We start from the raw sequence: 144,179 nt of genomic DNA, 5'->3' as shown, positions 1-144,179 counted from the left end.
TCATCTGATCTTGACATACTTGGATTTTCAATTATAGATAATACTTTTAGTGAAAGGCAGAAAATGTGATTCTTCTCACTGGATTTAAGCTTACTTTGCAGAATATCTCTTTACAGTTTTGTTTTCTGAACAACTCACTTCTGATTAAAGTTGAAGTTCTTCATCTGTTTCTGTAGTTTCATACGTTTGCTTGTATCTTGTGATGTTTAGGAAGAATTGTTTACACATATTAGCCCAGTAGCTGACTCTAATCCAAAGTAATCCAGGTACTGCTTAAAAACTCAGTGTGTGGGAAGCAATCAGTATTTCTCAAGGTGGAAAAACGAAATCGGTGAGGAATACTTTGTTTTTCAAAAGTGTGGAGCGTTAGCATGAGCATAAAAATTGTCCTAAGATTTATGTATGTCAAAAGGGGCATGTAACTATGAGTATGGAAGGAGAACAAGTGTGCAGTGGAGAGAAAAATATGGATGCAGTGTGAAGAACATAGGACGCCACTCAGTAAGCAGTCCCTGAGGAAGGCTTAATGTTCCCTGCTGTGTATCCCTTCACTCTTCTTTCGGAAGCAAGCTGTCAAAACCTGAACTTCTCCTGTGTGTCCCCACACAGACAGAGGCTGTGGGGTTTGTGATTTGGCGACTTTTGTGCTCCATCTGCGAGGCAGGTCAGCACTGTGCTGATGGTGGAGAAACCACTGTGCTTCTGTGCTGGAGTGTGGAATTGGAAAGAAAGGCTTTGATCAGCCATGTTTGAAAGGTAAATGGAGAGAGAGCGTGGCCTTCTGGGCAGGTGTCAGCACCATGGTTCTTGACTGAGCCCTGGTCTGTAGCTGATGCCAGCCCTAAGCCGCTGGCAACTTTGAATAAGTTTGGAAACCAAAGCATTGCTAGCAAGGAGATTAACAATTAATGCAAATACATTAACCTGTAGTTAACACTTGTGGGACTCAAACATTCACAAAGCCAACTACTTTTTGTTTTTCAGCTGTCTGTAACAAGCAGTCCCACATTTTTCTACATGGATTTGGCTTGCCAAGATATCTGCTTTTATTAGCAGCAGTTGATCTCCCTGTAATGAGGTGAGTGCATTGTGGCTTTGTCAAATTTCTTCCCAAGAATGGAACTTCATGTTCAGATTTTCTGTTTATATCACCCACTATCACACAAAGAGCTGCTGCATTGCTTAGAAGTTGATTTATTGCAAGCGTTTCTTGCTGAGATTGTTTTTATTTTTTGTGAATATAAAACTCTTCTAGATTTTACAAAGGAAGATGACTTTACATTCTCTTTTAATTTGTAGTAGAGCTGTTTGATTAACATTAATTTGCTAAATTCAAGTTAAGTGTCTTCCAGAAAACAATGCTGAAGGATTTTTTTAAATATGCTTTTTTAGTGTTTCTGATTTGAAAGGAATCAAATGCCTACAATTTCTTAAAAGAACATTAGTAGGAGGTCCATTCGTCAGTTTTATAAACATTTTTTCACCTCAGTAAGGCCCACAAGACCTGGGTTAAGGCCAGTGTAGACCAAAAACAAATTGTCTGATACATGTGTACAGCTTAAGGCCAATATAAATGCATCTATGTGATGTATGTTTATGAAAAAAACAGGGAGAACAGTTTCAAAAAGACCACCAAGAAACAGATCACACATGAACATTTCTTCTGCGTATTTGAGAGAGTATAATTGCAGAGATATTTGGATAATTTTATTTGCAGATTGTTATTTATTTAATGACAGGAGAGAAAATGGCGTTTTGTTGCCACTCTCCAGTCTGGCAGAAACGTTTAGTTTTTAGAATAAACTGTTGTGGTAAATAGAAACATACGTATTACTTAAAAAGAAACAAACAGGTTTTCCTGAGGGAAGCTGTTGTTGAAACACAAGTTATTAGAACACGAGAAATATATGTCCAAATTTACGATTCAACTTCGTGGTACATCTCTGAAGAAATGTTTAATCATTTTGCAAATGCTGTAAGCTGAACTGATGAAATGTATTAAAGCTACCACTGTGAATGCTCTGCTTCATCAGAAGATTTTAATAATGCATAAGGTGATGAAATATATCTCAAATATAAGGAAAAAAACCTTCCCCCTGGTAGGTAGAAAATGAAAGTGTAAGTAAAAGACCCATAGTCATTTTTATGTGAGTCATTCTGAAGTTCGTGACAGTAAGTGCTGCTCTGTTAGCGAGGGTTGTAGATTTGACTGTTTATTAGAATTAATACTGTATTCCAACTTTCAAACAGAAATGTCACACTAATGCCAGCATTTATTGGTATCTGGCAGAATTTGGAGACATTGAGTTTTTGCTCTTCTAAAATCAAACTCTCCGTGAAGCAATTCTTTCCCCAAAGTGGGATTTGATCTCATTGTCACATCTGGCATATGCAAAGACACATGTAACTGTTTTTTTCCACACTTCCAGAATAAAGAGGCCCACATGAAAAAAAAAACAAAAACAAAAAAACAACCGAAAAAAACAACAAACAATCTCTCCTCAGAACCTCAGCTCCAAAAAATATGTTGTGCTACAGTTGTCCCTCATTATCCCTCATTTGCCAAGTTCTCTGTTTAGTTCTTTATTCTTAGAGATAACAATTTCTTTTCATTTTGAATAATTATTAGCTACATTGTTAAAGATTTGTTTATATTTAACAATGGCCAACTGTTAATTTAATTAAAATTCTCAATTTAATTTTATTTGTAATCTTGTAGTTCAGCTGTCATAAGAAAGTAAGAATCCAAACTGGGATGATTTCATAGGTATATATGTAATGCAGAGTTAGCTAGTTTTCTCACTAGGAAACTATCACTGTTTCTGAGATTGTTTTGTATGCTGTTGAACAAAATAGAATATTTATGTAGTTTATCTCATGCTTTTAAGTTTTGCCACATATTTCAAATGCAATAAAAAAGCCCAATTCTGTAAAGTCTGTCAAAGAAAATCTTTCTAGTTGTGATGTGAATGTGTACTCTTGGCAGATAGAAGTTTTGATGATTGAAATGGAATTAACGGCTAATATTTTCCAAGGAATATTCATCACCACCTTATTTTGGACTGCAAGTTTATCTGATAATTTGTAATCTAATCACCTTTGGCAGTCTCTTCAGTTAATACAGAAGATAACTTATAATATGACAGTCTTATTCAAATGTGCTTCAGTGAAAATGGGAAATACAATCTTTCTTTTAACTTGGGAATCCCTCCCCAGTGTGGCTGATACCTGACAGAGGAAGAAAGTGATTCTCTCCGTGAGTATTGCTACTGGTTTAGCAATACATCTGTTGTTTCCTACCACCATTGGAGGTAACCCTGGGGTTCTGGACTAGCAGTTTTTAAGCAGTGCCTGTATTACTTTGGATTAGAGTCAGCTACTGTGCTAATATATGTAAACAATTCTTACTAAACGTCACAGATACAAGCAAACATATGAAACTACATAAATAACCCGGCTCCTGAACTGGTGAGAAACAAAGCATGGATTTCCATTTTGTAAATACGACTTCCACACACCACTGTAGATAAGAGTTGTGGAAAAGGCAGCTCAATGTGTGAGATAACGTGTTGCACTGAAAGCTGAAGGCAGGGTGGTGGTAAAGCATCATCCAGATGACAGTTTTCATATGCTATGAATAGATCAGATGATAGAGGGTTAAGGAGCAGGCAGGGAAATGAAAGATGAATCTACAGATCTTCAGGTGATATACATGTAACAGCAGATTAGAGTATGTAAAGGCATACATATGCATCACTTTTTTTTGTGAGGGTATTTAAGAAATCTCTGAATGTACTTATATAAGTATATAGATAATTGTATACATCATATGTAGGTGAATTTATAAAATCTGGAAACTATAAGGGTAAATATTTAATGGATTATCAGAAGGGTTTCAATGTATTAATTTTAAGGATAGCAGACCAAACAGCATGCAATGAAAACAAAGGCAAACAAATTTTTGAAAATATTAGCATTATTTACCATATAATTTTGCCAGAACCCCATTTGGTTGCAGATTTTGATGTCTGGTATTGCTGTGGTAACAAGACGTTACCAAGAGATTGGAAAGAAAAACAGTGAACTGCGCTCCATGAAGGTGAGACATTGTGAAGAGAGAACAGAAAAAAGGCAGAAAATATGCTCTTGAAAAAGGAGGACTGAGTACATAGGATATATTTATTCTTTCTTCTGCATACTTATCATTTGAAATGTTGAACTTACTCTGCTCTCCTGAACTGCCTTGAGACTTTTGTCCAACCAGGAGTAACAAAAAGGAGTAGGCAGATGTGGTCAGTATTTATTGGCTTAACTGAAATGAAATACTGTCAGTTTTTTAGCTACATGGCAATGAATCAGGATTAAAAAAAAATCCCAAATCGTTGATGGCTGGAATGTCACTCACATATCAATCTCAGAGGATGAGTTGTGAAAGCAACACAAATAATGTAAAATCTGAAATTATAGTAGCTAATACTGATATTCTGTTTGGGTACAGAAACACCATTTGAACTACTTGTTCTTGCTGCTGTTTTTGCAGCCTGTCATTCTTCAAACAGACACTCAGAGGCCTTATGACTATTGAAAAATGCATAGAAGAGATGAAAGAAAATCTGCTCCTAGAATGAGGGTTTTGCCCAACTGCTGTTTGCTGGCCTATGAAACTCTCTTTATTAAAAATAACTCCTCATGGCATCTATTTCCCAGGAGTCTGGGGAAGGGAATTGCTTCTGAGAAAGAGGAATAGCACTCATCTGTCAAGTAATGGAGAGAGCTCCTTAGGAAAATGTTTTATCTCCCTTCTTCATTGTTTATTCAGTGCATATACGTTTATGCACACTTCTTCAGTCTCTGTGGGTGGATGTACATCAGCAAGTCTCAAGTAGAGCTTCACTTTCCTATTTTTACAAGCTATGCCTCTCTGTTCCTAAATAAAAGGGGTTTCTTTTCTGTGTATATATGTATGCATGTTCTAACTCTTATCTTACTTACTCTAATTCAGGCACTCCTGCTTATTATTAGAAAAATGGTCTTGAATTTACTGTGTTGCTAGCACTGGAAGGAAGTGCTTCTGCTGTTGATAGCTGCCATGCAGAGAGTGTCTTAGGAGAGATTCCGCTCATGAATGCTGCTGAAACCCAGTTGTGTTTGACTTATTATTTAGATGTCAGATTCAGTGAACTGCACCGAGAGGATAGAGAAAGTGAGGAGAATGATTGCCTAAAATTACAAAATATCTTCTCTGTGTGTATATTCCATTTCAGGGATGCAGAAAGGAAAAGTATTTTTATGGCTTTTAAGTATTTTGAAATGCCATTTTTCTAATTGAGAGTGACAGAAAGATCTGCATTCACTCTGTATCATGTATTTTACACATAATTGTTAGACAAGGATGTAGTTTCACAATACTCTGCCTTTAGGGACAAAACCAGATTAAAGGACGCTGTGTTTGCCCCTAACATGCTGCTGGCAGCTTGTTGTCCTGTACTACTGTTCATCACCACCCACACACAGTGGTTTATGAGGCCATGCTGACATGATCTGAAGTGATCCAGGTTAAAAATAACTCTCCAAAAAGGTTATTTTCAGTGATCGGCCTTACACTCTGCTCCCACAAACAGTTGCTGTGGCACAACTGAAGGGGGGAAGCTGCAGCGGAAGAGCAGCACCACACAGCCGGAGGTGGGAGAGCAGCTGAAGCTAACGTGGTGTTGTCCTGTGCCAGTAGTCCAGAGGTAGGATAGGCTCTGCTGTCATTAACACCTTTGCAAGTATGGTTTTGATCTAATCCTGCCAAAGGCAATAGTCTTCTTGACACTGATCAGGGGAACTGAAAAGGTGGTCCTTCCCTCACACTGACTCACTAAATTGCAAAGGTTGGTTGATCGTTGGCTTTTTTTTGGTTGGAGAATGCTTTGCAGTATATTTCCTAAATAATTGTTCTATAATTATCTGATGTGAACTACACTTTTCCATATTTGTGTACTGGATTGTTTGTGCTGATTGCATATTCTCATGTAAAATCAGAAATCTGAGATAAATGATGAGTTGAGGATATGCTGACATAAATTCCCACAGAATTCATTTCTGATTTGAGTACACAAATGAAGCAGATGTCTGCAAAAAATAATACAAGTTTTTGTGTGTGTTTAAAATACTCAAGATATAAATAATACTTTACATTGGTGGTTTTTTTTTCTTCTGTTTCTGAATCAGAAAATTGACTAAAAAGAAAGAAGTTCTGTTTTTGATTTTCTTTTTTTGTATACTCGTTGAGTCACTTTTTTATTAACTGAGTCTGTGTTTTGAAATATTCTCTTGAGCTGGGGCTCATATCTTGCTTGTCTACAGTTTCACATGACAGAGAACTTACATAGTATTAAAATTAGAAATATGGATATTCCATTTTGGATGGTAATAGAAAGCTTGCAAAGGTCTATGGAAGCAGGAAACTTGAATTCTCTGTTTGAGTGGGCTCTTAGTAAGCAATTGCACCCTCCAACACGAATGGCTAGGCAGATTTAGAAACCACTGTACAAATTAAAAGCATAGGCCCTAAAGATACAGAAGATGAAGTATTTAATTTAATTCTGGATATTAAAGCATATGTAGTGTTCTAATTTTTTCCCTGCAAACTCAGTAATTTTATATGAAGATGTTGACTGCATTGATCTGTTGTAAATGAAGAACTGCCGTAATTTCCAACTCCTTTCTCTGTTCCACAGCCCTTTTGTGCGACTATATCTTCTGTTTTGGTCCACAACTGTATTCATTCTCAAATCTCAATGTGAGATTCTCCTGAATCATTTTGCTACCATGAAAACATTTCGTCTACTGTCTGCCCTTTATCTGCTGTAGTTGTGGTCTTACACGGGCGCATCCAGCTCATGGATTCAGAGAAATGACATATCCTCCTTGTGCTCGCATTGGTGGTTTCCTCTCATTTTTTGTTAATCCTGGCTTATCAAGTAACAGCATTTGGATACTGCCTTTGGAGTCAAATTTGCTAGTTGGCTGGCTGAAAGCATGCTCATCAAAGCAGCCTGTTGCCTGTGTAGAGGGAAATTCCTGTGTCTCTATATTGGCCTCAGGTGGCTCACACCTACTCTGTTGGATCTGAAACAACTGTATTCTCTTCATGACATTTATAGAGCACTTGGAAACTGATCCTAGGGATTAAAAAAGTAGACTTTGTATTTGATGGGTGCTGGCCTACACACAGATGTATTTTTATTCCTCTGAACACCTGCTGCTCTGATCAAGTGCCATGGGAGTAACAAAACCTTACAAGATTTGGCCTGGGAATAATGGGATAATTTGTGAAATAAGTTGAGAAAAGTTGAGATGCTGATAAAAAAAATTGGTCCTTATGCTGTAAAGCTGAGTGTGTATCGGTGTGGATATCAAAATAGTTGCTGCAGTGCTTTTTTATTTTTAGTGCTTTTCATTGTTTCATGTTTTAGCACGGGGCTTATAGTTTTCCTGAAATGTCTTTCTTTTCTAAAAAGTAAAAAAGCCTCACAAACCAAACCAAACAAACCTATCCATCAGCTTCCCAGAATCCTTTCGGATTCTTAGCTCTTGTTCAGGCAGTCAGAATAGAATGGTCTTTAGAGCTGAGAACTTAAAATTTTAGTTACAAATTCTCAGTAGCAGAAGCTTAGTGTGCTCCTCAGGTGTGCAGTTGAAACATTTCTGAAAATGCAGTCTTAATTCTTGAGAGATCGAGTATAATGTGAGGTTATGACTGACTGGCTTCCAAGATGAGCTAGACAAGAAATGTTATTGCTATTAATGTTCTAGAATATGCAGAAGTATATAACTCCCTCATCTATCTGCTAGACAGTTATAGTTTCCTTTTTTTCCTGTCTCCTTTATAAACTGTATTTGAAATGCGCTTGTAAATAGCTAATAGTTAAAGTCCACTCTCATTATTCTGTTTGTGTCAGAAATTTGCTCTAGAACTGGGCTTGGAGATATTTAATAAAGTAAGGATTATCATCATCTTGAATAAGGGTATAAAAAATCTCCTTTTTAACTTTCAACTCAGAAATGTTAAGATAAAAGTGAATAGCAGAGTATGCACCTCCAAGATTTCAGGTTAAACTGGGAAATGGTTCAATAGAATGTCATGGTTGCATCTCAGCCCTTGGGCCATGTTGAATGTAAAGCATCATTTAATATGCAACTGACATATAGTGACTAGCTTTACATTCCGGGTGCTTGATATTTTGGGAATGAAAATAAATTATCCATTTCTCATTCAATTATTTAGTTCTGGTGAAACCCCTTAAATACCTTGAAGCTGAGGTGTTTTTCAGTGAGACCTTTTATAGAAAGGGTCAAGGTTTTGAAATAAACCTATGATTTGAAAGAGTGAGACAAGATGAGGAAAAGTATTTCAGACCTCAGGAAACAAATGAGCATGTAAAGCCAGAAGTTAAAAAAAAAAGAAAGGTGAGAGATAGCCTATGTGCTAACAAGGACATGATTGAGGTAAGGAGGCCTTGGTAATATTGAGAAGTATATAATTCAGTGGAGTTAATAAGAAGTCCACAAGATCCTTTAGAAGCAAAGGTGGAGATGACATACCTTTCAGTGTTTTGAAGCAATTGGAAAGTGGAAAGGAAAAATAAAATAGGAGAGAGAAGGGATTTTTGAGTGAACAGTGATTAAATGGCAGAAACCGGTAACTTTTAAGAGGAAAAAAAAAAGTGATTCCTGAATAAAGATTTGCTTCACAAAGGAGCACTAGCAATCAGGAATGGTATTGAGTTCTAGGACAATTTGCTCAAATGATACGATTATATATATTGGTTTAAAATATTTTATTTTTGTAACAAATGAAATTGCTGACTCTCAAGAGGACTTGGAATAAAGCAGGAATAAAGTTCTGCAGGAATTGTTCAGCAGAGTTCTGGAGTTTTTGGTCACATAAGGCAAACTGACTTTAATGCAGTTCAGGTGTGATCATGATTCAGTAGACTCTGAATTTCAACATCATAATTTACCTTACTTTGCTGTACCTGTGGTATATCTCCCTAATTGCACTCCTTTTTTCTTGTTTTTTCTCTTGAAAGGAGGTGACTATGTGTGTATCTTATGCAGTCAAACCCAGACTGCCCACTGCATTTCAAGATACCTTTAGCCTGGAGCAAGGCAGATATATCACTGAGCACTGAAAATCAGCCTGGGGATAACTGAATAGGGAAATAAAATAATTCTTGTTCAAATTCAGACTTCACAAATCCAGGCAGCATACACAGGCACGGTCTATCCTTAGAAACAAACTGAGCATGTGCACAAAAAGGTCATTATAAGTATGAACATAGTCTGTATGACTAGAAATCGAACTCTAATCTGACTTTTAACTTGAGAGAAAAATGTTTAAATTTCTCAGCTTATATCAAGATTTTTATACCTTTTTTTTTCTTCAAGGGTAAAATCCAGTGGCACTTTTCTTCTTTCTATAAATACAGAGCTATATGCAAATGTCCTTTTGCAACTAATCCCAGAGCCCTCTGTCTGCCAAACTTCGCCCAACAGCTACAAGGCTTGGCAGTGCAAGACACAGACATACATATATGTGTAGGTTTACAGAACGTTCTGCCATCATATTATTATGTGGTCTGGAGAAAACAGTGATACTTGAGAGTTTTTGGGAAATGTTACTAAGAAACTCTTGAGTTATAAAATTGTTCCACAGAAATTAGATATAATTCACGAAATATTAGAGTGTGATGTGTCATTACATTTCTTCTGCATTGGTAAGAGGTAGAAAGTAAAAGATGAATTACTGGCAAGAATCCTGAAAATTACTACTTCCTATAGTTCTCAGATCATTAGGAAAAACCGATTTCTGGCAGAGCCAGATGGAGCTGCAGTCCAGGTGGGTCACATGGATCCTCATCAGTAGCACTTGGGACTCTAGTCCTTCAGCTCTTTCATCAGCTCTCTGCTTCTGAACTCCACAGCCTGTTGTGGGGCACTGAGGCTGCATTGCTAGCTTTGCTAGTTCTGGAATATCCTGCCTGTGCCGCAGACAAATTGTGAGTGCCTGCGCTATCTCATCACTTGTTCTGTTTTCTTGCAGAGGGAAATGTAAGTGTTCAGGATGCAGAAATATAAAATCCCCCCTAATCAAATCTCTTAGGTAGTCAGTGAACCAAGACTGTGGAAACACACTTGCCCTGATGTTGGATTGTCTCACTCTGTACACCTAAGAGCAGGACTAAAAAGCACACTATAGAGCATAACAGACTTATTTTACATATACAGCGAAGGAAAACCATGTGCTTAGAATTTATTCCTCATTTCTAATTTCAGTTTGCACACCCAAGCATGGTGCCAAGGTAGCTGATCTTTGCCTAGCAAAGAGGCTGCAGACTCCAGGTGTTGGGATACACATCCTCAGCTGATAGAGATTGACAGAAACGAACCTCTAGTAATTTACTTCAGCTGAGGCTTTTTTTTTTTTTTTTTTTTTTTTTTTTTCTTCTTCTTCTTCCCCCTCCTTTTTAAGTGTTTGTTCTGGTAGCCTTTCTATAGTGTGACTGATTGCTTTTTCTTTTTCACTACCACAAGCAAAGGATTTGTGGCTCAAATGCCTTTCTTTTGGAGAATTCTTTCTGTCTACGTTGAAGAAAAAAAATACTGTGCGTAAGGATATCCTGAAGATTTGGACATAAACACCTAACAGTAAGTTGTTGTCTTTTTTTTACTTTAGTTATGTTATTTTGGACTGAATCTGATGATATGTAATTATTTCAAATGTGTTTGTCATTTGAGTTGAAGGTGTGAAGCCTATAATCAAGCATGAAAGCTTCTGTATTCAGGTGTATTTTAGTGAAATTGTATGCATAAAGAGGGGAAGAAAAAAGCTTTTTATTTTCCTTCTTGTCACACAGTGAAAATCTGTATTGTTCTTTCATGTACTTTCTGTTCTAATTGCATAACGTTCTTAGAATAATTGGAAGCCAGTATCAGTAGATATTATATGAAAAACTCACGTGTTTAGTAAGTGGTAGCTAGAATTATTGCCTTGTAAGTGAGGTAAAAGCTTTAAGCTGTGGTACTTGGGAAGACTGAGCCTGAGAAATAAAAACTGATGTTGTGGAGAAGTGGTTACTTATAAATCAGGAGGTAGTGCAAGTAGAACTATCTCATTTGTGTGGGAAGGGACCCAAGACTGGTTTTTTTGTGTGTAGTTACTTAACACTCAGTCTGCAACTCTTTTGTTATGTTTCACAAGCTTGTAAAGTAAATAGAGCATTTCAACAGCAGATTTACAAGCATGAGGGAGACAAGTGGTTAAAAATAGCAGTATGTTGAGGTATCTTTAAGGAGTTGTGAACTGTGGAGGTGGATGATAAAGAGTTAGCTTTAGTGAAGTAAAAGGGAGTATTGGCCCAGGCACCTAGCTTCTTTGCTCGAGGAAACAGTGGGGCTACTTTCTTCCTCCTGGATTCTTGTTTTGTATAGGGTTGGGAGGGATGAACAAGGGTTATCTTGAAGGTAGTTTCCTTTCTGTAGACAGAGTCCCTCTGAAACAATTCACTTCTACATTATCTTAAAGATAGAAATCCTATTTCTCCATAATTAGAAGAACAAAGCAAAATGAACAATGTATATCATGAGTTAGAATTTATCCTTCACTCTTCAAGTACTTGTAAAAATCACGCCATAAGCTCTTGAAGACCATTCTTCTGATTTATCTGGGGATGATTGCTACACCTGTACTGTACTGTACCCTCGTGTATGTCTGCTAGATATAACTATCCCTCCTAATAAAAAGTAACGTTCCGCTGGAAGCTTGATAGGTATCAGCAGAGCTGGCTCATCAGGGTTTGCTTGTATGGAATTGAGATAAGGAAAAAGTAGGGAGGCAATCAGGTGTTAGTCTTTTCTGATTAGAAAGATGGGATCTGCATCATGTGGCAAGTAAGTGATCTACAGAAAGCAGGCTGCTTTACCTGCAACATACCATCTCCTTTTCAATTAGTGTCTTCTACAAATTGGTCCTTTGTCATTGTGTTTCATGCTGTCAATTCTACTTTTCCAAACCACACCTTTCCAAAGTAGCCCCCTATTTGAAAGTGACTATGTTGAAATAAAAACTAAACCATTAAAATGCTGTATTTTAAAGGGCTTAATTATTTTATAGTTCAAGCAAGGAGAAGTTTAGGGGGAACAAGGTATTAATTTAATATGGGTTACTCTGTGACATTGTTAGCAATATATTTCATTTTAGTGCAATTATAACCTTTTGTTAAACTATTTACTTAATGTAATTATTGAAGGAAACTTACTGAATAAAAACAACACACAAATCTATAGCTGGTGGGGGGGGGGGGGAGAGGGGAAGAAATTTGCAGCATTTTCAAAGTTCCAGGAGAGTTCTCTGAAGTACTGTCTTCAAACACCTACTCTAATTAATGTAGAGGGCACCCTGATACCTGTTAGTAGATATTCTGAAGAGTGCTCCAGATTCTGCATTTCTGAGGCAAGGGCTTTGGATTAGTTGATACTCTTCTTGGAAAGTCTTCTCGCGCTGATAGAAGTACAACACAGTGCACAAGCAAGCCTGAAACTCTGTGTCTTAACAACACGGCTTTGTTTAGCATTCGCTTTTCTACTTCTTTTGTATTTCTGTCCACAGCATTGTGGTAAACAAGATGAAGCCTAATAATTTTGCAGACCATTCTTTGCATTTAATGTATTCTGCTATTGTTGCAGCTTAGTGGGAATTGTATTATGGAGAACCCCTCAGAGCTGTTGACGCCCTGTAGGGAACTAAAGGACTCAGTGATTGATGGCCTGGAGTACAGGGTCACTGGTCTCTCCCTAATTGCAGACACTGAGGACAGTTATCCTTGTCCTACATAAATCAGCTCAGGCTTTTTCTTTCCAGGAAGCTTTATTTGCAGTATATAATCCCAGGTTGACACAAGCTGCTTTTTGAGCAGCTGATAGATAAAGCTAGAGAATAGAGAATAAATGTAGAATGCAGCAAATGACAAGTCCTTTGAAATACCAGGAAGAACAGTATGTTGCACGTTTGCCCAGGCACATCCTTAGAGAAACTCAATCCCAAGGCTGGAATTTACAGCTGTATGTGTGATTACATGGGCTGCACTAATGATTTTTGCAGCCCCTGTCCCAGGAGGTTTGCTCAGAGCAGAGGTATGGATTGTATGATGCAAGAATCACTGCTGAGTATGCTGAATTGTGCAGAAGAGGGTGTTGTCTGGAGAAAATCCATAAGAGAAGGGCTGCTAGGTGATGTAAAGTACACTGCTCCCCTTAGTTGTGTCTGGGAAGTTCAGCAGGCTGTACAGTCCTGAGGGAACTGGTCAGTGTCTGGAGCAGCCTGTCCTGCTGCAGTTATCCTGGGCAGATGGTGAAATGAGAAATGATACCTGTTTGTCAACAGGCTTCTGATTTTAAGGGGTGAAGTTCAACATAAGAAAACTGGGGTTTTACTTAGTGCCTCAAAGTTGGATATTTGAAGCTTGACAGGTGTTTGCTCCAAATGTGAGAGCAACTCAGCTAGTCTCTGTATTGTATATTCCTTGTAACGATAAAGTTCATGTAGTTGCAAATCTTTTCCCCAGGCTGATCTCTCTATATTCTTAGATTCTAGCTTGTGTTTGGAGAAGGGAATAATATGCAATTGTGCTGTGCATTCTGCAGCTGCTGCTGTGTCTCTTTCCAAGGAGCAATATGTTGCTGTGCTCCCATCTCCTGACACTCAGTTGCCTGAGTGCCAGCTGTGGGCCAGATTTGAAAATTTTGAAGTTTCTTAAGTATCTGGTAGAAACCAATTTTTCTGTAACTCACCTGATTCTTGATAACATTTCTGGAATCTGATGATTTTTTTTTTTCCTCCTTAAGAGGAGTTTTGGAACAAGGTGAAATACTAACAACTTAGGTGACATGAGTATGTGTGGTTCTTCATACAGTTTTCTAGCTGATGATTCTGGGGTCTGTTGTATAGAGGAAGGTCTTCCTCCTCCGATTCCTGGGCAGACTGTGTAGGACCAGTTGAAGTGTGCAGCTGAACTAGTGAGCAGTATCCTTGGAGGCTAGCTGTTGTATGATGCCTAAACAGGCACTGCAAAATAGTGCTTTACAGTGTGTTATAGTGGAGAGCCCTGCTCATCTGGCCTCTTCAAGTGGTCCATTCACATCCTAGGTGCCATTTAACTTTTGTCTTTATTGACTGTCTATATGTTTTAGATTAACTTTAAAACTTTCTAAGTTTTTTATTTACCTCATATAATGATGTCCTGATTCAGGTTTTATGGTTAAGATGTTAAATCAGGTGGAAGAAAGGCAGTGAATGAGCTAAGGGGTAAAAAAGAACAGCACGTTGCCTTGTGTGTGGAATTACAGAAGCAGGGTCTGTCTGGAAACAATAGTGATGTGGAAACGTTATGTTTTACCACATTCTATCCAATGCCAGCATTGCCCTCTTACAGTGGATTTGTGCTTGTGTAAATCCCCCACTCTTATCTCCCTGTGTATGTTCACCAGCCATACAAGCATATAACTAGGTCATAAAATTTTCCATGGGAATGATGATAAACAGTTTGCAATTAAGGAGTGGGTTTTATTTTTTTGATTGGTTGTTTTTAATTCTGGTTTCAACAGTTTTTTTTTGTTTTTTTTTTTTGTTTTTTTTTAATGGCAAGTATCTTCTCTGGCTGTTTGTTTTTACAGTGTTCTGTGAACATTTTACTAAAAACTCACTGTTACACTCACTAAATTTTCATGGAAAGAAGAGTTTTTAGGATGTGGATAACTCCAAATTAATGAGCAGCCACAAAAAATTGAACAGTGATAACAAGTTTCAGGAAGAACGTAGGTGGTCCTCTATCCTTGTTTCGTTGCGTTCTGTTTGTTTGATTTTTATCTCATTTCTCAATGAGCTTGTTTGAATTTTTAAATCGTGTTGGTACAGGACTGTTATTAAATTACTAATGAATTCTATCTTATTCAAACAAGTCAAGATGAATACTTCTTGCTCGCTGCTCTTAACTGGCCTTCCAGCAAGAGCTGAGCAGATTTTTTTTTTTTTTTTTTTTTTGTTATTGTAATAAATATCTACTCAGTAATTTCAAGTTAAATGGAAGAATGATATTTAGTTTACACAACATCTAGTAGTAACTTTTATTCTAGTCGTATTTCCAAAACACTTTGGCTTTATTTTAAGCATGATCCAAGCTCAGCTCCTGTTTGCCAGTTATTGTGGAGGAGATCCTTCCATAAGCTTTTAATTAAACAGTTCCTATTGTTCCTTAGTGCCTGTGTTGGTCCCCTTTGTTCTTCTCAGACTTGTCTGCCCACTGAATTTTTCTTTACTGTTTTTGTCAGCTCTAAGGTTATTTGTTCAGTATTTACTCTAAGTTTAATCTTCCTCACTGCAGGACTGACCAAAAAGGTCAGAAGCCCTGTATATGTGTCTGTGGAAGGGGAAGAGAGGGATTTCCTCCTGGAAAAAACTGGAAGTCCTTCTGGTTCTTCCCTATTCCCGGCCTGAATTTCCTGTAAGCTAAACTCTTGGCAGAAGACAATACTCGATCCATGTAACATTTCTTATTGCTTCCTTGCTACAAAATTAATGTCATCTTTCTTCTGTGGTTTGAAATAGTATTTGCAGATATTTATTTTTTTTTTTTAATATGTACCATTTTAGGGTTCTAAATAAACATGCTTTTGATTTTCTTCCTTGTTCACTTTGTTGGGTCTGATCTTACCTCTGTGTTTAAATTTGGCTTTTTACTTTTCACATTCGTTGATTCTGCCATAACCAAAATAATTTTCCCAATACATCTATAATCTTTCACTAGGGTTCCTTTAAAAGAAAAACAAAAAACCAACAACTTTATTTTTGGAAAATTGAGGCAAATTAGAGAGGGCATGTAGGAAATTTTCCTACTTCAGAAGAAGAAGATTAACTTACCACTTGAACGTTTTCCTAACTCTCTTGGCTCATCATGTCTCCAAAACAGCTTGGTATAGAACTTCCAGATGAGTTCATTGACTTAATCTGTTACTTTTGGCATCTATAAGTAGTGTTGAATAGATTCTCTTCTTGCTGATAAGCAGTTGTTGTTGAAATTACTTTGTTGTTAGAACAGTTTCTACATACATAAAAGGCTCATAAACAAAACCATGGATAGCAACAGTAACCTGACTCGAAGTTTTGCGGTACTGTGTAGAAATTCTGTAAATACTGCAGAAATGTCAAATAATGTGATTTTGTTTCACTGCGTTCTTTCTTCATTATTATTTTTCATCTGGACTGTCAACCTCTTATTGCTTAATTTGTGTTTTAAAATTGCTTAAATATCACCCTTACTCTAAGTTTTTCTGCTATGCTGTAAGCTTTTGCACACAAAACAAGCAGTCGGGAACTGAGCGCTTGGACAAAGCTGGGTTTGGTGGCAGCAAGAGAGCTGAGGAATGCCAGGGCTGCAGGCTGTAAAACCCATTGGGCATTGTGGACAGAGAGCAAGGAGCAGAATTACCTGAGGGTCAGCAAGAAATGGAACAGTTCTTAGCACTGAAATGTTATCTTTGACTACTTTCTTTCATTTGAGGTTTCGAAGTGTAACATTTGAACTTCAGAGTTGGCCTTCCCAATTTTGAGTAATTTGAGGAGGGAGGGGGGGGAGGAGTGTTTTTAAATGTTCCTTTCTGTTGTCATGTATGGCTTCATTATGTTCTTGATTTTTCATGCATCAAAAAGTGCAAAAATTCTTGCTTCCCTGGCCCTTGCCACTTTTCAGATTTAGGTGCTCTTAAAACAATTATGCATTAGTATTAGTGAAAATTTAATTGCAACAAATAATTTTACTGTAGAGAGTGTGGAATGAATTAGTCTCTCTGTTTTATAGCATGTGGGACCTCTCTTTCAATGGTAATACAAAGAATAGTTTCAGAAAACTGCACCATTGTATGTTTGTCTGCAAGACGTATGTGAAGGCAGAGGGTTTAAGACTGTTGTGTCTAATAGTTCCTATTTATATTCAAGAGTGTTAAAATTCTACTCATGATTTAAATGAAAATATTCCCCTTCATAGAGTCTGACTTTGGGGAGCGAGGGGAGGATTTTCTTCCCTGGTTTCTCAGAGAGAGACACTTGTCACTAGATTGAGAGGGAGGTTTTTTCAGCAGAACAGTTTCTTTCCCCGGGCTCCTGCCTTCCTGTCTAGCTGATTTAAGTGGATTTTAATCCTCTGACTCTTAATGATGTCCTGTAGTATTTTAATGAGTGCCTGGAGGACATTTGTAAGTGAAAAAGAGTGTGTGTGTGTGTGTGTGTGTGTGTGTGTGTGTGTGTGTGTGAGAGAGAGAGAGAGAGAGAGAAAAAAAACTGTCTGTTGGGGGAAAGGCAGAGGAAAGAAATGAGCGCTGAAAAGAGACCTTAATAGGGCCACTTGTCCAGAGAAAATGGGTGAGTTAGCAATGGGTGATACTATTAGTGTTAATAGTGAAATCATTTTAATATACCTCCTTAGTTTCCTAGAAGTAGCACAATAAATGCTGAAATGTTAAATGCTTTTCAATCCTAACCACAGCATCTGGAGATTACACTTTCTAGAAAAAGACACCAAAGTTTTGCTTGCATTTGAATTACCTTTACTTGCTGTCTGTTAAAGTAGCAGCGGTTAGTGTTTGATTTTTAGAAGACTTCTGCACTATGCCACTGCGAGACATGAGAGAGGTAGCTGGGACCTCATAACCATCTCCCACTGCCTTGTTTTGGGTGCAGAGATGTCTGCTGTATGGTTCTTGGAGTCTGCATTGTGCAACTCTGAACTCTGCCTGTAGTTGGCATGGTGCTTTTATTTGGAGAAAATGTTTGTGTGCCTACACATGTGTACTAGGAGCCTTCAGTAGGGTCTCAAAGGGATTGTTGGGCTGTTACCATTACAGTTAAGATTAAATAAATAAATAAAAATCAAGATAAAATATGTAGTATTTGCAAAGTATCAATGAGATGAAGTGTTCCAATACAGTAACTGTAATGAGAAGTTTTTTGATTATGGCTTATGAAATATTGCATGTTTGGACTAATCTGTTGTGAATCATCAATAGAGAGATGGAAATCTGAAGTGGATCCAAGTTCTCTACTGCAAGCATATGTATGTTTTTTTTTTTTTTTCCAGCTGAGCAGCTAAAATTGCCCCTCCAGGAGGTGGTGGCTGGGTGGATTGCTTGGTCTTGCAAGTATGGTTAGTGCTGTTACCTCTGCATTGGTACCTTCAATTGCAGTAGAATTAAGATGATGATGAACACTTTAGGAAAGTTATGTATTTGTTTTTATGTCAAGTCTGTGCGTTTTAGTGTGTAAAATCAAAGTGATTTTCAAATGTCTGACTTCAGCCTTACCAACCCTTAGAACATGATACTTGGTCACAGTAATCTCAAAACAGTTTGAATTATGGTATGGTGGAATGGTGAAAAGATTTAAAGAGTCTTATAGAGGTTGTTTAAAATTTTAACAAAACCTGTTTACAAAATACTGATAGTTTGAGACTTTTTTTTTTAATTGAAATATTTAAATGGAACATCAGAGGCTTCAGCAGTTGCTGGAAGTCATGCATTTGTGTAATTTCTGACAAGTCAAACCACCAAACACTGGTGGTGCCTGACTTGCTATGCTCTGTGTGTGTCCTGATGAGGATGACAGGAGCAGAGGCCTTTCAGGAGCATAGGCATTGTGAAGAAATGCTGGGCATTGTAATGTCCCATCTCTGTCGGGGCTGCTTCCTCCTCATGCAGAGTCTATGGAGAACGTTCTTTCTCCCATGGCTTGCATTGCAGTTGTAATGGATGGGATTCTAAGCAGATACAGCTCAGTTGATTGTTGTCAAATGCGTAGACTTTTCTAAAATGTGATGTATTCTAGAAACTTGTGGGGGTTAGTTCAGAACTTCAAACAAACTAAGCATCTGCAGAGGCAATTCCTACAGCTTCTGTGTGGGCTCCTGTTGTTAGTAGAGGCACCACCTGAATATGACAAATCTTTGTGTGTTCAGCCTTGAAATGAAAGAACTTATTTCCAAGTGCTTAGTGTGGGCAGAACCAATAGTACTGTGTCAGATATTGCTGGCCATAAGCAGTATTCCTGTTAAGCACATATTGGCATTATACACTAGAGAGTATACATTTGAATATTCTACTGCTACAACACAGGCTTGAAGTTGGCAGGGTAGCATTAGGGCAAGGGTTGTTGGCTTGGTGCTTCAGGCAGTGATGGGCACTGGAAATAGTTTGGTTGTCTTACACGTGGTAGGTGCTAGTTGTGGCCAGAGGCTGGTTTAGTGATCTGCTGCTGGTAGGATACAAGTGAAACAACACATTTTGCTGCCTGCAGAGCTGCACAAGTTGCATGATAGCCTGTAGCTGGAGCATGGCAGAGGTGCCTGTGGACTGGCTGCTCCCGGGCTCTTGATTAGTTTGGAAGAAATACTGATACTGGGCACATCCTTGGGTTTCTTGCCCCTTAAATTGTGCTTCGTTTACTCATCCTCTAGGAAACCAAGTTCAATACAGAGTAACTTTAATTTTTCATTATGAATATGGCTCCTGCTTCAGAGAAGGCCCTGTTTCAAAATGAAAGGCGTTGTAAGGGTCAAATGTAGTTCATAGCATCATTATTCATCTCCTGTGCTAGTTCTTTCGGAAGTGCAGTCAGACACCTGATTGTTGCAAAAATATTTTTGCAAAGCAAATCTTTCTTGCATGTGTGTGACCTAGAAATGTTAGTTTTGAATTCCAATGAAATACATAATTTTAGTAAGGCTGCAGAGCAATGTATGAAAAACAGATAAGTTAGTAGTGTTTGTGCCTTTTGATTTAACAAAGCCTGTTTTCCTTTTGCAGAGGTACCTTTATTGGCCTTCTGCTCTTCTTCCTCAAACAAAAGTCTTTAGCTACACATAGCTTACCATCTTAAGTATGCTTTAAAAATGGTAATTTAAAAGCCCTGTATAGCCAAAATAGTTCTGTTCCGGAACAACTCACAGCATGGTCTTTCAAACAGAACACCCAGCTACTGAGCTGTTCTGTGTCACCTCAAAACATCTGCTGGAAAACAAGGCTATAATAGATGCATTGTTCTAAGATGCTCCTTTTCCTTTTTGTTAAGTCTTGTTAAATGGCCTGTAGTTCATTTCAGTAGAACAGGGCCCTTTTCTCTTGCAGTAGGAAAAGCTTGCTTTTGCGCATTCAGTAATACCCTTGCAGGAGTAATGTCTGTACTTTCTTTTACTTCTTTTTGGAGACCAAATTAAAAGCTCATCTAATTCAAATGGTGGCTATTCCATCCTCTTAGCCATCTCTTTTCTACTACATATCTCCCTTGTTCCTTTCCATTTCCTCAGTTGTGATAACATTCCTCCTTGCTCACTGAGCAGGGATAGTGATCACGGCCTTCATCTTTTTCTGTGGCTATAAAATCTGTCACTTCCTAGGTTGTGTTGTTCTTGCTCTTTGAATTAGTGGAATGCTTATGCTGTAGCACCTTCTTCCACCCCCAACTCCCCTTCCTTCTTTCCTTAGAAACAGTGGTGAGTAAAATTAAGTATGCCTATTCCATAAGGAGGCTTTGTAGTGTCTAGAAATTTAGATGTTAAAAGTGGAAACTAAAGGTGGCTTTGAGATTGGGAGCTCATAACTTGAGAGGACCCTTTGGCGGTAGTCAGTGGAGAAAGAATCTCCTGTGGCTGTTTGCTTTTATTCATCCTTTGATCGAGATGTTTGCCTCCGAAATGGCAAAGTTTAAAGAATATCTACAAAAGCATCTGCTATGAACCAGCCCCTGAGAAAATGACTGTTACTGTAGGCAAACTGGAAATAACATTTCTGTTGCCAGATGAACTTTTAGACAGTTAAATTCTGATCACAGTGGGGAAAGGAAAAGGGAACACCAAGTTATGAAAAACACTTTTATTTTAAAAAGCAACAAAAAAATCTATTTGAAGTTAATTGCATTCCATTTGGAGTACAGCTCATGATACCCACATGCCGTTCAGGTTTACTTTTAGCAAGTAAAGTAACTGGAGGTTGTGAGAAACACGGCACAAGCATTTCTCACGAGGTCATTTGATTAGTAACAATTTTATTTTAATCCTCATCATTGTGTAAACTTTTCCCACTTCAAAACAACTGACTTATAGATGTCCTAAGCTTAGACACACTTGGACCTTTTAAGTGTCAGATACAAGAAAAGGACTTTCATAAAGAAGATAACACTCATTTAATTCTAAGTGGGATATGGAAAATCCCACTTAGAGAGTTGTAAAACCACATTTTGTGTTTAATTATGAAATATGCTTCTGTCCTTATGTCTGTGGGAATATTTATTGCATGTCTGCCATTGTGCTGCGTAAAGTAAAGAAGTTGCTGGTGAGTTATAACGAATTTGGGAAGGCAGCATTTGTTTTCCCTTGGATTTGGTACCATGCATAAAGATATGAACTTATGGTAGCTGATTCTTCTTGTGAGGAATGCCAGTGTGTCTCTGATGCCATCCCTGGCTCACCAGGAATGGGACTCCTAGGTGCTAGGTGGTCATTTGGCTATGGGTGACCACTGTAGGCCCACAGCCCCATATGAAGAAGAGTAAGGACTTTCCTGTGGGAGAGGCCCCCTTATGATGGCCACTGGGAACATCGTAGGAGACTGAACCCAGTGCCTCTGTCTTGCTGACAAATGGCATTACTTTGTTCTCACCTTTCATTTTATGAGGGAATTTCCTTTTTGGACTCCTTCTGTTCAGAGTAATCTTTCTGTGATCCCTTTCCTCTTTTACACTACTGCCTGAACAGTCAGTCCCTGTTGTACACCCTATTGCCTTGGGAGAGTCCTGATCCTCCCTTTTTCCTTTGATGGGACAGGCTGAAGCCCTTTTGGTTACGCATCCTTGCCTGTGGTCACCAGATTCGATATTTGACTGTTCCAGAGATTTCAGTAAACTAAATAAGCTTGCTGTGCCCTGGGCTCTGCCAACTCTGTAAGCCCTTCCTACTTATTTGTGCCATCCCAACACGTTTTAGTCTGGGTATTCAGCTGAGATCCATGCTGTGCCCTGCTAAGGCTTGATATTCTTGAAGTCCCCAGGTCACAAACACAGCCAACGCTTTTCTACAGCGAGCAGGGAAGCTTAGGTGATAACTGAGATGCCTCTATGAAGAGCAGTCTGTGCTTTCAGCCCTTTCCACACAGTTCCACCTCCATTAGAAGGAGCAAAATAAACTGCCAAGTCTTGGAAGACACCAGACTTGGAAATGGTGACTGATGTCTTACAGACTTCTGGGTGCTGCAGTGAAAGCTGACCTGTCTTTCCATTTAGGAGCATTGTGCTCAGCCTCATCAGAAAAAGTGAAACTCTGTAGAGAGGGAGTGAATCTGGGGGATTTGGTGAAAACACTTGAACAAAAAGGAGTTATTTTAATGTGATAATTGTAAGTGAAAGCAAGGAGGTTAGTAAGATTGCTTTTCAGTGAATACCCTTGGAGGTGAATTAGCTTTTTTGTTGTCATCATAGGAATACATTTGAGCAGCATCAAAATGTCTCTATCCTGTTGTTAGTATTTCACATTTGTTCTTTATTTCTTACTGTGAGAACTTCTGGCTCTAAGTTAGCCAGAGCTGTATTTACTCTTTTAGAGCTGTTTTCTTTCTCAAAATGGGTGTTTATGAAAAATACGTAACAGAAAGCAAGCTCATTCTGTGCCAAAAGATTCCTCTTAATCTGATATATTTTTCCTTCAGGACCTTCAGATGCACGAATATTTCTGTGGGTTTGGGAAGGCAACTAGCTGTTTCCTTTGATCAGGTATTAATGCTAGCATTTGGGGGCTAAACCCTTGTCTCAGCTGGGACACTGGAACAGGTTTTTAAGGCCCTTATGGAATTTAGGGCTCGTGCCAGTGTTGATGAATGGACTTCTAAAAACTGACAGGCTTTGTAGAAAGCTTGGCTAGGATACTGTGAGCTTGGCACTGGAAGCCCAGATCCCGATCAGATAGATTTGCACGTAGGGAGGCCAGGCCAGGAGAATAGCTGAACAAATTACAAATGACACCTAAAAGAGGAAAAAGAATTTGGAAAACATCACGGATTTGGTGTTTGTGGGTTGATTTCCACAATTCTAGAACTATAGTTTTCATCAGGCTTTCAGTGACTGTCTGACTAACCTGGATCCTGTCCTGAAGTGCAGGGGCTGTGCTTTTGATCACTTATGTTTGGTGAATTGAGGGGGAGAGGGAAGGAAAAAAAGACAAATTAATCCTAGCTAATAAGAGATTTTTCTCACAAAAATAATAATGAACTTGCTCTGCACAAGACTGACCTCTTCTGGGATCATGTGTCTTCATGTTGGGCCTTATGCCTGTAGAAATTCAGCTGTTCTCTTTTCTCCAAGAGAGCATGAGCTCTAACAACATTGCTTTTTGTTGCTCTGTGCAAGGCTGGGTTTACAGACTAGATTCTTCTCGTGGGAAGAATTCAGTTTTGCAGAACCATCAGAAAGATGGTGACGTGGCAAGGGAAGGCTTCCACCGCTTCCCGATAAATGATGCAGAACGATCGCGTAGCAAATCTTGGGAGCCTACAAAGTAGTGGTATTCTTCCTCTGACACTCCCTGAGGATTTCTGGTTGTTGCTCTTTCTCCTTTTCTTCTTTGTACTACTATATCTCCCTCCTATGGGAAAAGTGACTTTCAGGCTGTCAGAGATACTTAAAAACAAACACACAAGTTACAGTTATTGCGTGTGTGTTGTGGACCTAATCTTCCTATTGTCTGCTTTCCAATATCTAGTCTGAGCACGAGTATTGTAACAGAAGGCCAGGCATCCAAAGATCTGTTTGCACTGGGAAGAAAGAAAATCCTCTGTATTGCATGTGGAGAGACAAAGATGCCTACTCCTAAAAGCAAAAATTATCAGTTAAAAACACTTCTGAATGAGTAGAGCCCATGGCTGATGAATGATCTAGGAGAAATGTATTGATGCTCTTGATTAAGAGTGGCACAGCACAGCTGGAATTCAGCAGTTTAGCTGGCAAAAGTCCTAGGAAGAATGAAGCAGAAGAGGTTCTCTTTGAGGACTGGAACATAAAGTACCAGGAATGTTTTATTTCACTAATATATAGAAAGAGTACTTTTATTTCTCTGCTTACAAAACTGCCATTATGATATGCAGCTTTCCTAACATGCAGGCTCTACAGGAGAGAAATGCCTACCTGTAAAACATTTTGTTAATCCCACCACCTTTGGCTAATGTTTCAGCTTCTTACAGTGCTGTGGCCTGATGTGATGGGCTTTGTTTTGCACGTGTAGCAGAAAACTGACTGATAAAAGAACAAACAGAGCAAGTAGGAAGATCCTAATCATGTGGGATTTACAGATGATAGAAAAGGTTGCCCATACTGAAGTCTGTGCTTATATACTTCTAAACCTCCAACATGCATGATATGAAATAGTTATTTGCATTTGAAAGAGATAAAAACTGTGTATGTTAATTTATGAAGCTTCTCAAAAAACTCTAAAACATAAGATTGAATATTTGAATTTTAAAACAAATTTAAGTCTGTGTTTGAGTTGTAATAAACCTGAGTGGAGGCATCATTCATGTATAAGGTACCAGATTTGGCATTTTTAACAAGGTGTTGCAATTGCTCTCATTGGAGATGATTCGGATTGATGTGAACATGATCACTTAGCAAAATCTTATTCTAACGTAGGGAAGCATTACTGATTTGTATCAATAATGTTATACTAATAAGGGCATTTAAACCAAGCAGTGGTCTTGAGGTTTCTCTTCTTGGACTACAATGTGCTGGTTTTCTGCAGCCAAGGACCTGGCTGCTTATTTTCTTCTTGAGGACAAAGTGTGATACTGGAGACTCAGCCTTGCCCTGCTTTTAATTAAATGCAAACATAGACCCCCTGTGAGTAGCTTTATTTTGTGCTTGCAAGAAGGAGTTATAAGGAGATGATCTTTAAAGGTCCCTTCCAACAAATGATTTTGTGAGTTCAGGGTCCCTTCCATCCTAAGCCATCCTGTGATCCCATGAAGAATGACCAGTCTTGAGATATGAAAACTGGAGTTGTGCTGGGTTTTATTAACAAAAAACTGTGCGAATGTGTGACTTAACAGAAGCATCAGAATAGGTCTAAAATGCGCTGACCCTCCTTGCATTTAAAGCACGAGAAATGCCTGTACTCTTTTACTTAAGGCTCCCAGCGCTAGGCAAGTGGCTGTCTGGCCCTCGCCTGGCTTTTCGGCACAAACCTTTGAGGGAACTATGAGGATGTGCAGTACATAATAGCTGGCTATAAATGGAATATGCTTACCTAATTGCCCTATGAAGAGCAACTGAGGGAACTGGGGCTGTTTAGTCTGGGGAAGAGGAGGCTGAGGGGAGACCTTATTGCTCTCTTCCAATACCTGAAAGGTGCTCACAGTGAGAGCAGGGTTGGTCTTTTCTCACTGGTGACAGGACGAGGGGAAATGGCCTCAAGTTGCACCAGGGGAGGTTTAAGTTGGATATCAGGAAAAACTTCTTTACTGAAAGGGTTGTTAAGCTCTGGAATAGGCTCCCCGGGGAGGTGATTGAGTCACCATCCCTGAATGTGTTTAAAAACCACTCAGATGCAGTGCTCAGGGACATGATTTAGTGGAGGGTTGTTAGATTTAGGGTAATATAGTTAGGTTGTGGTTGAACTTGATGATCTTTAAGGTCTTTTCCAACCTGAGCAATTCTACCATTCTATGAAATGCCAGCTTACTTTTAAGATTATTTTCTCTACAATAATTATAGTCATCTTGTACGAGCTACTTCCACAGAGGTATTTCAGGAAAAGGACTATCTAACAAAAAAATAATAGGAAGTAATAGCTCATGTTGTGTAAATTGGAAATTTTAATGTTCACTGAGATCTTCTAAGATTTCTCTTTCCTTCGCAAAGTTTTTTTTCTTTTGGTACATTAACAGAATGTTTGAAGTTATTAAAATTGTCTTCCAATTGCCTTATCTGCCTAGTGTGTGTTCACACAACAAATCTGAAGATCTGGCTATGAAGCTGGGTATCAGTTAGACCTGTCTTCAGCTGTAGTGCAAAGACTGCAAATTTAGTTCCTGAGCACATAAACCAAACTAATTTATTTCCAATTTCTGTTTACATAGCTTGCTGAAGCAACAAATCCTGTAAGCTGTGATTTAGGAGAGCTCTCTGTAGAACTGACCAGGGATCAGTGTATCACTGACTGCCACGAGTTTTGAACAAAAAGCAATCAGTGTATTTTTCTCAGAACTTGGTTGTCAGCTGCAAAGTTAACACTGTCTAGGAAGAGTACCTCCCTCGGTGGCCATTTGGTGTGTCTTTCAGTTAAAAACTCTGGTCTTTCTATAATTCCTTCTGTGCAATGCTTTGCTGAGAAGAGCACTGAACACCCATTCCCATCTTACTGGAAATGTTGGTAGTTGATGGATAGTTGGTCTAGATGATCTTGGAGGTCTTTTCCATCCTTGGTGATTCTATGATTCATGCTTCTGGAACAAACTGCCTCAGGAAGTAATAATCATAGAACAGCTCACGTTGGAAGGGACCTTAAACTATTGAGTTCCAACCCCACTGCCACAGGCAGGGTTGCCACCTACTAGATCAGGCTGCTCAGGGCAGCAAACCTGGCTTGGAATGCTTCCATTTAACTACATTGAAGTCATTCTTCCAAATGTTTTTGACCCTGTTCTCACAAATAAACATAGCGTACATGCAGGGAATGAGAAGAATGAACTGTGACGTTCAGTCCTTGCTGCCTGATCTATGGGAGAACATTCACTACAACAACTATCATTAACACCATAATAAATGTATTTATTGAGTTGGCGAACTTGGATGTATAAAGTAGTAATGTGGAGTATCTTACAAGACTCAGCTTAGATAATTAAGTAACACTGAGTTTTGATAAGAGTCTAGTTTATATAAATCTTTACTGACACATTCATTGTGATTTTTAAGGAAGAGATCAACTGTATTTCTTGTGTAGATGTTCTGAAAAAAATTCTATGGGGAGGGGGAAAGTACTGCTTCTAAAGCAGAATTAGCATCAGATGCTGAAGAATAGTGCAAAGAAATGCTCACAAACATATACAGTATACCAGTAATTCTTAGGGTGTCACTATTTGTTAATAAATCCGCATTGTTTCCTTGTTACTTATGAGTACTTTAGACCTCTTATTGAAAGGCAGAAGTGGTATTTTCAGAAGGAATATTTCTAGAGGCAGAGACTCAAATCTATCATGCTGTCTTCTCTCAATCCCTGTACACACTCTCAGGATCTGTCAGTACTGGCAGACGTTAATTATATAATGAAAATCCTTGAACTGCTGCCTGTTCCTGCACCAGCTCTACCTCCAGCAACTGTTATTATGTGTTTTAAACATGTGCTTATTAAACACTACTGAGCTGTACTATGAGTAGGGCTTGGTTTCTTCCCAAACATAACAGTCAAAGCAATTACAATAAAAAGTGCAGAAGAAAATCATTAAAGGATTTACAGTTTGAAACTGTATGACTCTTTAGACAAGTAGATGAATAAAAACACATAAGCTTAACAGACAAAGCTAAACTACTGTATCAAAAACTTGTACTGAAGGTAATTTCAAATACATCTTCAGACCACCGAGTGAAGATGGTGCAGAACCAAGGACTTCGGTAAAGTTAAAGGGTGACAGCTAGAAGCTGCAGTTGTCGTGCACTAAGGCTATTTGTCTGTGGTCCTGAAAGGCAGTTTTGTCATTTCAGTTTTGTTTAATGAAGGTAGCTGGCTTTCATGAACACAGCTCCTGAAGAAAGACTGACCTTTTCTTCAAAATATTGCTTTGTTTACTGGAACAGAAATTGTCTATGAGATCTTGAAAATGCTATGTTGATCAGACAGCTCTGTCATAGCCACACTTAATACTGCATTTAGAAAGTAATATGACTTAATGCTCAACAAAAATATCGCACATTTTAAGGTTTATTTCAGAAATGTTGATATACACAGTACTAATTACAGATTTCTTGAGAAGATATATTAATGAAGCTGTTGTAAGTTTTAATATTGTGACAAAATAATAGATTTGAAGTTATCTGAATGCTGTAGCAGTTCTTTGTCATGGTGATATTCAGGTCATGGTGTTTCAGTCTTAATTCTGGCCAAGCTGGGAAAGCTACACATGAAGAGACAGAAATGATTAGGTTGGTAACATTATTCTTTCAGCATGTTAATATTCAGTGCATACAGTAAACGTTTTGTCCTACAAGCCTTGTGAGAAATAACCAATTAAAAGCATGCAAGTGTTAGAATATTTAATGCATAACCCCACACAAGAGGTTCTAGGTTTCAAATCCTGAGATATGAATAAATTTCAGCATTAAGGCTGGTATGTACAATCAGGGTTGGTGAAACAAGGAAATTAAGCTCATTGAAGAACTGTATGATGGTAAGCAGCATTTGTTTTTTCTCCTTCATGTGTAACAGACCTTAGTGAATTCAGTTCTTCAAAATGTAGGTCTGAATAATTTAGGGAGGCAGTAAAAGCACAGGTGGTGACAGCTACTGGAGGGCTGAGCGCTGTGAATAACTTGTATTTTGCAGTTTTGCTGGAGAGGGTCAGAAGTAACAGCATCACAACTTTCTTTTTAATGCTGTTTTTTAAAAAAAAAAAAAACAACAAAAAACAAACAAAAAAAAACCAAAAACAACTGGGGATAAGCTGAAGCTCCCACAGTTCCAGTACTCCTAAACAGCAAAACTTAAACACAGATTTCAAGACTGCAGATGAATAGCAATTTTTAATTCAGGAGAGTTGCTAGAATAGCCTGGAAAGGTCCTATTTGTGGAAAAAAAAGTGTCAGAACTTCAGAACTGATTTTGTCGTCGTCCCCCCCGGTAGGTTTTATGTTAAGCTAGTTACAAAGAACTATTACAGCTGCATTGCCTGTTAACTCACACTGACAACACAGGCCTTACCCCCTATTTAAATAAAGTGAAGAACAGTAACAAAACTGTATCATTTTTTTTCACATCAATTTGTTTTTACAGAGACAAAAATCCATAGAGATAGAAGTTAAAAACCAGTCACGGAAGTCACAGTTATTACAGTAACAAGTATTACAGAGTTACTGTTAGAAGTACCTACCTGCTTTATAAACTGTGTAGCATTAAATAGTTCACTGCAGCCATAGAGGACGTGTTTGCCTTGTTTACCCTAAGAAAAAGAAAAGATGGAAAGAAATCAAGTGTTAGGAGTAGCACAAGTGGCTTCTACGAACTGCATACTAAAAAGTGTATTTCTCCATGATCCTTAAGTCCTACAGCTCTGCCAGTGGTAGAACTAGAAAGTTTCTGTTATTTATTTCCGTATTTGAAAAAGGGTTTTTTTTAAAAAAAAAAAAAAAAAAAAAAAACTTGTAAATAACTTTAAAAAAAAAAAAAAAAACAACTGAAACAATATTATGTTGAATTTAGTTGGATACATAATGATCCTAGCCTGCAATGAGCAGTCTGATAGCACTTGTCTGACAACACAGCATTGCAGAAGTGAAAAAATGGTGTAAGTAATGCATAGTTTTAGACTGAGTTTATGCCCAGCATTGGCTAATAATCCCACGGCTCCTCAAAGCTCGAGTGCAGGCTCCAGCAATCTGTCTCACTATTGAATTACTGAGTACTTTCCCTTATAGTCAGAATGGGTTTGTTTTTTTGATCATTGATGTGATTTTAAAACAACAATAAACAAACAGAAAGCACCTTACTAGCTCTATGTGAGCTCTATGTGAGTGATAAATGATAAGCAGCCAGGGAACTGAGAGGACAAATACAGAAGAGGACTCACTGTCTTTTTTTTTTTCTGATACAAAATTAAAAATTGCTTTAAAAAAGGCAAAACAGGAAGAGGACCCTCTTCAAAATGATTTTGTTTCATAGCTGATAACAGCTGTGCTGTTTCAGCAGAGTCACAGAACTGGATTTTAACAGTGGCTGGTGGGCACATGCTAATTTGGGAGATGGTAATCCTGCTTCATCTCCTCATCTTTATTAATTTGGAGTGGTTTGTTGCAATAAGTTGTTGTTGTCACTAAGCAAAAGCTTGAACTTGGTTCTCCCCACCTTTCAGCTACATTTAATCTTGAAGCCTGAACAGGTCTGATTTTGATCTGAACTGGAATCTTGACACTCTATTTTCCGTAATATGAATGGTAGCACTTACTGCTGCACAGTAACATAAACATAAAGAAACACTAGGCACAATTGTGAAGAGAGACTGTTGCCTTTTTAGGCTGCAAAATACACATTCCTGTAAAATCCATCTTATGAAAACAAATTCTACTAAAAGTGTAATTTTTGAATACAAGCATATCCATGCTCCAAGGTAATTACTCAGCACACTTAGATGTATCACCCAGAAGTTAGTGGAGCCAAGCTGAAGCTGCTTAGCCTTGTAAATAATGCAACACCAGAGCTTGTTGTTTTGTTTTTTTTAAAGCTGTGCAGAATTTGATTTTGTTGTGCAAAATGATAATGTCTAGCTGAGGCAGGCAGTCAGGCAGCACTTATTTCCTTTCATATATTGTTAAAAACAAAAGGACAAGCCAAATTTCTCTGTGCTTTGAAGTTGTTTTGGTGACGCATTTTCAGCATGTTGTTGGCCAACGTATGTTTTTCAAAGTACAATCTTCCTAACTATGAACAATATTTGATTTATGATGAAGTGAGATTCTAGCACAGAACTGAAAATAACTGGGTTTAAGGGTTAAGTCTCCTACAAAAACCCCCAAAATGCCAAAGCTGAACACTGCTTCCTGTTTCAGAAAGCTTTCACAGATTTTCTGTGTTTTCAGTGGCAAACTGGTAAAAACTGATAGTGCTTAAAAAAATAAAGCAGTGAATAAAATCTTTGTATCTGCTTGCGAGGACAGACCTGTTGGGTTTTTTCTTCCTTTTCAGTCTGAAGGATAACTGATTGAATTTTAGAATAATTAATAAGCTACATCTGGTGAGACAACAGATGCTGGAACTACACCACATGCATGGAAGTGTGCCAAACTGCACTGGCTAAGCGTGGAAGAGACATCTGGTGAGGTGGGCAAGTCTCCTGGGAGAAGGGTGAATGGAATCAAGTTTTCAGTAACTTCTCTTTGTTTTTCAGAAGCGAGGGGCTAACCAAGCACAGGTGAAGGAGACTTCCCTCTTGCAAGGTCATAACCCACTGCTGAAATAGTCTGGAGAAATGTACAGCACATTTCAGCTTAAACTGCATGTCTAATCTCTGTCAATGTCTCTGAAATTTTTGGTCCTCCTGTCCTCTCCTTGTACCCACAACTGTGTAACTTTCCTTTTCCTCTCTTTTTCCCAGTTCTGTTCCAAAACAGCTGCCCGCTAAAGGAGGAAAACAGCCGTGTGCAGTTTTGACTTCATGTTCTGCAAGATATACTGGAACAGGAATGTAAAACTCTCAGGTCTTGGCACATGAAAAAATACTTTTCTGTTACCAATGTTGCATATGTATTATTTTCAGGGAAAAGCCTTGATCCAGATAGAAGCATAGCAAGGTAAAATCTAGAACGAAGAGTAGTATTTTGCTGCTCTTACCTAATTCAAAACTTCATCAAGTTTTCCTTTGCTTCCTTTTTACATCTGGAAAGTGCTTCTACCTCATTTCTGCTCCCACAGGAATTCTAAACATGTTGGTTTTTTTTTTTTTTTTCAGCTGCTGTTTTTGGTGTATGTACATTCTGTTTAGGCTGGCCAGGTGGAACTAGAGACTTCAGATCTCTTTACCTCCCCCATCAATTATACAGTTGGTTCCATATTTTTTTTCTTTGCACATCACATGATTTCCACACAGAATCACATGATCCAGCATGCTGAGAACGAGCTGCCTGTTACTTCTAAACTTCTAAATGTAGCCAAGTAAGAAGCATTAAGAGATGGATGCAAACGTGATCCTTGCTTTGGTAGGTGGCACACTGCTTGCAGTCAGAAATGCAACATGAACGAAAATGCCAGAAACAGTAACTAGCATTCTGAAATTATCATCCCTGTTTTCTACTGAATTCTTACATAAGTTTTTACCTGCATGGTATGCATAGTACCAATGTAACCCTCAATTTCATAAGACTTAATTATGTCTCATAATACAGTGTCTGAAACTGTTTATATCTGAAACTATGTAACGGTTTATATCAGTAAGTTAGAAACTACCAACAGAGCGCACATACCTTTATGTAGTCAATAAGATTTTGATATTCAATATAGTTGCCTCCACCAACTACGAAGACTATTGCCTAAAATACAACATGAACATAATCAGAACATGTAATCAAATCCTTAATATTTCAGTAGTGAAGTATATACCCACATCAGTTAATGCAACAAAAACTGTCTTCATCGTGCTTCAGTCTGATAAGAACCCAGCACAGATTAACTAGCTCTCCACTCCAAGAACACGAGAGTTTTACTGGGATGCAAAATAACAAATACTTATTTTAACATATTTCTTTGTCCTACTACGAAATAGGTGAAACAGGCAGTTTCAACACGTTGCATTTTTGTGTGGAGATGGCTCCAGTTCCATAAGAGCAGCTGGAGTATTTTTGTGGATGCTTGCAAACTAATTTGAAAAACAAAATATTTCTATTTATTAAAAGAACACTTCTTCATTGTCTTTCCCCTTCCTACTTAGTACTGCAACATGGTAAATATAGCCCAGAAAATACTGATGCCTTTTTTAAAACATGTTGAACAATTAATGAATAGAATAAGGAAATGTAACAGTTCCATTCTTTGAATTAACAATTCACTATGCAGTATTGTCTGATGTAGCCTCTCTCTCTATCATTTTTGCTATGGCAGATCCCTGTGACACAGAAAAGTTCTTTTTTTTTTTTTCTCACAGGAGGAGAATTAAATCATCCAGAAAACTCGGGGACATGCACGCAGTGCTGAGGCAAACTTAGTAATGAACAGGTAAGTAAGTCTTCTATTTGTAAACATTTCTGTTGAAAAATACCAAACTTTACTGGCAGTTGTAGGAAATGAAAAAGGAGCACGTGGCAGCAGGAGCTGTTCTGCTGCTTTTGTGAGTTATTTCCTTAAATCACAGAGGTTGCTTAAAGAAGTCTCACTTAAGTTCATAGCCAACACTATCGCTCATGACTGAAAAGAGAATTAAATTTAGAGAGCACTGTAAAGGTCTAGTATAAAAATGGGGGTGTTAAATTACTGAGTACCCAAATATGGTGTTATTACTATAGTTATCTCCAGAAGCATTTTTGAGATTTTTTTTTCCTTCGCTGTTATTTAATGCTTACACAGCTCACTGAAGAGGGAGAGACATTTTCAGAATGGCAGCTCACTGCAATTAATACTAGAGGTAAGCAAAATAAGCGATTCATGCAAAGCAAGGTCTCTTCTTTATTACCAAAAAATGCTATTTTCCTTTTTTTTTTTTTTTTTATACATGCACACTGACAAGTAACTTCTACATGACTCACCTCCTGGAATGGATTTTTGTTTCGTGGAACTGAGCTACAAAGAAAGAAAAACACCTACAACTTAAATCTTATTAGACATTTATGTTTATATTAGTATTCTTAGTAGTAATACCTGTGTTTATGGAATTCTAAACTATATTAGACAAAAATGTGAAGTACAATGCAGAAAGGCAAGTATTGTTCAAAGCTATTATTGAATTATTTTTCATGAAAAATAATCATTTATAGGAACACATACACAAAGTGAATAGCTTTACCTTCCTCAGTTTTAGGGTTGAATCATGAGTTTTATGACAGTGCTTCTTTTATGCTCAAAACTCCAGTGCTGCTAGCTAGGAGCACAACCACAGTGAGAGACACAGGAGTAACAACTGCATCAATGTGATCAGCATCTATGTGATGCCTGCACTTCTGCTTACAGATGCTTCAGAATCCCAGAAGTGATTATCAGTTACAGCAACATCAGAATTGAAATGACAAGGAAGTTCGGGTGGTAGAGAAAAATCCTCAAAATGTTACAAAAGCAGCATGAAAAAGAGTTGCAATGCAGCTGTGATAATACTTCACGTTCATATTCTTTGAAATTTGCTTTCCATTATTACTTAATGCTATTGGAAATTTAATTTCCATGATTCAAGAACAGATGGAAGCTGGACAGATGAAATTCTTATTTAATGCAAATAACTAAAAGCAGGGGTATATATCCACCAAGTAATAAACCTCTGAAATTAAATGAGCCAGTAGCTTTCCCACAGCTGAGTTTTTAGAAGGCATGTTAAAATTACAGTCTCTGTTATCTACAATATTGGAAGCAAGGTTATCAGGCATGGATACTGCTCCCAGAAGCAGAAGACAGAAGCCTGTAAACTTCTAGTGCAATTCCTCTTTCATTCTTACAGTTTACCAGTGAAGTGACTGCCCCTTCATGTATGAGCACATGAACTTACATGTGCACCTGTCTATACAGGAGCAAACGCAGCCTGTTTTGTTTTCAAAGATCTACTGAACGATCACTAAACAGGGTTGTACTCAAATTGAAATTTTGGTGGGCTGCTCAGTGACTTTTTAACAGTGTAAAAACAGTTTCAAAGAAACCAAGCAGTATTTAAAAAAAACTCTAATAGTAATTAATGTTAAATACCATTACACATTCCTGTGACTGGTGTACAAATTAGCAGCACAGTCACTGGAACAAGGATTTTCTTTTTGACAGAAACATATCTGTTTGATCCAGGTTTCAATTGTGATTTCCTTCCATATCAACCATCTTGTCTTAAAATGAACAGTTAGAGATCTTATAGAGTCAGCAATAACATAATAATTATTTCAAGTTAGCCTTTTCCCAGAGAAGGAAATGAGCAAGACTGACAGTAGACTCACCTGTCACTGCCCCGTAGCATCTTGGGGTCAAAGTATCGGTAGTCATCTGTCTCCTATTCAAAAGAATGTTTAAATCTCAAAAGATATGGATTTAGGCTCATGAATTTCTGCATTTGTTCCATGAAATGGCAATCAGTCAAACCGCCATGATTTTCCAATTCCAGCAGATGCATCACTCCAAGTTAACTGGGGTGTGCACACATAATATTTGTACATAACAGAACCAGGGAAGCATAAACAGAGATAAACTGTTTCTGATTCAGCTACACTTGATTATTACACAATTTCCAAGACATACTTCTGTTGGTTGCATAATAAATCCCAACAGAAAAGCAATATGTAGAAAGAAAGATTAAGCTGTCACCAGCTTTAGAAGAACATCAGGCAGTTAGTTGTGACTGACTTACAAATGCTAACATTTTCCAGGTTACAGAGATCTGCTAGTGATTTAATACCATAAACCAAAACACTTCTAAGGCAATGAATACAAAATACAAGATAGATCAAAATCTGCTACTGTTACGAAACTTACCCTTTTCATTTCATGATTTATGACTGCTATTAAACCAAAATTAAGCTTGTGAGGAAGAAATGAGTTCCACAAGAATTTGAAAAGTTTGACTGTCTGAACTATAAAAGTTTTTTTTTTTTTTTTCTTCATGCAAAACAGTGAGGCACTTCCAATATTTTTACTGGCAACAAGTAGGGTTTTTACCAAGTCTTACAGATGAAAAACAAAGCTTCTTAATAACTGCTTCTGACAACTGCTTGGCTTTAGTCTGTTCCTATACTACAGTTTCATCCAGGTATTTTACATTATCGATGAAGCGTATGTGAGTCTGAACTGGATTTCAGCTGGGTGCTTACAAGCAAGATCTCTGCGTTCTGTGGAACAAATAATCTTCTAGTGGTAGAAAACTAGCTGTAGGATTTACTAGTGCACACAAGGTAAATCTATATGTAATATTACAAAGTACTTAATATACATGCAGCAGTTGGACATAAAGAAAATATAATTTGATATTAAGAACCTTTGCAATTATATAAAACAAATATCCTCACATGTATCTTATTAAAGAATTTAATTTTAAATTTAATTTCACACTGACTATATAAATAAATGCATTTATACTCTCCACTGGAAATTTCAGCGACAGTCACCAAGTCTGCCCCCATTCATGACCTTGGAGCCTGGTTTGTAGTGGTGGTACAGCAATTCTAAAAAGTGAGAGCTAGAAACATGTGGAAAGCACTAAATGGGACTGAGACATATTTGAGAAAACTTCAGCAGGGAATCCCTGATTTTATTTCAGGCATTAGTCCATAATTCCTTCTAATTATAAGAGTTAAATAAGATCAAAAACATTTTTTCATTATTACTTCTGAGTATCTCTCCTGTGGGCATAAAATTAAATAAATGCTAAATTGACACTGGAAAAGTGACCAACAAATAGCAACGCATTGTGTTTATTTTCCTTCTTGAATTTACTTAAAGAGTATGTGTTAGGACTCCTCCTTAAAGGCTTGCCTGGTCTCCTATGACTTGCAAGGTAGGACTTCCTGTTTTGGATCAGGTATTCTCATCTTTGACATGGTAGAGAACCAACTTAACCTAACAGACTGAAACAATCTCTCCTTTTTCAAGTGAGATCATCAGTGTTTTCTTGAGGATCGCTGTAGCAGAAATGCAAAGTCAAAGTCCCCAGGGCCAACCCAGGGGAGCTCAGGTGGATGCAGTGCACCTGAGAGACCAGAATCCACCCCTTCCCAGACTTCATTTAAGAGTCAGCAGTAGAGATGAGGGCATCTCTTGCTGGAGATCCCTGTCTACCTGAGGCCTTCTAAAGGTAAGAGCTTCCTTCCTCTGTTTCTGTGGCTGTTAGATTTGTTTAAGTCCTCACTTGATCAGCCTGGGACCTTGCTGCTCAGCTGTCACTTGCTGCACTTTCCATTGTATTACACTAGCAAAGTGATCTTAGCTGCCTTCTCTGACTACAAGGTGAGAGCATCACATCAGCAAGAAGAGAATCTATGAATTGTAAACTTCTCCAGCTAAGTCCCTAAACTTGGAGCCAGAGGAAGCTAGCATTTATTTTAAAATTTTGTTTGTTTTCACCTACCAGTTTTTAACTTCTGATTTCCGTATTAAGTGTTCTGAGTGACCTCTACTGGTTGACCAGATACATTAACCCTGTACATCTTATCAAAGTCCTACAAATAGGGACAGCAATCTACTCTGCTGCTGAAAATAACACCTATTTATTTCCACTTAACAATCATGACTCACTACCTATAAAGTACAATTAAAAAAAAGCTACTTATAGATTGGTTATTTGCCTCTGCTTCTATTATTTACCTGCCTCTCCATATTGCTAATATCTGAAGCAGCAAGTAGACTATGCTAAATCTACTGTATTTTGCTACTTTCCATGCACACCTACCTATGTTTCTGTCATAACCACTGCAGTGTGGAGCCCACCCTGAAACCTGTTCGTCCTGGATAGCTCAGAAGAGCTGACAAGTGAACGGCTAACTCATACAGGCACACACTGTTAAAGATAAAGATGGACTGCTGGATACAAATGGCACTAGCAGACCAGCTCTGAATAATGCAAAAATTCAGCCAGAATTGCAAAAATCCATGTGTTCTTTGTACTACATTTATTTTTGTAGTATCATACCTCTACGTATAGATAAACTAATGTGAGATATTACCGTTTTTATATGTCATGTGATTATGAGTCATTAAAATGAGAAACAGTCATTAAGGTTGTTCTGAAAAAAATCACCTGAAAGTCATTTACTTTTTTTTTTTTCAAAGCCATTTTTAAAGGTTGAGCGTCTGCCACATCCTATTACTATCTTATGTACAGGATGGTCACATCCATGATTCATTGAAGGAATTAAAAAAAAAAAAAAGGCTTAGACAAAAGATTTCTGGCTATTTTTAGCTGTACATTCTAGCACTCGTGTTGACTGTGCACAATCAAAGCTTTGTTAACTTTGGCAAATTTAAGATTTCACAGGAACAACGGGAAGAGTGGACTTTCCTGACAAAGCAATCAACCAAACTGGTTTCAAGTGAAAGACTGCTAAAACATTTTCCTTTAAACAGCAAAGTTTTAAAGATGAGGGAAGGAAGACTTTCTGTACTAACCCTGTTCATATCTACTTAAGTTTTAATACTGTGCTCTTAAAAGAAATCCCTTTGATTCAAGAACAATTTCAGACCATTGTTTAACCTCTACAAATTCAGGAATAACAGAAGATCAGTATAATACAAAAGCTCAGTCTAGGCCTTTCCTCCCCCCCTAGTAAAAAAAAGACAGTTTGAAACACCATCAAATGTCATGATTAACGTACTTTTATGCTAAATAAATTGTACGGAATAATTATGTCAATGTTTCTATTGGTGAAATAAAGCACTGCATTATTGTAAACAAAGAATAAGTACGGTATATTACCATTACAAAGCCTAAAGATTTCATTGGACATATTACCTCTTTGACAATTACCTATTTGACAATTATCTCCTATGTGAATGCAGTTATACTCACTGGGTTTGACTTCATCTCCATAAGGTTGTCCAATATACGTGTGACTGGTAGGTTCTACAAAACAAAACATGAAATTAATGAAATACTCAATTGCTTGCTAAGCCTTATTCATAGGACAATCAACACAACATTTGAAACACTACTTTAAAATGTTTGGCTCTTGTGTTTTGAAGTAGCTGAACAGTACCGAAGTAGACAGTAACTGTCTAATTCAGGTGATGGTACTGCAATCTTTTATTTTTTTAAATAATTACTTCTCAAAGCTAAAGTGCTTCCTCTGCAGTCAACACTCAACATGAGACCCCCTCCACCTCAACTTCTTTGTTTCAAGAAGCTGCCAGCTTCACTTCAGAATTCTGGAAATTCCATGGGCTCCTATTCATAATGAAGTGCCATCATGAACATATACTGCACAGCTGTATAAGCACTGCCATATGAGAACCTTCCAACAATGGAAACACAAGAATGTTTACTTCGTAGGCTTCACAATGTTACACGATAGAAATGTTTAGCAACATGGCTTATTGATCTAGGCTCTTCTCCTAGGTGCCTTTTTTTTAAAAAAAAAAAAAAAAAAAAAAAAAGACTGGCTAAATTTCAGCTAACAGGTAGAAAGCACTATTTCTCACTTCTGCACATTCCAAGAACCTCAGCTTAGAAATTCTATATCCCTAAGCCATGCTCTATTAAATTCACACTGGAACAAATTGCCATTGTAACAGTCAATCACAACAGCATTTCTGCTGCTCACTGGGAAAGGAACTCCACGAACTTTAAATTCTCCTGGTGCCAATGGTCTATACAATGTACTGATAGTTAATATGTCATTTATGGACATAACAGTACAGTTAGCTAACCACTGTAATTTCTAACAGTTATGTCATCAAGTCCTTTGACTGTCTTGTATTATATTATTTACTAGTTCCAGGGGAACTTCAGTTTCCGAAAGCGTGTGTGGAAGTCAGAGTAGCACTGGCAGATAGAATGGTTTGGGCTGGAAGGGACCTTTAAGATCATCCAATTCCAACCCCCCTGCTATAGGCAGGGATACCTCGTACCAGACCAGGTTGTTCAAAGCCCTATCCAGCCTGGCCTTGAATGCCTCCAAGGAGGAGGCAACCACAACATAAGATGTAATAGCAAATAGTGCAGACACAACAAATTGCCTGAGATACACGTAATAAACAGTGCTTTCTGTAAGCCAAACTAACCCTCTGCTCAGCTGAGAAAAGTCTCACATCTAGAGGTGTTTTCCAGTGGGCAATACAAATACCAAGCCAGATTAGGAAACTCAGTAAGTGCACTAGCCTACAACACCTTAAGGATTTAACCTGTAATGCAAAATAATATCCTGGAATCATGTTGGCAAACATTATTTTTTGCTGCTAGTTCTAATTCAGTTTCAATAGCAACATAATGCTTCCGAATTTTAGAAAATGTACTGCATCCAATTTTAGTAGAAGAGTGAGTACCAAAACAAGTGCAATATTCTGCTTCAGTCCTTTTATTACAGCTAATAGGAAGCCTTCATGGAAAAATTTTTCTTCCTCTTTAGTAAACATATTTAAGTAGATAAGTGGAGTCTCAGTATGTTAAGACTTCTGTCAGCTGGAGGTTTCTAGGACACTACTTCATAATTATATCAGTAAAGTTCTTTTCCTGACAGACTAGATGATCTTAGGTCTTTTCCAATCTTAATGATTCTATGATTCTAATCACCCACCTATGTAACTTCCAATACAAACTCACCACATCCAGGGCAAAAACTTAATTTTGCATTATGAATTACTAATCTGCAGAATAAACATGGGTCATGCTGAAAATGGCATCTCCTGTTTATTTCCCCAGAAACTACAACAGATACGAAGAACTCTGTTAACAGAGAAAATCCTTATTTACAAAGCACTGTTCTCAACACAGTCTACATTAGCTCTGTGTTTTTGTCAGCCATGAACAAGAGCCTACATGCCACACTTGTAAAAATCCACTGGAGGGGACCTGCTGTTGCACTGCCGAAACTGACCACCCATGGCCTCACTGAGCTCACATCCACTGTTTGGTCTCCACAAACATTCAGCAAACAACACTGAATGACCATGGGTGCCATTTTTTCCAGACTCCTCTGCCACTGAGGGCCACCATAACAGAATACAGAAGGCATTACTTTCAGAGCAGGCCTCATAGCACGACAGAAGAAACAAAAGTCATTTTCCTCAGTGTTCACAATTGCTTGACAATGCACGGTCTACAAACTTACTTGTTGCTTCAGTACCAAGTTCTTCACACCTTCCATCACAAATTGTGATCCTGTATTCATAACACGTGAAAACAGACTGAAAACCAAAACAACATTGCAAGTGAAAAAAAACACATTACGTATAATTTTAAGCTTAAAATTAATATCCAATTCCTATTAAAGCCAATGCAACAAAGGTACTACTTCAGTTTTTCATGAAATAAGCTATTTTTCAAACTGCATGGCAACAAGTGTTTGGGAATACACCTAAAATTTAGCAGTTAGTTAGATTCTCAGCTATCAATAGGATCCTTGTGTTCTACTCTATGATCCACTCAATAGTTAAAGCCTTCAGTAGTGGAAGGATTTGAATGCTCCATTTCTTTCTTTTTCCAACCTAAGAAAACAGAAAGAATTCTGATATGAACATGGGAAAAATCAGTAACTGTACTGTGACAGTCTCCTTATGACAGTGCACTTCTGAACATACAGCTGGTAGCAGGGAATTTCTATGGGTTATGTACAGCCTTACCTTTTCATTCTGTGTCTTAAAATAACCAACTACAGTCTCTCCAGGAGATCCTAAGAAAAGTAAGTGCATTCTTGCTTCCTGCCCTACAGATGACCCATTTTGAATACACAGGGTTGTTTTTGTTTGCTGCTATGAATTAAATAAGGCTATGCACGCTGGCTGTCTTAGTTTCTTGCTGAATTCTCCTATGAGAGCCCGTACACTTCACGTGAAGGTAACAGGAATCACTATATTAAATTACTTTCTGGATTTAGCCACATATCCCTTTTTTGGTTTCTTTTTATGCAAGTCCCAGGCACTGTTAATTTAAAAAACAAATTTTTCAAATAGGGAAATGTTTTATTCGAGGCTACATATGGCACTAACTACACTTTCAGTACTACTAAATTAACCAGAAGAACCCAAAGGTTTACTGACAATTAATCAAAAACATACCCCAAAGGTTTAGGCGTAGAGTTTCCATAGCTGGTTGGAGCTGAAGCCATCTTAGTGAAAGCCCTATGAAAGCAGGGGTAGAAATCAATTGCTTCATCTCATGGCACATCCTGCTGTACAGTGTTCCACTCCAGTCATTTGAAAGTGAAAATACTTATGCTTCTCAAACTGTTTCTGGAAGAAACTATTTCTCATGTGCATCCCTCTTGTCTACATCTACAATGATTAAGAAGCTGAAAGGAATTAGATTTTGTATTTAATGGGAATTTATTTTTATAAGATGTACAGTAACTGATAGGCAGTGCAGCCCTTTGGCATGAACCACAAAGTCTGGAGGCTGAGCAAACCCAACTTTTCACCAAATTCAATACATTTTTTCTGTCTTGTATAATTAAGAACACTGATATGCATCACACTGAGTAGGGTTCTGGCATTATTAGAGTTCCATTGTAAAGTAAGTTTTTGCATGTATTACCATAAAGATGACAGCAAAGATTATGCCAGAATAAACGTTTACGGATAATTTACACTGTATGATATCCACACTGAATTCTGTGAAGTTACCCCAATTACAGCCTCACATAGGAAAAAAAAGGAAATTACTCACTTCCACTGTTTTATGTAGCTCAGAGGAGCTAGGTTACAACCTGCATCCATCAGTGCTTTTTTATACTGGTCCAAATCAATCTGAAATTATGAAGTGGAGAATTACAACAGGTTTAAACTACTCTTAACTCATTAACTCATGTGAAATACAAGATTACATTAACTTCACTGATACTACAACTTTGCTTTTTTAATATTTAGATAAAAAGCAATTATTAATCCCATCCTCTACCAAGTACAAAAATACAACTTAGATGTAAGCACACAGAATTCCACAAGTACAGTTAAGTTTAGTGAAAACTACTTGTAGCAAATGCATTTTAAGGAAACAGTTTACAATATCTACATCCTTCAGAAACCTGACCGCATCATGGTTTATGTAAAGTGTCACAACAGCAGCTGGTGAAAATGAAGAGCATCTTACCCAACCCAAACTCATTTTTTCTACTAGTCTGAGTCAGTATAACATTTCATTGTGAAATGTTTCCATGCTATCTATATTAATTCTACATTACAATATTTCTACAGTATAATAGAAAATGTTCTTGAAATTAATCATAAGCTCTAACGAACTATTAAGAAACTGCCTCCTGAATTGTTCTGATAACAGCATTTCTGCATTGTGCATCCACTAGTCAACTAAGCAAATTATCTTTGAACATACAAGGATAGAGTGAAAAGCATCATGTAAACTTTTTAAAATCTACTAATAGTGGAAAGTGTACCAAGATGAGTTTCATAGTAACTCTGAACTGAATGTTTCAAAAGACGATCTGCCTTCTTACTAGTCATGCTTATCCTTCACGGTAATAGCTAATGTTTGACAGATTCTTTGATAATACCAGAGAACTTATTTTAAGTTTTTTGGATTACCTGGGCATATCATGCTTCTGTTCACAGCAAAGCACAAGTACCTACTTAAGGCTGATCAAACACAGAAAAGCCTACTTGGTAAAACGTGGTGTCATGAGCTGTAAAGAATGTACCTCTGAAGGTGCCTGAGATGAGCTGATATAATAGATAAGAAATAGTCGCATTTTGTCTTCGGGAGTTCCTGCTGCAGTGAAACATACAATAAAAACTGTAACTATGCAGTGTTAATTGCTCTTCCACGTATGCATACAATAACCATTACTATAAATAAATACATATATAATTCAGACCTTATCTCTCCTCATGGCTTTGTTCAGTACACACAGCAGTAAAAGACATTCAGCAATTTTATTTAAGAATTATTAATAAGCTCACTGTTTCGGAAGGAATTACACCTGCCAGATCTGCTTATAAGAAACACTGCTCTGCACGTAAGGGTAACATACAAAGTAAGTTACCTCCTGGCATTACGTCAACTTCAGGAACTACAAGCATTTAACAGACAGAAGAACTGTGAAGGAGACTGACGAAAAGCATGAAAATATAAGCCATAGCTTAGTTTTTTTTTTCTTCCAGCTCTTCAATTTGTTTATGCAGCTCTAGAGTTGGCTGTACTGAACCAGGAGAGCTGAAAAAGCACTTATGTTTGAACCTTTGGTCAGGAAAAAAAACACTGAACTTTCAACTTGTCTCTGGGAAGGATTTCACCTCCTGAATTCTTAGCACACCATTTCCTTCGAGAAAAAGATTACAGCAAATATTTGGGAAGCATTATCAATGGCAATCAAAATTCATCTCTGCCAGATCAAACAGATGATCTGACCATCCTTGTGTTCCTTAGACTATAACCAACTATGTCAGAATTCAAACAGCATCTACTTTTTTTCTAGAAGAGAACCACAAATAATAGAGAACAATTCTCAAAGCAAATGTTTCAAATCTGTAATCCAGCACTTCACTAGAAAAGTTTGCTTGCTGCCTTTAGATGCAGGTTACATTAAAAAAAACAAAACAAAACAAAACAACACTGTTCCATACTAATGGGGAAGAGAAAAATGCTTCCCAGCTACGGAATATAGATCACAACAGCAGGGGGGTCACCTAATCCAATATGCAGCTTTTGTTTATAAGCACATATTTAGTCTGGCAGAAGCCTCTCCCATAGTAAGCAATGTCACAACGAACATTCATAACTTGATTCAACTGTTTCCAAAACAAAAAGTTTTAATAACCTTCAACCAATACCAGTAAGCCAGAAGATCAAAAACTGAAGAACTCTGTATCATAGGAACCAATAAACAGCTTTCGCAGTAGACATCCCTCTGGAGTCTTTGGCTAAAAACGCACTCTGCATGTCCTAAAGAGACACTGTAAGAGAACCTGGTCTCTGTAACTGATTCAGACACTTGGTTTCCAACTTGCCAGTTTATAGCTTATGGCAATACCTGCTGGAACACGATAGCATTTCCCTCACTGAGCATATTTACCATGCCTGCAAAACTCCTGGGAGGTTTGTGCTCACAAAAGTGTCTTGCTTAGACATGAGCAGGTGATATTTTCTCCTACCAAAAAAAATAAATTCAAAATAAATGCTTAGATTATATCATGTACACTTACATAAATCTTAGGAAAACATTTTTTTTTTCCCCTCTTGGCAAAAGTATTTGAAGTGTAGTGCTGGTATATAACACAGCTGTGATAAACAGTTGCAAGACCCAGGCTGCTTATAAAGTGCTTCCCTTTTTCTCCTAAGCCATGGTCTGTGACAGCCTGGGAGGAGGACAGGGATGATAAATATTCTGCAGGGAACTTAACTTGACAAACCTCAAATAGAACAACTTCATTTTCAGTGGGAAGCCATCAGAGCTACTGCTTTTCTAATGGAGAAAAGCAAAATCATTAACTCTGGTTTTAGTACCACTCCAGGATACAGTAATATCCCCTGAACCGGGAAACAGCTAATTGCCATGAGTGGTAAATTGCTAACAGACAGCAAAAATGGCAGGACAAAGCAGGTAAGTGCTCAGGTCTGCTGCTGTGAAGAGCTCTGCAGGAATCACTGTCCATAAGGCAAGTGCCCCACAGATCACACAAACAAATATTCACCGCTGAGTGTGCTGGAAGACTTGATGCATTAGTCCTTCAAAGTAAGTATTCCTTGCTGGTATCTAACAGCAAATCACACAATTGGAAGCTATCTAGTTTTGCAAGACAGCATACACTGAAAAAACCATGGTACTTAAATCCTTTTGTTTCACCACTGTCTTTTATCTAGGCAAAGTATATGAAATGCTAATTATTTACTATAAACAACGGAATAACTAGTTTATAAAGGAAACTCTAGCTTAGATGTCTAATCTTTTTCTTGTGCACACCCAGGATGTTCATGGTTAAAAGGTTCCAGTGACAGCTATGTGAGGCCACTGCCTCTATGCTACAGCACTGCAAAAAGCCGAGAACACATTCTGGCTTCGGCCTTTTACAGAACAGTTCCCAGTGACTCCTGCTGATAGAGAACCCAAGTACCAGTCAGTGTGTAAAGCTTCAGTATGTAGTAACCAGATGTGAATCAGCTGGGAAGCTCTGCTGCTGGATGCTGGTAACAGATCTGCCACAGCTGTGTGAAGGCACATCAAACCCCCATGCGTCTGCCAGCCATCTGCCCAGTTTATAGCTTGATTCCCTTTTCTCCACCATCTTACCACCCATCTCCCTCCCCACCCTTCAAGCAAAGGCTACCTACCTACACTAGTGCCCCTTTATCTAAGCAAATCCAGTGAAATGCCCTGTTCCATTCTGGCTTTAATGATGCGTGGGATTCTAAAGAACCAGCGCTGTTCAGAACACACAATTCCACACTGTATTAGTAAATGCTTGAGAAGCAAGGAAGTTAAAATCTTACAGCCTTCAGCAACACAGAATTAGAAATGGATTTTTGTGGAACTGCAGAAATCACCATTTTTTTAATATATAAATCCCCCTATTAATAAACACGCTAGACCACTACTGGAATCAATGACAAGCTGTTTCCTTTATAAAGCTGCACAGCTTGCAACACACATACGCTCTGTACCGTCCACAAAGTTATAGCACATGCTTATTGCATCTCAAAGCATGTTGATACCAAGTTCAGATTTAAGGTACTCACCATCTGGGTCAGAAATCATGTCCAGCAGAGATTTATCCAGAGTAGATTTGCTCATTATTTTTTCCTCGTATTCAAAATACACATCCAGTTTTCTAGTCTGTGTAAGAATAAACATTACAATTTATTAACTGTAACTGATTCTTCATACTGTGACAAATATTTCTTTCCTCTTCAAAAGGTTTTAGTCATCACAACTGTTTAAAAAAAAAAAAAGTTTTAAAATAAATCGCCAGAAAAAAAAAAAAAAGCTTGCCATTATCAACCTCAGAAAATTGACACTACTCTCACAGTAGAAGTGAAAATGCAAGTTAAGCAAGGGAGGTCCAATGTACAAATACTAGACTGGAAGAGGAGCTTTGTTTGAAACTCTACTTTTGCCGCAGCTGCAAACTTCATGCCATCATACATAGTGTCAAATTTATGCTGAACATGAAGTCTCTCAGTCAATGAGACAAGTACTCAATGTAGACAAGCAGGAAATTCCTAAATCCACTACAGCATCATCCCAGATAAGACTGGGAGCTTTCCTTTCAAATCTGAAGGTCTGTTGGTATGAAGGAGCTATTTCAATAAAGATGGAACACTTCATAATTAGGTCACCTGGCTAACACTGGAAAAAAAGTCTCTAAATATACAATGCCTTATTGTGACAGATTACGAGAGCATGCAGACCAAATTGTGAAAATCCTTTTTTAGGGAGGACACCACAGCTACTGCAAAAGCTCTATGGAATGGCCATGCAACTACTGACAGCACTCAGTGCATGTGCACAGACAGCCAGGCTTTGCACATCTGATCAGTTTCAATCTGAACGCAGAAGAATGCATTTCAGCACTGATTTAGAAACCTAATGTTCCATCACAGTTTTTTTTATTAAAATGTAGAATTACAGCAAACATTACAATGGCTCAGCTTACAAAACCTTAACTTCTGGCCACTAACTAAATCCTGTTGAACACATTCAGGCTATAGGAATGCTGCTGTGCAACGACTTCAGAAGGAGACTGGTAGAGTGAATCTCCATCTCACTGCCTTGGAAGCATTTCAGCTCCACGCTGTGGTCACTGGGAGACTGAAATGGTGTTAGCAGAGTAAGGCACGAGTCACCACACTTTCTCCTCAGGTCAACAGATTCTGAACATTTTCTGCCCGATGTTGCTGAGGCATAAAAAATTGCTATGGCACCTTTTAACCCAGTGCAGTGGTTGTTCTAATGGCAGCAACAGAAAAACACTGGAAGTCTCACTTGCTTCTGAATCCTACTACAATTATTCCTAAGAACACAAATAAGGAAATTAAAAATTAAAAAAAAAAAAAAAAAAAAACCAAAGATAAGAAGGAAAGAGAAAAGAAGAAAATTAGGATATTTCACATTTGAGTATAGTAAGAATTAGGGATGAAAATACGAAATAAAAAGTCACAAGAGTATTTTACTATTGAAAATTGTTGGCAGTCAGCTTATGCAGGCAGCCACTTGCCTTACAGTATCACACACATAAAACTCCTACTTCTCACTACTATCTACCCAACACATTGTGAAGAGCAGTTTCTTACAGAACACCATCTCAATTTAATTCAGCCTTTGTAGAAGCTCGTACTCAGAGATATTTTAATAAGCTCTATCTCTGCAGCAGTTTCCATGAAGTGAACTCAGAATTGATCACTTGCTACTTCTAGAGGTAGGAGAATATCTTATTTTGTTTGTCACTGCGACTGGCATTACATAAAAGTTGTGTGGAATGAGAAAAAAAAAAAAAAAAGACACAGAGCTTCTCTCAAAGCTGTATTTGCCTTGTACTCATATTAGGAAGGTACTCACAGCCACAGTTACACTGCTGTATGGCCCTGCATTGATCATACCTTAGTCAGCTGAAAGGTAAACCAATGATTGTGGCTATGCTACACTACTGTACAGACAACAGACAGGAACTGCCAGCCTTTTTCCAGGTGTTTCATTCAGATGCAATTTGGTATCTGGCATGTCAGACACGTTCTGTGACCTGTCTCCACAAGACTGGACAACTCTAATTTGCATCATAAGCTTTCTTAACTGTCTCTAGAGACAGAAAACAATTGCAAAGAAGCCACTACGTTTTTTTCCAGACTTTGCATTATATTCACTTCCTTTTGTGTTTTAAGTAAATTTAAGTTCCTTACAAGGAGTTAAAATCAATGTCTTTAGGTTTAAAACATTTTTCCCAGACAAAAGGCATCCAACTAACAGAGGATTTCACAAAATGTGGAAACTTCATCTCATTAAGATAAATACATTATTGTTGAATTTGGCAGTGCCTGTATTATCTTAGCTGGTGTTTCATTTAAGACAAACTTATTCAGATGGCATGTAAAACTCTACAACATAAAACAAATATGTTAACTCAAAATATTTGTCTACAGGTCAATTTCTAAATAAAATAATTTAAACATGAGATACTTCAAATTGTAAGAGTAGATTTACAATTCTTAACTCATTTTCATTGCAAACTGCTTAAAATTCTTCCCAACTCTGTGCTACTTTCTGACTGTTTGGGTAGGGAAAAACAGAGTAACTGCAGCAAAGAAAACTCACTGGCTGCATACAGCCACAGTACTTAGAGCGTGAACAGAAATATTAATGGCAGTTACATACTTACTCTGCAAAATTTGGGACAGTGGTTTTTGAAGCATGAACTTCGCACTCTTCACAAAAAGAAAACTGACAATCCTAAAAAACTCACCTCCTTTATGTTTGCCCACAGTACACAACACACACACACCTACTGATATGGATCAATACAGTGAGTCCACTCAGTTTTCTCATCAGCAGGTGACTGACAAACGTTACAGAGAAAGTGCTCATTAGGGCAGTAGTTTTCTTATGCAGGTATGTGAGGAATTAGATGGACACCAAGTAAAATTTCATAGGATTACTGAATAGCCACAAACACTACGAGTTACCTTTTGACAGATTTCCCAGATATGTCATATCAATGAGACAGTTACTTCCCAAAGAGCCAACTACTCCAAAAAGTGCTGATAAGAAGCAGATGTCCCGGTTTAGAGGAAAGTGCCATTTTTCTCACTCAATGACAAACTCTCAGACATGCCAAGAGTAAAAGCTGGGGAACGGGAGCTAAACAATCCTGTAGATTCAACAAGACAAGACAGCAAGAAAGAGGTCCTTATGGCTGCCAAGCTGGATAGCAAGGTGAAGAAAAATAAAGACGCGTTTACATTTACATTCCTTTCTGCCTCCTGCTCCTCATTTCCTAATGTAACATCTTATTCCACCCTAACACCATTCAATGACCTTTCTCATTTCCAGTTAAGGGACAGGATCTCTATTGTAATTAAAGCTCCACATTTCAGCTTCTTTATTTATTTAATATTTGTGAAAGCTTTCAACTTAGCATCTTTAAAAACAATCTGTTATGAAGCCAAAATTCATTTTCAAATAAGTTACTGAAATGCACCAAAATCTCCACCTGAGCACAGGCCTCCAAAACAAGCATAAAATTCCTTCATTTTTAAGGCAGAAAAGGGGAAAAGGAGGATTAACTGAAACATCCTAGAAGGTCATTATGAGGTTCTCCTATCCTCTTTACTGAGATACTTCCTTTTAGAGAAAGGGAGAGAGAGAATATGCAGAAAAAAATAAAATAAAATAAAAAATCATATTTTAACTTCCTGGAGGGAATTTCTCAAAAACATTGACAGAAAACAACCTGAAATAACAGCCCCACAGAAGTCAATGGAATGAGTGAGGCTAGCCAGGTAACTGAAGTGTGATGGATGTCATCATGTTTATTGATAACAGGGCTCAGAGGGAAACAATGAAAAACAGAGAAGATATTCTGACTAGGACTAATCACTTTACCTTCTAAGTACAGCAGCCAGAGAAAGCCTGATTTGAGCTCTCCTTGCAGAAGCAGTGTGCTGCGCAGTAGCAATCCCCTCAGGTCTGGAATGCTTCTCTGGGTTACTCCTCAAGGTTGAGAGATGCTTACTGACTACTACTTGTTGCTGAGTGAAATCTGAATTTTGAAAGGTACCTGATTTATGTTAAGATTTAGCAAAGTGAATTAATCACTCTTGTAATTGTAGTGAATTAATGACATCAATCAATTCCATAATGAATCAAATTGTGGCTGTATAATTTAAATTGTTTAGATGTTGGATACCTCCTGCAACAAATTGGCTTAGTCTGCTCCTTTCAAGAGGCAGAGGCACTCTAGAAAGCTGGGAGCAGCAGCTACACAGCCATTTCCCTCTTACTGAGCTGTACACAACTACCCACAAGATAATGACAGAAAGGGCAATACAATTGAACTCAGAAAAAAAACTTATTTGCTGGGCAGTAACTTAATCACCTGTGCTGAATTAGAGAAAAATGACCCAGACCACTATGACATAAATATTTAGCTGTGTACACTTTCTTGTTCCTGTGGTAAGACAAACATGACCTGTTTTACAAAAGAACCATTAAAATAGTGGGATTCCATTAAAAAATATGAAATGGTTAATTTGGAAGGCCATGCAGATAACGGAATCCTTCACAGCATCAGATCTTGAAATCAAGCAAAACGGGAGAAGTGTGGTAAGAAAATTACATGGGGATTCAACAAAACCCAAACCAAACATGGATCAGTAATCTATCACTGCTAGTAATTTACATAGAAACTCAATACTTAAAACTATATAAAATTCTAGCAAGATTAACATCTACCCCTCTCGCTAATGAATATTTTAGAAAAGCATAAGTGTATATGCCATAATTTAACATTCTTCAGTAATGTGAGCATCTGTGTGAGACAGACATGCAAAGACAGGCTTTACTTGAAACTCCACAGTAGCTAGAGAGAGATTATCTGCAATTCTAGTCTTAAATGTATCAGTTACCAGCATCTTCAGAGAAGAATCAATGCATAACAAAGACGAATTTGTTCTAAGCGCTGACAATAAATAGCCGATGGTTCAATTAGTGAAAAAAGTGATGCATTCTTTCCATCATTTCACTAAACATTTAAATATGCCAGAAAACTGCCAGGACCCTCGAGCATGTGATTCATTTCTGGTTTCCTCTGGCTGTGTCTTAGAAAATTATCCAAGACCACATGGAAAGAAGATGTAAACTGAGCACTAAAATATGATGTAAGAGAAATTAAACTCACTTAGGCTAACTAGAGCAGGTCTCATAGCATTCTTTGCACTGATTCTCACACCTGCAAGAATAAAACCACTCATATTTACTGTAGTAAAAACCATAACTGACAATGCAGAGAATCTATTTTAGAGTCTGAATGTGCTTCCAGATCAAAGTGAAAGTGAAAATAACCTGAAAACAAGTGTAGTGTCTTACTAGATCCTCATGACCTGTACATGTGCCCAAAAACGTATCTTCCTCTTATCCTGGTCTGGTTTCTCTTTTAACCTCACATAAAACACACTGCAGTACTGCCTCAAAGTATCATGAGACTTTCTTTAAAAAGTACTGGTTGAGATTATGTATTTTTGTGGTGAAAGTATTTCTGAGAAATGCACACAGTAACATACCATCCTGTACTTTAAACCTGCTCACTTTGCATGGGTATTTTTTTGTCACTCTAGAGATTGAAAAGGAGAGGAAAAAAAAAAAAAACAGCACAAAGCAACTGGGAGGAATTTTACAATCATTTAGGGAAAATACTCTTGTGTAGTTAAGTTTCAGAGGAAAAAATAATAAAACTTGTTTCTGCACTAGCCTGAGTTTAGTTAGTTCCTAAGTGTTTGGAGAAGGAAGTGATCCTTTCTAAAGCAAAGAAACAATGATAGAGACACGCATCATCAATGTACTGAAGAAACTACATGCTTATTTGTCTCACATTCTTCTACAGCTCTGTAATAAAAAGTACAGAGCGCTCTGCAGAATAAGAATTAAGAATCATTTATGGATAAACTGATCCCTGCTCCCTGGGAGCTCTCTAGTGGCAGGCTCCTGTCAGAGAAGGGAGACTAAGGCTAGCAGAGGGCTGCTGCAGAAAGACAACTAAAGGTGACATGAAAGTATCTCAGTGACACCTAATCAAGAACAAACAAATACATCCCAATTCAGACTTTTGCAAAGACGACACTGTTTATCAGAAATGCTGTTATTTCTATTCCACATGCTACTCTGAAATCTGGCTTCTGTCCTAAAAACTCATATAAGTATGGGTGTATCATTTCTGTCAAATCCTTGGGTTTGTTAAGATCAGCCTCCTTTTCTCCAAGCTTATTGCCCTCTACAACTTCCTGGGGAGGAAAAGGAGAGAAGGAAGGAGGTGCTCAGCTTCTCTCCCTGGAGACAGGATGCCTGTACATTGCTCAAAACCATGTTCAATCAAGTTCAGACTAGACACTAGGAAGAACTTACTGAATGGGCAGTCAAGACTCTGGAACAGACCTCTTGAAAATCCGGTTGATGGCCCCCTGATTGTCCATGTTTAAGAGGCATTTTGATAATGCTTTTAATGGTATGCTTTAAGTTCGGATCAGCCCTAATGTAGTCTGATAGTTGGATCCAATTTTTGTAGGTGCCTTTTACCTTAAAACTATTCTATATTTTGTTCTATATCTTAAAATTCAAAACAAATTCATTCATAGAGCTTGGTTAAGAAAAAGTTCAGCAGCAGTAATAACTGAGGATGCACCTCACACACTTGAGGAGTGCTGAAGTAGTTTTCAGAACACGTTGCATTCCATCACTTTTAAATAGCATGGATAACATTTTCTAAACTACTTTCCAACGACACTTGGTGCTTGAATCACTTTCTAGAAAAAAATGCACTGTTTCTTAAAGAAAGTCTCACCTATAATTTCTCTTGGTCTACTGTGGAAGTAGATGTATCTTCAAGATTACCTGAGTAATAACCGAAGTCTTTACCTGATACAAAACTATCTGCAAGTTCCCTGATAAAAGAGCAGCAGACAAACGGAAAAGTGAAGAAATATCTTTCCTAAGAGTACAAATAACACAGAAGACATTTAACACAGACCCTGCTGAAAAGACTAGTTTGGTAACTTGCGTCATTATTGCCACATCTCTGGATATCACTTTCATTTGGTGAACAGTATTCTTGACAAGTGCATAAAGCACATAATGAACATAACATTAGTGCTCAGACTTCAGTCATAATTGGCCGTGACATGTCCCAAAAATAAACCAAACACTTTTTTCATAAACTTAATTTAGAAAGATTTCAGCCCAATAAAGGTTATGGCCATCATAGTAAAAAACAAAACAAGAGTATAGTGGTAAATTCCAAAACGAAGAAAAGGGCTTTTACCTCACTTCTCACACATAGATATGCAAAATTCATTCCTCCTTACCCTTCAACACTAGGTAATGTTATATTGTGATTTATGAAAGGGTTCATACAGTTCAGAAAGCTCACTTTTTTTTTTTTTAAAATCTCACTTCACTTGCTCAAGTATTTTTCTCCAGGTAAGGAATACAATTAACTCATAGAAAGCTGAACTCAGAGAGACATCTTACCTTTATATGCTCCAAAACAGCTGTTGCAACATTTGTATGCAGATCAATGAGTCTCTTCTTTTCCAGAAGTTCTGGAAGAGAGCTGAAAAGATTAAATACAAACTAATCTGCTGAGTTGCAGCAATTAGTTGAATTGTGCATACTTGCTACAGAAAAATTATGGAATACAGTACAGTTTAACTAAAACATTTCAAAATATAGATCTAATGAATCCCAAATAAAGCAAAGTAATCCACACACTTTTTATCTTGATTAGTAAAAAAATACAAACAACGTGGGCAATTTAGTATTCCTAGCAAAAGCTCATGATCAACAACAGGTATTTGCCCTTCTTACCTAAACAAATCATATATTAAAATTATGGTTTACATAATCAACATTTAGTTCATTTTTGATACAGATTAAAGTTTCAGTATCTGTCAAATTACTGCAAAAGAACATCAAATAATGTCAAAGAATCAAAGAATTATCAAATAATATGCTAACTAATGGAATGAAAAACAGATTCACGATTAGGAACAAGTCTAACTCTCAGATTTTTAGTGTCATTCAAAAAGTTAGGTAACCAGGAGCAGGAAAGTAAGCTTCCCATACAGCGTTCTTAAGAAGGAACTATAATTTGGCAAGAGATGTCACAGTAACTACATGACACAAAATGTAATCAGTTCCACTGTACAAAGCAAGGAGTTGCTTTGGGAAGTGGACTTCTTTAACTTTCTTCTAAGGAAGGAATGCAGAGATAGTTGATGCTTTTGTGGTGAAAGAATGCAAGCAAATCTATGATGCACTTTTGTTACTCAGCATTGCTGCTGATGAAACATTTCAAGGGCCTGTGGCAGGTGGCTTGAAACCAGATGATCTTTGTGAGGTCCTTTTCAACCCAGGCCATTTTATGATTCTACGTTTAGAGCGCTATCAAACACACGCTGTTGAAGTGGCATGCAGAAGACCTTGTGGAGGACGTGCTGTCTTGAATCAGAATAATGCAGCATCTATGTTTTATTAATGAGCTGAATAGTCTTTTTTAAAAAATATTTATTTAAAAGGATATTAAGAATGAAAGAATTAAAAATAGTTCCCAACCAATTAAAAAATTATGCAATATTGACTACTTACCTAACAGCTGAAGTAAGCTTAGCCGTATTGTCAGAAAGCATGCTTATTGCTCCTTCATCCTCCCCTTCTATGCCCTAGTTTTTGCACAATGGTTTGTAAAGAAAAATGAAAATAATCATGAGTATGAAGATGATACACAGAAATACAGTCAGTGCATTTTGGACCAATTTTCTCATAGTGATATTAATGTCTGGACTGTGTTTTACAATAAAGGAAATTATGTAAATTTAATGCCAATACATGCAAGAAGTTGAACCTTCTAATGAATTATGGCACTCCTAGTCCTACATCTAAGTTCACATTACACCTAAAACTCAGCATGCACTGACATTTTTGGTTGTTGGCTAGCAGAGGGGGCTAGGAAATATGTAAGTCCTATTAGTCTTCAAATGAAAAGCATGAGGTCAGCCGTACCATTATACTTTTAAGTCTTTTGACTTCATCTTCTTGGGCTCTGTAGGATTCCAGTTCTTGTTGGACAGATTCAGCTACCTCTGGAAAAGGACTAATGTAATACTCTGCATTAGGCTCAGTTAAGATCCTCAAATCATTTCAAGAACATTCTATAATCAAGGTGATGTTGAAAACGTATTTCAGAAATACCAATACATTAATATTACCAAATATGTGAAAATAATGATGTTTTATGTTTGACTTTCTAAGCAATTACTGAAAGCAGTAACTACATACATGTATTCTGATAAACGGTTTTGTGCTCCGTAACAAAAAGCAAATACAATGAATGATGGAATGAATATGGACAATGATCCTTCCATTAAAAAAAAGTCTGTCCAAAGAAACTTAAAAATAGAATTATAACAACATGAAAGAATACTCAGAATTTATATTCACCTCATTATTTTTATTTATCTTAAAATTCACGAAAGGAAGTAATTTTACATATAGAGAATTCTCCCTTTAAAATTTAAAGCCTAGCAAAACACACAGGACAAGCCATATTAATCACATTCTTTCTTTAAAAGCAATAACCTTTAAATAAATAAATAAATAACAGCAATAAAAGGCAGACAGAACTTTGTAAAGGTATTTCTTATCTGAATAAGAGTGAAGACTGCATACATTCATTTTTCTTTTTGCGCTTCCTAACTAAGGACAGTTATGTCTGTACTCCAATTCTGCTGTTTGTGCAGGTAAAATCAGATTTAAATAGCTAAGACTATTACAAAAAGTAAAAAAAAAAATAAAATTGAAACCTACCACACAACTCCCAAGCACACGCTCCAATTTGTGAGCCTCATCTGTAGTATTTAATCATATGTCATCACAGTCAAGCAAAACTAAGGAAATCCTACCATAAGATCCGATCAAGCAAATATCACATCACTTTTGTATCTAATACAGCTTACCTGCCCTTATGCTTCTGCCAAAATTTATCAGATGCAGTTAAATCATAGGATTTCTTATTTTTTTTCTTAGGTCTAGCACCTGCTGGAGTACCTTCTGCTCCTGTTGATTCTTCCAAGTTAACTCTATTCAAATGGAAATCCTGAGGGAAAAAGAAAAGAAATGTTATGTAAATATTTGACATTTAATCATTTAATTTATCATTTAATCAGCCTTCTATATTCAGACAATTATCTTCAAGAATTTTTTTTTTTTTTTTAACTGGAAAAGCTACTCACACAGCATTAAATTAAAATTTCCCAAGATGACAGTCAACAGTTTGGTAATAATGACTGTAATGCAAGACCTCCAAAATTAGCTGCACTTCTGAAAAACTCTCAAATCTTCTTAAAATGAAATGACAGGAATAATGTTTCCCATACAGAAAATAGGTTATTTGGTAATAACTAAGCTCTAAATACTCAGGTCGAAACCTTAAAGTAATGGAAATCTTCGTTGTAAACAAAAAAAGATTTCTAAGGTTGAATTCCACTTACACAATTGCAAAAAAAAAAAAAATTGCAGCAAATTTAACAGAGTTGCAAGGAAGCTCCCAACAATATCTTGTCAGCAGTACCTACTGGAAGGACTATTTATGTGAACATTCTTCACACATTCTTCTCTACTACACACACATGCAGATCTAAAATCTACATCTTTCAGGAAGATGACAGAGTTATGTTCACATACAATATTATCATTGCTTACTTCCCTGTGTGCTTTTTGTTCATTTTCCCCATTACTTTTGCCAATGACAGCTCTGTGCTTTCTGCAGCATAACCCCTAATTTTCAACACAAAGATGAGCAAGAACCCCACATGCCAACTTTATTCTAACCCCTCTGAAGTACATTTGCAATTTCACAGGTGATCTCTTGTAAAATAATGACTAAAGGAGTTAAAATATTGACTTCATTGGAAGTGTCAAGAATTTTTAAAAATATGTATTTTTTCCAGAAATAAAACTTGTTATTCTCACTGTAAGTGCAACTGTCAAATAAAAACCATTTAAAAATGTTTCTAGTTATCAGTTGGCACAGCTCACACTTCCAGAATTCCATTTCAAGCTATCCATGCCAGAATAGAAGAAAAACCAAGTCGCTTCCCAAAGGAAACACATGCAGCCCAATGAGCAGAAATCTCATGTTACACAGCATGAGGTTAAGGTTTCAGTAAAACTAGACTATTTTTAAGGTACATTTGTTCACTACAAAGTTAAGGGAAAAATAATCATTTAATTGAAAACTCAGCTGTAATTTTTAATGGAGATCTATGTTTTGGCTCAATTTAACTCACCGGTGACCCAAGTTTCCATGTTAGGTTTGGCATTTACAAGTTTTACCAAAATGGTTCTTATTGATTCCAGTCCTCCTCATTTGACCTCCACATTCTGTCTTTAAAAAGCCTTCTATCTGTACCTCCCACTTTTCTGTAACCACTCCCAAAGGGTATTTTAGTCCGAAACGTGGATCTCTGCACAGATGTCTGTTTACATGCAGAAACACCACCGTTATCATCTCAAAGGACACAGAACTCCACTTTGTGGCTCAGTTAGCACTTAGTTCAACACTTCACAGAACTTGTGGGATATTTTAACCAAGAGCTTCAAACGTGAAGATAAAATGTACATAATTAACATCCTGGTAATACTTCCAGTTACAATTCATGGCCTTCTGAGAGGCTACACGGTCATTTAATAAAATACTATGCTCCATTAGTGAAGAATCTGTCATGATTGCCTTCAATGGGAATAACTCAACCGGTTTTGAAATTAATTTTTGTTTTGCCTTGACATGGAATCACAGGCCACTTGATAATAATTTCATTAAAGAAATACGTTATCTTGTCAACTCAGTCAAAAAAGAGAAGCAGCACACAATACTTACAGGTTCTTCCAGAAACTTATGTTGAACAGATAAACATTCAATGATTCTCAGACCATTCTTGTCATGTTATTTCAGTACCTCTCCGTATCTGTAAGCACTCAGTTTTCACTACATCTTTAATACCTGACCTCTTGATGGACCAAGGTCCAACCCAATGCGTTCTCAGGCCACCAGACAACTTTCTCTAGCCAGCAGCTGATGAGGAGGCACATGGAGGTGGCAGATATTTACTAGCCAGTCACTGAGCATTTGCTCTTCAATGGCTTGCAGGCAATGAGCAGAAATAAGTGCTGACTTTACGCAATAGCAATTCCCGATTCTTTCACTGACTCTCAAAAGCAAACAGAAGAAATGCGATATTTCTAATTGAAAGTCTTCCGTGTTCAACAGCTATTGGAGAAAAACAGCACAAACCACCATTTTGATATCAGCTTGTCCTACAGAACGGCAAAAAACGTTCACTTGAAAGAAATCCCATCCTTTAGGTTAATAGGAAGGGACTGCTCACAAGGCATGAAGTATATAAAATAGAATTTAAAGGCACATACAAACAAATTACTGTATGTGCATAGGTGCACGCGTATATTTTACACCTTCCTCTAACAGCCTCAATAATAAAAGCAAATTATTCCTCAAAGCTATATACCAAAATGATTTGCATTACTAACTGTACAATCCAAAAAAGCCTCCAGAAAGTAATTATTGTTACTCATTTTTTGTATTATTAACGATGTAAATATGTATGAAATAGACAAATCCCAAATAAACAGTATTTGTTTTCATTCAAGTGCCTCATCGCTACTGGTTTTATACTCGAGGAAAAGGCTTAAAGGTGACCTTTGTTTTTAAAAAAATAAACCCATTTTACGTTTCTCACAGTAGGGTCATGTACCACTTGGCATGTTTATAGTGAGCGTCCACAACATCTTGTGGAGTAAAACAGACATGTTTTTGGAAATTCAAGCTAACACTAAAATCAGTTTTAAAACTCATTACAAATATTTTTCAAAAACGAACTGAATGTACAGAATTTGCAGTTAAAAAGCGATTATGAACTACTGAGGAATAATCTAGGTGTGCTGAGTTATGCATCTTATAATAATATCAAGATTTCAAATTTTTGACAGCTTTAGAAGTCACTGCTAAAGAAACCTTTTCAAACAATCCTCCAACCTTCCACCTACTTTCAAATAGAAGTAAAACAGATTTTGGGTTAGGAGAGAATCTGGTATTAAGTTTAATAACAAGCTGAGTGAAAAGATACTTTTGGTAACAAAATCAGATTTGTTCTTACCAGAACATCATGCACTAAAGCTTGGTATGTCCAAGTATGGTGTAGAGGAGTTGCTAAATCTATGTTTCTGTCAACAAGGACTAATAAGGGCCTTTGGAAGCTGAAAAGATGACACTTTATTAGTACTTCTTTAAATACGTTCAGAACATCCCAGTAACATCCTGAGCGATATCAGCCACCTTCTACATTGCATTTTAAGTTAAAAGCATAACTTCCTACTGAAGAATTCCACCAGCCTTCCCCAAAGCTTCTGGGACTGATCACTGCCAGTATTTTCTAACAAGTGAAAAAATACTAAGCAGACATCAGAACACCAAAGAATAACTAGCCTTTTAACTATTAACTAACACATACTTCCTCAAGTGGATACACATCTGAGTTTCAAACAAGCATTCAATATTGTAAGAACCTGAGTGGGTCACACTTGACCTTAATCCTATTATGTACTTCAAACTTAAAATCTGCCTCTCAACTCCCTTACTTTATTTTAACTCTTTGCTTGTATATCAAGTCTGTAAAGAAAAAAATACTACTTTCTGAAATTCTGCAACTACATCATTAACACAATTTTATGAGGGGAAAAAAAAAACAAACACCACCAAAATATCTTGGGTTAAGCCATATAAAAATTAACAGTGGAGACAGAAAGACAACTGGTGTCCCTAGCAAACATAAAACTTACAGTAAATGTGATGGCTACATTATTTGGACAGACAATTCCATGCTCTGGATAAGTATTTACATGCAGATACATAATCTCAAGAGCCTGTGCCATTTGGGAAAGCAAAATCAAGATCAGCCACCATTTAGCTGTTGGAGGTTCTCATAACTCCTTTATGTTGCAGCTTGATTTCTCTCAGGGTAATAACGCTATCCTAACAGGAAAGCACGCTACCCTCCTGAAGGAAGTTCACTGGTTACAATTTCCATAAAAATTAAGTTCCCATAAAAATAAAGGAACTAATTTCACAGCAATGCTCTCTCTCCTAAAGGCTTTCAATCCCATTTTGTTTTGTCCCACAACCTTCGTGGCTTTTTTTTTTTTTTTTTTTTTTTTTAAAATCAAGCTCTGCACAGAATGAGATAAAAATCTGTAATATCCACATAATAAAAAAAATAAACTGGGTATTTTTGTTTCCAGTTAGGAGACTATAACCTCTGCCTTCAGCTACAGTTTTCCTAATAGATCTCCTCACCTTTTTAGTACAGCGTAAACTACCATAACGTGCTTTTGTAAGGCAGCCAGTGAAGTATTCAACTAACTGGAGGCAAAGGGATGATGGAGAGGCTACTAAAAACAAATTTCAGACACATCCAAGCACCTGCAATACCTTTTCTCAACTCTCCTTTCCCCTCAAAGGATTCAAATGCACGACAGCTCTTAACTGTCTAATCATCCAACTTGCTTATGCAGCTCTCCTCTGGTAGATACAGAGATCAGCTGACATAATTACAACAGTTACTGCTCAGAAGTGAGAAAGTGGGTATTTCTTTCTTTTTAAAGACCTACAGGTTGATTAACAAATGCTCAGAAATGCAGCTGCATATAACTGCACTGCAATGTGACTATGATGAAAGGGCAAACAGAACTAACTGCCTGCTTCATTAAATAATTTCTGTCTCGCTGTCTCAGTCATGTAAGTTTCGACCCAATTATACTAAGAGATATGCAATCTTTGGAGTACAACTACTTTAGTACACAATTTGAACCTAATCCTTGTGGTTTTCACCATATAGTGGTGACCTACCCTAGTGAGATCTTACAGACAACTGAAATATAAACAATAAAAATATACAGTTATTACTAACACCTTACCTGAACTGGCCAGCTCCAAGAGTATCACCTGTAAAAAGACTGTTTCTGGCATCTCTTAGATTCTCTCTGAGCTTTTTATCTAATTTCTGCATGGAGAAAAATACAAAACAGTATTTAATGGACCAATGATCTCTTAACCTATTTATTTCCTCAACATTTAAATATCATGCTGGTTTTGCACTTCAATACTTCCTATAGGTAAGACATTTACGGTCAACTTCACATTAGATCTGCCCAAGAAATCTCTTCCCTGTTTTTTCTCCCTCCAGTTTTTATACCCAGACCCAAGAGTCTACAGAAGATATTTACTTTATACCCAGTAAAATTCCTCTTAGATAATAAGCATCCTCTCTTTAAATGTGTGAATAAAAAATACCAACACCCGCAGGGAACCAGAACATTAGCAGCAAACTGGCTTGTCAGATATTGCTGTAGTAAAGTGCTTCATTAAATGAAGAATATCCCTGATATGAACACATGCAGGCTGAACGCTTGGGTTTTACCAATGTTAAGGCTTTAGTGATGAAGAAAGCTATGAGAAATACAGAATGAAGCACAGTGACCCCTAGTGAAGATACTGCTGTAGCAACTTTCAGTTCTAATTTAATTTGGTAATTTCCTTCCTATTTGACCATCAAGATTACTTTAGCATAATAAAAATGTCTCACACCTATGGGGCGTTTCAATAAGACAAAGAAATTCCTATACAGACACAGGAAAATTGGTGCCAGACTGCAACTTTTTATAAAATTTATTTATAGGTTCATGGTTCTAATTTTAATGCCTGTCAGAAAACCTGCAAGAACTCCAAAGCACAAATGATCCCTCAGATTTAAGTTTCTCATAGTATTACGATTTCTAAATATGAGTTCCATGGAACTAAAATCGTAATGGAAGGCTGGTATATGTCCTTCCAGGTTTATTTTCCGCACTAAGAACAAGAGACAATGCCACTAAATCTCCATGCAGCAATGAAAAAAGCAAACAAGCTGTTAAGAAAAAATTTACAACAGCAACACTCTTAGAAAAATCATTTCTTACCACTGCCACCATTTCAGCTGCAGTTCCTCTTGAGCATCTGATTATAGGAATAGCTCCTAATAAGAGACAGATCAACTTCCACTAGTATTACAGTTTTAAGACTATAAGTCAGTGTACTTTGCAGAAAACAACTTTTTAGTAATAGTTTGAAAATAAAATTCTCCAGCAGTCAATCCTTATATTAAATTTTTCTCTTTAAATCTGAATCAAAAAATACTCCATAGCAGTATATTACCTGAAGTTTAACAAAACTAACTCTCATGCATGAATTTATGAAAAAGACAGCACATTCTAGAAAGACAGCTAGCATATCATGTATTGGTTAAACAAACTCTAATAGGAAAGCATTAAAACTTAGTTTCATAAGGTCAGAATTCACTTAAAAGCAATAACAAGTAATGTAGCAAGAATCACAAACTAATGTATCAGTAACATCTCAATACAGGAAATGTCATTTTCAAAGCACATTTTCCATGGAATTTCAGGTTTAAAAATCATTAGCTCTGCATCTCACATATAAATAGGAAATAATTCTTTTGTATGAGCATGACAACTTAAATCCCACAAGACTGCCCCAGAGAGATCCCACACATAGGAATACCATTTTGGATCCATTGATCACAGTGAGAACTTACAGTAGATGGCATCACTATAAAAAAATGCATGGGTTAAGCAACAACATAATTCATAGTAACGCAAATAAATTAAGTTTATCTTCGTATTCCAAGAAGTATTTTAATTAAACCCTTGCAAGGGTTGCATGATGTTTTTCTCCTTTTTTTGAGCTTAAAAAAATCCAAACTCCTAGCACTGCTGGCCTTCAGAACAAACTTGTATTTTCCGAAAAGGAAGAATCCAAAACTTTCAGTATTCCTCACCCATTGATACTGAAGACAAAATATGTCACATCTCACATGGCATAGCCTTTATTTTCTTCAGCAGTGACGTACAGGAATAATTCTACAAAGATCAATAATCCACTCAGCAAACCATTAAGGTATCTGTCATACGCCTACTTCTGCCTTAATTTGGCTATACAAAAATCACAAAATTTCTGTATCTCACTGACCATAGGTCTCTTCTAAAAGGAATGGAAAATACGCTAAAATTTGAAAACTTACCAAGTGTAACAAAAAAACAGAAGAGGCTATCAACAATAGTGTCCATTATCGTTTCCATTTCAGTGTCTGTAATATCTGGTCTGTTAATGGCTGAAACAGGAACAGAGTTAAATACAGGGTGAAAGAAAAAAGTTTATACCACATCAACACTAAGAAAGTGATCCTCTTACTTAACAGCCGTCAACTACCAACGGCCTTTATAGTATTACTTTTTCCTCTCCATTTTTTTTCCTTTTTTTTTTTTTTTTTAAAGTTAAAAACTGAGCTAAACTGATTATTGGTCACCGTGGAAAGCCCAATATCACAGCCTCTCCCCATTGCCTCCTTTCAGATTATCTTTGCATTATTAAAAATCCCTCTTACAGAATCACATTATGAAACAAGAATGGCCATCTATTTGGAAACCATTTTTCAAATTAACAAGCATTCAAACGGCATCAAACAGGATGTCAGGTACATACACTTCATAGAATTATTAGCCATTTACTCTCTCCTCTGCAGTCATAGAAAAACAGAACTCTGGCTATGAAAACCTTCTATGTAACTGAACTATGTTACCATGCTCTCTCTTTCATCACCACCAGATTTATACTGACTTTGCAGATTACACAACTAATTACAAAGTGGCAGTTTTCTGTTAGGGCTACCCTCTACAAAGAGTTCACTTCTTCATTGCCCATGCATTTCTTTTGCCTCCCTGGGTTAGACTGAGCTCACAGAGAGATGATCAGCTCAGTGCTCTACTGGAAAACTAATTACTTCTGTATAGGAGATTAGATTTCTGTTCCATCAGTGTTTGGAAATAGTCCACTTCTATACTGATTTAAACATAGTGTGAAACTGAAGCGGCAAATTTCAGCAACCCAAGAGAGAAAAAACAAATCGCACAAACTGACAGGTGCAAACGTTTTCAGTCATTTCAATTCAAATTCTGTTAGCTAATAGAAATCTCATGAGGCACGGTCAATAATCTTTATATATACACACAAACACAATGCAAAACAATTATTGCTAAAGTTATTAACAACTGGTTTTAGTTTAAAGTAATAAAAAGACCATTTTTCAAAAAAACAAACAAACAAAACAAAACCACCCTAATTCCCTGACACTGATATAAGTTCCCAGGAAGGCCAAACTCAGTACAATGGATCCAGATTCCAAGAAAGACCTTGGATACTGGACAAAAGATCCTCACTGCTAAATGTTAACTGTACAGAGACTTCTCATCTCTCTACCCAGTCACTAGTGAGTACTCTGTGCAGCCAAATAAAGGAATAATTGTGTGGCACTTGTGTAGATGTTGTGACTACAGTAACATAATGAGGAGCTACTGCTAAAATAAGTGCTGTGTTGCCTGACTCACACGCATCTTCTGCTTCCCTTGCACTGGATTTGCAGATAACACAAATGAGTCGCTATCTTTTACTGAATGAGTCAACCAAAAGAACAGAATACTCTGCAACTCCAAAGTTACTGGTTTTGATATAAGAGAGAGAAGAGGGAAGCTGCAATATGGGCAGCAAGACAACTCATCCTGTAGTAATGAGCCACCTGAGCAGATAGCAATGCAGGTAGAGCGACAGTCACTGTGCTAGTTTAGCACACTGAATGGCTCAGAGGAGTACAAAAGTGAAAGAAGGGAGGAAAATCGTATGGATGACAACGACAACAAGTAGCATGTGTTGTCTACTTAGGCTGCTGCAGTTAACACCTACAGAGGTAAGTGATTCAGGGCATCCTCACTGTTTTTGGAGTAGGGTCCAACAGAAACCATATGATAAGACAGCAAGAACATTTCCATGAGACTGACTTCACTTTCAACTCATAGACTTCACAAAGAAGCGGACAAAAGTAAATGGGTCCACATGGTCACAGAAGCCATCACCTTTTATTTTCAGTAATGTTTTTCCCAAAATCTTCCCTGTGCTACTCCAGTCCCTGATCCTAAGCACATTCCCAGCATACTCCCACATGCTTGGATGCATGTTCTCGTGTGCTGACCAAGAAAAGCAGGTACTGACTGGTCACTGTTTAGACGATACATAAAACTCTTATCAATTGAAGTTATTTTTCTCGCTTTGCATTACCTACAGTAACTTTCTAGCTGACCATTCGCAAAAAAAACCAAAATATTTAATTAAGAACTGCATGTAGGACTGCAACTGAACACTGGTGTCTAAACAAAGCAGCCACCCACTGTGCCTACCTACAAGTGTAAGTGAAAACACTTTTTCCTGTACTGTCACACGTACAAAAAAAAAAAAAAACAACCTCGTCCGAGGTGCAGTTTTAGTTTCCTGAATTTGTCATTTAAGAAAACAATTATTTTCAATATTACAGTAGCTTTGCAGTAGAGATGCCTAAACTAAGATGTATGAACTGCTTACTTCATATTAAACTATACATCTGACAGATTATCCTAAAGTCTGATTGTATCAACATAAAATAAAAATCATTGTTAGATGTTAACTGTAACTTCAAAAGTAAACTTCAACTTTAAAATATCTTTTATACAAAGAAATCTTACTTACCACGATATGAAACAAGCTCTTTGTTTTGGTTACACAATACAAACATATCATCTTCTAAAGTAATAAAATTAAGATATTGATCAAACACCTAAAAATAAAGGAAGAATGGTCAGAACAGTCCAGAGTGAAGTACAGAAACACCAGTAATTTGCTGCTACTTATTTTTGGACTGGATGCACACAGTGAGTTAGTGAGATCAGAAACATTCTGCAACTACTGCATTTCCACTCTTTCAGTACAACAGTCACGCACTTGGGCTTCGGACTAAGATGAAACATAACACTAAACTGGATTAATGAGATGGCTGCAGACACTTTTCCTCAAGTAAATCCATGTCTGTCATCAAACCTAACTAAACTTTTATTTTGCTCACATTTCAGTCAGGAAAGCTGTCTGTGGCACAGAAGCAGTTACTTAAGACTGCAATACTTGTAACAGTATTATGCTGTACAACACAGACTGGAGCATTTTCTTACCTTAGCCACTTGAGCTACAGCATTAGCACCTATGGCAGCATTGGCAATATCTTCCAGTTTGCTTCTTGAAATGGCGGAAATAAAGTTTAAATAATAACATTCATAAAGCTGGTTTCGAAGATCCTAAAAGAAAGCCAAACCACAATCTTTTTGCCTGAATAAGTACTAACACATACATTAATTATTAAAAAATACACAACCTTTTACTATGTGATCTTCCAATTATCCATAGTCAATTTTTCTGAAGTGCTTGGCCATCTAAACATACAGCCCTGCATGAAGTGTTTTGACTACACAGCTTGATAGAATCTAACAGAGAACTGAAAAAAAAAAAAAAAAAAAAAGAGGAAATAACATTTAAGATACCAGATAGCAGCTACTATTCCACATATTTCCAGCGACAACAACTATGTTTACCTTCCATCTGTTTCTCTCACAGAAAGTAAGCAGCTGAGTCCAGCCCCTGTCTCAAAGCAGAGTCAAACAGGAGGTGGCTCACCACTGTGGCGAGTTTCGAATGTCTCCAACAAAGACAACTCCATGCAGTCCCTGATCAAACCGTCTGCCTGCATTTCAGCCTGTGCCTGTTGACTCTCATCTTTTTACTCCCCAGACAGAAGACATATTTACACTTTTACTTTCTGGGAAACAGCTTTACACGTAAAAAATTTGGATAATATTTCACACACAGTGGCATGCTGACACAGGTAAAATGGAAGCAAAACAGATACGCACAAGAACTACACATACAGAAGTCATGCTGACATCAATGCAGAACTATCTCACACTACTCCTGCTGCGTCCACTCATCTTAAATATTAATTATGCAAGTTACCTGGCACATTCTGTCAATATTTTCTTCTGTTGGCATTACAAAGTAGACAGCAGGAACATCTGGAATAGGATCCCGATCTGAGTGCAAAAGCCTGAAAAGAAAATAAAAACGCCATCTCCGCTGTATCCCTCTTTTCATTTATATAAAATTATAAATGCTAATTCAATTATTTACGCAGATACAAATCTAATTTTCCAGAACGCGTTCTTATATTTGGTCAGATTTTAGCACAAACAAAACATGAAAAAATAGCAAAATTGTATCTGTATAATTTTTGATAGCTGAATGTGTCAACAGAGTTCTCTGAAGTTTATTTGAAGCTTAAGAAAAGCTTCAGAAATCTTAAAAAACAGATGATTCTGTGGTAAAATACTGCACCCGTGAACTCCGTACGTGAGAAACCCTTTAAAATAACACTTAAAGCTCCTTATCACAGACAGAAGACAAAGTCTGTGTGTAAAAACACAAGCAAAAATCATGCATTGCCTCATGTAAACAGTTTGTGCCAAAATAATTTTAAAATATATAAAAGGATATGGGCATTTGTCCCGGCATTCTCAAAAATCTTTACTAGATTTCTCATTACTTTTCTGAGCAAAGGCCTCCTCTATACAATAGGAAATCCTACTGAACACTAAATAATTCTTATTTTAGCAGTTACTCATTGAATAAGTTCCTTTTTTTTTGTTTGTTCACGATTTCAGGGAAATATTAGATAAAGTCATTTAAAGAAGAAAAAAATCTCTTTTGAAGAAGTACTTACAGATGCAAAGTGATCCCCATATCTCTCAGCTCTTTCACTGACAGCAAAGGTGAGATGATATCTTGGCCAAATCTGTCATAAATGAGAACCTGAAATAGATATACATTTTTTCATTATTATTTTTTTAAGCAATAAACTGTGGATACAGCAGTTTAGGCTTAAGGAACTACTGTCCTAACCTTAAGAATGATAAACATGTACCAATTTATTACTTTGTAGTAGGTTTCCATTTGTGGAAAAAAAAAAAAGAAAAGAAAAAACCCACTAAGAAACTATGATAAAGTAGAAAAAAACCATCATTTTCCTCTGAAAAAAAATGGAAGTCAAACAAGAATCTGTTGTCAGAACTTGGTCACTATAAATACAGCATTTCTCTGACTACGTGTGGGGGGAAACAGTGGGAGAAGCACAGAACGAGAAAGACATTAATGAAAAGAGAAAACAATATATGCTTTCAAGTAGCACTAATTTTTCACAAGTGACAAGTTATTTACTTTTTTTTAAGTTAATGAGGGCAGCTTGAACTCAGCTTGTCTTAAACTTGAGGCTCCCAACAGTTCTCTCTTTTCCGCATGCTTCTTTTTTTTCCTGAGTGCACCCATAAGGTATCACGCAATCTCCTGCCACACATGAGGTATAAGCACCTTTCAAAAACACCCTCTTTAGTTGCTCATTAATATATTGCCTAAAGAACCAGTCACAGCATACTTAACTAGCCAATATGTCAAATGTCTTTTTCTCAGTAACTCTGATGTCTAGCTCTGTATTCATATCACACAGGAAAAAATATTCTGTGTAAGTTGCATACACAAGACAACATACATGAGTTCATGAGTTAGTTTAAATTTGATAATTTGAATTTTTTTTTTTTTTTTTTTTTTTTTTTTTTTTTTTTTTTAAACACTGTAAAATTCTCCTATTCCCATTCATGCAGTCCTTACCTTCCATACCGGCTCCCCTGTGCTGTTTTTAACAGGAGGAACATTGAAATTCAGCATACGTTTCAAAGCCACTGGAAAACAGGAGTAGAGCAATACTTTATCCTCTTTGCACTTTAACAACAGACATTAAACATGCTAGCAGGATTTTATATTCTGTTTGAGAAGAAAAACTTAAAAATTAAATGCAACAAATCACGTGTGCATTTTTCATGCAGCTTTTGATATATGGGCTATATTCTATCATATTTTGCCTTGAAACTAATTTCAGACTCTTCCTGAAAAGTGCATTTTGCAGCCTACGAGTTAATTTGCTTTATTATCATTCTGCTTCTTCCTACCTAATCAGAACACTATACACACAGTATGCCACTGTCATGGTTCTATGTTTTTTGGGTTTCAGTATTCCACATCAAAACATCACGTAGTGTACGGGGCACTTCTTTGACTGACTAAAACTGACACTATTTTTCAACATTTTGAGCTCTTGTAAGAAACTGCTGCATAAGGGAGCACAAAGGCACCCCTAATCTGCAACAGGAAAATTCTGTGAACACGTATCCATTTAACTTCAAATTCAATACACAAAACAAAGCCAATTTTTTCATCTACCTCCACTTTCTAACGGCTCATATGTAAGACCTTCCTCATTCACCTGATTAAACAATACACCATGTGCTTTGGCTAAAAGTAAAAATCTAATTGCATCAACATAAGCTTGTGGCTATCCTCTCAAAATCCAAAAACACAATTGTCATAGACCTTTGCAAAGAGAAAAAAAACTTTCAGACATCAGGGCTACACACTCCACTTTACTCATAAATAGAAGCAGTTAATAGAATCATTTGAATTGGAAGGGACCCTCAAAGGTCACCTAGTCCAAATCCCCAACAATGAAGAAGGGACACAAACAGCTCTCTATAAGGTTGCTCAGATCCCCTTCCAGTCTGACTTTGAGCATCTCCAGCATCCACTGCCTCTCTAGGCAACCCATTCCAGCACCTCACCACCCCTAGAGTAAAAAACTTCTTCCTTATAGCCAATTTAAATCTCCCCTTTCTTATTTTGAAACCCTTTTTCCCCTTGTCCATGCCACAACAGAACCTGCTAAAGAGTCTGTCCCATTCTTTCTTACAGCTCCCTTTACATACTGAAAAGCCACAATCAGGATCTGCCGAGCTTTCTCTTCTCCACACTGAACAGCCCCCCCCCAGCTCTCAGCCTGTCCTCATAGGAGAGATGTTCCACTCCTTAGACCACTTTCACCGCCCTCCTCTAGACACCCTCCAACAGATCCACACCTCTCCTGTACTGACTCCACATCAAGACACAGCACTCCAGGTGAGTTCTCACCAGTGCAGAGAGGAGGAGCAGGATCACCTCAGTTGATCTACTGATCATTGCTTCTTTTGATGTAGCTGAGCCCCACTTAACTGCAAGCAAACACTGCTGGACACCCTCAAGTTCTTTCTTTTTGGGCTATGCTCAATCCTTTTGTTCTTCAGTTTGTATTGGTAGCAGGGGCTGCCAGCACCAGGTGCAAGACACTGTAATTGACTGAACTCATGAGGTTCACCTGGGCTGACTACTTGAGCCTATCTAGGTAAAAATGAGTAACTTCTAACTCTCAGGCAGAAAACTGCTTGTGAGAGCACTATTGGGTAGCCAAGGCAGTAGGAACCCCAGGGGCTCTCAAGCCCACCCTCCTCAAGAAGGATCAACTGCCAAGCCAGGTCTTGTTCCTTGGGGGACCTAGCCAGGCCTTAAAACCCTCCAAGGAAGAAGATGCCATAGCCTCCTTTGGCAACCTGCACAGCATCTGACTTGTGGTAGAACAGATTTCCCTATATCCAATTCAAACATGTCTTGTTTCAGATTATGCCCACAGTCACCACAAAGAACCTGGCACTCTCCTCCCAGAGTCCTTCCCACATATTCCCCCTGAAGCCCTTACTGTAGGCAGGCTGAACCCCACTTTGGGAGCCTCCCTGGCTGAGGTGAGAGCTTTAACCCCGCCTATCTCAGTGGCCCTCTGCTGACCAACCTTCCTGTATTCGTGAGCACAGACAGAACACAGACTCAGGCATGCCTCAACCTGCAGGGATCAAGTAGATGGGTGGCTGTTCCCCTTCATCTGGCTGCACTCCGGAGAACAGGGTACTGTTGCACAGGGGCATGCTTGCTGCAGGCTCATGTGGATTTTGCAGGCTGCTGAGACTGGTAGTGATTGATAGGTTTCCCTAGAATCAAACCTTCTATGTTGCTTAATACTTTTTTTTTTTTTTTCTTTTTAAACCATGGAGCAATCTCAGAAACTGCTGCTTACAGACTGTTCCTGAATTCTTTATTCCCTTGCTGCCATGGCATCTTTCATTCCTTGCTCAGCTGTACAAACAATTTTGTATAAAGCTACGTGGTTATGCACTTTGGAACTACTACATTTGAAGCAACTTCCTTGTAGAGGTTACCGTTTAAGTTAAAACTCTGCTTCAGCTACCTACAAAAGAGCAACAATCAGACTACCAACATGTTGTGACCATCATAAAACCTACAGATGTGCTGGCTGCTTATCTTTTCCGTTCTTGCTCTTCCACTTCATGCTGAATACTCTGTGTGGGGCAAGGATTGGGTTTTTACAGTGGGGTACAGTGATACACTCTGGTTATAGAGCAGGGCCACAGCAGAACAGAAACAGGCACATACAACGGCATACGTACTACACAAAGTGTCTTCATCCTGCTGAACACCTCTTACTTGTTTCCATCTACCTCCTTGCAAGTGACTGCCCCAATAGGAGATAACATGTGTATGAACGTTGGTTGAAAAAGGGTGAGGTCAAGTGAGAGATAAAAGAATAAAGTTGCAGGGAATAAAGGCTCAATGACAAGGGGCTTTATCAAAAAGGTGTAAGTATGTGAAAAAGTACTGTAAAAGAACATGAATCAGTTCCATCAGTGGTAGATGGACACTATAGTGAGATCAGAGAACGTATAATTATGGTACAGAAAAGCTGGAAAAATATTAAGTTCAAAAAGGACTTAGCAAAAAGGATGAGACTTTTAAGCAGGTGATCTTATGTATCTTATGTTAAATGAATGCACCCAGAATCCTCTAAGCAGCGGTCAAGGGGGAGGAGATGACAAGACTACAATCCAAACTACAGACAAAAACCTGCAAAGTACGCAGGAACACAGGGCTGATGCACTCTACGTTTTAGGGGTACGTTCACATGGATAGCCATCCACTTGCACCACAGAGCAGCAGCAAGAGGGAGATGAAGGAGCCAATTATGAACTCAATAGTGCACAAGCAGGGACTGAGTAACCAACCCTTTTACCCACAGAATATCTCCCACAGGGAGCCTGAGTTGGTAATTATAAATAAATAATGAATTTCCTAAAGGTCAGTAAGCACTCCAGGACCTCAGTATCATCCTAACAGGGGCAACAAAGCAGTTGTTTTATTTTTCCACCTTAAAACGACGCTTCTGGCTGACCCTTCCCACAGCCAGAGAAGAAGCCGAACGAAGGGAAAGCACAGCCCACTCCCAGAGACGACCTCCGCTCCCTACCCGGCCCGTGCAGCCCCCCCCGGGGGTGATTTCCACATCGCAGCGGCATCTGCGGCCGCGTCCCTGGACGCCTGTGCTCCCCGGGCCCGGCAGGCCGGGCCCCTCGACAGGAGAGCCCCGGGCCCGTTACCGTACCCGCCGCCGCGGCGAGAGGGGCTGGGGATGTAGAAGGCCGCCGCCCGGTAGCCCAAACCGGCCACGGATCCCCAGGTGGATCGAGGCGGCACCGGGATGCCTCTATCTCACCCGAAGGAGCCGTCAGGAAAAGGGCGGGGAGGAAAGCAGGCTCCCAGAAAAGCCCCCAGCTACACCCTGAGGCCCACCGCGCTCCTTCCCCACTGCAGGCAGAACAGCGGCCGAGCCGAGCGACAGAAAACGCGGGACCTGCTCACCTGTCTGCTTCTCCCGGATGCTGGCCGCCATTTTGCCTCGCCGCCAGCCCGGCCGCAGCTTCCCGCCCACTGCCGCGCACGCAGCAGACCGGCGACGTGGCGGCCCAGCACAGGGGCGGGGCGGAGCCGTTTCTTTCCCGCCGTTGCCGGGCGGCTCGCGAGAGGCTGCTCGCGGCCTGCGCCCAGCAAGCACGAGTTGCACAGGGATGCTTTCAGCCTTAAGCCCGAATTTCAGGCAAGAGGCCGCACCTGTGTTTGCCCTACCCGCATGGTGCGTGCACAAACTACAACCGCGCAGCTGGGAGGCAATTAGGCAGCCAAGTAGAGACAGCAGCTGGCGAAGATGAAGATCAGCAATTAAACACCTTCTCTACGACTTAAGTTTGCACGTCTCTCCTTTGCATGCTCTTTGCAGTCTTCTGTAGGCACTATCCACCCAGCTGTTCTGTGCTTAGAGAAAGCATTGAGGAGGAATAGTTCCGTGCAGATAAAACTCTGACAAAGATAGGAGGGTTTATGTGCACGACTACGAGGGCTGCTTCAAAAGCAATGCCTCTTATTTTAGTACATTAGCCTACGATGTCAGAGATGATGCTGAGCACGGCAGGAGCTCTGACATGTCCATTATGTTGGCACCAGAGGCTTCTGACTTGGAAGAGCAGAAGCAAAGGCGTGTCATTGCATTTCTCCCTGCAGAAAGAACTGCAGCTGCTTTTCATCACTAGCAAAAATGCATAGCTGATAGTGGTGATTATGTTGAAAAATAGTGGTTTGGAGCAGAGAATTTGGTGTATCGAAGAGTGTTAATACTCTGAGTGTTAATAACTCAGCATGTGTAGCAGAAGCTAATGGAACTAGAAGAAAACAGCAATAACTCTTCTAGAACTAAAACCTATAGAACAAAAGCAAAGCAAAGAGTCACATTTAATACAACATGGTAATTTAACCCTTTATTGCACTTTCAAACATATACATGTCTCCCACAATTGTGTATTTCAACACTGATGCTACACCTGTCACTTATTGCTTGAAGCTGCAACACTTCAGGCACTGATTCTGCAGCTGACTGAGATGGAGTTTTAAGTATTTAGAAAACTCTAATTAATGGCATAATATTCTAGTAACAATAACTTTTAGACAGTTCACACAATACAAAATTAGGTTGTTTTCTTTTTTACAAACAATATTATTATGATTAGTTTTCCATACACACTAAGATACTTCAATTTTTTTCTTTTTTCTTTTTTAAACAATTACTCTAGGTTAAAAAAAAAAAAAAAATTAAAACCTGAGCTGTAAAATGCTTTACTACACAGTAAGAATCAATATAAACTCTAAAAGCGTATTTTGTAGCCTCCAGTCTCATCTGAATGAAGTTTTTGTAAAATTTTTGATGCTACTTTTAAAATGCATATGCATAATATGACTGAATTATCATAGAATCATGGAATAGAATCATAGCATGGCTTGGGTTGGAAGGGACTCTAAATACCATCCAGTGCCAACCCCCCTGCCATAGGCAAGGCTGCCACTCTCCAGAACAGGTTGCTCAAGGCTTTGAATGCCTCCAGGGATGGAGCATCCACACACTGTGCAACCTGTTCCAGTGATTCACCACTATCTAGTAAAAAAATATTCTAAAATTAATGACTCGAACACTCTGTTCGACATTTTAGTTTTACCTCCCAAATTTTTGAAATCTTCCAGCTGAGAACTGAACACATTAGTGAAAGTAAGTCTGAGCTTTAGACTTCAAGTAGAAACTGATATAAATTCCTTCTCATTTTGCAAAATATTTTGTTCACAAACTAATTTGAAATGCTAACAGCTTGTTTTAATTAAGCATCCTTTGCACGAGTCACTACATTTCTACATCTTGGTCTTCATATATTTAAAATATTTGTGTGGTTTTGACATTATATATACTTTATTAAGAGACCATACTAAAAACATGAGTACTAAGCTAGTATTGCTTACTAGAAAAAAAACAAAAGATCACCCTAGAAAATAGCTTATTTGATGCACAGATTCCAGAAGGAAATTTGGGGGATGGAGGAGGAAGTTTGATACAGAAACAGAGAAGTTCTTTGGCCAGTCAAACACAAGACAGAGGTCTGTAGTAGTTCACTTACAGCCCTGACAAATCCTACACAAGACGAAACTTCCTTAAAACTGAAATCACTAATACATAGATGTTTGTTCTTCTTCTGTTACAGAAATACTTACACTCCTAATTTCTAATGTGCCTCAGGTTAACATTTTTGTAAAATAAGGAAATAATAGTATTGCACTTCAGTGACCTACTTTACCAATTAAATTATGGTGGTCATCATAGCAAAAGCAATTGCTCCAGAAGTTTTCAAATAAGATAGACTTTTCTGTGTTTTCGTGAATTAGAAGTCAGCTTGTTCAATGGCATAATCTTAATAGAAACTTCAAGTAAATTTAAGATTGGCATCTATAGATGCATGCAGAAAAAGAACAGAAAAGGAAATTCTTCTCTGCAATAGAAATACATTAGAAATGCAATTTGAATAAAACTAGGATTTTATTAAAGTGTCTAGAGAGAGCAAATCACCTACAAGGAAGGGAAGACAACCTTAGATAAGCACACCAGTATTAGAAAATGAGAATAAGTTCCCAATCAGAAAAATGTTTGCATGCAATATTAAAGACTATTTTGAGAATTCTGTGTTTTGATATGGCGTTGTATGCTTCCTTAACATTGTATATGTAACTCAGGATTTCTCTCACAGCTGATAGGTTTGTTCTTTACATATTAAAAAAATAAAAGTATGAACTGATGAACTCAAAACTGATAAGCTATAAAAGGAGCCCTATTTTTAATCTTGGATGCATTTGAAGCCTGGTGTTCACATGAAATTACTATTTCTTCATCTACAGAAGGTTTTAAAACAGTTTATTTTATTTAGTTCCACTTTTTGTACTGCTTCCCCTCCTAATGCAGGTACCAACAGCAGTTAGCAACTGACTTTGAAGATTATCCACGTGCTGCTTGCAACAAGTTCAATACTTCCAGTCCAGAAAAATGCCATAACATTACAAAATATGTTGATTTCTAAATTAGACAAGGAAAAAAAATACTGCACTGAATACACTCATTTTTAAAGTAAAATATCCTATCTATAGGGGATTCGTTATGTTAAAAGAACAAAAAGAAGAATGAACCCAACACAAGCCCTCATTAAGCAAATCAATTTGCAACAGATTGCCTTACTTGTGCTGTTAACAGAGTATTCTGAAGCCAAGTAAGAATTTAGTGGCAATTTAGCATTCAGAAATCCAGAAAAAGTGACAAGCGTGGCATACTATTAGAGAAAAAAGATCATAAAAGAATGATTAAAAAACTTGGAATGTAAGTGATCCAAATGATATTCTCCGAGAGGTCATTTCCTTCAGATTCTGTATATAACATTTATGTTTCAGAACCAGGAAAGCATCAATAGTCCTGCCTTAATTTATAATATTCCCTAATTAAAACAAAAACATTTTTATGGTTACTTTTAAAATAGCTGAAAAAAATGAAAAACAAAAATGCCTGACCTAACCTTTGGCATAATTTATATAGACTGAAATGCAAAAATAAGTGGCATACTTTCATGGGGCTATATAAAAGAAAAAAAAAAGAAAAGAAATGCAGATGCTGTAGCAATTTAAGAAAGGTTTAAAAATACCCACATAATGTTAAATGAACTGCATAACATAAACACCCAGTCTTCAACCCTACAGTACACTCATACCATATTTAGTGAAAGCAACTGCCACTTACACAGGTCTTCAGTTGCAGTACATTGCCACATACTTGGTGTTCACTAATACAATTTATTAATGAGAGGAAAACAGTGATGAACCAGAACTTGAAACTGGATTTAGTTGTTTTTTGTTGTTGTTGTTTTTAAACTACCTATCAATTTATAATCAACTGTAAGTGTACTTTCTGGCCAAGACATTAAAAAAGAAAGCAATCCTGCAATACAGACATATCTATCTATATACATATATTGACTTACCTTTGCTAGGGATGCAATTTAAACGACCAAACTGACAGTAAAGAAAAATGAAATTCTGAAAAGAGGCCTGCATATATTAAAGATAAATTTTTTTAAACTTTTTTTTTCAGTTTCATAGCTCTAGCATCATTGTGTTACTACATAGAGATTTCATTACTAATTGCTTATGGCTTAATGTTATTTATACAAATACTGCAGAATTAAAACTTTTTACACAGTCTCTAAAAATGCATCTAAAATTGAAAAGGAAGAAGTGTTTAGAATAAAAGCTAGAGAAGCATCAGGCACTAATAACAGGCCTGATGGTAGACTACCTGCAATTCAAATAACTTCAGTGCATATTCATTTGAAAATACTGACTTCCGTGGAAGAAAATTCAACATCTTCTAATAAGCAAATTTTTTGTGTTTCATTTTGAAGGATCACTTATAGTTGCACTTTGGAGACCTACTTCAAGCTTCTAATAATATGTATAGTCACAACAGTAAAAGCTACCATACAGTAGCAGAATCAATAAGGTTGCAAATGCCAAAGATTTTGTTCAACAGCAGAAACTCAAGTTCAACCACATTTTCTTCCTGCTGCTTATTATTTTGCCTTGATCTTCTCTAAATTATGGTCACATTTTAATGCATTGAACGCAACAGCCTAAAGCCTAACTTCCATAGGTTTATAAGAATCAAAGCATAAATGAATCAACATGAAAGCAGTTAACTGAAAATACTAACACAGAACTAAAGCACTCAGTTTTACTCGAGACAAAGCTCTACAGCAGTTACCTTTAAAAAAAAAAAAACCAACAACTGCTTTGACTGAAAGAAAAGTGTGTGTATACAATCCATTTACTTTTAGGAAATTGCTAAAATGCTCCAGAATTTGGTAACATCCCATGTATGTCTAGAACAAAAATACCCACTCTAAATAAGACTGCCGGCTGGAAAAGCCAATTTCTAATTAAGGAGATGGTTGAAAAACAATAACACCCAAACCAACTGACTTGCATCTGAAAACAGTTTTCCATTTTACAAGATTAGTACTTCTTTCAGCATATCTTTGGAGGACAAATGGTAAAAGACAGCATACCATCAAAACATAAAGGCATCTTGCCAGCAGACACTCCCACAGAAAGCTGAAGTTTCCAATGATTGGTTTAGTAGCAAAAATATTTATTCTCTCTCGCCTCTTAATGTGTTTCTGATAGTGAATTCCATTTTATTTTTAAAATTCTCATATGTCCTTGTTATTGGGAGTTCTAAGCAATTTAAGAGTCTGTTTCCAATGGGATAATGTACAGGCAGAAATTTAATAGTAGGTTCAGGATCAAAGCCAATAGGCGGTATAGAAGAACAACCAGTTACGAAGAATAGAATATCCTGTAATGTCACTACAGACTCACCACCTAAAAAAACAAAAGCCAAGACAACACTTAGATTATATCAGTCATTGTTTTTTACTCTTAAGCCATATTCCTCCATGTGCTAGAAAGGAAAAAATGAAATCAGAGAACCTCAGATTAATATGCTGGGTGTATACTCAATATTATGGCCAAAGAGGAAAGACTCTAGCAAAACCAAAAAAAACAGCCAAACAGAAAACAACTACATAAACACAAAACCAAAACAAAGTCTGCTTGCATTAGTTTGAGAAATCTTAGGACAACAGAAGAGTTTTTTAGTTGTTACTGGCTTTTTGATAGTTTGCAGCAGAGCCAGGTGGTTAAGTTTTCTTTTATAAACTGATCTCAAGTTTTACTATAGGTGGCAAATGTTTTCAGAAATTAGAATTGGTTAGGAAGAGGTGGTGAGGGGGAAAAATTAGGAAGTGACAGTCAACTGGAAACTTTCCATGTCTTACTGCAGTAAACTAAAAAAAAAAACAAAAAAAAACAAACAAACAAACCACCAAACCCTATGTTTATCAGCAATTAAATGCCCAGGAATGGGGAATAAAGGCCAGAGGGAGGGGTGGGGGGAGGGAAGGGGTTACTCACTTTCCACATCTTGCAAATAACCCATCCAAAAATCAGCACCTCCAATTTCGTTTACATCTGGTGAGCGATGGATTGTAAAGAGATCACAGAGAGCTTCTGCAGAAAGGTTTTCAGGTTTGTGGCAAAATAAGCTAGAAAAAGCATCCGGATGCATTTCCATTTTCTCTAGCACACCAAGAGTTTTCAAACCTTGCCTAAAACTAAGAGAGGGAGAGAATGGAAAAACAAACAAACAAGCATCAGAAAGCCAGTAAGTAACTAACTGTGCTCTTACCATCCCTAAGTTTAATTTATTAAAAATACAAACCCTCACATTCAAAGTTTTTTTTTCCCATAGGTCTCAGAGATTCACTTGATTAGAATCTGTCAAAAGATAACACCACAAACCTCGATGTACTTATTCAAGAATTAGCATCCAGTGCCTTTTTACTGAATGGATGAGTAATTTAGATTTAAGGCCAGAGGCCAAATCAAAAAATAGTCAACAGTAGCAAGTGTCCTCTTCTAGCTGAATTCACATAGGAATATGAATACAAGCAATGTTTACACTGTAAACCAGCCAGTTTGTACTTGCGCACGTTATCACCACTGTACTGGCACACAGACTCCCCAGTTGAAATAAGAATGAACCATACTGAAATTCTAAACATGTTTAAGCACTTCTAAAATTTGAAGTCTCTACATTTGAGTATTTCTGAATTAGAACTGAATACAGGCTACAGATCTTGTAAACCTTTGCACTACAGCTGTCAACCTCCCCTTTTCATAATATTAAAAAAAAAGGACACTAACTTAGTAAAACAAAGTAGGTTATCAAATATTTGCAACAAAAATTAAACAGATGTAACTGTTTCAGTCTTTCAGTTAAACTAACAAACTAGTCTGTTTTACTCACTTAAATGGAAAATATTCACAAACTTGTGAAATTTAGTTTTAGTAACATACATTAGTTTTAGCAAGAAAAATAAAGCAAGCTTGAAAATTCACAAACAAAACAAACCTTTCCAAAGGTGAAATAATTCTCTTGATTACATGATGGATCAGTAAGTCATTCACAAGCATATCCTTATCATGCAAAGCTGTTATAGGTCTTAAACATCCAGCAGCAGCAAGGAAGTCATGGCAGTCATGCACGGTTGACTGTAGGCTGGACAGAGTCTCTGAATATTTTATCTGCATCAAAGATAAAAGTAGGAATTTGTTTACTTCATGCTTATATATGTAACATACACACATTTTTATGAGGGGAAGGGGAGCGAGAATGAACATTTAAATTTCAACTGAAGTTGTATTTTATAAGCTCCTCTTCGTATCCAAATATAGACTTACATAGGAATTCTCCAGTAAATGTAGCTTTATTTACCTTACTTATTGTCTGTGCTACACCAGCATCAGCAACATCATCCAAGTTTGGCTTCACATTCTCTGGACCATAGACAAGACAATCAAACAATACTTTGGAAAAGAAACCAGGAGATGGGCCACCATGAACTAGAGAAACTGCAATCATTTTGCCAGCTTCAAAATACAGGTTCTCTTTTAGAGCTGCAAATGAAACAAATATACTTTACCATCTACATCTAAAATAATTTATGATTTTTTTTTAAAATAACTTAATTCACTTTTACTACAGGAAACGTAGCACTAAGTTTATCATCTGCTGTTGCTTGAAATAGTAAAAGCGGTAATTTTTATTTAAGAGTACCACAGTTCTTTTACTGCAACTTCTCCAGCTAGTGTTGAGATTGGAGATCTAACTATCATTTCCACTTTGTATCCAACGCACGTTTAATTCTGAAGCACAAGAACTCAAGATGGCTTTGGATCTTTAGAGATAAGTGTTCTAGAAATTTCAATGAAACAAAAATAAGTAATACCAATGGTGAATCAGAAAGGAAGAAGTTCACTTATAGAGAACAAGACCCAAGAACTTTGAAGTCTATTAACATGCTATATTTTTCTCCTGACAGTTATTAACATTTTAAAATAAAAGAATGCTTGGTAAGCGTGAAAACAAACAGTAGTGAATTTAAACATTTACAATTCCAACCTCTCCAGCTTTTAGAAGCAAAGAAAAAAAAACCCACAAAAATTGCTTCTGTCCTTTCAGGGCTATAATGAACTAACAATCATACAGGTTGAACATTAAAAAACCTTTGAAGTGACACAGCTCTTCATTCTGGAAAAAGCATTTAATTACCTTGAGGGTCAACCGACAAGTTCTTTGCAGAAGAGCCCTCAAACAATGATGAATTCTGAATATGAAGCATTAGTAGCTGGAAGAAAAGATGTTTTGAGCCAGTAAAAGAATCTGCTTTTATACTGTTTTTGCAGTTTGTGAACTTCACTTCAATGGTGTTTGTAGGTCTGAAGTTACGCTGTCTAAATCCTTTTAAAGCACTCTTCCAGACATTTTCTGTATTGATGTTAAGCCTTGTAGTTTTTGTATTTATTTGATGCTTTAACTCCTTCAGTACATTAGAAGCTTCCTTTCTTTGTACTCTTAAATGCCTACAAAAAATTGCATATGTTTTCAGATAAATCTACAATTCCTGAAGAACAAGTTTTACAAACAGCAACATAAAATCTTTTTAAGAAAAACTCTAAACACTTCAGCACATTTAGGTATTACCAAATTATGCCAGTAAAACATTTGGAGTAGATTCTTAAAATTTTAGCTCTGGAGCGGTAAATTACTTTAAACTATGACTAAGAACTAAGGGAAAAAAAAAAAAAGGTAGAAATAATTACATTGGCATAACACAACTGGTTTTCTGATTTCAGTTACACCAGTGAGGTGTCAAACAATTCTTACATCACTGTTCTGTGTTTGAACAATGCAGAACAAGTGAGAAATTGAAGAGTGTACCATTTTTGTGTTAAAGTTAGAATACTGTGAACTATTAGCTAATACACATCTTTGTCACTATGATCAAAAACGCATTTGAGTGGAGGAGGAAAAAATGTTTCAACTCCCATTAAAACAATTACTGCAGCAGCCACATTTTAAATTGCTACCAAAACTACTTAAAGTGCACTGTAAGTAACTAGTTCTTTCATGAGAACTTGTGGCACACACAGGTAGAATTCACAAATACTAATGCTACAAATAATTTTGTATCCTTGAACTGAATATTCTGTTAAAACATGTTATCTTACCTATGATTTTAGCAAACTGACAAGCTACCCTTTATGGTATAAACACAAAAACATTGACAATTCAGGATGTTTAATTTGAAGGAAACAGAACTCTTTTTACTCCTTAGTCTTTTTCATGAATGGCTTGCCATTTTTCCTTAAGAGCAAATATGTATTTTTGAGTTTTGATCACCTTGATATCTTACTTAAAAATACACAGATTCTTCCTTACCTTTCCCCTAGTATTTGAAAACAGTGGACAGCATTATAAAATTAAGTCTTCTATTCTTTCAGTGACTACAGATAAACATACACCCACATACACTTAGCCACTATACATACATAAAAATACATGCACACACATCATGTTGTGCACAAAATATGTATAAAGACATGTGCTAGATTGCTTTTTGATGTACAAGAAAAGAAGAAAGTACTTTTTCCTTAGGGAGCGGTTCCTGTTTGACATCAGTGGAGATAAGGACATTGCCACTCTATTGGATGTTGGAAGTTCTAGGAGTGAGCAGGGTGACAAGTGGTTCTGGCACATTATCTTTGGTGATCTATAAGCAAAAAGATACTTTAAGAGCTACAACCAAAGAACACATAATCACTTCTTATTTGAAGGTAGCAATATACTTTCTCACTGTTTCAGTATCAAAAACTCATTTGTTGGCTCATTCAGATGAAGTCCACCAGATCCTGAATTACAGTTTTACAAAGAATAATTCAGCATTTAATTATGAGGCGGTTTTAAGATCAGTTTTTAGTTGCATCCTACATAAGACATGCAAGTCCTGATTCTACAGTCTTTGGAAACTTTTACTACTGCAGAAGAACACAAGATTTATAAATCATGTCTAGTAAAGTCTAGTAAACTAGACTTCTAGCACACTTAACACTGAAATATACTGGTAAAGAACCTTAGCTTTAACTTTTGCCATTTGTACATTCAAAGTGATCTCAATTTTAAAGATTCCTTTTACAAACGACTAATTTAGTCAAACTAAGAACTGGTTTACATGCCATCCAATGTGAATTACTGTAGCAAATTTACAGAGTTCACAGCTTGCTCAAAACTGGAGTCACAAAACTTTCTGTTCAAACTTGAGCACTTTGCAAATTAGCATAGGAAGTCTCTCCTACAAAATAAGCCATCACCTCCTTATGTTTAAATACTATTTTACGTTACAATCTCTTTTCTGCTATAAGATTACACACTGGAGAAGACGGTTGTGTTGAGATCCGGGTGACTGCCGAGGGAGCTTTGGAGATGGTTCTTCCAGCAAACAAGCTGTCCCATCCATCTTTTCTGAGGGAGCCAAAGAATGCTTTTTCCCTTTGCTGTATTTCCCTGCATGGTGAAATATATGAAGTTAATCAATTTTCTAGCTGTAAAATGTGCACATATATCAAGTATTACCATTAGCAAGTCGCCATCATATTCATAACATTACCTTTTGCAAAGATGCTTCTGCATTCCACACAGTCCCAGTTTTGCTCCCATGATTTAATGGATGAACAGGCCAAGTGAGTTCCACGGGAACCACAAGACTGACAACGCTTTATTTCCCACTTACTAAAATTAAAAACTTATTTTAGAATTATACAGAAGAATGAGACTAGTAAAAACCAGGAACACTGAACAGTAAAATTAAACAGTAAATGTAATCGAGGCAGTAAATTCACAAGGCATAATTCAGTAATCTGGTAAGACTGTAAATTAGAAAGGGAACTTCTTCAGACAATATGTACTCAGCTCCCAGGTGCAAATAAAAAAACAGTTAGCCATGTTCTAGCTTCCTGTATTAAATACATATGAGCAGATGTACTCCCCAGCCCTGCCTTGAAAGTTAATAGCTTGCTGCCAGTATTTTATCCTCTTGTTGACAGTCAGCATTCTCAATGAGGACTCAATGAGGACCCCTTGTTTATCTTTCCAAAATGTTGAGTTCTGTATCAGTTGAGTAATGTAATTGATTATTTTTACGTATTCTGTAAGACTCTTCACTACTGACAGTATTTAAGTTACTGCTAGAATTTTGTCTAAACTTATTCACATTTACTTGAACGTACTATAATGGAACAATGTGACTGATACTAGCTCAAGCACTGGAGGCCAAAAGGTACAACGCTTGAAGACTACGTAAATTCTGACATGTACATGTACCAAGAATGAACCACGTACACGTACCAAGAATGAACCAAGTGAAGCTTGACCAAATCTTTACGAAGTAAACTTAAAATACCTACAGGGAAAAACCTGCCACAAAATGTCTTTACAGAGGCACTGTATGACATTTGCATATACCTATCCCAATAAGAACATGTATGTTACAGAAACACGCAAAGCAATTAAAAAGAACCACAGAAAATGAACTTAATCAAAAGTTAAGCAAGTGGTAGAACCAAAAAAAAACCTTTTACAATATTGCTCAAGATTCCATAAGCTATCACCAGTATTCTAACCATCTGCATGCAAAGGGACAGCAACATGTCCTATGTGGATTAGAACCATCCCCCTTTTGTAAAAGGAGAAGCAGAATCATCAGCAGAAAGATTTATCTGTTCAAAATCCCATTTGTAAAATAGCAACTTCAATTAAAATGCTTGGTTGATACTTGAGAAATAGATTTTATACATAGATCTTATGCTGGCTAATTTTCACCCAGTTAGTACTTTAACAAGTTTCTTGTAAAGGCATTAAGCTAAGTAAATCAAGCTGCGAATGACAGAATTAACATTTAGTTTAGGCATGTCCTATTCCATTTTTGCAGATATACAAATTCCACTACAGCTGTTTTATGAAATGAGAACAGGGATAATTGAGAATAGACAAGACTGTTTTTTATAAGCTGATGAAGTTTGAGAAAACTGGTATTTAAATATTGCTATTACCAGGAATAAACTTTATTTATAAATATTGAGCTGAAATTAAAACCCAGTGCTGAAAAATACTACAGCTTTCTTCTTTAATTTTTAAATTAGAAGTCCATCCCTAATTATCTTCCTGCAAAAACTGTCATACCTATCAGGTTTGTTATAGTCTCTTCCATTCTTGCAGAGACATCTTCTAATGTCACAGTGTTGATAACACTGCAGTAGGTCTTGATAAGCATTGTCCTCAAGTTCCCAAGATGCATCCCTATAAGCAAGACAGAGAACCTGTTACTACAACTTTGTTTCTGATTATTTAAGTGGATTACTTCATCTTTTGGAAAATGTGTATGTAATAAGCACATGAAAATGTTCCAATTAGATAACATTTTAGGCAACAACTAAGCAAATTGAGGAGGCAAAATAAATCTAGGATGAAATAGAAATAATTGCTGTCAAGATACTAACTACCTAAAAGCCTCTAAGTCTATAAGTGTTCACTTGATTTGTATTACTGTTACCACATCACTATCTAGCCCAGAAAACCTGAATTTTTTTTTTCTGTTCAATTTCTTTAATCACCTCTTTGGATTCTCACAGTAGAAACATACTACTGTTATTTTCCAATATCCAGAGAAACCCTGAAGTAGGAATAACAAAAATACTATTGTAAAATACTAACTGATACACTGTTACTGTGTCATGTTTCTTTGAAGTATTTTTTTATTTTTGCATGACCTTGGCGTGTATTTGCTCTGTTTCCTATTACTCTTTGTCACGGCAGACACAGGTGCTTGTTTTGGCAATTTACTCAAAATACTGTTAAGAAAAATGGGTCAGTATTTTCCAAGCCATTATGAGACACTTCATCACATATTCTGATTCTTCGTCCTCTCCAAAATCTGGAGCTCCTGTTTCCAGAGAGAATTAGCAGCAGCCTCAAAAGATACCAGTAGTTAAAGAATAATTCTTTCAATAATGAAACATGATCACTTTGTCTTTATCTGAGCCCCAGCAAATTGTAGAAACTTATGAAAAACAGCCCAGAATTTTAGTACCCTTAGCAGTCCCTGGGGAAAAGCTGTATGGCTAAGTAATCAATGGACTGTAACAATGTTTGGGCAACAACTCAGATAATTTAAGAACTTAGATGAGAAAATACATTTGTTATCAACCTACATTAATGTCAAATTATCATATTTAAGAATTGTTTTGATCTTTTAGATAGGTCCCTGGTTTAATCACAACATTAAACATGACTTTCTAGAACTTCCAGCTCAATGTCTAACTAGTCTAACTTTTGACAATTTTGCTGCATAACTAAAAGGAAATGTGCTACTTCCTACCAAAATAATTCTACCATGGAAGGTAGATTTGAAGTTTCACATATTCATTGATGCAAACTGTATAGAACAGCAATAAAAAAATAAATAAAGTTTCTACTAGTCAAAGTAAGCTTGTATAAAGCATTATTGATTATTTACCAAGTTACTTACTTCTCTGGAATGTGTATGCCCATTCTCAACATTTCTTTCTGAAATTTATCCTTGTTATTACATACTGCACACCTAAAGAAAAATATCCCAGCACTCAAAGCTTGATACTGTGATGGGAAAAAAAGGGAGAACAACAGAAAACCAAACCAATTATTGAATTATTACCAATCTCTGAACGACAATAGATGTTGTCTTGATACCTCTGCCATATTTCTTGCATCATTAATCCACAGACACTGTCCTGACACAGATTTTGCTCCAATGACAGTCATGATGTCACTTAACCTTGAAGCAAATGCTATTTCATCCTCCTTTAACAAACAAATGAGCTACTCTGGTGGCCTTCTATGATGGAATGACAGCACCGGTAGACAAAGGAAGGGCAACTGATGTCCTATACCTGGCCTTATGCAAAGCCTTTGACATAGCTCTACACCTCATCTCTAAATCAGAGAGGGATGAATTTGAAGGGGTGACTATTCAATGGATTAAAAAAATTAAAATTGGCAGCACGGTCACAGCCAGAGGGTGGTGGCCAACAGCTCTGTGTGCAGGCGGAAATCAGCAATGAGTAGCGCCTCCCAGGGGTCCGCGTTGGAACCTGTCCTCTTCAACATGTTTATCAATGACCTAGGCAGAGGGTTGAGCGCCCGCTCAGTAGGCTTGCTGATGACAGTAAACTGAGTGGTGCAGTTGATAGAACAGAAGGGACACCATCCAGGGGAACTTGGACAGGGTTTTAAAGTGGGCCCACAAGAACCTTATGAGGTTCAACAGGGACAAGTGCAAGGTATCCAGGATTGCCCTGACCTGATATGTATTACAGACTACTAGAAAATTCCTTGAGAGCAGCCCTGCACATAAGGACTTGGAGTTGGATCCTGCTGGGCAAAAAGCTGGACGTGAGCCAGCAGCACGTGCCTGCACACTGTCCCCAAATAATTTTATGTGATTTTAAGCAGCTGTTTGATTATTTTTAAAAATCAGACTGTGATTTCCACGGATGGAAGGGAAAAATAACATAAGAACCTGTATTACCTGCAAGCATTCTCGATGAAACCAAGTATTTTTACAACAAGGACTTCTCAACACACTGTACAGTGGAAGATGTTCAACCAAATCCAGGCATATTGTACACTGCGAAGGTTCTCTAGATTCTTTATCCGAAAAGATTTGAACTGGTTTATGTTCCCAACAGTAAGATCTACAAATGATAACACAAGGTTCCCTCACCAAAAATATTTCAAGAGCTTTCTTCATAAAAATGAACTTGCTGTTCATTTTGTTCAATCACACCTGTTATTCATAGATAAATACACTATTAGGCAAGATGAAAGGCAAAGATAAATTGTTTAAGGCATCAAGGCAATAGAATACAGTGGAAGAGGCACATTGCCAACTTATACCTGCTATATTATGAGGATGACATATTCTTGTCTGTCAGTATTTCTTTTGGTCCAAATATTATTGTTCCTGTCTAATATCAATGCATGCAGCACAGGAAATAAGCAGAAGAAATTGGAAACCAAGGTGCAGTTAGAAAACTATGACCTATTTACTACAACAAAAACACAGTGCGACAAAAATTGCACAACTGGTGCACAATAACTGAGGACCACAAGCTTTTCAGAAGAGACAGGCAAGGCAAAAAGGGCAGAGGAGTTGCCCCTTATGTTAAGAAATGGACAGATTGTGAAGAGGTGCCTCTAAAAAATAGCCACAATCAGACTGAAAACTTATGGGTTAAGTTAGTGGACCAAAACAATAAAAATCATCTGATGGGCAGGGAATACTATGGGCTACCTGATCAAGGAGAGACAGTTGATGAGGCCTTCTTGCATCAGCTTCAAGAAGCATCTCACTCACATGATCTCATTCTGATGAGAGATTTCTACCACTCAGATGTCTGCTGGGAAGGCAACAGGGTAGGCTGCAAGCAATCCAGAAGACTCCTGGAGTCTGCTGAGGATAAATTCCCAGAACAGAAAGCTACTGGACAGACCAATCTGCAGTGAGATGCTACTGGACCTTGTACTGGCCAGCACAGAGGGGCTCATTAAAGAGTTTAAGATTGGAGGCAGTCTGGGACATAGTGACCATGCCCTGGTTGAATTTGTGATCTAGAGGAATTTGGGCCTGGCAAAGAGCAGAATCAGGACCCTGAACTTCGGAAGAGCAAACTTTCGGCAGTTAAAGGAATTACTGAATGAGGTCCCTGGGAGGCTTATTTTAGAGATATAAGAGCAGAGCAAAGCTAGTTGCTAGAGACACCTTTCTGAAAGCACAACAGCTCTCTTCCTGTCTACCAGCATAAGAAATCAAGCAGAGAAGATAGGAAACTGGCATGGCTGAACGAGGACCTGCTGGTTAAACTGAGGGAAAAGAGGGACATGTACAAGCAGTGGAATCAGAGATGTTCAGCCTGGGAAGATGCTCAGCCCAGGAAGGCCTACTGCATCCCACGCTGTGTTAAAAAGAGGTAAGACACTTTAAGGTCTCTTCCAACCCAAACCATTCTTTGATCAGAACCTCCTTTTTCCCCCCCCCATGTTTCCATACTGTCATGACATTAAAGGATCCATTTTGATTTCATACAATGGCTCTACAATTTCTAGTTAGGGTGATAAATTCTATAACTTAGCTCATGCTCAAAGTAAGAAAATAGAGAAGATACACAGCTCTAGAATAAATCTTTCTGAAAATGCATTATTTTTACATGTGCTTGACTTCATGGTAAAGTTTGAGATATTCATTTAAAAGCTGAATGCCTCCCAGACTGCCATCCTCCTGCTAACTCTGTTTTCGATTGGCAGCATGAAAACATAATCAAACACACTTAAGACTAGTTTGACTACAGACAAGCTGTTGCAAAGATGATAGTAAAAGAACATACAACCTAACTTAGACATTTGACACAAAATTCATTTCTTCCCAATCAATCAGCAATAAGCAGACCTAGAACTTCCATTTGGAAACACAATGGAATGGCTTATATCAAACAAGTAGGACAAACCAAGGGAAGGAATTAGAGGAAAAAGCTATTTTCACACACAGGAGGCAGATGTACAAAAAACGCCCAAAACCACACCCCAACCATTTTACTTCTTTTAGAGTGCTGAAAATTTACTTTATATGTACTGTTAATGCAATGTACTTGCTTGCTTTTCGTGTTTTCCACAAATTAAGATTTTTTAATTAACAATTTATAGTTCTTACAGCCTCCTCAAAGGTCACAAATGAAAAAAAAAAATGAACTCCTGTCTAAATAGAACTGAGAACAACAAAAAAACCGTAAGCCAACACAAAATCCCCAAACTTACCTGAAGTCTTCCATGAACTGAAAAATACATTCCTTTTGTAACCCACAAGGAAAATGGTAACTTCGCTTACATTTGGGAGCCACACATCCAATTGAAGCACCTTTTTTCCTGCAGATATTACACACCTGGGAAGAATATGTTTTAGAAAGAAAAACATTAAGTATCTGAAGCATAATTATTTTCCTGTGTTCTATGCATATTTCAAAAAGACACTTATTTCATATAATTTGATTAGGTTTTGTTTTGCATGCATGTTGATTGTAACCTGCAAGCTGAAATGCAAATTATTCTATTGGTAGTTAATTTAGCTGCATCTATAGAATCACAGATCAGTTTGAGACTCCTAAAGGATTACGTGTATGTGCATTGCTCTTTTTAGTTCATCCACAACACACACAAGAAATAAAAACATTAGCAATTCTACAGGATGTCTCATCTCTTCAGCTCCCAGGAACCCAATACCCTTGTTACTGACGTGTAAAATTCAGATGCTTGAATGGGTTCAGCGCATTGGCTGTTGACAAAAATAAACCCCGCAGATGACACCACATATATGCTTAATGAAAAGTTACTCTTTCTCTCCTTGTAAAGAGATCATTCTTACCAGTCTTGCAGCTCTGTTAACTTCTTTCCTAATATCTTCAATCAAAAATCCATCTATACCTTCATCTTCTTCCCCCCTCTGCCAAATGCCACTTGACATCAACTACAAAAACAGATTAATTATTAAAACCATTCATCTGTCTAAAGACTTGAAATTACCTACACTGTATTGTCAAGCAGAAGAGACAAATTTAGTCAAACAAAGCTCGCACGTAAATATTTGACAGAGTAGAATGGCTTCTTTCTGTCTCCCAATTCACTGCTATTGGTCTGCCATGACCAACTCACATTTCCAAGCACCTGATGCTGATGATATAGCACAAAGACAAGTAACCTAATCCCAGCTATATACATACGTGATTATAAAAATAATTCAAAGCATCTATGCTTTAGAAGGTACTCGTCTGATCTGAAACAACAGATTTCAGTAGCCAGTAAAGCCCAAGATGGAGTCTTATTTTCCACTCAAAATACAGGATCTACTCAGATAACTGTCAAACAGTTACTTTCATTAAACAAGGTTTCAGAAGAAATTAAATTAATTCAGTTACTGTGAATGACAATTTTGTTGGGAAGATAATTAGCACAGTAGGAAGTATCTGTGCTGAAGTGCAACCTCAAAGGAGAAGTAATACACTTTAAAGGAGAAATAAATAAGAAGAGAATCTGGTATTATGGCAAGTCAGGACAGTTTGACGATAATTTAGAGTAAATAGTTATCTCATAAAGCAGTTACACTGCAGACTTCAAATAAGTAGATGGTTTCATAACTTGAGACTGGAAAAAATAAAGGAGGCAACATATCAAGTTATAGTTTCCACAGAAGAAAAAAATCTCTCTCTATAGTTTCATTTTCTAACTACACATTTTTAATCAATATTTTTAGTCTAATAAATGTTAAGTTTCATAGCAAAAACAATTAAGGATGTATTTCCAAACCTGAGGCACTTGGCAATGAAAAATTAATACGTACCACTAATTGACCTCTTTCTAAAATTCATTCCTTATAGTACTCATAATAAACTTTTTTTTTTTTTTTTTTAAGGAAAACAAACATGATTTTACTAAGCTGTCGGAATGAAAATCTACAAGGTAACTACAAGAAGCTCCTTATAAAAAAAATAACTTACAAATCAGTCATTTGATGCTATAACACCTTCATAATACTCAGTGTTGCAAGCACGCACTTTCCTAGCTGTTCTGCTCCATCAGGAGAGGATGCTTCTTCTGTCTTTTCATTGGGCTGTATGTGACACAAGGTTATCACAAACAGACCTAAACTTCTTTCCAACTGATTAAAACTGATTGAAGAAAAATTGTCTTTACATAACTTCAGAAAACTTCCACTCTGCCTTATCTTTTAAGGATTTAACATCCAAACTACCAATCATCTAAAAAACTTGAAGTTTAGAGTTTGAAAGGTAGCATAAATAGAACTTGAATCTTGGAAAATGATAAATGTGGTAAATATTTGTCGTTTATATCCATAACTTTGTGCAACTCAAACTTTTACTGCATGGATACTATAGCTGCGAATAATGAGTAGGCTTCATCTTACCAAACTGAAAACAAGGACTTTAAGTGACAGCATCATCCTATGTACAGTCAAGAGATAAGCTCACACCCAACTGCAAACTAGCGATAAACATGAATAAAGATGAAAACTTTACCCCACTTATTCCACAAAGGGTGAAATTTGCACATTTTGACACTATGTTTATTTTTACAGAAGTGAATACGTAGGTGCAATCTGTTCTCTCTCTCTTAAATGTACCTTCTTTGTTATGACAGGTTGGAGAATGAACTAAGTAATTAAATGAAATGTAGCACTTAACAAGTACAAGCCTTCAAGGCTACAATGCCTTCAGTTCAAGTTTTACAACAAACCATTTAGACAAGTTACAGCTATTTAATACTAGTTGTACTTACTATTCTTCAGCTAACATAATAATACTACCACTACATACTTACCAAACAGTAATTGTGAAGAGTGAGATTATATTCTACATAGGTCCTTTTTTCTCCATACTTTTCAGGGCAGTTATCTGTCCGTCCACAGAGAACACAAGCTAAAACACAGAATCATGTTTAGGATCATGTTTGAGTCCTGGAATCGACATCAATCAGTTATAAAGCAGTAACTCACATGCATCCTCAAGTAGCTTATAGGATAAAGGACAGTAGATACTGAAGGGGAACTCAGAAATGGCAATTTGTGACCAAAGGATGGTCAGAGAGGGAAGGAAGGCCTGACTCCACGAAGGGTTAAACCGGCTAGAAGCAAAAATACCAGAGACAGAATAACTCGGTGTTAAAGAAGCTACCCTTGGTGAGAAGGTAAGAACACTCAGGGCACTGTCTGGTAGCCTTTGCATTCCAAGATTACTACCGGGCCACATCTGGGCAGCAGAACTGAGGGGGTGAACACTCAGCTAAGGCATCTGATGCTGAAGCAAGTGTATAGAGAGAAAAGGCATCTTTGCAGGCTCCTTGTAGGACTGTTTACAGCAGCAGGGATCCGTCTGCTGCATCACTCATTAAATTTGATTTTTATATTTAAATACAAACATGTTTATTTGTCTCAAGTTGTTCAGTAACAACTACACATTAATATCCTTGTCTCAAAGAAATACTGAATTCCACAGTAAACAAAGAAGTAAGTCTACTATTTATTCCTTCCTTACTTCCTAGTATGAAAATACTCCACTGGTTCCAACTGCCTGCTGATTTGGGACAGGGCTATCACCAAAGCAAACTCAGAAGATTTTGCTCACAACCAAAAAGTTCTTCCATAAAGCCTGCAGAAAATTATTAAGCAGCCAACAACATGCAAATCTGTGAAATACATGACCTCTAATTTTTTTAGTATAATACACAAAGACGTCACCATATTAGAATTCATGAAGACTTCTTTGTATTTCTATGTGACAACCTTCATGAAGAGAGTTAGCAGTATGCAGACTGTCAAGTTACAAGCAATATTTTAAAAACATATTAGTTTCAAAACATTTAAAAACTACAGACATCAATGTCAACTAAAGCCTTGAGAATTTCCCCATTTCTGAAGTCCCAAGCCCATCAGCATACTCAAGCATGCATAGGCAGGGAATATCTTCCCTTCAAGTCTTAACAGACATATTAAATAGATTTTCAATATACTAACATCAGGAACAGTCAAAATAAAGTGATTTATAATTGATATATTATATGAAGACTAAAGATTTACATAACTATTTGATTAAAGCCTTACTTACGCGGGCTTTGAATGTCAAAATTATTCTCACTCATTCTAGTGAGTTCTTCAAGCTGTTTATCATGAAAAAGAAATGAAGAGTTAAATACACATCTAATGCATTAAGAATTAACATGATGTACTACTGTTACAGTTCATTCCAAATTCAAAAAAATCCCAAAGCTCAGTAAAGTTTTTAAAGTGAAAACAAGAACAAAAGAACCAGTATTAGAATTCAGCTGTTATTGTGAGAGATGGGGGTTCAAAAAGAAGGATGCAGAATAAATACACCCATACCAACAAACATATTTTGGTTATTTTCTCAAAACACCAGAAACATATTTTCTCTTTTGAAAATAAGCAGCTGCTGAATTGGAATTTTATACATATACATAAATGTACGTTCATAGTTATTTTCAACATCAACAATAATGAAGTAATGATCCAAGGAGAACTAAAGCAGTGGCAGTGACTCCTGCTCAAATAAGAGATAGTATTAACACGAGTAATTTAGGAGAAGAATACTGGGAAAGATGGTGACTGCGACTGAGGAGGTAGTTTTCCACTGTTCCCAGGATCTTATTCAAAGAAATCCTGATTAAAGACTAGAAAAAGAGAAATGCGAGAAATCAGAAACAGACAGGCACACGGGAATCAGCACAGGCCAGAACTACATATTTTACATTTTGAAGTAGAGTAATCCATTTGGAAACACTGACCTGACTTAAGGTGCGTTTCTTCCAAAACATACTCTTAAAAACCAGATCTCCAGGAAACATTAACACAGGTAGGTAGGGAGTTGGCCTAGCCTACCCCACATTCCACACTTCCTGGACTACATGGAACAGCTCATGAAGAAAGTAAAGGTAACAGGTTTCTTCATGGCAGCCCTAAGAACATTGCTCTTCCTCTAGTGCAAAGTCAAAGCCTTTCAGGTACTCAGCTGTAAACAGACAGCTTGCCTTTTCTCAGGAACTGCGGAATGCTTTGTGTGAGATTTGCAGGGCAAGCAAGGCAGGACAGCTGTCCCCAGGTCCACATCTGACTTCACAGGAGGGTGCACAACCTCCTGAATGTGTGCCAAGGGAGCAAGGAGGCAGATGATAAATTCCATCTGCAAATTGGAAGTCTGACAAACTGAGCTATCAGAGCTTTGTTATTTACAGTTTTGTTTAAACTGTACTTGTACAAACTTTCGCAAATACAGTACTGCAGCCACGTGGTTGAAGTTGCAGGTAAGGCATGGCATCAAGGAAAGAGAAAGAAAAAAAATGGACGGCAGAAGTCTTGGGTCTGACTTCTGTTCTATGCCACTGCCATTAAAGACAAACAAAATACTTCCACAGGAGATGTTTGCCAAAGAATGGTCTAAAATGAAAATAAACATTGATGTGATCAACATAGGCTATGGTAAGTGCCAACAGCCACGTGAACATATGGTTTCACCTTTCCCCAGGAAAAAAAAAACAACATCCCCTTTTCCAAATTATGAAAAAAAATAAAGATACCGAATTAGGTACAGAGGGAGCAGAAAACACAGCTTACACATTTGCCCTTTTCTTAGCTTACTGCCAGTTCTCACAATTCCGAACCTACCACAGGGTAACACCGTAAACAAATCCTTCACATAAAACCACACAAGACCGGTTTTACACCTTTTGTATTGCACAGAGCCACACCAAGGGGAGAAAGCACGTTTGGCTGGAAACAAGCAAAGCTCCTTCCTCCTCCCCTTTGTGCCGGTTCCAGCAAAATCAACCAACAAAGTCCTTATTCCTCCCCGCATTCCTCGCACTCCCTCAGGGAGTTGAATCCTGCGATTTTGACTGCAAGTCAAAGGAGATGCAAAGTCGAACACCAGAGCTCCATAAATAGAGCTCACGCGTGAGTTCCCCAGGATCAAAGCAATCTCGTATTAGTCTATCGGCAGGACAGGAGCACATTATCACCCACTGTTTACAAGAATGGAAATGTAAATACAACATTTATTCTGCCAAAGCGGACTAAAAAAGCCTCTGAATGACAGCAGTTAAGTTCCAGAACTTAATGGTTCTCCAGAATGCCAAGTGTTTTTAACTTTTTTTTTTTTTTTTTTAAAATTAATGACAAAGAGGGAAACAAACAGGCACTGCTCCGTGAGAGTGGATTTCAGGTACCCAATTAGTACGGAGTACGAACAAAGCCGCACGGAACCTTCCCAGCTACCCTCGTCCCGTGCCCTCCGTATTTATACACGACAGCGCCCCGCATCAACTCGCGGTTCGTACCACAGCACAGACCCACCGCACATCGAGAAAAAGTAATTCTCTGCATCTCACGGGAACTCAGCCCGGCCCGACTCGCCTCCCTCCAGGCCTCAGACAGCTGAGGCCGCACCGCGGGTCCTGGCAGCAGCAGCACGGCAGTTCCCGCGGGCTGCCCGCTCCCCGTACTCAGGCGGCGGCCGCCCGAGGCAGAGGGACGGCACCGCGCCTCTGCGCTTCGCTCGCGGGGAAGCAGAGGCTCTACAGGCGGCGCGCTTTAAATCACCCTAACGCCCCGTTCTGCTCTCGCCTCGTCTCTCTACCCCCGGCAGCATCGGGAAACCGGCGGTAGCGAGGCGAAAGCCTCAGCCCGCCAAACGTGTTACTCACCCCGAGGGCGGCGCAGCCAACAGAGAGGTCCGGCAGCAGCGGCCCCACGCCGCAACCGCCTGCGTTAACTGACAGACAATTCAAACCCCAACATCCGCCGACGCACCGGAAGTCTGGAGCCCGCCCCTCGCTCCGCCCCTCTCTCCGCCCCCCATCCCATCCATTCCACCGGCTCTCGGCCGCCCTCGTTGGGTCGGCAGGAGGAGATTCGAGATCTCGGAAATCGGCGCTTGGCTGGGACTGCCACAGGAGGGCCGGCGGCAGAGCTCCGCAGCCCCGCGCTCCGCCCACTCTCGGGGGCCACACGCTGCGGGCATTGGGCGTGCTCGGCGTCCGCCTCTTTCCGTCTCTGCGATTGTGGGTCCGGTTGGGGGGGTCCGGTTGGGGTGATCGGGGCTGCCGGTGTGGGAACTGTGGGGTGTTGGGCTTCTGGGGGGGTCTGAGAATCATGCTGGTTGGACTGAGCACCAGTGGAGCTGGTTTGGTTTCTGAGGACTGAGGGAAAAGGTGTACTGCCACCCAAGACCACTTGGCCTGTTCTTATCGGTGAGCTTTATGTTCGATTTCATAATTATTATTATTATTTTTCCTGTCCTGGCAAAGCGTATGTTCACTACAGACTTTATGTGCAAGCCGTGCAGGCTGTAGAAACAGGCAGTCTCGACCAGAAAGCCTATTCTGGAGTAGATTTACAGAATCATGGAATCGTTTGAGTTGAATCTCAGCCATCTCGTCCAACTGCCCTGCAATGAACAGGAACACCTACAGCTCCGTCAGGTGCTCAGAGCCCTCCATCCTGACCCTGAGCATCTCCAGGGAAAGGGTGTCCACCACCTCTGGGAAAGCTGTTGCAGCACCTCACCACCTCTTTTGTAAAAAAAAAAACATCTTCCTTATATCCAGTCTAAATTTCCTCTCTTTCATTTTGAGACCATTTCCCCTTGTCCTATCACAGAAGACACTGCTAAAAAGTCTGTCCCTATATCGTTTAGTCTTAAGGAAATGGGGTTGGTTTGTTTGTTTTTCCCTGAGAAATTCACTTCAAGAAGAAAATACTATTCTATGTATCCCACCTGTAAGACTGGAGTGCTGATTTGTTTTTTCTATACTTGATGGGAAGCTCGCATAGACAATTATATTTGTGATAGTAAAATGGGATTTTTCAAATAATAAAGTTTTGTATTTTATTTTTACATAAATTCTTTGTTGTTTCAATGCTGCTGTCATGGAACAGACACACACACTGTTGACCGCAGTCCCACCTTATCCCACCATCCAAAACGGTCTCTGAAAATTCATATTCTCCCCAGTAACTTACCTGTCAAACGTGGAGTCTGTGCAGTACTTGGCCTCAGACCTAAGCTGTCTCCACTCACCGTGTCCCCTATCCTCTTCATAAGCTTCCCTGGCTTGAAATTTGCTAGCCACACACAAATAAAGAACTTAATAAAGAGCTTAATAGGAGAGGCTGAAGTGATTGAGCAGAAAACTTGGCAAGATGGCTGCTGACCAGCCACTTGTTTTCATGCATTTGGTCCCCATTGTCCCACTTCCTCTCAGTTGTCCTCAATGTACCTACATCATACTCTTTCCCTAGCCTTTTCCCAAAATATATATAATGCATTTTTCAGAATCACACAAGCACTCTAATATATCCCATAAAAGTCTGCTTTGTTTTTGTTTTTTTTTTTTACTCCTACTAGTCTTGTAAAAATCAACGTTTTCACTTACCAGTCAGAAAGTTGAAGTTCTGAAGAGGTTCTGGTTGAACTCTGCAATGCTCTGAGTGGATCCTTCAATAGCCAATCAATGGCCTGAGATTTCTGGTCTTTGATATTGTCTCCATTTCTCCTTTATGGCTTGTATATCTGAGGGTTAGCATACTTCTGTCTGTTGTCCAAAGCTTTTGTTTTGCATAGATTTTAATTAGATATATCCAGAATAACTGATTATTGCACGTATCCTTGAAGTGGATAAATCTGAAAAATAACAATGGCATCTGTCAGTGTGAAACAGAACAAAGACTAGAGGCTGTTTTGCTAAAAAAAAAAAAAAAAAAAGAGGTGATTTTTAACAAATTGTGTCAGTTTTCCTAAATACTCAGCATGGTGGGTATCCCACTGTATCCAGTAATCTCATATCCTCCTGCTATATGAAGAGTCCAGAACAAATTCTATCCTTCTCTGTGAATTTGATCCTACTGTAATTCTTCCTGTACTCTCTCTGGCACCCTGAGTATTTAAAAGGAAGTGAGAAAGTGGCATATTGCCAGTGGAAATGGTGACCTTTTATTTCGTCTTTTGAGAGTCAGGAGTTAAGCCCCAGCCTCCCACACTCAAGATAAACGTCCTAAATAGTGATCTACTGTATGAAGAAAGGATGTTGTTATGTTTCCCCCATATTTTATAATGGATACATTCTTTTGTTGTATGCTGATAATCTTCAAGTACAGAGTATTCAATTTTGAGTCAGCTGACATGTTCTGTTTATTTATTTATTTTTATTAAGTACTCCTACCCAGAGTTCTTCCTTCCAAGTGATGAATAGACATTTAAATGTGTTTTTTTTTCTTTTATTTTCTATTCTTTTTTTTGTTGTTATTTTTAAATCATGGAGCTGCAAACATTTTTCTATACTGATATAAACTTCTGACAAATAAACTCCTCTAAGCATTTGAAGTATGGAGGCTGTCTAGAACTCCAGCCCATGTATGGGGATGCACAGACATGGCCTTGCTTGTTAAGCTTTTAGAGAGATGCACACATGCACAGGTATTAATAAAAATAAAATAAGATCTAATCAGTTTCTTATTTTTTTAATTGGCTTTAGGATAAAAGTGGCCAACTTTTTTTTTACTATAGACTCTCTTAGTTCCTTTGCTTTCATGTAGCCCTTTGAAAAGTATTAGCTCACTATTTACCACCAAACACAAGATTCTGTTTTTGTTTTGTTTTGTTTGTTTTTTCCCCTAGTTCTTCTGTTATATTTTTCTGGTCCTTGTTTGAATGTTTTGATCTAAAATCAGGTCAGACTGTTCTCAGTATCTTTCAAAACTCAAACATACCACCTCTTGGCAGCAGGAATTTCCTCACAAAACAGCAATTTCAGGTCTCTGGTACTGGGCTGCTCAGATAATAAGCAGGTATGTGAGCTGCAGCAGTTAGGAGTGATACTTCTCCTGCTGTGAGACCGTGTGGTTCACCCAGCTGAACTTAAATACTGTCTGCGTTGCTGTGATCATTCTGAGTAAGGAGTTTAATGTGTCTATATAAATGCAATACTACTCTGTTCCATTCCTTGACCTTTGAAACAGGACATAAACTGAATTGCTTATAATTTTTCTTCCCTGAGTTAGAAGTTTAAATCTCGAACGCTGTGACCCATGGCTAGTGCTCTGCTAAGGGCAAAACAGATGTATTTAGTAGACAAACCCTGGGAGAGTAACTGCAATATTGAGGTGAAAGTGATTATATGCATTTTATCTTTTATCCCTTTATGAAGCTGAGAAAGAACTTGTGCTGCACTACCTCTACATGTAATGACCAAAAAGTTGTGGTTAATTAAAGAAGCTTAAGTTTCTCCTTTATCATCTTGTAAATTGAAGGCAGGAAAACTTCCACTTATTATCTCCCATTCCAACTGAGCAAACACTAGCCTGTGGCTATAAATGTTCTGTTTTGCTTGAATAGTTTATGTTTTGTTTTGTGTTTGAATTATATTTAATGTCAGTTAAATTGCTTTGCAGAAAGTATTTTGTAGAGTTCTTTATTGCAGATGGTGGGTAATGATGGTCATTCTTTGTGAAGTATTTGGCTAAAATGCAAACAACCAGAAACAATATCTTTTCAGCAGTGGGATGCATCTTGTTTTTTAAAGGACAGAAAAACATTGCCCCAGCTTAGAGAAAAATTATTTTTTACATGGTTTATTGAAAATTCAAGCATGTAATTTTTTTTTTTTTTTCTAAAGAGAAATAATTTTGTTTTAGAGACCTCTAAGATACTCCAATATAATTCTATTTATTTCCCTCTACAGGTTTAACAGAAAAATATAGTTAGGAAAATGAGATGGGGCTTTACTCCTGCTTTGTTTTTGAAGGTCAAAGTGTTTCAGTATTTTCTAGGTCTTTAAAACAGTTTAAAGTTTATTGAGACGTTCATTTTTGATTACAGGTATTTATGTAATTTTGGAGATAGGTAGCCTGGATTATAGAATTCCTAAGTAACCTCAGACAAGTATCGTATCTACATAGATTAAGTAGAACATGAAACATTTTCTTTGAGCATTTAAATCAAGTGCTTATTTTAAAAGAGGTTAGGGGATGTTCCTTTAAAGGGATTATATTTTTTGTTAAGTTTACTGTAGTAGCAGTAGACAAGTAGTAGACTGTAGTAGAAGTAAACAAGCTACTGAAGTCTAGTGAACAAATGAAAGTTCAGTTAGGCAGACTGTAATCAAATAACTCATAAAGTAAAAACTAAGCAAGTCACAAAACTGATTGTGTGAGTACTCTAGTTCACTTCAGTACCTCTTGAATCAGGTTATCTTCAACTATCCAAGAACACTCAGATGAGGGAGTAGTCAGTGGATGCAGAAGAAATAATTCCCAAGCACCTGAAAGTCAAAAAGAAGATTACCTTAGGTGATGGCTAGCTTTATTTGAAGAAAGTTTTTGTTCTTTCAGTTAATTGAAGAGCATGTTATTTATTGTAAAAGCTCATGGAGAACCCTACTGGAGATATGATTGTTAAACAAACAAACAAACACGTGAACTCTGGACTTGTTATTCTTTTGCTAATCTTTAATGAGAATGTTATAAAGAGCTTCAGATATTGGAAACACTAGGAACACATCTATAAATTGTCACTGGCGGTTAATGATCACAGTTTACTTCAAATGCCTTTGACCTAATATCCACTTAATCATATTTTCCTTTAATATTGATGCTGTGAACACCGTTCACTATGAATACAGGTAAGACACTCAACATTGTTACGGATAGAAGGTCAAAGCTTCACTCATCAAAAAAGAAGCTGGCCTGATGAAGGGTCAATTAAAAAAAATAAAATTAAAAAGTAATTTGGTTTTAATTGTGAAAATACAGATGCTAATTTTGTCTGCTCAGACAACTGTAGATCACTGTTCTTTGTTTTCATGAGAACCAAACAAGAAAAATGGAAACAAGGTTCCATTCCCCTATGAAAAGGTTGTTGTACTCTTTGGGAAGAGTATTTAAGTGTTCTGTGCGCCACACAAATGCCTGTGAATTACATATAAATAAAGATCTCATTTCTAGGATGCAGATCATACTACAGTTTTGTTGATTGTGAACATTTCATCTCTTTTCAAAAGATTTAGATGCTAATATACAAATTTCAGGAAGAAGGATTTGTTCTGGAGTCATACAAAATCAGAAGAAAGTTGGTGATGGCCCCAGTGAACTCTCTGCTAAGTAAAAGGCAGAAAGGTCTCAGGGAGTTATTATTATTATTATTATTTTGGTCACAATAAAAAATCTGAGAGGAAAAGGCCAATGTGGTGTTGCATTAAGTTTATGGATAAATACAAGGAAAAGACGAGCTAAGAATAGTTAAGGCTCAATTATTCACTGATGGCATATGGGTAATTTTTGTGTTTGTTGTTACTGGTTTTTGTATGTAGCTGCAGGAAATTTGTTCTAAAACCTCTTTAGTATTTCTGCCTGAGCACGGAGATGCTTAGATAACCTTAAATCTTGATTGTTTAAATGATTATGAGCTCTACTGGCCTGAGGTGAGCATTCTGTGTTTAGTTTGCTATCTTCTCATTCTACAGAGGAAGATCATCTTTGAAGAACAGAAATAAGTTTGGCTGAGTGTTATCTCACTGCAGAAATTTAGCGCTAAAGCTCACTAACACAATCTATCACTGTCTAGACTTTTCTCATTTTGCAAATTGCCCAAGATCTGATACTTTGCTAGGCAAATGATTAAAAATAGCAGGAGATGACTTGTTGAGTATATACTTTTCTTGGTTCACTATCAAGAGAATACACCACTTACTCTTTTCGAATACGCAAACAGTTACAAATAAATAAATCTGTTATAAAATTGATAGTTCTAAAACCCAAGGCTTGGAAAGTTACTCCTATTAAGAGCTATTTTCTTCCATTTAAATTTTTTTCACTCTCTAAAGTAGGAGTGTAATAGGAGAATAAGGAGGAGAAGGTTCTAATATATAGCTGTAAGACCACAATATTACAACTGTGCAGGGGGAGCAGCTCAGGAGTGAAATTTAAAAAGCAAATAGAAAAGTTCAGAACTGGTCTTTTTAATACATTTTGTAAACCCGTGTTTCTTAGAACTCTGCTGCATAACTTCTGGAAAACAATACAGTATTCATTTATTTGAAATTCTGCATTTACTGTGCTGATCTACAGCTTATTTGGGAACTCAAAAAAGAGATGCAGCTGCAACTTGTGTTTATATCAAAATACATATAAAACTAATCGTACCAAATGATAAGTCAGATAGAAGAGAGGATATTTCAAATGGCTGATCTCCTGCAGTTGGCTCATATAAGAAAGTCTGAAGTCATTCTGTATCTCCACTTGAAAATTCAAAAAGATGGACTTTTCTTCCATCTTTAGCTGGTAATGTCTGAGAGATTGTAATCATGAAATTCCAGCATTTTTTTTTTACTGTTTGGCTACCAAGTTTCTCCCTGTTGTCTGGAGAATTATCCTTAAATATGCTTTTCATCCACAAGTATGATAAGTACATCATGTAGAATGCCACTTTGTCTGGGAATAAATGCATTTAGCACATGGAATAGGTTGGGAGAAAGACTGTCAGTAGTCAAGAATTCCTTCAATCCCGTGAATTTTCATTAGTATTCTTGTCAATTGAAAATAAATTTGAGAGGGCTTGGCAGTACAAATTCTGTGAACCAATTGTGACTGACCAACAGAGTGAACTTCTTATTGACGAGTACTATTAATCCTAAAGAAGAGCAGTCTGCTTGTTAAAATGACTCACCCAAAATAACCTTTGGATAATTTTACCAGTGAATGCTTTCAATGTTTTAATTTTAGATTATCCAAGAGTGTAAGGTCCGAAAGCACAACTTACTATAGTTCTAATCCTTTTGATCAGTGGCCTAGTTACACTATGGCTGTGCAGATTATGGCTGAGATGGTAGTGACAGATGAAGCTAGAGGTGAGTCTTTACCATCCTGTTTGTGAAATGATGCTTATTGGTATTAGTAAATAATAGGATTTTTGTGGTTATGGACTACTCCACAATTTATTGCTGGCTATTAAGTTAATAATTGGGATTTTTTTTTCTGTATTTGATTATACATAGAATACAACTGAATTTTTGACTTTTTTTTTTTTTTTTTCTCATCTTGGAAAAACTGGAGATGAATATTGGGCCTACTTCCTGAGATTCATTACGTTGCCTGAACAATAGAAAATAGGAACAAAATAGAAATTAAACCATTTTTATGTTCACATTTCTCCAGTGACCCAAAACTTCACCATATTAAAATCACTTCTGTCTCTTGCTGCTTTGCTTTTGATCACAGTAGTTTTCACTTACCTGTCATGGATCCTGTATAAGCATGCAGCAGCCTGGCACATACTGCTTTCAAGTGTCTAAAACTTCACAAGAATGAGTACTTTTTTTTTGTTGTATAAACAAGAATATCCAAAATGACTTCATCTGGATTAAAGGCTTCTGGAAAATGACAGTTATTGCTCTGGGGACTTGACCTGTTTATTTTCCTTAGAATAAGGTAGATCACTGAGGAATGGCAGTGTAAACTTCTTCCTGCCATGCTGTCACTTTGATTCCATTGTACACTAGTAGGGAGTGAATAAGCAGATTTTAAGTTTAATGAGTGTTTATATTGTCTCAATAGAATGCAAACACATTGTAACAGCTAAGGTGGTGGTTGTAGTGATTATGGCTCACTCCTCTAAATTGTAACAATTATGGCCTTATTGTGGCATGCCAGTCACCATCAGTTTGTCCCTTAACTGAGCCAAAGATACCGAAGGAGAAGGAGCCACTCTCATGTGGGGAGAATACAGACCTGAGCAGCTGGGGAGACCAGGGCTCTTTCTACATTCTAGCACTTGTCAAAATTGTCTAATTTTCCCCTGCCTCAGCTTCCTGAGCTATCCTGTACGAGAAGTGATGCTGACTTTCTTTACAAGATATTTTGAGGATCATTCTTGGAAGACATGTGGGCGTTGCTGCCAAATGAGTTTCCCTAAGTAAAATCTAATAACTCTTAAGAATAGGTTTTTAAACTAATTTACTTCAATACGGGGGGAAAAAAAAAAAAAAAAAAAAAAAAAAGCTTTTCATTAATCAACCAAGAGAATTGCTATTTTTTCCCCTTGTTTCTTGAAATGTAATGAATTAGAATCAAAGCTTGGGGCATTCTTCCCTATGGAACCATAGTCGTAAGTAAAAATTTCAGAAAATCACCACTAGATGGAGTTAATGATTTTCTAAATTACTCTTCTAGCTCTGTATATAATGGAATTGTAAAATGATTATGATCACTGAGTTGTTAAGTGGAATATGGTAATTTAAGTAGCTCACCTGTATCTTGTTATAATTGCATTATCTGTTCTTCTTCAGGCTTTACAATTCTATGATTTTTTTCACCTCATCTAAAATATTTTTTTAATAATTGATGCATAATAACAATATTTTAATAGATTTCTTTATCAGATTTGCAACATCTTTTATCAATACTCAAATTTCCTCTAGACTATCCTTACGATTCTCTTCAAGTCTGTCATTGTAAAGGGTAAGTTCAATTCTAATAGTTTCATGCTTTTTTAGTAATTATAAAGGGATAAATAAGGTGAATTACTATACCTGTAATTTTTATTTCATGCTTAAGATACACTGTTCTGAAAAACAACTCAGAAATCAACAATTATGAAATCTCATTTGTCAGGAAGTAAACTCTGCTAAATATACAAGCACAAAGATTCTTGTGTCAGGATCTGCAGACTTTATCTTTTGATTATTTTCATTTCAAGTGTCATCATAAGGGAAATTCTAATTATTTTTTTCATAATACATTACTTAGAATAGTCTAGCTCATTCTTTTCATAGCCAAAAATTGCATCCATTTTTGTACCATTAAATATAACTCGTTTTTACCGGAGAATATTTTAGATGTGGCAGCCCCCTTGCCATGGACTGTTACTGACATGCCACTTCTGAAGTCATGCAGAATATACAACCACTCTCAATTTATCAATTTTCAGAGATTTTTACTCTTCAGGCAGATGCATTATGGCTATATTTTGCAGCAAACAAAAAAGGGAGGCAATATTTTCCTTCAACAACATTGCTTTTCTGGGATTAGAAGTACCAGACAGACTTTCTGTGATTTGTTGAAGAAACCCACTTCATTTTTGGCAAAAAAAACATGTGGCAGTACTTCAAAGGGGAACTCTTTTACTGTGTAATGAATATAATCACTAGTTCACAACTCTAGATCTTTTCTAATGTGGCTCTAATATTATTTTCTTTCTTCTTTTAATACCAAAAAAAAAAAAAAAAAAAGTAATCTTAAGCTTAATGTTTCTGTTACAGGACATATTAGTTAATGCTTTCAGGCTATTTTACTCTGCTTATTAGAATATTATAATTCATACTAAGAAATGAGTTATTAATGGTGCTGAAAATCCAATTTCAGAAATGCATACTACGTAGTGAAAATCAAACAGAAACATACGTTATCTAAATATTTTAGGAAAAAAGATGAGAAAAGTATAGCTCTAAAATCTATTGTTGTCTCTAACTATAAAAAATAATAACTATATAAAGATGCAAGATAATATTTGTCTTATTTTTAAGTATTCCCACGAAAAAGAGATACTGAAAATAACTGAAGAGATTTGTATGAATCCCTTACTCCCTTGCTTTTCTTCATCTTGTTTTTACTGCCAAATATAACCAAACCTGATAGAAGAAAGAAAAACAGACATTTTGAGTCCAAAGCCTGTGTTTGGTTCTGTATCTATAATCTGAGCTCTTATGTCTTTGTAATATGAATGTAGAACAGAAGCAGTCATAATCAAGCCTATCTATAGACAAATTTCTCTATTCAGGTTTCTGAGAGCCATAGTGAGAATTTCTCTAAATTCTGCTAATTACTTTTGGTCCAGCATTGTTCAAAGCAGAATTATTTTGTGTACTGAATTCATATTCTTTTAATCAACTACTACTGCAGGGTGATAGGTTTAAAAATACACAGTACAATTACTCCCATACATAATGATGTAGCTAAGACTTTAATAGTTTGTGGTGTCTTCTCACATGTAAACAAATAAATGGGTTTATGCAACAATTGTGTTGAAAATGTTCACATACTTACAAATGAAACGGAATAAGCAATTTATATATAAGCTCTTTTAATTCTGTAAAGTTTACTAAGATTATTTTTAAACCACGTGTAGTCTCAGAGTCTGTTATATTGTGATACTGCCATTTCTTGGATAGTTTGTTTCACTATCCAATTAATTTCGGAGTTATACCATATGGATTTGACATGTATGCATTCGTAGCTGTTATCAAGAACTTTAATGGCTTATTAACCCTCTCCTATGAATAAGGCCTTTTCCTTTGTAAAACTAGAAGAATGTGGCAGAATAGAAAAAAGTTTTTACACCTCCTCTTGTCAGTCTGAATGATTCACTAGTCATGGTAGGCTGTATTCTCTATGTCAATAAATTTAAATAATCAGTACCTGTAAGTTAAATCACTTCTCACACCCACTAGTAAAAATATGACAATAAAGCTATTCCCATTATAGTTTTCATTTTTTCATTGAACATAATTACATATAGTTTAGAGACTACAGCTATAAGACATAAAAAGATACCTAAAACTTTTTCTCCATAGGTGATAAATTAAACAAAAGGAAAGATGTTTCTTTAGAAGTACAGTTTGTTATTTTTACAGGGACAAGACACTGAGGCACAATAAAGTATCTTTTGTTTATTTAATTATAGTCCCTATAAATGTCAATAAGATACTAGAAAAATAGTACTTTTGACTTGTGAATTAACTGCATGATGCAGTAGTTTTAAAATGGATATAGATTTTTAATGTGAAGTGTTGGTTTAACACTTGCTCTATTTCAGTGGAATAAAGGCACTTATTATGAGTTGCATGGCTAGATCTTTCAAGTACCTGTATTGGGTCTTGACAGCTCAATGGATCTCCTAATTTACGCATCTGTAATTCTGGAACTCTTTAAGAAAAAGATTTTAAGCCTTCTTTAGGGAAATAATTATGGCATTTAGACTTTCTGTCTTTTTATCCAATTTAGAAGTAGCATAAATGTCTAATTAAAAGGCAGATGACATTCAGTCTTAATAAGGATGCATACCAAAGTTATTCAAGCAGTGAAAGTATTATATAAAGAAGAGGTTAGGGCAGTGCAAAGAATTATTAGGAATATATCTAAACAGGTTAATTTTGTTGGTTTGCAGTGAAAATGGCTGCAGAGTTTATATACTGAAGTTCGTAAATAATTTAGCATTTGTCCATGAAAGATATGCAATTTACCTTTATTTTAGAACATAATTCAATATCATTTTAGAATGCATGATAGATCTTTAGTATCATAGAAAAGGAGATGATCACACTGGAGAAAGATAGTAGGCAAGCCAACTAGCCTGAGTCCATAATGCCTTTTGAGATACTTTTAAGGACTGAGTCATACATGTGTACATAGGTCTTCTAACTCTTAAGCTCTTTCAACATGCCCTCAATTCCCAAGCTTCTGTGACTTTGCATGCAAGAACAGGTATGTTGAAGAGAGGCCTCTGTTCCTCTGCAAACACGTGTATGGTGCTTTGTAACAGGTCAGTGCGTGGATGGTGGGAAGGAATGGACAGAAAGGACAATGCTGAGAATTTCTGTTCACGTCTATCACAAAAGAAATCTGATGGTGCTTCGCTAATCTCCTTGATGTATTTTTCATCTATGCTTCCAGGCTCATGAGGCAGCTACGTGTGGTTCACAGGAGTCCCATGCCATCTGGACATGGTGCTAGATAACTTCATCTAGGCTCCCTTCCCCATCAGGTTGTATTTGATGATGTTTAGAGGTCCCTTCCTACTTGAGCTGTTGTATGCTTTTTTGATCTGTGCGCTGCCATTTCAAATTAGGATAAAATGTGTTGTCATGAGCATGCTTGTAGGAAATAGGGTGCATAGCCCGATAGACTGCAGGGAAGAGTAATACTATGACTGAAATCTTCGTCAGGTTTTTTGTTTTCTTCTAGTGCGTGGAGACAAAAATGCTTTTCCCAAAATTAATGCTAGTGGCTAGGCTACCCTTTGAGACATCCTGGGAGAAGGAAGTGAGAAGAGATCTGCTCAATGCAGCTACTGAATTTCATGAATGCAATTTCATTACAAACCGCACAAATGGCAGTGAGTATCTTTCTCTTTCTGTAGGCAGATCTCTGTAATTCCCCAGTTTCCTGGGGTGGCTTAAATTGTACTTTGTACTTGGACAGTTTTTTAAACAATAATTGCGATAAGGTATTTAGGTATTATTTGCGATTTGCGATTAGGTATGAGCCATGTTTACATCGATACGTGACTCTTATCAATATTTTTTTCCTTACTCATACAACTTATTGAGAACTCTGCTTGTAATATTTAAATTAACTATTTCCTTTCTGATACAGAAAATATACTGTGAATAATTCTGCCATGCAATTTGTGTTTGTAATACATTTTTTCAAAATAATTCCTATTCATTTATGGTTCAGATACTTCCCCCAGCGCATTCCAAAACTCAAGGTATGTCCTTATACATTTGAGCTATATTCTGTATATATCTCTTTTTGCCTTTTGGTTATTCAGTAGTTAATATAAGCAGAAAAATACAAATTAAGTTTTTAGCTAGAGTGCTGACTGACTAGTTTTCCACAAGAAAGAAATCAGTGGTATTACAAATGGTTTTAAGATCCATAGCACTGGTGATATTTACGACCACAGAGTAGGTGTTCATAATTGAGTATGTTTGCGTGCATTTAAAGTGGCATTTTATTGAAGAATCTGAGGTGGGTTGTCATGGAGATTAAAAGCTTTGAAATACTATTTGTTGGTTCTAATTGTGTTTGCTGGGCTTAAGGGTATTTGTTCCATTTGTTCCATTTGAAACTTTCATTGTAAGAACAGTTACACTTTTGTCTTTATTGCAAAGGCTATTCTAGCAGGCTTAGTAAATAGGGACGTGGTAAGCACATCCAACTTAAAGGAAATAAACGCTGTAGTTTATTTTGGATTAACATTCCAATTTTAGTTTCCAAACTGTAAAGATGCTTTTCTTTTTTTTTTCTTTTTTTTTTTCATGGTAGTGTTTCAGGATATTTAGAAGATGTCAGAAAATTGTCAACTTCCCAAACTTTCTGAAACCCTACCACAAAAAAAAAAAAAAAAAGTTCTGAACATCAGCAAATGAAAATATTTGATTTAGATGAAAATGATAAAGAAATGAAAAGCATCATGTATGTTTAGCTAGAGGTTGTTTTTATAGTATTATGTACATTTTCAATTTTCTTTGTATGAAAAGCTAAATCATTTCAGGTGCTTTTTTCTTAAATAATTAGAATAAAAACTTATTGACAAGTTTACCTTCAAAGAGCATTGTTTTCTGTATGAGATCATTGATGTTTTGTAGTTAGTATGGTTGTATGGTTGTTTTTCTAACCAATAAATCAATGAAAGTGCTGCAACAAATGCTACATATGTACACAACATCACACACTCTTTGAATGAGTAATACAGTTTTCATAACAGACTTGAAGTGATGATTATTAACTAGAATTATATATATTTATATTTAAACTGACACCACAGAATTCTTTTGAGTCTTGACAGATATGTGGAATATTTAAATGGAGTAATTGTAGTTACCAGACCTCCTGGGATTAACCTGCTGGAAAGAAAGTGACATTTTGCAAAGAGAAAAATGAATTTATAGTGTGGAAAAAAAAACCTGAAAATGAGGTTATGGCTTGCCTGTTTATAACCATTCAGGAGGAAAATATGCTTACGTGGAGTCACTAATATGCTGTAGTGATATACTTCACTTACACTTAATTATGGAGGTGCTTAAAAATATTATATTGGGCTTTGTTTCCCAAAATAGAATAAGTGATACTGAAAATATGAGTTGTTTTGTTTTGGTAGGTTCATGTTCAGAGTCGATTATGTGCCATCTTCTTTTTTTTTTTTTTTTTTTTTTGTGAGATATAACTCTACTGAATCAATGTGCTCCATGTCAACACAGAAAGAACATATCCCACAGGGAACAATAGCAAATTCTCTCTGGCACAAACAACTTTTTGATAAATCTCATCCTTTCACTTATTCTCTCAGTTTTTCTATTAGTTTCTTCAATGACAAACACCACCTTCTGATACTTTCCCAAACTGGAGTTGCATAAACTTTCAGAATCACCAAATAATTTAGGTTGGAAGATATCTCCTGAGGTTATCTGGTCCCACTCAAAGCTACACTGACTTAAATAGGTTACTTGTCTGAGTCTTGAGTGGTGGTGATGCCACAACTTCAAATCTTTTCCTTTGTTTGACCATGATATAAATATTTTTCCTAACACCTAAATGGAATTTTCCATGTTGCAGTTTGTGCCCACCACCTCTCATTATATTATTGAGCACCCTGAGAAGATTCTGACTCTATTCTTCCATACTCGTCTATTAGGCAACTGAAAACAGAAATAAGACCTCCCCTTTGCTTATTCTTTCCAAGACTGTCTGAACCTGCTTCTTTCAGCCTCATTTTGTACATCATATGGCCTGTACTGATTAGAAAAATTCAGGATTGAGTGGAAAGATGTTTCACATGAAATCAGTATCTGTGTAGGAGAGAGTTCCTTTAGCAGTCTGTAGACTCTCTAGCATCAAATCTATGTCTAATGCAACAAGATAGTACCACCCGTAAGCTAGCAGGTTTTACAGGGTGTTAGCTCTCATAGATCATTTCTCAAAAATCTTGTGAAGAGTATTACTTTATGGAATGTAAATCTTTTCAATAACTTCTGCACATTGGTCAGAGACTTGCACAGCTGCTAATGCTCTTGTGCTTATATGATCTGGAAAGCGTGTTTTCAGCTCTCCATCATGACCATTCTCACAGTGGACTTGTTCACTCAATAGTAGTTTCTTGCTGACTTGTAAAGGTAGGCAGGGTAGTAAAGGCAGAGAAGGTGATGGCAATCCTCCACCCAAATGGGCTTACTGAAAAAGGAGGGCTGATGCAGCATGGCTTTGGACAGACCTGTTGTGTTCACTCTGCATCTGAAAGTTTTTATTTGTCATTGTTCTTCCTCTTAAAGTATAGTGGATTTCCACACCTAGAGCTCCTGTCAGCAGCGGGGAAAAAGGTGAAAGAGACAGCTGAGGAGACCTCCCAGGTCAGTGCTGACAACCTGAATACGGTAACTGTTTTGTCTCTGCCATGGAATTTCTGGAATAGCATTGTTCTACCATTTTGTCCCTGATAAGAAACAGGCTCTCTTGTCCCATCTGGAAGATAAGGCAGAGCTTTAGAAAGCTAATGCAATGGTAGTTTAATTGAGGCCTCTTTCTCTTTTATTTTTCTCCCATCTGGAAATGTCAGTTACTACACCTGAAATATGCCCAGTTACATGGAAAGGTGTCACTGCCAGACACTGTGGTGTTGGGCCTGTGGAGAATGTTATTATGTCCTAAATAACAAACTAATCTGGAAAGATGTAACCATGACATTTTTGAAGAACTCTTGCAGAACTCTAGAGTCAAAGGAAATAATAAAAACATACATCCGTAAAAAAAGTAAAAGCTGGAAAAGGCTCTTTGTAAATTGCTGTCATTTTGACTGTTGTTTTCCAACCTCCAGTTAAACCTGATTTCAAACAGTGATGATTGGATGACTTTATAAATATCCTAACAGACACTGCTGTGTCATTATTCAATCTTTTGCTCCTGTAACTGAAGCATATTATATCCTGTCCTTTCAATCATGAGAACAGAAAGTCACATCTCCACTGTAGTAGTCTTCTTCTTAAAGGAAACAACTCCTTGTAGTCATGGCAGGTGTTCTAAGTTTCTGATGATTCTTTCCAACTTCCTATAGAAGAAAACAAAATTCACTGTGCCTTGATGTGGACTCCTTAATGCTACAGACAGTATTTCAAGTAAAACCTTTCCAAAGTTTAGGAGAAGGGAAGAAATACTCAATGTATCTTATGGCTCATACCTCTGTTTATGCATCCTGGCATGATGTTTGCCTTTTATGCAGCCAGATAATTTGTTCATAGGTATTATATTTGTGATATACTGTATTACAAATAACCCAGTTTGTCTATTGTTTATATGATACTCAATCTTCAGTTTGTACTGCAAATCCTGCTTGCCATATCTTGCAGTAACACATGCTGAGATAGCTAGGTTTTGTAAATAGTCTATACAGTCTTATGCTTCTGATGATTTCAGGAGTTTGGAGCATTTTATTCTATGCTTCCTAGAAGCTTTATTTCTTCTGCAGAAAAATAGTTACTATCTCATGTAGGCTAAAAGGAAAACTAAGATATAAGAAACTATGAAATACAGTTCAGGAGAAACTACATTGATGAGTATCAAGTTTACCTCAATTCATGATCTGCAGCATAAAAAATACATAGTGTATGAAAACACTACCTTCCTATGATATAGAAGTTTCTGTTCATTATAACTTTATATACAATAATATTTTTTTTATTAATTTACTATTTATGTCATAGTTCCTTACCATCCTTCAATCAGTCAGGAGACAGTAAACTAAGTTATTTTCATTTCTTAAATGCCATAGATATATAAATTTATAGCATATGACTAATATTATGTGAAACTCACATGTGATCCTCCTTCTCTTTTAGCCATTTAGGAGCTAAAACCTGAAGTTACTACCATTGTTCTTCGTGTAACTGTGATTATTAATTAACCTTAACTGTTATTAGAAGGAATTGAAATGCTGTCACCAATCTCTTTCAAACAGCAAAAATATCTTGTATTTCCCACAGCACAGTCATTTCAACCTTTACTGCAAACCAAACATGCCCAGAAAGAGAACCTGTTGTGCTCTTTTGTGACCTTTTCTGCTGACATAGGGAGCAAAAGGGGATTTCTGAGAATGTTCCTATACAGTTAATTCCTGCAACGAAACATACAACGTTTTAATTGAGAAGAAACATTTATTTGCAAAACAGTTTGGCCAGATATTTCTTGAAGGTAATTTCATGCACTTCCAATTATGGAATGATTCCTCTTTTCTTCATAAAAAGCTGTAATAAATAAATTAATAAATACCAAGTCCCCTTTAAAATATTTGATTCTCTTATCTGTTAGCATTTATCTTCATGAGGGTAGTGGCAGCACCGTGTGGTTGTGCATTAAGCTAAGTGTATAATGAGTGATTCGTTCTCTTAGCTTCTCCTCAAGGCAGAGAATTAAATGTGCAGTCCTATATCCCATTTTGGTAGAGTTTTATGTTTTAATTTTTGGAGATTTGTTCAGAATGTGCCTTAATGGTAGAAAGTTGTTAGAATGAAGAACTCAAGGGACAAAGAATTACAGAACAGAACATTATTATGTATCCTAGTAACTATTCTTCTAATCCCGTCTCAGCTTATACAGCCACAAAAGGGCATAAGAAGGAATAAAGACCTATTTTCCTTATCTCAAGAAACTGCTTGAGATTCTACAAAGCAGTGTTGGCACTGAGATTCTTAGCTCTTGGAAGCCATGCTGGACAGTGGTGTCTTCTCACTGACATGTAGAACAATATGTTGTGCAGTCGCACTTGCAAACTGTCCTAGGGGTTTTCTTTCTGAGAGCTAAACATTAGGGTCAAGTCATGTTGGAAAAGGGACTGCAATATTCTTTGCCATTCAAGGGGAATGGTGCTACCTACCAAACAGTAGGTGACTGGTTGTATAAACCCTTTGTTTAAGGCCACTTTGCACAGATACTATTTTTTCATTGCTGATAAGAAGTCGGGCAAGTATGAGTCAGTGGGTTGAAGACTGCAGATTCTGCAGAATGCCTGTCTGCCCAGGACCTGTTTTTAAAGATTTTACTAAGATTTCTTTCATCTTCTGCATTTTGTCTTTTTTCATATTTTTGTCTTTTGGATTGTCACTGTGAAAGTAAGGTAATCTAACTAGATAGAATCTTTAGGTAAAGCTTAATATATGTCTGTTCTTCTCCAGTTTAATCTTACATGTTTTGCTGAATACTGGGAGAATAAAAAGAGAAGGAAGAGAGGGAAATATTTGCCTAATATGAGAGAGAGAGTTACAAAATGAGCATTCAACTTGAAGAGAATGTCAGGGAACAACAGTACCTTATACTGTACTCTAAAAAATTGTAAAAAGTACAAAGGTTCATAACATATTGTAAAGAAAATTCTTTAGAAACTGCTCTGTTATCTTGGAGGTAACAGACACACCATATGCTGTGTCTGGCAGTTGCTATGGCAACTACTTTTAAAATTTAACATGGGGAAACTGTTGCCTAAAATCTCTATGACTTGGGGCCAAATTTTCATGATGCTGAGCACCACGGAAGAGTAAGAACGACATAAAGGAAACCTTAAAATATCTTCCCTGCTTGTTTTTGAAATTTTATATTGGAATACTTATTCTTGCTTTTTGCAGGAGATTGCCAGTCCTGGATTCCTGAGAGCATTCAAAAGGGGATTAATGGGTATGGTGCTTTGGCTTCTTCTGACAGAAGGACAATTACCGTATCTTAAGTTTAATACTGTGCAAACTACTTACAGTGAAATGTAGGAAAACCTGAATTGTTCATTGAGGAATTCTGTGTATAAATTGTGATATTTATCTGGATGCAATCTTTTTGTCATTGTTTTTTGTTCTATGAAGTTCTCACATAAAAGTCAAAGAATAGTAAAATTATTGAAGGAAATAGATGTGAAGATAACACATCTTAATAGTCTGCCAGTATATTTTCTATGGACAAAGTTTCAGTCTTTGAGCTATGATAGCACCGTTCCACCAGCTTTCTGCATAGTGCACTTCTGGATGAAGAGGCTGAAAGTAACAGATAAATACAAAAATTAATGCAAATACAATTGAAAAGATTTTGTCTATCTTCCCCAAAGAAGGACTGTTAGGCCACAGCACAATAAATGCTGTTAAAATAAGCCCAGCACCTCAGTAACTAGATTTCTGTGGCCAAACTGCGTCATCAGTTCTACCTTATCCTCATACCTTTCATCCTCAGCACCTCAAAGAAAAGTCTGCAAATGTAGGGCATAATTTAGCTAAAATACAATATAATGTACTGTAGATCTTAGCAAAACTGTCCATACAAATTGCATAATGTAGCCTGGAAGCATTTTTTAATGGACTGAAACAAAAGTAACTGAATTGTATGGATTCTGTCTATAGACTTCATTAGACTTTCTTTCAGGCTCTGCTCATGATGTTGACCTTTTACTGATGCATATCAGATTAATCATTACTAAGAATATGTCATGTTTTGAGCACACATCACGTAACACCAAATTTTTAAAACTGGATCTTTTTAAAAAGACATACACATAAAAACCAAGCAAACAAGACACAACTTAGATAATGTTAGATCCTTGAAAGAAAGCTTAATTAGTCTCAAAGGGATTTATTTCATGCTATTAGGTCACACAGTGTTAAGTACTTTCTTTAAGTTCCCTCTCCAAAACACTGTATCCTGAAAGTTATTATACTGTGATTTTCTCCATCACAAGCTGTCACAAAATTCTGTGTGTTTATTCAACAGGAAGAGTTTAAACCTATGTAGACAGTCCACTCAGTGCTCTTGGAGTGCATTGATTTTTTTATCTTGTAAAAAAAATGCCTATCTTTAAATGCACCCTCTACAAGAATGTGGATCATTTTCCTGTCTTCCTCCCTTGTCTGCCACTTATTGATGACACCTTAACTTCCTGCAATTATTTAATTAATTTATTTATTTTAATGAACAGAAGCAGTGGAGAAGGTTAAACTGGCTTGCAAATAATGTGATATTGACTATGAAAATGGGACATACATTTATTACCTGATAAATTCTTAGTACATAAGGATCAGAAATGAATAGCAGAGGTTGGCAGAAAGTGTGGAAAACCTTTTCTTTTTCTGTTACAAATTCTCCTTAAGATTTGGGCATACAGATGTAAAAGGGCCAGAACTTCACTGAAGGAGACCAGATTTAATGTGGCAGAGCCAGCTGTTAAAATCACAGCTGGTTTCTGGACTTACTCATAAAAAAGCTTCTTAGCACATTTTGTTCTCTGCTGCTGCTTCATCTGAAGGGATACTGTGGTTGGCTCCTTCTCCTGATTTCCCTGCCCATGCAAATTTGGATCTGGAAGTTCCTGCTATTTCTGGGAGAAATATATTCCTTGCTGACTGCTTGTTCTTAATCCTGACCTTCATCTCTTTCCCTGTACTGTGGGAACTTCTCTACAGTAACGCCCAGAATTTCTGGAGAAGTTTACCCTGCAGTTCATTTTTTAAGGAGTTACACATGATTTTGCCACAGATCTGGCAATTCTATAAACTGCATCTAAGTATTTGCAAATGCCAACCCACCGCTGAGTATACATTAAGGCACTGATGTTCACAGTATAGCTGATAGCTAGTGGAAATGAATTAATCTGTATTGACACATTTGGAAGTTTCACATCTTTTTCCACTTAACATGCTAACGTGATAATTGCTAGACTGATGATTTTTCCAGTGACACGTCTCCTTTTGTCAATATTTAGACCTGTGTATAGAAAGCTTATCTATCACACCTGGCTAATTTTCACTTAATTTAAAAATAAATGGTACATGTTTAGTTTGCAAGGTTAGCAGAACAAAAAGAGGTTTTTATAAACATCTTTCTTGAAACATTCTTTGAAGGATAGGAACAGATAACGACAAAAGGATACAAACACTGGCTGAAATGATGCTAGATTCCACAAAACAATCAATTATTTTAATGCCCAGATAAATTGAATATTGAGGTTGAAACTTCATTTCATTTACCTTTTAATGCAAATGAAAGCAAAGATAATGCCAAATAAAAATAACAATAAATACCCAATAAAATCTAAACAATTCATTCTTTTGTAATGTTAGTGATTAGATGAGATTTTGTCAGGGAATTAACATAGACAGTAGTATTTAGGGTACTTGAAAGAACTGAAAAACTGTATTAGCCTTAGTTTTGTTCAGTTTCAGTGCTATCTGCAGGACTGAAGGTCCACAGGAATGAGAATGACCCGACAGACCTGTAAGAATAGGTATCACAACCTTGAAATGAATAATTTAACCACCACTTAAAATGCCTACATAATTTTTTGCATTAAATACAACATTTCATCTACAATGCAACTCTCGTTCCTGCCACAGTTTTTCACATTTGTTTTGGTTTTGTATGTTTTGGGGTAAAAAGCTTATTCTCTTCTAAGATGAATTGTGTTCATGTTACTTAAAGCCTTTATTCTATAATAGTACTTAGAAAATTTTTCTTTATTGTGATAAACACTGGTATACTACTCTGAAGACAGAAAATTCAGTCATGGTCAGCTTTTACTTATTCTAAATGATTGTGAAACCTTGCATGTAATACAAGGGTTTCACAGGATTTTCAGTATTACATCTATCATGTATCATAAAGTTTTGAGGTCATTGATTTAGTTAAGATTTTTTTTCCCCATCTTTATCTTCAGATAATGAGAAGCCACTTTTAGATTCTGCTTTTGTATCACATTCTGGAAGATAGCTAATAATCTACAAATATGCCACTGCAAATTGGCAACGTGCGTCTATACATGAAAGATGCATAATTTGCACTTTCTTCTACCAGATCATTATTATACCTAGTCCTTCTTTATGATTATTTCCAATATTACAAACCTAAAACCTGAAAAAAACTTTTTGTATTATGTATTTTTATGAAATCCAAGAGTCTTTCTTTGCATGATCAATCATTATGACAGCCTTGCTGTCCAACTACATGCTTGCTGATATACTTTCAACTTGATTTGAAGTCCTTAGTGCAACTTGTGCTGAAACTGACTGCTTTCACGGACATTGCATATTTGATACTGTGCTTCTTTGCTGAAGACCTCTTCACTGATTTGTATCTAATTCTGTGTGTCTTTGAAACTCTGAGCATTGCCATTTGGCTATACTCATATCCCACCTTAATTCCCATTTATTATGTTTTATTTAACATGTATCATTTCAGATATTACCTCTCAGCAAATTGTTTTAATTCAAAGAGTTGCATTTGTAAATGAAAAGTCTCAGAGACATCTTGTCTTTGATCAGACAGCAGGTATTCTGTATGTCACTATTTTTTCTTATGCAGCTCCATATACGAGGGCTGCTCTGAAAGTAATGCCTACTGTTTTATTATGTTGGCCCAAAACATAGGGGTGGATGGTAGTGATATGGCAGTAGAGGTTGAACTTTCCCACCAATATTCTGGAGGCATTACTTTTGGAGCGACCGACATACTTCAATGTTATTATGCAGGCCTTAAAAAAGCAGAAATGTCATTAAGTGGAAAGAAAACATTCTTTTGCAGTCAACAGCCTTGAAATATGCTGAATTGTACTGAATTATTCTGTCTTGCTAATCTTGCAGAGGACTTTGCAAGTCTTTTTGATACTGCTGAAAGGTTGTACGCAGCTTTACTACACCCTGCAAACACAGCAGAGTATCTGATTTCCTGAGCACTAGTATGCTTTTTTTTTCCAGAAAAATCTGGAAATATTGCCTTCATTTCTTTCAATTCTCTGCCTGTTTCCCACCCAGACTGAGAGATTCAGATGGCTTATTTTTGACAAAAAAGATCAGATTCTCCTGATGCCATATATTAGAAGTGCTCGAATATCTGCAGAATGTCAGTTACTTAAAAGGTCAGGGTTAGAACTGACTCGTACCCTTTCACAAGACTGTACCCATAAACTTCTAGAAGCAATAAAACCAAACTGCGGCCCACACAATCAGCTTTCAGATTTTGTCACAACCCTGTGATGCAAGGTTCATTTCTGTGTGTTTTATGTGCTATAATTATTTGCATAAGTGAGAATTTGAGGATTTGTTGCAATAAAGATATAAATTCCTAGGTTTCATGTTTCTCACATAAATTTAACATATGGTTTAGATTTTCAAAGAGTTCTAAAAATGAAAATTAAACAAAAGTCTATATTTTAAAATTATTGCAATTTTGATCCCAAGTCCAAGTGTGGGGAACATTTGATGATGCTTGAAGGCTTGTAGTTGATGCGGTGAAGCAGGGTATGGTTTAGCCAAATCCATGCCACTTTTGGAATTACCAAATTTCTTCGTGGGTTTGTTTTTCTGTAGGTGTATTTGCACAGAAAGAGAACATTAGGACTCTGGTAGAGAAATACATAAAAACAACAGAAACTTGCTTTGCCTTAAGACTGGACAGTGTTATAATCACCCTCTACAGCTTTAGAAAACAAAACTCTTGGTTTTGCATTTAAATCTGTTTGGCAATATGCACTATGTCTCCCAGCCACTTGGCTATTTGTAGAATTTGCTGTATTCAGGGGGTTTGAAATACTTTAAAACAAATTGAGCTGAATGGGGATCTTAAACCATTTCCTGATTGGTGTGTCTTCTAGCCCCTAATGTGCCTTTCTAGGTCTTAGTTATTTCCTTTTCATAAAAAAATAATTGCTCTTAAAAATGTCTGGTTAGATTTCTTTTGTAAAGAGAGCTGAACTGAGGAGCTCTAGGCAGATTAACTGGACTGCTTCGTTTAGCAGGCTCTCTGAGCTTTGAAGAATGCTTCAAAAGTATGGAATAAAGCTCTTTTTCTTCCTATTTTTACATGGGCTAACAACTTCCCAGTCTTTTAATTTGCTGTCCTGTTGCATTAGAGTTCATTATCTTTGTGTTACAGTTTAGTGATTCTGTCTGAGTTTCTATCCTTTCTCTCTTCTGAGTCCTTGATGAAAATGGCAATACAAGTAACACAGCCTAAGCTTGTATACAGACAGAAGATATAATGAGAATAGCACTTCTCGTGGGAATTAAATGCTGCATCGCAGGGTTTCATTTGCAAATATCTGCAATGGAAAAGCATATTTAGAAGTGCATTCAGATTCACTGTTTGGTGTCCCTTCTGTACTATGTTTGCACTGTTCACATTATAAAATAAGGGATGCAGTTTGAAGCTGGTTGAGGATTAGATATGTAAATTCAGAGGAAATAAAGTCTGAACATTGTTTTAAGGTACAATAAGGACAAGAGTGACTTTAAATCTACAACAGAATTCAAAAGCAATTTGCAAATATTATTTAACAATATATTTATTTTAGAACTGAGGAATTTAAACAGCAAAAAATTCAAGTGACTTGAAGGTGTCAAATGTTTTTTGTCCAGATAATAGCAAACTACAAATTCCTGTATTCCTCTGGGAGATCAGAAGATTTGAAACAAGATGATCATACTGGCTTTGAATTGGCTTTTGATTATGTTATGAGGAGTCCAGATGAAGGTTTTTTTGCAACATAATAAAAGATGGAGAGAATATATGTGGATAGTTTATACGTGAAACTGCTGTTAATTCAGTGACATGGCTAGCTATTGTCATAATTAAATGCATTCAGAGAGTTACTAACTGGAAAGAAAAAAAAAAAGATTATGTGGAAAAAATTACAGTGGCTCTTGTGTGAGATGAGTTCCCCGTGACCTTCAAAGGATTTTCAATCAAATCCTTTCCTTATTTAATATGAAACTTTGGAAAAGCTTAAAATGTCAATGTAGGTGTTTTTTCTTTTAATGACAAAGAATGCAAAACTTCCAGAAAGGTAATCTTGACTTTCAAAGAGATCTTGTCAGTACTGTTGATGTCAGTATCAAAAGAAGTTAATAATTATCTGAAGAAAACACATTTCTCTTAGTTACTTTTTTATCATACAAAATTTCTCAGGTTAATCACAGAAGCAGATCTGCAGGGGTATGTACTGTACACCTTCACTTTTGCAGCACGCTGTCTAAATGCTACCAAGATTCATAGAGGCAATTATAGCATTATGCCTTCTCTGGCATGACTAAACTTACGTTTGATAGGCTGCAAAAAGAAAAACCTAGTAGTTATCTTAAACGTATATTTCTTGTTCTGTATAATTATACCAAAGTAATAGGCTGCTTTTTTGATATCTATATGTCACATGCTTGGCCATGTTGTATATCATTTAAAGGACACTATAGCAGATATTGGAAGTGAGCGAGAAACCTATAGAAAATTGTGAGTGAATTTCAGCTCTATATGATTAGTTTTTGCTTGAGAGAAATAAATCTCAGCATTGCTGTAAAATGTCATGGGCATTTATTTCAGCTAGAATGGGCTCTTTTTGTGGAGTACTGGTACTGATTTTGATCTGTATTCCACTTCTGAAAGCTCAGAACTCTTGAAGCTTCTTGAGGACTTCCCAACAAGAGTTTACTTTCTAAATGAATTGCCATCAAGATCATTCGGAAAATCTAGATGATGAAAGAACTAAAAATGCCTTACTGCAAATGAAGCAGTGATCATTCTTTCTTTTCTGTGAGGAAGAAATGAAATTCTAATACAGTAGTTCCCTTTGGATGCTCTTTAAAATTTCCTTCAGAATGCAATAGGATAGTTCTGCCTACACACTACTTTGGTTGGAATTGTTCATGATGATGGAGACAATGACATCTTCAATTCTGCTCAACAGGAATTATCAGCGGAATAGAGCACAGCAACATTTATTCATTTATTTATTATGTTCCATTTTACAGAAATTTTTAGGGTTTTAAAGCTTAAAAAGGCACATCTTTTGCCTATTATGTTTCTTTCAAAGCTACATCCATGAGAAGTAAAAGGAGCTTGAAAATGCTATAAATTCAAAATTTTTCACATAATAATTTTCCCTTCTTTGGATTTTTCATAAAGACAAATTAGCACATTTCTGTGCCTTAGTTTCCTCAGCTGGAAAAGGAGGGGAAAAAAGATGCTGTGCTAACTCCCACGTATATTTGGTGGATAAATGCATTTGAAGAGCTTGTATAGAAATCTTTACATGAGGATATTTACAATAACGATTGCTTTATTTTGCCTGGGCTCTCATCAAAAGAACACAGGGTTAATTCTGGAAGCTAATTCTTGGAGCTATGCTGTTGTATGAATCTAACCTTGGTATTATTCAGTGCTATGTTCTAAGAAACACCACAGTTTTTTTTTTCAAATAGTACTGCACAGTAATTACAATTGCCATAGAGGCAGGAGCTAAGCAATTAAATTCCCCATAGGTGTCGCATGTAATTGTTCCTAGCGAATCAGAAGATTAAACAGGGCAACAATGCACAGCACAAGATAGCCTAAACTTAGTTTTTCCTGCAGAACTGCAAATAGTAGCAAATCAAAAGGCTGTTCTCCTCAATTACCACTGTATGAGGCATCAAGCTAAAAGCAGGCTCACTCTGTAATGTTTTCTATACAACTACAGTATGTACATACAATGCAAGCCTTTATGCACTACCTAATAGACAATATTATACACACAATTATTGCTAACTTTCATTTTACAGGGAGAAATCACTGGTGAGCCTAGGAAATTGGTCTCTTGGCTTCCCCAGCAAGAAATATGTTGACTAAACTAAGGGAACAGTTTTACTTCCTGAAGCCAGTAGAGACTATTTATACTTAAACACATTTCTTCACAACTTACAGTATGTTGTATTAGGTGAGAGTCTCTGCACTGGATGGATGGCAGCCTCTGCGAGGTTTGCAAGCTGGAGCTTGTGGAGCACTTCAACAAGTTTACACATTTCCTCTCTCTCTTTATTGGGAAATCAGCTACCCTGCTGATCAGGAGCCCAACTGGGACTTGAACTGAAGTCATCAGAAGTCAAAAAGCTGGAACAATAAAAATGATGTAGGCTATGGGAAGAAATTGCCATTCTTCATTGTAATGTAGTGGTTTCATCAGTAAATATACATATATATTTTGCTCTGAGCCAAAATAAGTATTGGTGCAAGACAAAATATCTGTCATCTGCTTTTGCCAGGATTTTATAATTTCAAGTCATTATTTCTTTAATCAGCTTTTCAAGAGCTGTAAGGCAGCAAGCTATCCCAGTAATGAGTTTCTTCCTATTGTAGGTTAACTGCTTGTTGAGATTTCCATTCAGCTGGAGAAACCGTCTTGCTCTCTGACATGTTTTTACTGATTATCAGGGTTACTGGGTGCAGTGTGCACTGAATTATAATTGGCAGCTATATATTTTTAGTGAGAAAAATGGGAAGTGCTTCTCATGAAATCCTTGGGAATTCAAGTGCTGTCTATGAGGCAAAACTGATTCATAAGATGTAATGACTCACACATCAAAGAAATTTATAAATCAACTTTCCTATTTATGAAATGCTCACCTGAGGCATAAACAAAGGAAATGAAGTTGCGAAAATCCTCTGAACATACAATTATTCATGTTATTATAGCGAGTATTGCTTTAATTACTGTACAAAGTCACCAGCTGACTAATGTTAAAAATGGATTTTAACTTTCAGCACATTAACTTGCTTTATCTACAAGATCTACTCAATTGCACTAAAAAATAACTATGAAATTGCATTTTATAAGTCTTTCTCTTAGGAATATTAATACAGTAAAAAATGCTTAGCTGGATCTTTCATTAATAAACTGCAAAGTTGAGAAGCAAGAGTGAGAAAAATGACTGTCAGTAAATTATCTGAAAGATAGGAAGTGAGACAAGCCTATGTAGTTTAATGCCAGTAACCACAAAGATGCACAATTTCAAATTCTATAATGACAGAAAGAAATACATTAGAGTACATCAAACTTTTATTAGTTACAGTCCAATGGGCAATCTCACTCATCTAGAAAGTATAGGTGCTGTCTTTGCAGCCATAGTTATGAAATCTATTAATTCAACTTCTTGAAAAGACAGGAATTATAGTGTGAGCCCTCAAACCATCACAGTCAAGCCAGCTGGGGGGAAAAATGAATTCTCTAAAGCAGCAGATATTTGCTGCCAGTTAATTAAAAGGTAATGTCCATAATCCACATTTTCATTAGTAAAAGGCATGTAAAAGGATAAAGAGAATCATTATGGAAAAGCGAATCATCAAGAAATACGGTAGCCAAGGTAACACCAGTTTTTTGTGGAAATGAGATACATACTTTTTGCAAATATTTTATTAGTGATGACCACTCTACGCAAAACACAGCCTTCATTAAATGTATGAGCAAAGAAGTTGCATCTATATTTATTCTACAAGAAATGTTTTAAACACTGCGGAATGAGCCAGCCTAAAGATGAAATGTGATGTAGATTTTTTCCTTTCTGATTTGCATGAGATGATAAGCCACTGTTAATCTACGAATATAGTAGAAAGAGAAGAAATGAAAAATATACTGATAAAGATATTGCAGTGGAACTCTCTCAATGACTCAACGTTTCAGTCTATTTTCCTCCAAATATAGCTTGATTTGTAGTTGTTTCTATAGTTATTAATAGTGCTAATATTACTAAGCTGCTGAAAGTTCTGATTTACATCTTGTACAATTAAGTGACGAGTAAAATTCAACCACATATTAGTCTCAGTTACTCTAATGCAAAATTGAAGGTGATCTCAATGCGTTTTTGACATTGAACATACAGAAACCATTCTGAAAATCAAAATTTTGTATTGTGTCTTGAGAAAAGTGGACCTCAAAAGGCATAACTTCACTCAAACTTTCACTCTGAAGGCTGATGGTATGACTAAATCCTGTTTCCAGTGAAACTATAATTAATTCTGGATTTACACTATCGTACATGTAGCCTGTAGCCATCTGATAAAAAAAGGTAATCCTGCAGATACAGAAAGAGTATTTTAGGATGAGAAATAGTCCAACTTGTATGCTGAATAGCTATGTGGGAATTTGCTGCAGTAATTACCCTCCTATCATTAGTGACAAGTAATTGCTATAGCAACCCCACTGCCACCTGTCTCACACACTCTCTCTCTCTCTTTCAAACACACACACTCGCACTCTCTCTCTCTGCATATTCATAGTATTGAAACAAAAGCAGAAAAGCTAGTAGCTTAATGTCATTTATTGAATCACTGTTTTTTCTAATCAACAAAATATAACCTCCTCCTCCCTTGCCAACTCCTCATAAATATTTATTAAAAATAAAATGTTTGTGTTGTAGAAAATAAGGCTGTTCAACCAAAGTATCTCGATTCAGCATTAATTCTCTGAGGGAGAGAAAAGAGAACTCTCACAGTTTGAGTTCTTTTTTACTTTATTGCTTACAATGGGCCTGAGACTGATTTCACAGGTATGGATGTGAAGTCTAATAAAGACAACCATATAGTATATGTAAAACTGCTTTAGTATTCACAGCCAGGGCCACTGAAATTTGTTCTTTTTCTTTTAGACTCATCTAAAAGACCACGTAAATCTGTTTTTTGCAGCATTCTGTCAGCGCCAGGCATCACATGCATGCACTTACAATTTGTACCAAATAATTTAATCTCTTAAACAGTGGGTGGGGACTGAAGAAGAGATAGCAAGGTTGCCCCATAGCATCATCTCACCCTGGTTCCAGTTCTCTGTTTTGCTGCTGCCTTTGGCAATATCAGTGGAACCTGATTTTGAAACCTTTAAATAATCTACACAATACCTGTTTGCTGTGTTTGAGAATACTGGATATTTTCTGTACCCTATAGTAGGTGAGTGAAACAAGAGGTGAGGACTGCTGCTGATCCTTTTCTTCCACAGCACCCAAAACCTCAGTCTTGCACCCTCAGTTACAAGCACTCTCCATAGCGTGATGCTTCTGTTACATCAGCACTGGACATAAATGGGCTAAGAGCTTTATCTCCACTAGATGTCCCCAACATACCAATAAACAGAGTTTAGATGTACAAAATTTACAGATCTCTCTCTAACCCTATCACTCAGCATGTACAACTGTGAAGATGAGATAAAACAGCATTTTAAACACGAAAGAACTGTAAGGAAATGAAAGAACAGCATGCCTTGACATAAGCCATTTGCATCCCACATGTTTCTTCCACATCTTGTGATCAAAGGAGATTATTCATATTTCATTCTTAATATACATGTTTTGTTTTGTTTCTAATTGAGGACATATATTTTCTCATTTTGATCACTCATTTTGTTGTTAACACTGCTGAAGAAGAGAATGGAAATCTCTACAAAATTACAGTGGCGTTCTTTTTTTTTTTTTTTTTTTTTGATGAACAAATCATATGAAATACTATTTCAGATAAGATCTTGATTGGACAAGTAAATCTATGCTATTTATTTGTGGAAATGAACCTTACAATTTTCAGATTTTTGCAAAATAGAAAATAGATTTTAAAAATATTGGATCAATGTAGTAGTCTTAATTTTAAGATTACGTTACAAACCTTTAAGAAAGGCACTGTGAGGCGTGTGCCTCCTAACTCCATAGACCAACCTAGCAGATATTTGCTAGCAATCAGAATGTTTTGTCTGTTTTGTTTAGAAACAAACAAGAGGAAAACTGTTTGCAGTCATCTTAGCTTTTAGAGTGGAATGGTTGGCTTGTCTTGTGAAGTATAGGCAGTTTTCAAGAAGGAAATCCATGTACTATCCCTTATACTATTTGTCTCATCTATATCTGATTAAATTATTCATTCTTCCTATCTCAAGACAATATGGCCTGTCAAAATACAGGGTTTGCAAGGAGAAAGTAGTATTCACTTTGCAGACACTTGCAGTTGTTCTGTGCTAGATCTTTAAGTGGTATACATTAATCATAGAAATCTGTCAGTAAATTAAGTCCTTTATTTTGTCACCTGTGTGTCTTGAATTATTTCACATATTTGAGAATTACATGGCTACTTACATTGTAATTTAAAAATTTTTACCCTTTAAAAGTTGGGGATAATTTAGAGATAAATGAACAACAACAGAAAAGAAAACATGAAACTTAACATGTGGTCTCAAAAACTTTAGAGTTACAAGGCTAAAATTTTAGTAATGAAAATTATTACATGGCATACTGATATCCTGTAGGAATTTTTTCTTCTCATCAGAGTATCGATAATGTCATCAAGATTTAAAAAATAGGTTACTGAAATTCACCCCCTTTTTTAATATATTATGTGATATATTTATCAGTTTTACACATTCTGTTCACTGAATATCAATACAAAGAGGTAAAACTATTAAATGTGTTGAAAATCACGTGTCATAAAAACAGAATCTTAACATTAGAATACTTTAAAATAAAGCTCAGATTATATCACATTGCTATCAGAGCAACCTTGTGTTATTTACTCTAGGGTATGTTTCATCAGTCTACAGAAAGGAAATAGATAGGTTTTCTACTTATTTTGCTCTACTCTCCTTCCAATCATCTCCCAGATTTCCACCAATGATAAATCAAAACCTAATCCCAATAGATGCACATTGTTTTAAAATCATTTGATGTTCATTTCACCCTTGCAGCTATCTATTAACTTAAGATGAAAAGGAGATAAAGAGTGTGTTTAAATATCCATCAAAAATAATACTGTGGTATGAATGAGTTGTAAGAGATATATAGCACCCTACCACTGCATTCTTCACATTGTCAGTACATTCAGCCATTGCTCAGTGCTATGACACACTAAGAGCTTCTTGTGACACTGCTACATGATAAGTTGAGACTGTTTAATTTTTAATGAAAAATATCTGTCTTCTTATGGATTCAGACTCGTATCTGGAGTCCCTCAGAAAAACAAATTCCAGAGATTTTCCTGAAACTTACTTGAACAATTCATTCCATTATTTCTGTGCTCAGCTCAGTAATGAAGATGCATTTATAAAATTTACCTCTAGAGCATCAGTGCACAACTAAAGACAAAAATATGTGACAGCGAGCATTAAAACCCAGTAACTGGTCAAGAGTCAAGTATTTAATAGCACATGAACTTGTTATTTTTCCCCCTCCAACTTAAAAGCCTGACCTCTTCCTGATCGCACAACTCCTCCCAGAAGAAGTGGCAGGAGTTTCCTAGGGTTTATTCTAGGAGATAGATAGTACTCTCATATCATCAATCGATTCTTGCAAGAAAACTGACATCAGTGGTTCCTTATTTGTTGACAGAAGAAGTATTTGCAGCTTTTAAGTCCATGAGCAGAAAGGGTGGTTATTTCTCTAACGTAATAGAAATAACAGAAGAAAATATCCAGCTCACACCTGACTGTGGGTTCTGCAGACCTAAGGATCATTCTATTAAAGTCAAAGCCCATTAGCAGTGTGTAAACAACATCTTAGACACTGACTGTTCATGTTGAATATATTTTTAAATGTTTTCAGTTTTCATTCAAGGCAGAAATGTCAACACTTTTGCCAGACAGTAAAGGGCAGACATTAAAGGGTGCTACAATCTTGAGGCTGCCATCTGGTATGTTTGAGTGCCAGTCCTGATGGAAAGGAGAGGTGATACTTAAGAAGGATGCAAAACGATAGGCAGTGGGAGGGATTGAAGGGGGAGAAGCTTTGTCAGGAATTTCTGTTGCTCTTTCACATTAACTTTTCACTAAAATCTTGCACATAGATGATAATTTTTTATTTTTTTTGTTGTTTGGGAGATCAAAATTGCTGACCTCTCAAAATCTGCTTGTTATCTTATGAAATCTCAGTGCCTTATACATGTGATTCAAATACAAATAAAGGATTCATGGCATTTATAACATCTTCTACAGAAGGCATATTGATGGAGATTCATGAGTCACAAACAAATTGCACATGTGAAAGCAAACTGTATTGGAACACATTGCACTTCCATCCAGAGGCTGCTTTATGAAGCTAAATACTATGGCTTACTATGGCATTCGTATGGAGGAAAACCATATTTTAAATGATAGTGGACTGTATTCTCTGACACAAATGAATGAAGAAAGTTCTTTCCTTTTCCTCTGTTGCCAAAACACAGGAGAAATACCACCATCCCAGCAGCATGGAAAAGGTTTGAGAATCCTGGAGAATGCAGATTGTGTTCCTTCCTCACCACTGTACTTGTGCTTATAGCATATTCCAAAGTCATGCTCAGGTAAGCAGGGATTGGGAAGTCAGAATGTATTTTATCTTTTCTGTTAAAGATCAGTGGTTGTATTTCCCTTTATGGCCAATTACTTTCATCCTTAAAACATCAAATCTATGTTTACATCCAGAGAGATTTGGTGAGCTTCTGAAGTTCTAGCTGTGATGACAGATACTTGCAATAATTTTGCCCAAAACTTGGAAATTATTTGCCAGATACTAACCATTCATTCCAATAATGAAAGCAAATGGATACCTAAAGGATAACCACTTTCTTGAAAGAGTTGTCCCTTACGATACGGTAAATCAAAATTCAGAATAAATTGTGCTTCAGTGGATTGAGATACTTAACTGCGTAACTAGTATATTTACTGTTATAGCTGAAAGAAAAGACAATAAATATGGAAAGCATTAGACCAAGAAGTGAGCTGTATAAATCAGATCAAAATCAACAGGCAACTTAGTGCTGCAAACTTAACCATTACAGACAGAGATTTCCATTTGAGTTTTACCTCAAAAACTGAGTTTAAATATCTCTCAAGATGGGTCATTTGGAAAATGATGCAAAATTGACTGGTAAGTTAGTTACAATCTGCAGATTGTTTCCGTCTCTTTGCAGACTGATCATATTTTTAAAGTGAGAATCTGGGGTGTTGTGTTCAGGGGTTCTCAGGGAAACATTCTGGCACGGGGAGAAGGAAGCTGCCCAGGAATTTAAAGAAAAAAAAGGCCACTCTTCATCTCACTTTCACTGCTAAAATAGAAAACTGGGACAGTTTGTAGTAAGGACAAGTTGGGATAAATTTTCATCACTGTATCACCTCTTCTATGTCTCCATTCTCAATCTCATTCATTCACATCTAGCTCAAGTCTTGCCCTCTTGTGTCAACACGCATGCAAACAATGTCAGTTTTGACAACACAAATGTTCTTTACTCAGAGTCTCCTGTAATTTTCCAGTGATTAGCTTAAGGATCTCTAACAGAAATTAAGCTCTCACTTCAGAAATACATCCCCATTTCACAATATAATTTTTTCTTCCTCTTTTTCAATCGTTTTGCTCTCAGGACCAACACTTCCATCACTTGTCACTTTGAGGCTCAGCATACTGTTTTTCTCTGTCCTTTCCTACATCTCCTTCCATGATCAAAGCCTTTCCTTTGGCTTCTAAACTTATTTTCCTTTATTATTAAGTCCATAACTCACCATACCTCTACATCTTACACATGCACACCCACTGTCCTTTACTTACTCTTGCTGACTAAAAAGTCTGAACATACGGCTATAAAGGCAATAATGATTTTTCTGTACAGGGAGTTTACCTGCATGAGTTACAGATTTTATCTTTTTCCCCAACTCTCTACTAAACTGCTGTAACATGTTTCACAGATTTCACAGAGTTGATGATTCTGAGATTCACAGAAAGAAGAATATACACTTTATTACCAAATTTTAATATATTCTCAAGGAAGAGATGGTAAGCAGTAATGAAAGAATTATCTTCCAGAAAACTGACTAGAGCGGTAATAGAATAGGAATGCCAAGTTTTCTCCAGCTGCAACTTGGAAAATGTATTAAACTTGAGAAGAAAGTAACTGGCAACCCACCACAGAAACACGATCAATTTATAAGTGGTCTTATACAATAAATGCTCAAAAGTTTTTCAGGAAGAACATGAAATTTAACAAAACATGATATTTGACATAATGTTCAACAAAACTACAGAAAACTTTGATTAATTCTCAGAACACCAACACAATCTCTTCAGTGCAGTACAGTCTATTCAGTCACCAACACTGGAAAACCTGAATGCCTTGGAATTCAGCAGAAATAAAAATCCACTGACTTTAAAAGGTTTTACATCTCGACAGGCTCAGCACCCAGAGTAGAAAATGCAGACTTTAAAATTTAAATTTAAACAATATATGAAGAGCTGCAAAATCAGGGGATTGAAATCTCAATCAAAATCAAGGTAACTTTTATCCTACAAGTTTGTAATCTGCTCCTTTTAATATTTGGTATTAGTTTACAGGTTTTCTTATTTGGAAAGTACTTCATTGAATTTGCATTCAATTTAATACAGTAGTTGTCCTAAAAGTAGGTTGCAGGTTGATAAATGCTGATAAATATTTATCCCAACTGTGTTATTGTGATTTAAACATTTAGCAGGAAGGACTTTTAGGAAATTCAAGAAGGAAATAAAATGTAGAAATAAATATAAGCTAATCCAACTACAGACATGTTAGTATGAGGAAGTTGTGGAGTCTCCACTTGTGGGCATAATCAACACATGGCTGGATACAGCCCTGGAAAACCTACTCTAGCTTGAGCAAGGAGTAGGACTTGATGTTCCTTTCCACATCAACTAGTCTGAGATTCAGTGATCCTCCTGTGCTAATTCTTTCAACATCATTGCTGACCTGAACAGGAAATCTTTGATGTGTTCCTTATTATCTTGATCTCAACATATGTTTGCAAGTTACTGAAAATGATGAAGACGCTGCATTTCTAGCAGAAACAGGCAAGGATATTAACTTCTCAGACATACAATGAAAGGATTGTCTCTCTGTGCCCATCTGAAATTTCATTTAATCAGCTAAGGTTTACAGTCAGTTTAAAATTACAATAATCAATTCCCTTATTGGCTTTTTGCAAGTGAAAATAATATTGCAAGCACTGATGACATTTTTGATTTTCCATTGCACATAAATACTTTGGTGGAATAGAAGCTATCTGAACCTGGGCCCGATGACTATACCTATGTAAAGCTATATCAAAACACAGAAAAAAATATATATTAAAACCATGTGGTGATTAAAAAGTCAAGAAGTTGTAAAATAATTTTGTCAGTATTAAGGAAGACTATACAAGAAATCAAAGCTTTGAAAGAAATTAAACTGGTCAAATATTCATGAGTAGCTAGGGAACAATGATTTCACTAATTTGAAAGAGTTTGGGCCTGATTTTTCAGAGCACTTAAAATAACAAGTATAGATCCAACTCATTTCAGTCACAGCTGTGATCATTTGGCAGTTCTATGTATCTGCCAAAGATGACTCAAATAGGTACCCAGAAATGTGGCCATTTTTAGCTGCCATTAGCAGCCATATGGCAAAATTTTGGTTTGAGCGACTCCATTACCATCACATTAGAATTTTGTGGTAGATTCAGTTCACACTGTCACAATTCAGTCACTCATCTTTCACCTACCAGCTCCATGCTCCTACAGACTTTCCCAGTTGCACGATGGATAAATCAGTTTTCTTTTGATAATTTATTCTCTTTCATAGTTTATCCTTGATATACTCCCAGAACGGAGTGTAATGTATTTAATTAGGCAAAATGTGAAGAAATTCTACCATGAACAGGTAAATAGGGACTATAACCTAAAACTTACACATCGTGGCTGAACTGACTGCTGAATCAATCTCATTGGGTTTCCTAGGGTTGTTTTTTTTTTTCCCTAAGTTTTTAGTTAAAAAAATTATCAACCTTGCATATTATCACCAGCACAGAAATTCAATTGACGCTATAGCCATTGTCACAGCATGCTTTGCAGATATTTTTTTCATAGCAGAATAATTCTGGAGCAATTAAAAAGGAAATAGTATACTTATGTCAGTGGATTGCTACCCTGTATCTAATGAGCTTGTGGTCTTAGCAGACTTGTACGCAGCTTGTCACTGACATTTTGGTGTTGAGCTGGTCTCAATAAAAACAAGTGCATCATACCACTCGAGCCTACTAGCTGATGGGTGGAGATGAAGCATGCTAAGCACTCACAGTGCCCTGCACTGTGAAGCTGCTGTGTGCCTAGTGTTCAGGAAATTATATTGCCCAATTCTAAAAAGTTCTTCCTAAGATCTAGAACGTGATATTAATTAGTACAACATAAATTGTAATACCTAGAGCAGACAGGTCCAATCTGTGGCCCAGCAGAGCTTGCAGTGTTGCCTGCCCCCCGCCCCACAGCATCATGGCAGCAGCTCTGCCCTACTGAGTGGCCTGGTGGAGCCCTGGGCTCATAGCCATCGCTCAGGAACATCCGAAAAGTGGCTTGCAGCTGGCACTGTAAGGAATCAGGACTCGGGGAGAGCACAGAGCAGTGCCAACTCAAATTATGACAAATAATGTATGCATTTCGAAACTCTGGCTAAATAAAATCCTGTAAACCCAGAAAAATATGCAGCATGGCCTTCCGGTTTGTTAAAGGAATTTGAATAGGGTTCAAGATTGCTGAAAAAATCATTAGGTTTTTTGTATATTTCCAACTCCATTTTCATTTGACATACTTACACAACCTGCAGGTTTTCAGATGGAACTGAAAGGAAAAATTGATTGTTACTCTTTACTAGAGTTTTGTAAGATCTATCTTACCAGAGAAATATATCCCTCGCTTCAGAATCATGTCTTATTTACGTCATCACTTTTTGTACTACATACATTTATGAACAACTACTTTCAAGGATTTTGAAAATAGATCCTTCCTCCTTACTTTTCCTTCTTCAAGGAAGAGTAAAATTTCATCAAAAATCTCTGAGCATTGATAGCTCACCAAGAATTGCAGCCACTTCTGTTGAATTGGAATGATCTATTAGTTTCACAAAAACAAGATCAAATATTCCACTAGTTTTATGGTGTTTTTTTGTTTGTTTGTTTGTTTTTCTCTCTCTTTTTTAATACATTAGTACAAAATATTAAAAAAAAAAAAAAAAAAAGGAAGTTTTTGCTTAGATACATTAATCATATCATCTATTTTGTACGTAGCCCAAGACAATTCCTCTTCACTCAGCGTGGCCCAGGAAAGCCAATAAGTTGGACACATGATCTACAGGCTCATAATCTGATTGTATGTAACTGGACAAAATTTAGGTTTCTGCTCCAAAGCATATAAGAGCTAATAATTTCACATTACATGCTGTGAGATTTTTATAATGTTAACAAATATTTTAAAAGTACTTATCATCCAACTTCTGACATGAGAATTTCAGTTAAGATTTTAAAAATTTAGCAAATTTAAATGCAAATCAAAATTGAATATTAAAAGGGCAGCCATAAGTCTATGTATCTCCTAAAATTACTGTATTTTATGTGTAGGAGCACATGTGAAAATGATCATATAAAATTACTACTTTTTTTGTTAGTCTACTTCTTATTCACTTTTTTAATGTGTGTGTATGTATGTGACTCTATATTGTCAAGGAACTACTCTTGCATAAGTAATTCCAACAAAATATTAAAGGAAAGATTGAGAAACTTAATCTTAGCTTTCTATATGGAATAGACATGTATTCTCAAGCAGAAAAACATGACTTTCTCAAATGATGAGTAAACCAAAAACTGGCAAAGAAGTTTGGTATTGTCGTCTTTCATTATATTAATAATATTTTATAATTTATGGTAGTGATGCGTAACCTTTCATGCATGTTTACAAAGTAATGATATAGTTGTTCATGCTTAAATGATAATTAAATGTGTTGATGTTTACAATTATATGTAATAACATAAAGATGGTCTGAACATTTGCCAATGTATCCTCTATCTGGATCTTTGAAAAATAATATATAGCAGCAACTAATTAGGTGACTAATTTTTATGGAAATTTACAAACGGTCTGTACAGTACGCACACAAGCAGATATACATAAACACATTAACATTCTTACCTTTCTAAACATAATTAGTCAGATAAAGTCAGTGCCTTACTTCTGTATAAGGCATACCATTCTTACAGAACACCTGACTAGATTTAAATAATATAATGTAAATAACTGTGAAATATTTTATAGTATATTTTAAATTATTTGACCTTACAAAAATTTTCTTAGCACTGTGATTTGTATGTACATCTTAGACTAGCAGCATGAATCAATCAACTCCTGTAGAGGAATAACAAAAAAGGTCATTTATATGTCTGACATAGAATTTACATAAGAATAGATGTTTTTTTTGTATTTCAGAAAAGGTGTTTCTTTTTCTCTCAGACAGAAAACTTTGAAAGATTTTTTCTTGTAGTGACATTACAAAGAATAAAATGCTCTACGTACTGTTGCTTCAGAAAAATGTACAACACAGTCTTTAACCATCACAATTAATCACAATTTCGTTACAGAAAAGGGATAAATCATAGGCTATTTAAGTATCTACAAATGAATACTAATACATTTCCCTTTTCAAATGCTCTTTGTGCAAAAGCTTGGTTAAAGTTTTCGAGGGTTGGAGACTAATGTGGCTGCTGCACATTTCTGAACAAACAAACAGTTTATTAAAACTGACCTGTAGGAAACTTGAACACAGCAGGAACTTAATAACCTTTGTTCATTGCAGCTTTGCAGAACCTAGAAAAGGGGACAGTGCGTAAGTACTGCTTAACACATTTGATATGTTACAGTTGTAAAACTGTAACCATGAGCAGCTAATCTAATTTAAAAAAAATCAGAAGTGATTATTAAGCTTCAAGGGAGCTGTGAACAAGTGTTAGTGATTGAAGAATATGTGGGACTTCCATTCAAACAGTCAAATTAAGTGATCAGTCCCTATTTAGGAGCCTCTGCAATATATTTTATGCCCCAGGGAATCTAAATCCAACCAAGAGCCATGGCCTGTGGTTGTTCTGCCTACTTTTGCAACAGCTTGAGGTATGCCATCTCACATGGCTTAGGGAAATTGCTGCCAGCAAAAACCAAATAATTCCCTCCCTCTTGCCCTCAAGAATAGCTGGAAAGTGTAATCTCTCATTATCAAACCTTCTGCTTTATTCTGTCCTGTTATAGCTCAGTGTCATTGGCCTTGTTCACAGTCATCTCATCTTATTTTTTTAATGTGACAGAACTGCATTCAGCAATCATGAGCTTGACAGATACATATCTATAAAAGAAAAAATACGAAGGGTAAATATGTAAGGATTTCATTCAAGTTTAATACGAAGATATATGCATTTTTGCCCACGTATGTTCACACATTTCATCTGAGCAGAGAAAATATTAATTATGATGTGACTTTGTATATTCTTCTTTAGAGTAATAAAGGTGGCATCTTTCTTGAAATTTCCTTGTACTTAGTAGTCATTCTCTTAATTCTAATAATTTCTTCAAACATATTCTTTACACTAGCTTCAAATTTCGTCAGTAAGATCAGACCTTGAATTTCAGCTCTGTCAGGAACATTATATCTGTAGCTAAGTCTACTGTAAACTAATAAATGAGTAACTATTTTCTACTGTCATAAACCAACCCAAAAGCATTATTTTATTGTTCATTGTTCATACAGAAAATCTAGCATATATTTACCCAGATAAGGACTTCCATACGTAATTATTCAACCTTATTCAAATTACTTCACCTATATCTAATTAGACCAGGAATGTCCTGGTGCACCAATCTCACTACATCTCAGTTATCTGAAAACGTTAGGCTTCACACCTTTTATTCTTCTGTTACATAATCCTGAAAACACTGGAATGATACAGGAAAAGTAAGTTCGTGAAGCTTCATAATGTTAGTACTGAACTGGAAAGGATGAAACAGAAGAGCAAAGCTTCTGCAGAAAATCTGAGAAACATTCGGGAAATATTGTATATTTACAAATGCTAAGAAATATGCTCAGTTTACGGCTATCACAATTGAGTGATGTTATTCAGTGCTGAGCTTTCACAATTACTTAAACTGACAAAGCAAGTCTACTAAGAGTTGAAAGCCCTACGACTGCAAAATGTCTTCAGCAGATCTCTTCCTTCTTGATCTGTAGGAATATTCTATGTTAGCCTAATAAGTAAGAAAAAGAGCTTTCTTTCTGTGTAGCAAGGGAAAAGAGAGAGGATATATTAGAATATCATAAAGCAGCTGTGTTACAAAAGACAACCGAAATACTGAAGTTGAAAAAATCTGGAAAAAATACTGTGCTCTATGCTTCTTAGCCACTCACTTTTCTGAGAGCATTCATATATCCATACCCTAATGGTTCTACATAAGACATATACATATACATATAGTTGTTGGGGTTTTTTTTTTTGTTTTTTGTTTTGTTTTTTTTTCTGGATAGGTAGTAACTATGTAAGAAATGTAACTATTAAGAATAATGATGAGAAAAGAACAGGAGAGAAAAAAGATATACCTGAATTTAAATACCTCAAAATATATTCTGAAAGTTGACAAGAAGCTCAGTTCACTTACAAAAACTTAGTGTTTTTTTCTTTGAAGTGAGACACAAATTTTCAAGAAGATATCAGATGAAAAAGAAATGGTAAAAGATTTACAAACATGGTATTATCTGATCCCTTGAACACAGTGCTCTCCACCAAACATATTTTGGAACCCATCAATGCTAGTTGCTTCCACCTTCGTCTCTTTTGAGCAAACTCATTTAATAACAACTAGGGTCAAACCTCTCCCTTTCTCTCTACATCCCATAAGCCCTGACTGATTTTGAATAAGCCCAGCTTATTTTCCCTCCAAAATCAGTATCTAGGAGCTGTTTAAGATGAAGTGAGTAAATGGAATGCCTGGGTTAGACTGTCTTCCACAATCCAATTATTCCATATTGATTCATTTCTACTATGCATATCTGTTCTTTCTGCAGGACAAAGGCCACCTGGTGTACTCTCTGTTTTCTGGAATAATTTTAATGGACACCTACATATTCCAAGTTAACTTACTGGACTTATTTGACTCTTCATTAGTTTTACTGCATTTAATCAGATCAGAGAAAATAATAAATGAAAGAAACTTTAAATACAGTAAACAATTTTATTATTCTTCTATTAAATATAATTATTTATCTGTCCTTACTGACACGTAACTGATGCCCATTTACACAGTGGTAAAGCTTTCTGAAAAGTATAAATTTACCGTGCTGTGTTTTAAGTGCCAAATCATAATTTAAGATTCATTAAGGATTATGATATGTTTTCTATTAAAATGAAAGCATCTTTAAAGCCAAAAATTACTCGTCTTGTGAAGCAGGATTATTAAATCATTTCAACTTCTCTGTGCTGATTTCAGCAATAAGCAAAAGGAAACTTCTGTAGGAAACAGATTAGTAGTTGCTATCAAATGTTTGTTCCAGGTCCTCAGTTTTATTTTTTTTTTCTTTTTAAAATTGCACACACTAAGACCAATATCATGAGGAATTGCCACCAATGCAGACAGTGTGATTAATACTCTGTGCCCATTATGGCATTTACTAATCATCATATTAACTAGGGCTGTTTAAACTTTCCCTATTATGCCATTCATTTCAAAGCTGCTATTGTGGAAAGTTAGATATCTTATATTTAAATCAAAAGCCATTTGCCCAACACATTCACTTTTCTCAGCAACTGTGCAGAAACTTGTAGTGACATTTCACCAGAAGTAAGATTTAGTTCAGAAAAAAAGTTGGTCTCTGATTAACAGTCATTTTGAGGAAGAACATATTGATAGTTTAATATTAGGTTATATTTAATATTTAGGTTATACCTGACAAAGCTGAAGTTTGATGGTCCCTATAGCCTTTGACCATGCAAATATACCTGGGTGAAGATATGTACTATTTAGAAATGATGTCTAGATTACTCACCTCTTCTGTTAAATTTTTTTTCCTTGCTAAGAGGAATTTGGTTTCTATTCTGCTATTTGATTCCATCACATACTTGCATAGCAAAGTAGATGACCTGTATGGATTACCAGACTACAAACAAGATTCTACTACAAACAAAATTTGTCTGGTGTAATACGTCATTATGACACTCTCCTTGCAATGTTGTTACATAGTGCTATATTTTGCAATGACATCTGCTTCTATTCTCAAACATCTGTGTTTCTCTATGTGGAGTTTAAGATCTATTAGGAACCAAACTTTGGAATGTGAGAACATGGCTATATGAACAACCAATCCTGTAGACATAGATTACAAGGACTCCTGTAAATCCATCATGTAATTCAGATTTTATACTAAGGTTTTCTACTTGAAGTTGTGTGTGATTTTAGAGATTTAAACATTTTTTGATCTTACAGTTTTTGTATGCATCTTCCTATGCAGATGTTTTGCAGTGCAAAGGAGAATCTGAAGAGCTCAATCCTCTGCTTTTACTGACTTTGATGTAATTTTTAAATAAACCAAAATTTAAAATGAACCTCAACATTTCCTTGATGATTTTGTTAAAATGGATTCTTTCAATTCACAAAAATAATGTGATGATTTTTTTTTTTACTTCAGTTTTTATTGTGAGTCATATTTAGGAGGAAATCTGGTCAGTATTAATGTCTCTTTATTTAATTTTATCATTTAAGTGGTTATTATAAGTACTTCATCAGATATTAAGAACTCTTGAGTATTTCTTTTTAGAGGACTGTGGAAAGTAAATAATGTCTAGAAGAAAATACAGGAAACTTCTGTGTTTCAAGTGATTAGAATCACATAAGCTAGGCTTTAGCTACAGAAGTCTGCTTGATACTGGAGATAAGACCAATATTGGGAACACAAAAAATGACTGTATAATACTGGTCATCATAAGCTCATCAGAACACCCATGACTGATGGTTTCTGGTTAAAGGTATATAGTGAGGAATTTTTATTTTTTTTTCATTTGCCCCATATTTTAAAGAAAATATCATAGAGTGACACTACAAACATCACATGATTCTTTGTTAAGCATTATAGATTAATTTACAAAAGCACATTGCAAAAACCACTATATATTTGTTTGAATGACTCAAGTTTAAGAGCATGGACGTTGCCCAAAAGGGGCCTGCCATGGGTCAAAGCTGAGCCATTGAGTGATACCAGTTGTACCTCAATGAGAGCAGATTTAGGAAAGCAAAAAAATGCTGTGCAGCAGCAGCTGGGAGAGAGAAAATGTGACAGAAAGGATCCCACAGACACCAAGATCAGTAAAGAAGGAGGATTTAAGTTCTGGGGCTGGAGCCCACAATGGAGAATATCACAGCCCATGGAGAACCCTCCAAAGGAGCAGTCTCAGGTTGGAGCAGCAGCCATGAGAGGAACCTACAGGTGGGGAAGAAGGTCTCAGGGAGCTGCCACACATGGGAACACGTGCAAGAACAGTACCCTCCCAAAGGGTGTCCCCATGGTATGGACCCATCTTGGTGCAATGTTTGAAAAGCCACAGCCTTTCAGTTCAGTCCAGTTCTGGGACATCATCCCATAGGAGGAACTTCACATGTGGTAGGGGACAGGAGTTACCATGAAGATGTGGCAGAGACAAAGTGTTATGAACTGACCACAGTCCCCTTTCCTTGTTCCCCTGTATCACTCAGGGGGAGAAGGTAGAGGAGGGTGAATAGGGAGAAAGTGTTTTTAGTTTGCTTTTAGTTCCTTATTGCTCCAGTCTGTTAGTAAATAGGCAATAAATCCTATTAGTCTCTCTACTTTCAGTTTTTTTTTTGCCCTGAAAGATTGAGTTCCATAGAGTGCAAATCTATGTGAATATGGTTGTTCTGATTCCATATGTGAACCAGATCTTGCAAATCAAAATATATGCCTCTGCTGTCACAGCATGGATATTCAGCAAGCCACATAACTGTCCCAAAGGTATTTTGATGCCAAACAATCTATCAGCTGTATTTTTGATTTATTTATCACGATATTTTTATCTACACTATTATTTGTTTTTAATGCAACACATCTTTAAGATCAGTTTAGCCAACATTAAATCTTCTCTACCTATGCCAATTTAAAAAAAAGTATCTGCTAGTATTTAACTATTAGATGTATCTTATATCATCATTCAAGTGGAATAGGGAAGCTGGAAGCTAAATTTAGACCTAAAGTAAATGCATTCACTCTGTTATTTTCATTGACATGCACTGAAGATATCTTCTGGTGACTGAAAACCATCTGCTTTGATTAGATCAAAACAACACTGAAAGGAAACTTTCTGTAAATGAAAGATCAGTATAAGGACAAAGGACAGTATCACAGTGTACAAAGGTAAGACATAAAACAGGAAACATAGGCACAGAAAAAGGATTAGGAAGGAATTCAGATAGGAAGTTCAGCCAGCTTTGATAGAGACAGGGGTAGAAGCGGACAAGGAAGGAAAGATAGAAACAAAAATGCTGGGATAGATTTTTTTTCAGGGTAACAAGTAGTAGAAAGTTATCCTTACCATGAAACTCATTGGAATTAGAAGTTTGGGAACTTAAGAGGTGCTTCATCCCTTGGGAAAAAGTAAGTATTACTGCAAATGACGGTTATTCATTCAAAGAGTAGGAATGGAGAATTTCCTTTTCCTACCACCTACACCAGATATTGTAGCTAGATTTTGGTTAGGGAACATGGGTTTAGGTGTTCAGATGATGCTGGTCCTCTTACTGAGGTTGTAATCCCCTTATGTGGAAATTTGAATACACGGTAACTTTTCTTTGTTGTACCAGTCTTGTCACAGGTACTCAGTAAGTGATGGTTACTGATTTCAGTGACTATTATAATGTAGATTTCCTCCTTTTTCACAGTGTTATTACTATTTTTAAATCAAGCAACTTAAACCTGTTCCAGATGGGTTCTGGTTTCCATGAAGACTAAATTACAATTTGCTTTTTTTGAAACCAGCCAGTAATGATGGTGTCCTAGGCGAATGATGAATAGCTGTTTTGCCTTGGTTCTTAAAAACTTTGCTTTCATATTTCATAGTGTGCTGAACAGAAGAACTGTGCAGGAATTGGACTGAAACCGGCATTTTCTGCAAAGCCATTCTGTATTCAGAGAAAAGCATTATCCCAACAACTATACTGTTCCTAGTTGATTTCATTATCCACATATTAAAAAGAATCATATCTGTTTTCCATCTATTTTCCCCTCAGATATGAAGTGTGGGCTAAACTTACATAGAACTACACATAAGCATTTCTAAGACTTTGCTAAATATTTTCTTTTCTAAGCAATTTTCTCTTTAACCTTTATTCTTACTGTTTCCTATTTTTGCTCTTCCATATTTGAATGACAGAAAGTTGCACCCACTATCACATGACCTAAATACTCACTTACAGAGACATATTTTCAAACAGTGACCTTCTATAGCAGGCTACAAATTTTATAGTAAAAGCCATTCTATTGATGCTTTTCCATTCCTTTGTTCCTTTCTCCTAAGGAAAGTAGATTGGAAATACAGCAATTATTCTGCCTGAAAATTGAAAGGGTTTTCTGAGCAACCTTGCACAATTGAGCTGGCACATGTAAAAACTGTTTCTGACTCACTGAGCTGGCATATACTGCTAAATCAGCATTGGCAGGGCTCCAGACATCATGTCACCAACACTGGATATTGTACTAAGTACCAGTTCTGAGCATTGTATCCAAATTGGTTTTATTGAGTTGTTTCCTTTAGTGCTGCAAGGTCTGGCTTAAGAAACGAAAGCCTTAGACTAAAAATAAAGAAACCAGGGTGTAAATAAACGCACGTCAGCTGAGCCATGAATAACTGAGTATACTATTAATAAGAAGACTGCTTATATTCCTTTCAATGCCCATATCTTCTTACACAGATAGACTTTAATTTTTTATCAATTAGTTAAGAATTATCTTTATAATATAGTTTAAAAAAAAAATAGAACCAAACGTTCAAAAAATGATCAAAAACTCCAATACCCATGATCTACTGAAGCCTCGCAAACAATCTCTTTTTCTTGAAATAAGTATTTTGTTACTTCTTAGTTGAAGTCATAGGAAAGAATTCTAAAGGAGCTGTTATTAGTGAGCTACTAGGTAAATCTTGATATTATAGTCGATTAGTCAGTTTCTCATTTCATTCTAAGTGATATCATATTTCCTTTTACTTCCTGTAAAGTGGGAATATCCACAGGGACAGCAATCATAGTTCAGCTAACCATGCAAATTTATTAATTTGCAATAATTCAATTGAATCTGATCTTTATGCTTACTATATAAAAAGGGACATCCACTTTGGACAAGATTTGTCTGTTTTAAATTTAGCCCTATATGAAAAAGCTTTCAATATACTTGATGGAATAGAATAGCCAAGTCTGTAGTAGGGCTTATACATTACACAGAGGAAGAGAAGATGATAGAGACAGAAACAACAGGGAAATACGGCATACTAGAATAATATGCCAGAAATCCTGTGCAGTTGTGTAAGGTTGTCATTGCTGTTACTGACCAAGTTAATCATCTTAAAGGTAATTTGTGCCACCATTCATGCTGCAATGCCTATTTTGATTTCACAGTAGATATACCCATAGCCTTTCTGAAAATAGGAAGGGACCATAATAAATCATCTAATTTAAAAAACAGAATGAATTCTACCTGAATTAGTCCAGATGTATTTTCTGAAATCTAATTCCAAAAAGATTCATCAAGGGATTTAAAGATGCTCTGACAGATTCAAATAGTTTGCTTGGTTAGTATTTGAAAGCTCACAAGCTTCTACATTGTCAGCTCTCCAGTAAAAGCAGAAACAATGTAAACATCTAAAAATGTGTTGGGAAAAGATAGTATACTTGATTATACCCATCTGCAGGTTTGGCACTTGAATAATCTTGTACCACAGTGAAATTCACTGGCCTTGAGACAATGAAGAAATAAATGTATTTGTTTACAAACTAAAAATAATAAAACAAAAGATAAGCCAGCACTAAGACAATAAGTACAGAAAAGATGATAATACCTGTACCTGGTACTTAGTAGGTTCCGAAAGTTTTTCTCACTCTATTCATATCTAGCTGTCAAG

At 36.7% G+C, this 144,179-nt stretch overlaps 2 protein-coding genes across 2 annotated transcripts; both read right to left on the bottom strand.

Annotated features, from left to right (window-relative positions):
• Positions 1-28,212: 28,212 nt before the first annotated feature.
• SCFD1 (sec1 family domain containing 1) lies at positions 28,213-73,038 on the bottom strand (the record flags this gene model as incomplete). Its single annotated transcript, XM_079537455.1, has 25 exons — positions 28,213-28,236; positions 29,209-29,277; positions 32,291-32,356; positions 33,566-33,599; positions 34,946-34,998; positions 38,503-38,556; positions 40,760-40,835; positions 41,706-41,768; positions 42,313-42,392; positions 43,298-43,368; positions 46,333-46,429; positions 53,825-53,906; positions 54,941-55,014; positions 55,355-55,445; positions 56,308-56,447; positions 59,524-59,623; positions 61,340-61,425; positions 62,381-62,436; positions 63,502-63,591; positions 66,033-66,120; positions 66,509-66,631; positions 67,344-67,434; positions 68,107-68,195; positions 69,048-69,118; positions 73,008-73,038. The coding sequence occupies 25 exons, from the start codon at positions 73,036-73,038 to the stop codon at positions 28,213-28,215; spliced, it is 1,899 nt and encodes a 632-aa protein (XP_079393581.1).
• Positions 73,039-78,204: 5,166 nt separating this feature from the next.
• On the bottom strand, positions 78,205-93,750 carry G2E3 (G2/M-phase specific E3 ubiquitin protein ligase; the record flags this gene model as incomplete). Its single annotated transcript, XM_079536922.1, has 15 exons — positions 78,205-78,437; positions 79,029-79,228; positions 80,029-80,201; positions 80,392-80,573; positions 81,229-81,539; positions 82,604-82,729; positions 83,388-83,520; positions 83,624-83,745; positions 85,195-85,311; positions 86,540-86,646; positions 87,578-87,743; positions 89,860-89,984; positions 90,464-90,565; positions 92,434-92,531; positions 93,717-93,750. 15 exons carry the CDS (start codon positions 93,748-93,750, stop codon positions 78,205-78,207), a joined length of 2,229 nt encoding a protein of 742 aa, XP_079393048.1.
• Positions 93,751-144,179: the final 50,429 nt, after the last annotated feature.

The sequence above is a fragment of the Tetrao urogallus genome (assembly GCF_951394365.1).
Source record: "Tetrao urogallus genome assembly, chromosome: 6".
Lineage (NCBI taxonomy): Eukaryota > Metazoa > Chordata > Aves > Galliformes > Phasianidae > Tetrao > Tetrao urogallus.
The sequence above is the reverse complement of the archived record's forward strand: the minus strand, read 5'-3'. Positions and strand labels throughout refer to the sequence as shown.